Below are 121,896 nucleotides of genomic sequence, written 5' to 3'. Positions count from 1 at the left end.
GGATTATGTAGATTGGTCAAAAAATGGCCTATCTAAGGAAACCCAGTAGATTGTATCAAGTCTTGACAAGCTAGCTGTAAACCATAACCTTCAAGTTCAAATTAAATAGAAACACCTCAATGATATGACTTAACGTGTGTGTAAATATAAATATGAGTTGAACCTTTGTTATTTTTTTAAATAAATTACATTTTCTACTGAGACGCACCACCTCCGTACAGAGCGAAGCGGCTGCGGTAACAGTGGCTTGCACTTCCAGTGACTGCTGCCATGTGGGAATTGGGTGAACTCTCTGACCTTCGCACGTGTCTGCCCGCCGCCTGACGTCACACCGTTCCAGGCAGGAGCGCACAAACGCTCGGAGAGCGCGCGGTTAATTTTGCGCCATATGGCCGGCCGCTGCGCGACCTTCGCAGTTCCGCCTCATAAACATTCACCGGACAGTGGGAGAAAAATGCGCCTGAACATGAACTCCCTCCCTCCCTCCCTCTCTCCTCTCTCTCCGTTTAAAAACAGCACCGTGTCCCTTTAAAAGCGTCTTACAAAAACCCATATGATCCCAGAGCTCCAATCACCAATTCCTTCTGCAAAAGCAGGCTCTGCATTTTTGCCTGTCTGAACGCCACAGCTACAGGGGGGGAAAGAGACAGAGGTGAAGGCGAGAGAAAATAAATAAATAAATAAATAAATAAAATAAAAGCTGCAGAAATGTGACAATCCCAAGGATCGTTTTCATGGCGAGGGGGGAACCGCAGCGAGAGGAGTTGTTCTGGGACTCCTTGGAGCTTCGAAGCGCTGGATCAAAATGGTAGGCTTGCGGGCTGCATTTTTTTTTTTTTTTTTTTTTTTGCGTGTGTGTGTCTGTGTGTGTGTGTGTGTTTGTTTTCGCTCCCTTTTCTTCATCTGTTTGCAAGTTGAGGCACCGAGCTTGGCCGGTTGAACTTAACGCACTTCATCGCCGTCACTCCCCTCCCGGTTGTTGTCATCCGTGGGTTTTGTTGCTGGTTGTGGGCGTTTGCAGAGAAGTTTGCAACTTGTGCACACGAGCTGGAGTTGGCAGCCCCCCCTCCCCAAAAGAATGCTGCTGCAGCTGCTGCTACAAAGAGCTACATCAGCTGCACAGAAGGAGTTAAATTCCTTCATCCTCAGGGCGCTTCTGCAACAAAGCCCCCGGGGGGGTCGTGACCGGTGCACATGTTCAGAGGACGGGTGAAAGTAAAGGTGGCAGATTTATTTCTCTCCTCAGCAGCACTTGTGCTGTAAGGTTGTCAGGAAGAGGCATGCATTTATGGAGAATCAGCTGAGCAGAGGAAGGAGATGTCATCCTCCTCCCAGGTGTTCAGAAGTCAACCTTGCTGGTACTCACAGGTGCATCTAGGGAAAATTAGATCGGCGTCAAAACAGTTTGTTCATTCCATCAGTCCAACTCCAGATGTTATACGCGTTTGAGTTCATAACACCCAGAGTGATATATTCAAAGCATTTATTTCATCCGCTGGCTGTTTTAAGTGACGGAAAGTTTAGTGGAAGAAAAAAAGAGTTTGGCAGGAAAAAAAAAAAAAGATGCACAGTGTGGATAGCTGGTGCCTTTTGAGATGATTTTGGAGCAAATCCCATTCAAGAGTTGGAGGGAGATATAAGGAGGTGTGAGCTAAGGTTGGACGATATAGAAAAAAAAGCATATTGATAAAATAGAAATCATATTGATAGGTATTGATATTATCAATAAATTCATAACATACGTTAAGTGCAGCCCTGGCCGTTTGATGCTGTTGCTCGGCGACCTATTTTTAGATACAGAACACAAACACTGAATTCAAACTCAACTTTTTACCATAGCTGCAAGTTTTTAAAAAAGGAAAAAAAAAAACACAGGCTTTGAACTTTTTGAAGGGAGCGGGGCTTCCTGGATCTGCGTTTGTGATTGGTTGGGAGGATGCAATGACTAATATTAAACCTACATGGTTAGAATGCAAAAGGCAGGAAAACTTCTATCGAACTTTTTATTGACCCTTTTTTTTCTATCATCGATATACTGTATATTGTTATTGAATTCTCGTCCAGCTTTGGTGTGAGCTGCGGCTGGAGTCGGTAGCTTCATTCAGTGGGTTTAGCCCCTCAGAACCAGAGACGACGTCAGAAGCAGCTTACCTGGGCTGAGAAGGAAAGGGACCGGTCCCAGATTTCTTTACAACGAGGCCTGTTTCATCATTCTGTGATTGTTTTTTAGTTTTCTATGAGAGGAAATTTGGATTTTTATTAGCTGTAAGCTTTAATCAAAATAAAATAAAATAAAAATACCTGAAATATGTTGCTTTGTGTAATGAATCTATATTTCGATTTTTGAACTCTTTGAATAAATTTCCTTTCTATTGAGATGCACCTTTACGTGGCGCTAACTTGACGTAAAAGGAGGCTTTTTGGTGCACCTTTTGAACTTAATTAGTGATGTAAAATGACTTTTTCGATGACCTTTAGATTTGTTGAGGTGCACCTGTATATGAAAAAGGTCAAAACAGAAATTCCTCAATATGTTCACAGTATGTTACATCTCCTGCTTAATTTTTTTTTTGTTTTTTTTTTTGTTTAGACACATGCATGATTCATTTTTACTCCCTCTAAAGCTCCTGCTTTCATAGACGAGCATTTTTTTATAACCAGGCATGGGGCCGGTTGCACTAAAGTTTCGAGTTTCAAAGCAGCTAAAATTCTTGGCAAATCCGTTGTGCGTTTCTCACAGGTTTAAAATCCTAATGGGAATGCAGAGAAGGTGCTGGAGTGACCCGGCATTTTCTTCAGCTTTTTCGATTTATAGAGTATCGCAGCAACGCCCCTTCCCCGACATGTTGCTGCGCCCTGCCACACAGCTGGCTGAAAGGATTGAAAACGACTTCCATATAGATAGCTATATGTATCAAGCTGCATGGGTAAAATCTCTGTCTCAAAAGAACGGTGAACAAATGCTATAAATACCATTATTATACCTGAGCCCACAGGAAGGAGCGTGGCTGCTACAGAGTCCGGTAGCGAAGCCGACGAGCCGCTCTGGCTCCGGGGTCATTTCAGGACGCCTCGTTAGGAAAGCATGTGGAGCTGGATGCAGCGGTGGAGTAATCCCAGCGCGCGCTCACATCTGGAGGCTTGGGTTAATATCTGGGTCAGGTCAGCGGGGTTTAGTCCTGGTGCTCGCTGGGTGGCTTCTGCCGGGAGCAAAGAGGAGCGGGGAGTTTGGTTATTGCTCTGTTTTTCCTTCCCTGTTTCTGTTGGAAGGACATGAGAGAGAAACTGCAGCGCCGTCGTCAGCGTGAGTACGGCGAACGCTATCCCTCGCTGCCTTTCAGAAGGGGTACTTTAACCGCTTTTAGTCCCAGATAAATGGTCCGAACACTTTGCGTACCTGAAGCTGGGGGTCGGTTTCATGCAACTTCCCCTTTTCTCATTAGCCGCATGTTACAGAACTACTGGTTGAGTTACATGGGGGGGGAATGGAGGCTTTCTAACCAAAAAAAATTGGAGTTGAGGACAACAGATGGAAAGAACTCAAATAGAATAATGATATTATAGCAAAACAACAATACAAACCACAGACATGAAATTATCGCAAAAAAAAAAAAAAAAAACACAAAGTAATGTCGGGAAAAAAATTAAATATGTGCAAATTCCTCAAGGTTAAAAAAAACACACGTGGCCATACATTCCTTAAAGTCCTACAAAAGTTTGTGACTTAATTTCTCCAACTACTAGAAGTAGGTTTATTTTCATCACTGTGCTTACCCTTGATTTAACAGTTTCGGATCTTTTTAGATGACCTCAAGTGTCAGAAACAGCAAAATGTAAACCCGGCACACCCCTAAACTTGAATGTATGTATAAAATGCATGAAATCCTAGAATTTCAACAGGATGTTCTTTCTTTTAAGGATGACTGCGTCTTGTGTAGGGTATCGGCTGTCTCTGTGATTAGGCTTTTAACTGCGTCTCCATGGCCTTCCTGTCAAGTCTGGACTTCTCTTGTCTCCGAGCGCCTAGCGATGACACCTACGGCACTTTTTTGTTAAACCATTCCCGAGACCTGGCAACAAACTCCAGCAGGCAAGCTTGTGTTCTGGGTGGGGGGCGGGGGGGGGGGGGGGTTGGTCGGTTTCTCCTGTCAAGGTGCTGCTGATTTATGCTCCAGAGGTTAGCAGCAGCACGGCGCTGCGCAGACAGCAAGGTCAAACACACCGAGGCACCCTGCGCTTATGTAAGGGTCCTTTTTGTTCGTGTTCCATCATTTGATTAACCACTTGTTTTTAAAGTGGTGGATGTGGTTTTTTATTCTAAGATAAAGACGTGTTTTCTCTCAAAACGTCGCTGTCGTTACATAGCTGAGCTTTTGTCAGAACCACTGAGCATTTTTTTTTTTTAGGAATTTCTATCTTGGGATTTCTTTCTTTGTGTGACCAGCCGTGCCACCAGGGATGTTTGGGTCCCATGACAAAAAAAATCCAAATCATCCCAAAAGCTTATAATATAAATAAGGTTTTCTTTTTTTGGGGCCCCTGTTTGTGACCTTTTTTTTTAAATCTTTGCTTAAGTCCCGTCTTTACTCTACGCCGTTTGCTTCTAGCAGAGTTTGAGATTCTTCTATGATGATAGTGCAGGATGTACTTTTGTATTTAGTTTTTAACCTGTTTAATTATTTTTGTTCCCGTTGCTCTTTTAACAACAGTCGTTGTTTTTTGTGCTGTATAAATAAACTGACATTGACATTAAGAAAAGGAGCATCTAAAAAGTTCAAACTGAAGTTTTGGTTTTTTTTGGTGGTGTAATGAATACGTAGTGAGTGCTGCAAGGGAGAATAAAGGAAAAAAAAAAATAGGCATATTCTAGTGGGATTTTGTGGGTCTTGGGATAATATTTTCCAACGGATGTGCGTTGAGGTCTTTTTACTTTGTTTCTTTGTTATTTATGAGGTGGAGAAGTTTTCTAACATCCAGGCAACCTGCACAGGCATTTCAAACACAAAAAGAACCCCTTTGGAGTTGCACAATCTAAGGAATCGCAGTCCTCGTCGCAATCTCTGTATTTACAGGATTGCAAAGAACCGCTGGGATACATTACTCGGCAGGATGTTTATATTTCAGATGAAACCCATGCAAATTCTGCATGTTGGTTAGATATTCACACACCTCTATGTTGTTGTTTTTTTGTTTGTTTTTTTCGTGGCCTTGATGCTGATTCTCAGAAAAAGAGATTGTGATGCAGGAAAGAAGGAAGGAAAAGTGTCTGAAAATGGTTGTTAATCGTAATTAAATTGCCATGGAAATATTAAGCAATAGCAACACATGTTTTCCTTTTTTATCACTACCGCTTTTTTATGCTACCGTTCAAAATAAGAGTCCAGCAGATGGTGAACACTGGGGAGGTTTGTATCTAGAAGTGTGAATGATACATTGATAGATATGAAACACATTAGTGCAACATCACTTTTTCAATAATTGTGCTGTTGGTAAAAGACCAAATTAATGACTTCTGTCCATACTGTAATTATCCCATTTTTATTTCCATTTCATCTTTTGTTCTTCTAATATTCCTGAATTTAATCCTCCTATGGTTCAAAAAAAAAAATTCTCTTTTCAAAATTGAAAGTGATGCAACAACGGCAACAAAACGATTAGAAAGGTTGTTACCTCCACTGTTTCAGTGGCTAGAGACTGGGTGGGTAGAGTTTCTTTATTGTTGTATGGTTTATTTCATGGTTGATGGAAAGCATTAAAACATTTACAAGACAAGTAAAGTTCACACTTATTGTGACACAAAAACAGATAGTGCCCTGTCAGCTAAGTTAAAAAGGGGTTGAAACAAAATGGGACGTCTGCACAGGTTAAACATACAAGATGATGTCCAACTGTATCTAAATGCATTAAAATAGAGAGTGCGCCACAAGAAAATGAGGAACAAATAATTTAATGAAAGAATTCATATTTGTATGGATTTCAGCTTTGGAAAAAACAGTGGTTAATAATAAAAGAGAAAAAAGTAATGTAGACTAAGCAATGGATTATGGATGATTGGATTAAAGTGATATTCAGCGATGAATCACAGACCTGCTTTGTTCAAGCCAGAAGATGATGCTGGATCTTTGGTCTACAGCATGTCTGATAAAACACTGAAAGATGCCTGCACATTTGCATGTTAGTGGGAAATCCAATTTTAAATAATCCTGAAATCCATCTATTGTGGATCCTCTCTTGCTTCTTGTGGTGGTCTAGATGTGGATGACTGCCAATTAACTGATAATGAAAATTATTTCTAGATCTACATTTGACTGACACATTTTTATGGCAGATATAGACATTTGCTGTACTGCTTCTTTGGCTTCAAGACATTTGATATTTTCATAACTATTTATTTATTGTATTTTTTTTACAACTTCATCAACAGCTGCTGTGAGGTCAAAATTGTTTACATAGCAGACAGCATGCATAACTGGTTGCTTACTTGTTCAGAAACACACTTTCAGATAAATTATTAAATAGATGTGCAAAACATTACTTGGTGCTTTGACATTTTAAAGAGCAAATATCAAACAAATTTTACAAAGTAGTTAGAAAAGAATGAAACCAGCTGCTATTGTTTAAGGAAATTTCTAACATATTTGTTATAAGAAATGAAAATAGGTGATTAGTCATTTATTTAAGGTGGCAGTATGATTTTAGATCTTTTTAGATCAAATATTTTCACCTTGTTGCTCAAAATGTGACATGCAGAGTTGAATTGTGGGTAATACACTTCAGTGAAGCCCGCATCAGTGTGGACTTCACCAAAGTGTTGATCGTTCGTCTGACATGGAGTCAAACTACGGAGGAGCAACTCGTACAATTGCCAAGGCAGCGCATTTCGTTCTAGTGAGCCTCATATTTAACAGTGAGCATTGAAACTTCAGTCTTTTCCTTCTTTTACTGTCCGACAAGCACAAGGTAAATAAATGCTAAATAAAGCCAGGCATACACTGTACAATTTTTTTTTTTTTTATTATTATTATTTTTTACCCTTTTTGGGCCGATTCTTCAGTCGTGCGAGAATTTTATTGGATTGGGCCGAGTTTCAGCTGCATCGTGTGTCCTGCATTTTGTAGTATACAGGATGTAACAAGGGGCGATTAGCCTCTCAAGCCCACCTCCAGATCAGGAATCGTACGCTTGGATTAAAACATTTTTTTGTAAGTTAAAAGACAAACAAGAAGCTCTTAGCATTTTCATTTGTCCTGTACATTTTGAAGGCAGGGTAAAATATATTCAAACGAGAATGTTTAAGTTGTGCACTTTCAATCGCCTTGTCACTGAAAAGTGCCTATGTGAATAAACTTGCCTTGCCTTAAATTAAAAGGGGGAAATGCATCTTGTGACTTCCATCTTACTGTAAAGGCTGTGCCACATTTTAGGTGAAACAGACTCTGTAAACTGGCTTGTGACAGACTGGATATAGCAGAGTAGCACCATATAGTTCATGCATAGCATATTCATCTGCAAAGTTATGAAGATTATTGATTTGCTGTCTACAGTATGGAAATCTGGTTTGGTTTCTACCAGCAGGAGATGGTGTGGAGTTATTATGGTCATGGTTAGTCAACTGGCCTGAAATGACATTTTATTAATATTGAACTCTACCATAAATTAGTAATTTGAAACTACCAAAATAATGCAATATATATTACCATTTTAAAGAGAAAATGAATACAGTAAGAAAATAGAAGTAGGCTGGAAATGATATGGAAGAATCTTTCTCTATTTCTTTGTTTCTCTTCTTTCCTTCCTTCAAATCTTCCCTTTTTAAAGAAACATTTGTAGTAATAAAAAAAAAATTTCACCACCTTTGCATGTCAATGACAGAACTCCAAGTTATGTATTTTAAATAGCTGCTCAGGATATAAATCTCCCAAAACGGTGCCCATTTTTAATCCGACACCATCAATCTGCCTTCTGCTCACTGGTTGTTGCTTTAGAAAGCTGATGCTCTCCTTCCCATTTTTTTCCATCTTCCCCGTCCTCTCTGACCTTCTCAGCAAATATATCAGCTGCCTCCAGACCTACACACAGACACACATATATGGATGGACTTGAGAGATTGCTCTGGTCTTAGTTTCAAGCCATGAAAGATGATAAATATATTACCGAATCACTCTGTCCACATCCTGTCTTCTAACCATCTTTATTGGCTCATCTTTGCCTTGTGTGTGATTTAAATAGAAAAAGTGTCCTTTTTTTTTTTTTTTTAGCACGCCTTTTTTTCATTGAGCTCATTATTCACTATTCACATTACAGCCACAATCTTTAAAGTATTTCTTTAGGGCCTCATGTTATAGACTGACACTATTGTTCAGGATTGTGAGGTGGAAGGAAAAAGATGTCGGGATTTAAAATTATTTTTTAGAAATAAAAATCTGAAAAGTGCGGTTTGCATTTATATTCAGCCACTGTAAACCTTGGTAACTGTAAATAACTTCTGTTACAACACCGTCTTCTACGAACGGCATCTTTTAAGTTGTGGAAAAGTTTAAAGAGGTGTTAGGTTATAAAACAACGGAACAATGTTGAACCCAATCATCTGAAAAATGGTAAGAGTCTGGCAACTGAAAACCTACAAAAGGCCAAGATGCACCAAAGTTTCCGATCCGTTGGCTCCGACTAAGAAAGACCCCCGGTCTATCTTAGCCGGCGCAGCAATTTGACGTCCATTTCTCAGACAAGAAAAGAGACACTTTGGCAAAGTAAGACACGTCCGCTTTCAAGATAATGCAACATAAAATCGCCAAATAGCAAGGTAAACGGTAAGCAATTCCCGGCCAGGTTCGTCCCGGAAACACAACGCTCAGTAAATACTCAATAAAATGTTTTAATAAACAGTGTACTTACCCAAAGAGGGCCTTTAATGCACCTACACTGACAGGCAGGTCAAGGTGAGTATTTACCAGAAGAGCAGCCAGGAGTCCATTGTTAACTCTGGAGGAGCTGCAGAGATCCCAGCTCAGGTGGGAGACTAGACATCACTTAGTAGCAAACTCAAAAGGCAGGGAGACAGCCCTAAGAAGTCTTGTTTGCAGTTGATAGCACACCTACTGGGTGTAAACTTTATAAATATGGCGTTTATGACTGAGCAGCAAGAAGAACGGCAATTATTCCTAGAAAGCCGTTACAAATCCTGTTTTCAGTTTGACACAAGCGACGTAGGACGACGCAGAAAACATGGAAGCCCCACACACAAACACAAGCCACACTTTTCAGATTTTTCCTTCTATTTCACAATCATGCACTATTTTTGTTTGTTGTTGTGGCGTAACAAAACGAAGAAAAAAGTTCAAGGGCGACAAACACTTCTGCAAGGGCACTGTGCGCTTTTGGAAACGTTCCTCCCAACGGGTCTCTGCCGTCCTTTCCGTTGTGTTTGCCATGGCAGGGAGGGTTGTGCAGGCGGTCGTTTGCCCATGCGTGTGGAGCGCTGGCCTGGGAACGGTGTGTTATGACTCCAGCAGGGCGGTGTTGTGTGAAGCATTGTGGCGTGTGGAAAGCGGTGCCAGCACTTGGCCAGGTTTCCTGACTCAGCACTTCCTATACCAGATCACTGGCCCAGACACAAACTTCCTGGCAGAGCATCAGTGCGGACGCTCTCCTGCTGGCGCACCACCACCCACTGCCCCTCTCTGCCTGCGTGCAGCTCCTTTTTGATTATCCTGCTCGCTCATCATCTCAGCTCCAGACGGGCGGCCTGTTGATTGCCTTCCTTCGGCGTTGAGCACCATGAGCTCACTCACACTGTCCTCAGCTTCATCCAACGTGTGTTCAGTATGTCCAAAAGAGAGGCCTCCCTTGCAGCCCAGTCTGTCCCGCGCATGCTTTCAATTTTGGATAATGCCAACATGCTGCCCCTGCTGGCTTCCCGTCCTTATTTTTGTTTGTGCTCCCCAATTTCATGCTCGGCTAAACTCGTATCAAACCATAAATTGGCTCGTCACCTGTGGTTGTATTAACATATAGATGGAAACATGTTTAAATCCGACGGCGTAAGGTGCCGGAGCTCCCGACAAGGCGAGGCTCGGCCGGGTCCAAAACGCCAGATTAGGGCCGAGCAAAAAACCCCACAGTGGGGAGTGATTGGAGATTGGATGTCTGGGATTAGAGCAGCAGGAATGCTGATAATATTGTCTTTATTAATTGAAGCTAGCCGTGAGACAAGTTAAATATTTGAATAGGCTGAGGGGTATGAAATAATTAGCTAGAGTGGAGGATAGAGGAACGAAAACTGCAGAAAGTTGTGAAGGTTTTTAAGCTTGTTTCTGGTGAATTGTGGAATGGTTTCAGATAAAGGAGGAAAAAAAACAACCTTTTTTAATTTTGTGACTTTCAGCATCTCGGTTAATGAGTTCATTAAAAGCATTCTTTAAGCATTTGGCGAGAGGTCGAATATTGTTAGTAATTTTAATTGCATTGATTAAAAAGAAAAACATAAGGATTTAAAACAAATATAAACCAAATTATCTAATGGCTTTTATAAAAACAAAAAAAAAACTTTCTGGCCATCTTTCAATGGCAGTTTTAAAGCAGTACTTTATACAAACCTGTGAACATGACTTGTAGATTTCATAATTGAAGCAAAAAAAAAAAACATATTCTAACCAACCTAGTTATTGGCCTTTTATAAATTATAAATTAACTGTGATCAACCCCTTGGTTCAGTGCCACGTTCCCCAATATGGCCTGATTCCTGCTTGGCTTGTCCAGAAATGACGTAAATAGAATCCGTCTGGCATCATGACGTAGGCTTATAGATCTCAAAAAGCAACACATCACCCCCCGGATTTAAAGAAATTCAAGAACGGATAAGAAACAGAGACACTGACTGTTTATCAGGGTTACACAGTTGTTGTCCACAAATTAAGAAAACACTGAGCAGTAGTCAGCAAACGCCAGAGCGACCGGGCACCAATAAGCTAAATGATTTAAAGAGTGGATATTAAACTTAACCAGGGGATCATCTAAAGTACTGAAGACCTGATTTGTCCCAGTGAAGAATAAACATGTGATGATCCTCAAAGCTTCTGAGAAAATACTCTTCTTACTGAGGAGACACAAGAGGGACGTTTGGGAAGGTGTGTGCCTGGTTGCGTCTGGTGTAAAGCTGACTCAGCATTTCAGAAATTGAAGATTATGCCTGCAGTCAAACATGGTGGGAGTGTCATGGACTGGAGCTGCTTTATTGCTTCTGGTCAAACTTTGCTCTTTAACAGAAAAGCCAGAAGAAGGATGTCTGACCATTAATTTGTGTCCTTAAAATCAATATCACTTGCCCCTCCATCTAAATCTAAAGAACACCAGCAAGTCCGTCTCAATAGAAAGGGAGGACTCTTTGCACGTTCTTACAAAGACTTGTAAGGTTTTTGGGGGGGATTTATGTTTTCAGAGAGGGCTTTTCCCCCTTCATAAATGGACTCATGTTTTAAAAACATATTATTTTACTCTATTTGTCTTGGTTTGAAATCAAATTTGCATAGAAATATTTCCATATGAGAAATCCTAATAACATCGTTTCATCCAGCTGACCGGCAGTGGGTCACAAATGATGGGAGAGGGTAAAAACTCTGCCTACATGCAGCCACAAAAACTCTGGGAACTCCAGCTCTTTTTCTGACACCTTTATAAAAACTGTAAGCTCTAAGAACGCCATAGGAACCAGTTTTAAGTCCAACTCTGGTAATAACCCAGCATGTCTTCATACCAGTAACCGGTCCATCTGATTATTTTAGGCATTACCAGGTTCTGCTGTAATTAATGTAATTATCTTGATGTGATTAGCGTTCTTCTAAATTACTCCTGTATATTTATTTACATTTTCTAGAGTTTGGCAAAATGAGAACAGCAAAGAGAACATAGCTGGACGTCACACAGCGTGTGTTTAAAATTTTAAATGCACTTTATGGATGCTTTACCAGAGATTTTTGTGTCTATGTTTTTAATTTCACTTGTCAGTTAGAAACAGATTTAGGTCCTTATGACACTTTGGACATGGTATTTTTTTTTATCTGTATGATTTTTGTTATGTTTATGAGTAAAAATGTTGGAGTATTTCAGGTCTGTAAGTTTAACTACGTGGGCTCGACCAACCAAAGCAACAGGCAAGAGAGGTGAAGGAGAGCTCAGACAGAGTGGAGTGGGTTGAGATAAGAGTAAGGGGTGATTTGTGACTAAAGATCTCTGGAAATATAAAAGGGAAGCTTTACCAGATGGTGCAAAATAAACTTTCCCCTGAAAATAGGACCTTTGGATGACTCAGCCTGTCCTTATTCTCTTTAGCCCAGATTCTGTCTTCACACAAAGATGACCGTTTTGACCATGTCTTGAACATGTCTGTCTGTGCATGGCGCATCCAGCCTCGCTTAAATCCGATTTGGTTCACCGTCCACTCAAGGTTGTGGATGTTCCTGTTGTCTGTTCCACTCAACTTTCCATGAATATACTTAGATGTACTGTATTGGACAAATGCTTAGTCAGGAATCTTTCCTGTGACTGTCTAGGCCATAACATCACATTTTTGAGTTTAAAACATTTTTTATTGGTTTCATATTATATTCTAAATTGGTGAGAAACTGAATTTTATTTATTTTTTGTTAGCCGTAAGCTATAATAATCAAAATTACCATAAATGAATAAATGCTTTAAATATATATCTCTGTGTGTAACGACTCTATCAATTATGAAATTGGTTTGTTTTTTTTCTTTTAATACTTAGGTTTGAATGATATTTAATTTGTTGAGCTGTTTGTTGAGATATTTCTTTTTATCATTATTTTGGAGCTTCTGAATAAACATTTTCTTTTACTTGTGGCTGTTTTCTGAGGGATTTTTATCTCTTTCAGTGATTGCTTTGTGCATGCTTTGGGTTTTCCCTTCTCTTTGTAGTTGATTTTAAAGAAAAAAGAACATTCCATCCTTTGCAAACTACCTTTAAAGTTTCCATGCACACCAGTCTTGAGCCTGAGAACCAAACCAGAGCAGCCCAATAGTAAGCCACGAAACAAGAAGTTCACGTCTTTCTTAAAAAATTATTTATTTTGAACAATCAGGCCTGCAGCAGTCGGCAAGCAAGGAGCTGGTCTGATGAGCACACAGAGGACGCCGCATCAGTCTTTACTCTGACGACTTTTTAATGACTGTCTGATTAGACTTCATGCTGAACGACGTGCCCTTGTCCCCTTTTGTTTGCCTTGTGATCCATTCCCCACCATTGAAAGGGACTCTGATGTAACGGCGAGCCCAAACTTGCTGCTGCAAAGCGCTGATGTCCCCGCACGGAGAGTTTGCACTCAGGGTCGTCAAGTTTCCGCTCTGAAATCCCCTGATGATGACTCAGGGATATTCATCTGTGTGCGTAGAGGCGTGCGCTGCTTCCCCCCCCCCCCCTGCCATCTCTGTCCACCGCCGAGCGAGATGAGGCCTGACACGGTGCCCACTCTCCTTCCTCTGGGTGTCAGTCATGTCGGGCCACGCTGTGCCCCTCAGCCGGAGACCACGCTGTGAGTAGGGCTGCTGAGTGTGCTCTTTGAAGGGCTCCGTGGGTCGAAGAAGCGCATGACACCAGCCGGCCTTACTCGGGGTAGAGGTCTTTGCATTTCGCTGGTTGCACTCACTCGTAAATGTGGAAATTCATTAAATGAGCTTTCAGGGGATTTGAGGAGGTCTGCGCGAGTTGAATTATGTTGCAAACTAATTGCTTTTCTAAAGATCTTGAGATGTCATGCATCTTGTCTGGTTTTGTCTGTGCGCTTCCTCTGTAGACGTGTGAGAACACGGCGCTTGTCTTTGACCCACTATGTTGGTGTTAAAATGTTTTAAATCCCAACAAACAACCTAATAAAACTAGAGCTGCAACGATAGTGGCGTTTAAAGTGTTAACCCTCTTTAGAATCTGATTAGCAGTTTGTGAGATTAGAGCATTTAGCATCACCAGCTGCAGATAGCAGCCTCCACATAACATCTGGCATGATTAACATAGTTAGCTTTACTAACGGCAAACAACGGTCTCTTTGTGTAATCCCCAGACATTAAAGAACAACTAACCCCAACTTATTGCTATTAAACTGTAAACATGGCTGGATAATAAACTGTATACATGGATGTTTTTTTATTTGAGCTGGTAAATTAGACTATTTGCTATTACTATTACTAAACTACTAGTAAGAATTACTACTCTTACTATTTGTAAGATTTTTACACTTAAAATGAGAACAATTCATCTCCATCTTATTTCAAGTGCAGGATATCTAATTGTCTTATTTTAGGGGTAAAGATTCTCATTCCATTGGCAAATAGTCTTATTTAGCTGCTCAAATCAAAGAAAAATATACATATTTTAAGAAAGTTTTACTTATTTTTAGTTCCCTTTTTGCAGTGCATTTGATGAAATCTTTGTGCCTAAGACCATCCGTGTGGCGCCTTCCTCAGAGAGAGAGAGATGTAAACATGTTTACTCTCATAAACGTTACTTTATGACTTTATCACTCATGCTATCCAGACCCGTTTACTGATATAACATCGTCATTAAACGCTGCTTCCAAACACAGGAGTGAGCAGATGTGGGACAGGTAGATCGCTCTGTGCTGCGTTCACTTGCACTCAGACATCTGACATTTGTTCATTTGAGCTCCGTCGATTACGTAGGACACATGTTTACTTTCCCCAGTGTGTTAAACTTCCAGCCCTACGTTGCACACCGTTTGATAACTTTCTGAATACTCATATTGTACCTTTTTGTTAATAATTGTAATCACAATACATGATTGATCCTAAAGGTGCCGTGAGATTATTTATAACTACATTTGTTAGATTACCTAGCAATTCACACATAATTTGAAACAATTTATGGTGCTATCATATAAAGGTTATGCCTTTTTTTTAAATTATGTGTTTTTATGTATGAACCGCTGCCAGATGTCAAAGACGAATCTCCATCTCAGGAAAGGTGATGAACAATAAAGTTATCTATCTTGTACACTGTTGGTCACACCAAACCCGGTTCTTCTTGAAGACCCAGAGTTGAGGCTGTCTGTGTTCAGGCCCAGAAAGCTTTAAACCCCCTACAGTACTTTACCCCTGAGATTTCCTCCTGCCTGAGTACAACCTGCCCTCTCTTGCACTGCTGATGTGTCCATAACTCCGACACTGGCCTTTTGCTAAGGACTCAGTCTGTTCAACGGTCAGCGAGCAAACGCCACAGGCTGTGGATGCTGTTCGTTTGCTTTATTTCTCACGGTTTGTGAAGGAGCAGAACATGTGAAGGAATAAGTCATAGGGATTAAGATGCACGCTTGTAAATGGCAGCAGCAGAGATCTCACACACACACAGTCTGTTGTTTGTATTTGGACCCCACAGAGTGGGATTCTGCACGGTGTCGTAAATCCACCTGGGCCCTCTGGTGTACAGTGTGGGAGAGAGGTGGCCTTTCCAGCAGTGAAATTAACACGAAGGAGATTCATCCTCAGACTCTGGACCGGGTCCAGTCCAGGCGAGACCGTGCCAGAGGCGGACCATCAATCCTGACGGGGCTGATCCAGGAGAGGTTTCCACTCCGTTGTTTTAATCACTTTGACTGCCACATTCACTCTGGGTTCTTCTTCCTCTCCCGTGTCAAAGTACCGTCTGAAGGTAACCGGCGCTGCAGTAAATTAACTGCAACATGATGGGTTCTTCTTTTTTTTTATGCCCTGTCTTTTAAGTAATGCAGACTCCACTCAGGCAGAGCTGCAATCCTGTGCATCATCCATCACAGCTGCGCCCCAACTGGATCAAACTCGAAGCACCAAAAGAGTCGCAAAACTTAGACTTTAAATCAAAGCAGTTTGCTCATATTTTATGCACTTTTCTTGCAATCAATTTTTCTTTAAAAATGTGGGAATATTTGACAAGTGGTACGTGCCCGCATGAAGGGCTTTGTCCTTGAATGTTACAGCTGTTAAACAAAAGGCTGGAAATGAATTTGGGGGAACAGCTGCCCGTCAGTGGTTAAGTTTAATTAAAGAGCTTCAGTCTTGCCACTTAGTAAATTATTTGAAATGGAAATTGCAACAGTAGCGTACACAGGCAAGCATCTAGGAGGGTCTATCCATGCTTTGAGTTAACACGGTACACTGATGAGGTTAACATGTGGATGTGTGGCAGCTCAAGAGGTTATAGCAGGATAAAGCAAAGCAGGCAGGATCCGATGGCTCTTATGGGACCTGTAAATATCAACAAAACAGAATCAACAACTGCCAGGGCTAATTTTAGTCTGGAAAGATGAAGTTAAAAGCTTTAAATTTGGTTGTGGTTATGGTGTCAGTTTTATACTGATATTATAACCATCCTGAGAGCTCATCTCTCACGTTGGTCATAGTATGGCAAATGTCAAACACAGTCCTGATAAGTGCAATATTATATATTATTATTATATATAGTTATATATCTTAACTATTTGAATATGCCATCTGTTGTTCTCCAAGGTATTTTAGGCCTTATTTTTTTTAACAAACCGTCACCACAGCTAAGGTACTTTATTGTCTTAACTATTCATTTAACAATGAGACCAGTTTTGCATCCCGTTAATCTGTCTAAATTTGCATTTTCCCATTTCTGAGCGGTTATAAAGATTCTCTATTAAAAAGTTTATTTTTTTTGTTCAAAATCTACAAATGCATGACTTACTTGAAGGCTGATCAGCATGTCTGCTGCCTGGCAGATTTTACATATTTCACTGAGTCTCATCGTAGAGAAAATTATAACATATGACCTTTTGTTCTCAGTTATTCAGCTTTCTAAAAACATAATTCCTCATCTTTATTTATCATCTCCCAACCAGGGTTGGGTCCTAATTGTGTGGATTATATCAATTACAATTTTATTTTTAGAAAATAACGCCTTTATTCAGACCTTTCTGTTTTAGTTACCCAACTCGCAGTATCAGCTTGTGCAATTTTAGGATCACAAAGGACTGCTTTGAGGCAACATTTGGTTGGATGTGATAAAGTGCCAAACATGCAAATTCTGCATGCGAGTAAAAGCCCACACTTGAGCTTAAGTGACTAAACTTCAACTAAACAACTCTTTTTATATTTTATATTGTATTTTATTGTCTGTTGTATTCTATCTTCAAAGGCTCTAATTCTGCCCTTTGTACTCCTATATAAGCTACTGGAACCAGAATTTCCCTGAAGGAGCAATCCCAAGGGATAAATAAAGTTGAGTCTAAGTCTAAACTTCCCCCAGTGAGCACATTATGATGGAAATAGCGTCATTAAAATGTGGGATTTATTCTTCGTGATAGAAATTGTAATATTTGGCAATGGTGCACTATTTCTTATATTTTGCAGCCCTTTTACATGTCTATTTGCTGACGCAGTTGTCAAACCAAACTAATAAATTTGAACTAATAATCCTGTCTTTTTGTGTGAGGGAATTTCCATGTAAACACAAAATGGCATTGATCAATTTGAATTAATCATAAAGGCTCTAAGTAGCTATTTCTTTTAATCGCACCCTTCACCAATTGCAGCGGTCTGCGTCAGGTTTTATGCTGTTGCATGTAAAACATTTTTACAGAAGTGAGGTTGAGTGGTAAATCAAACTGTATCAAGTCAGTGTCTGCTGCCTGTGTGTGTTTTTATGTATTTGATCGTTGGCAAAGTATTGAAATAAATGGTCCCTACATTTTGGTTTATGCAGAAAATGCAGAGAAATGCACTGTTCCTGGACACGTTTGCTACTACTAGTTCGTAAATCCTCTAACTTTCCGTGTGCATCTGGAAATGGGTTCAGACAAGCGTGGTCGCATTCTGCTTTTGTGACATAGACTTAATCATTTCTACCGGCCTGTATAGGACTTCCAGGTCCATCCACTGTCCAGCCTGTGCAGACCAGGATGGACAGTTTACTGACAGCTTACCTTAAACAGGCACCAAAACAACAGAAGAAGGCAAAAATTAAACAACAATACACCCTGTGAGATGGGATTTGCGTTTGAACTGAAGTTAGTGTGAATGCGTGCGCATGCCAGCGCGGCCTCAGCAGCTTGAGCATCGTGATGCGGTGAAAGCCCGTCAGACCCTTAGGAATAGAGAGATTAAGCATTTGTAACCATTTTGCGGCGCTAGATCATTTCATACTCGGGATTTCTTTGCAACAAGAGCAACTCTCCCTTTTTTCTAGAGGATTAAAATGTTCTGCATCAAAGTGAAGAATGAATTTGCGGGATTTAACTGCGTCGGGCCTCGAGAGCCGCTTTGTGAAACAGGCCAGCCAAGGCACCGGCGATGCGGGGGGGGGGGGGATCCCGTCACATTGCTGTCCTGCACCAGTGACGAAGTAATCTGTGTTTAAACTGAGTGCGGTGCTTTGATTGAAACCAGTTTAATTGATGCCCTGTGTCGGGGGGTGAGTCGCTAATCTTTGCCGCCATGCGCGTCTCAGGTTGGGCCACGCATTAATAATTTATAGGGAGACATCTGACTGAGAGGCTGGTTAAAGGTGGCGCTCCTCTAATGATGGCAAACGAGCTCTCTGCCTGACATTTCAGAGGGAAGGAGAGAGAAGAGGCGGAGGGAGGGAAGGACAGGGAGATCATGGGAGTCGGATTAGAGTTTGCGCTCAGTTTGTTTGGTTACAGTATGATCAGATGCAATTGCTGTTTCCTGCTGAATTAAACTCTTATAAAGCATCCGCCTGCGTGAAACTAATTATGAATTTCTCAAAATCCCCGTGTCATTCAGGAGCCTCCTGATTATTACGCAGACCAGCCGTTTTTGAAAACTTTTGTCGTAAACAAAAAGCAATGTAGTGAGTTTTGTGTCTGGCGTTGATATTTTTCACATGTATGGAATCATAAATCTGTAGCAGAGCCCTTTAAATATTCTCTTGATGACAACAAGAAGTGGAGATCAAGATAAACCGAGAGCAACTCAGTTATTAATGGGCTTTCAGTAGGGGTGTGGGCTAGAGGTTCTAAAACTGATCTAAAGTCTGACTTGAGATGCAGATTGATAATTTTACTTCAGCTTGACAAATATAAATACACATGGATCACAACTTAGCAGAGATTTGTGGACTTTAGCATTAGATTTTCCAATATTTAGGGGTTCATATTTAGGATAACTGCTACTACAGCTGCTGTCAAATCTTTCTTGTCATGCAAGGTGGCAGGTTTTAAAGAAATAACTTATATGAGTCCAAGTTTGATGAAATAAAGCAAATTTTCTGGCCTACTCACACAGGTATGTGTGTTTTATGATGCTGTCCTGTTTTCTGTCTTGAAATGAAGGGTTTAAAATTTACAGTGTGTGTCTTGGCATCTGGGGATGAAAGTTTGATGTACTGTAATCCTCTGGATTACAACAAAGTGAAGGTTCAACTTTACCTTTATTCTGAGGCTACCTTCCTCGCCTCTTTGCTTTCTGATGAAGTGTGCAGGTGAATATGAAAAAGCTCATGTCGTACGTATAATTGAGGGTTTTTTTTCTTTTTTTTTGAAGATTTTGAATTGGTCCCTTTCCTTATTGTAGTGGTTGATTCTTATGACAAGCAATTACCACCCCTGACTGGAGTGAAATTCCCCCCTTTCTTCACAAGGCTGTGAATAGATTTTTTGTAATTGAATTAAGTAAACTGAATGTCAAGTTTTGTAAGAAGGAACCTGAATAGCTACATTAAAATACTTGTGGTGGTGTATATCTTCTTTTGGGAGACATTTATATATTATTTTGAATTCAAACGTACATTTTTGGACTGACAACATTGGGCATGGCTCTCCATTCCCAATGAGATGAAAGAAATGAAATCATTTTATTTGGGATTTTTCCAACATTTCTACCCAGCACCAAGAATAAACCTCGATCTTGGTTGCTTTGGTTTAAATCCCAGTAGATCAGATCGTCATTGCCCCTGGAGCTCAACGTTCACCCAACAACTTGTACTTCATCAAATTAAAGCTGCAGATTTTACCCTCTGGTGATATATGACGCCTCGTGATCTCTGTTCCTCTCACTCAGAGTCCAATTCAGCAGCTCAGGACCGTGAATAAATCTTAAAAGTCCACACCTGAATCCCTCAAACGGTGCAGATTTCCAAGATTCGGAGAGAATGCAAATCTAGTCATCACCCTGAACAATGACAGCGTAGCTTCACAAATCCTAAAGAGAATTTAATTTTAATTTAATTTTTTTTGCAAAATGGTGCAAAGGATGAACAGAAAGTGGTGCATTTCATCCCCATCTAGAATCTAATATGCAACATAAAACCCGTTTGTTGTTTAATGTGGTGAATTAATTATTGTTCTGGGGAGATAAGTGCTCCTTTTTAGCCGAATCATTTACAGCATCTAGTACAAATGGCGTTTGAATCAGTGCTTTCGAATTACCTCTGAATTCTAATATCTATTATTTGTTTAGAGGGTTAGTTATTATTCAATCAGCAAGGTTCTCCTAATGTTTTTCTCCTGACATGTGTTGTCATGTGCATGATTCGTCATCCCTCGGGGGAGAGTGTACCGAGAGGGCGTGCTGCAGGAGCCGGCTAATAGGATGGGAGATGGCACTGAATACCAATGGGTAGGCCGGCCAGTCCTTGCAGAGAGACCAGACTGTGTTTCTGTCTGGTGTGTGTGTGTGTGTGTGTGTGTGTGTGTGTGTGTGTGTGTGTGTGTGTGTGTGTGTGTGTGTGTGTGTGTGTGTTTGCCCGCCTGTTTGCTGCTCTGTCCTCAGTCACATCCCGTCTGGATCGAAACCCTGCCCTTCCTGTGCTAAAATAAACCCACCTTGGGACGTCGAGGACCTTGCACAGAGTGCTGATTGTTACACCTTTTGATTTTTCACCGACTTGGGTCACACTCTGCATGCAGCCCAGCACTTTGAAGCATGCACAGAAACTGGTATGAGAGTTTTATTTTAGCATTATTTATTTATTTGGTTTGACTTTTGGGGTGACATGAATTGGCTGAACTTTACGGTTCGTGTTTATTTTCAATTTATGTACATGGTTTCTTACCAGTATCGGTTTGCACATCATTTCTGGCCTCTGGTTTATAATCCTTGTGTTTCTGTCATTGAATCAACAAGGAAACGCCTGAAAAATAAACGGCTAAGAAAAAAAAATGTTAGAGGAAATAACTTTAACACAGCTTTTAAAAAAACTGCCTTACTTTTAGTTAAACAACCGTTTTTTGCGACGCCCTGCGAGTTGTGATGGACGCATAATGATCACTGCAAGCTGAGAAAACTCACCCTGAGAGAAATGTTGTGTGGATACAGAAAATATTTTACTCAGACAAAAATAATGAATTAGTAAATACATAAAATGGGAGACTACATGCAGGAGAAACGATTAGAGGTGTAAACCTTGGAGTTCCTGTTTCAATTAAGTTTTCATAGATGGGCTTTCATCTCTCTGTCTTGAAAAGTAGAGCCGAAGTGTTGTATCCTAAGAAAAATAATATTGTGGCATTGACCACTGTTGTGAGAAGTAATGAGAAAGTTGTCAACAAACAGACCACATGAAGGCTCAGGCGACTATGGGTTAATTCCTAATTTCCCTGTTGTGCTGTGTTTTGAATAAGAGTCAATCATGTTAGGTTGCAGAGTCAAATTGACAAGCCAGTTTCTAGATGGGATTTACACACATAGTGCGTCCCGTTCTCCCTTGTAATCAGGGCCACTCCTTCATCTTTGTACGGCACGACTGACTTGCTACTAGGCTTCCTGGCTCATTAAGAAGCCCTCTGTAGAAACTTCAGTGTTTTTTTTTAGTTCGCTTTATTCTGCTTGTGCAGCCCCACTTAATGCACACTATCTATTGTAGCTCCACTACGCAGCAAGTTGTCTGACCCGTGTGATTTCTCACCAATAACACAGTTTGGAAGCAGAACAGATTACTTAATTAAAGGAGGACTAGTTGGATGACGCTGCTTAGAGCAGCGGTTGAGGTGTGATCCCAAATATTAATAGGTGTGTTTTTTTTTTTGCGTACTCTGCAAATATGTTTCACCCTGCTGAAGTGAATTGCTGCAACACAGCTGATTCAGTTTAATGAATTGCTTCCAGTAATTTATTTATCAACCCATCCAGGAGTCGGTACCTATCTCCTGGGGTCATTTGGGTGAGAGGAGGGGTACGCACTATGCAGGTCGTCAGTCCGTCACAGGGCAACACACACAGACACACACATCCTTGTTTAATGTACGTGGTGACATACTCGTTAAGTCTTTATGGCCTAACCTTGACGCTAGCCCTAACCTTAACCTTTATGGGTTGATACCTAACCTAAACCTAATTGACACCTTAGTCCTAAACGCCTGGCCCAACAACAAATAAAGCAAGGACCTTTTTTTGGACCTCACTTTACATCAAAGTCCTCACTTTACTAGTAAAATTATCAAAACATTTTCTGCTCAGCTACAAGTACAAGAACACACACAGACATGCATCCTTGTTTAAAATACAAAGTGAGGGCCATGCCATGACTTTCATTTACTCATTTTCAACCCTTTCTATGGCCTAAACCCACCATGACCCTTAACTCTACCCTAAGGCTAATTGGCAAACTTAACACCTAACCCAGAAGAAGAGAGGACCAAAAAAGGTCCTCGCTTTACATCAAAGTCCTCACTTTACTAGTAAAACGTGCAACACATTTTTCTCACTCAGCTGCAAGTACACACACACACACGCACACAAACACACACACACATATTAATTTTTAAGGGAAATTTAGAGAGACCTGTTAACCTAACATGAATGTTTTTCAGACATTTGGAGAAACCAGAGTTACCCAGGCCCTGCAGAAAGACCCCAGGCCACAATTAACCTCAGGACCTTTTCGCTTCAAGGCAACAACGCTAACACCTGCACTACTAACACCTCCTAATGAACTTTTAATTAAGTGTGCTGTGGCGGGTGCAAGACGCTGAACCTCAAAGAACAGACCTGGGGTTCCATCGTTTTCATGTTTCTAGAGTTTTTTTACATGTGTGGATTCTAAAGAAATCTTCACACCTCTCTGTTTCAGCTCATAGTGGAGAAGACCACAGACTACCCCTCTGCTGAGTTCTCTCTGGTGGAGGATGTGGCTCTGCACTTCACCTGCTTGATGGACAGGTTGAACGAGCAGCGCCTCTTCCAGCCTGACCTCTGCGACGTGGACATCGTCTTGGTGCGCCAGCGCAGCACCTTTCCTGCCCACAAGGGAGTGCTGGCGGCCTACAGCCCCTTCTTCCACTCTCTCTTCGCCCAAAGCAAACAGCTGCAGCGTGTGGACCTGTCGCTGGACGCCCTGACTTCGCAGGGCCTCCAGCAGATCCTGAACTTCATCTACACCTCCAAGCTGCTGGTGAGCAGCACCACTGTCCGCGACGTGCTGAACGCTGCCACTGTGCTTCAGATGAGCAACATCGCGGCGTCCTGTCGCGATCTCCTCAGCAGCCACTCGCTGAGAGCCGCCTGCAGAGAGATGGCCAATCAAGAGGGGTTTAGCGGCTGCAACCCTGCCGGGATGCCTCCCTGCCAGCTGTACCGGGAGATCAAACAAGAGTCTGAGCGCGGCAGGGTCTACGCGAGAGAAGGCAGCAGCCCGTTCTCTGTCAGGGTGGAGGAGGTGGGGAAGATGGCTGCCCAGACAAAGCAGTACTACCAGAAGGAGGAGGGGGCAGGAGGCGGGGCCGGCACAGGTGTGGCCGCTCTGTGTAAGGCGGAGGGCAGCGACGGGGAGCCCAAAGCGGCGGATGGCCACACCTCCTTCAACAGGGATCAGATCATCGTTGAAGTCAACCTCAACAACCAGACCCTGAACGTCTCGAAGGGATCCGACGGCAAATCGTCCACAATCGCGGAACCTGTGTTTGGTCATTGTGAGGAAAACGAGAGAGACTCTGAGGGTGACGAGGACAACGGAATGGAGAACGGTGATGGACATGGGGAGGAGGGTGATGAAGACCTAAAGAGGAGAGACCTACTGGGCCGTACCAGCGAGGAGGAAGATGAGGAGGACGAAGAGGAGGAGGAGGAGGAGGAGAACACCCTAAACATTCCTGGGCTGGACCAGCCCGCCGTAATGGATCGACCACACCGGGGCGCCAGGGCCCTTGCCATTACGGGCGCCGCCACCATACGTCAGACGCTTGCAGAGGCCACTCTGGCCAACCAGCGACAGGCTGGGAAGAGGGCCCTGGACGCGGAGGGCCTGGGCCAGAAAGTCAGGCTGGAGGAAAAGCAACACTTCCCGTGTAAGAAGTGTCCTCGCATCTTCAACAACCGCTGGTACCTGGAGAAACACATGAACGTCACCCACAACCGCATGCAGATCTGCAATAACTGCGGGAAACGCTTCCTGCTGGAGAGCGAGCTGCTGCTGCACCAACAGACTGACTGTGAGAGGAGCATCCAGGTATGGCTGTTTGAAATCACACCCTTTAACACAAACCAGATGAGCACATGTTGGTGAAGTGGAAGGAGCGGCAGATGTGGTTTCCAAAGTTATTTACAACTAAAATCCCTTTTGTCAATGCTTTGCTGAACCGTCTTTTGGGGGGACAGCTTTGGAGATCTAGAGATAGTCATCTTTGCAAGTTCTTCTTGCAAAATTGTTAGTCACATTAAGTTGAGAGGGTCCGTGTAAATACATTTTCAAGCCTTCCAACAGATTTTCACCTGGATTTTGACGTGGGCCATCCTAACACCTGGATACGCTTTGATCTAAACCCACTCCTGGCTCTGGACGTGTGTTTAGGGCTGTTGTCCTGCTAAAAGGTGAGCTCTGGCACCAATCCAGAGACTTTGACAGCCAGCTCTCCTTCATGGGCTGCCCTACACTTAGCTCCATCCATCTTTCAGATCAATTATCAACAGATTTCCTTTCTCCTGTTGAACATCACAGAGTGATGTTGCTGCCACCGTGTCTCAATGTGGCAATGGTGTGTTTGTGGGCAACGTTACTTTTCTGCCACAAAGTCAGGTTTTGCATGTGGGCCAAAAAGTATCATTGTAGTCTCATCTTGCCAAAGCATGTTCTTCCACATGCTTGCTGTGCCCCCCAATATGGAAACCTTAAGGTCTTCTTTGAGATACTTTCCAGTCCTCCCAAAAAATCTTAGTTTTGTGGAGTCCAGTACTAATAATTATCCCATCAACAGACTCTCCCGCCTGAGCTATGGATTATCCAGCTCCTCCAGAGGCCACCTAAACCTCTTGGCTACCTCGCTGATTAATGCGCTCCTTGTTGTTCAGCTTGGGCGGACGGCCGTGTCTTGGTAGGTTTGAATGTCCAATGCAAGCCACTGTCCACTGTGGCTACATGCTCGTCCAGGAGGAGGACGTCTTACATGATGCCACTTCTTCACTAATGCTCTCTAACGAGCCTCTGTGACCTTCACAGAGCAGCTGGATTTCCACTGAGACTAAATTATACACAAGTCGGGACTGTTTTTACAATTAGAGGATTTCTGAGCGCAGTTAAACTGGATTTTATTTTAGAGTATCAGATTAACTTTGTAGGGGTTCATTTTTAGCTGCTTTATTTCTCTTCCACCTCAAAATTACGTATTCCTTTGTGTTTGTCTATCACTTAAAATCCCAATGAAATACACAGAGGTTCAGACTGAGGCTGATTCCTGAGGAGAAAGCACCCTGCTGCTGGTTTGAATCTTTGCTGCTTTCTTCTATTGGCCATATTTTCCTTTTTTTTATTTACCACAGTTCATCCTCAGTGTTTCGGCATAAATACTCAAACGCCCTGATTGTATTTAAAGAGCCGACTTTGGTTATCAACCATACCCTAGTAAACGCAGTAATCGCAACTTCTTGCCTTCTCCGCTGTGTTTTCTGAAAGTGCGTGACATGCGGAAAGGCCTTCAAGAAGCTGTGGTCGCTACACGAGCACAACAAGATAGTCCACGGCTACGCGGAGAAGAAGTTCTCGTGTGAGATCTGCGAAAAGAAGTTCTACACCATGGCTCACGTCAGGAAGCACATGGTCGGTGAGTGGCACCGAGCTCCGCCGTCTCCTTGGGTCACCTCGTTCCCTCATGTACTCGGAGTGATTTTCATTTAAATGCTGTGGTATTTTAAAGAGATTAGGATGCCGTTGGGAGTGAACGGCTTTTTTCAAGTATTCCTCTGTTCCACGCCTGAACCACCTCAAGAGATTGTGGGAGAAAAGCTCAATCCTGCGCTAAATTCACACTGCAGGGGAAAGGGGTTTTTGCCCATATATAACCTTTGTGTAAAAATGGAAAGCCAAACAACTGACTGATCTTTTTCAAATCAACCTCAGTCCAAAACAAAACGTTGCTTTTAATCCAACTTTTATAAAGTGCACAAGACTCAGTTTTTTACGCTGGAGAGGAGGCGGGAAGATAAAACTTAAAGAATGATCAGATCAAGCCAGAGACAGACGACGGTCCTGCAGAGTCCACAACAAATTCAGGTACGATGCACACGCTGGCATCATCTGCAGCGTCCGTATTTACTACTATAAACATGCTGTGTGTGATGTCGTGTACTTTGCATGTGGGTTACTTCAAGAGTCTGACCTCCTGAAGTGACGCTGAAGACCTGCAGTGTGAGCGTAGCCGTATTCCCATTGGACCAAAGTACACAGTCCCATTTATATTTGTCATGGATGGACGGACAGGAAAGGCGTTTTTCCTGGCCTCACCCTCAATCTGCTGACATGTAGATGGTGTCTAATGGTTAATTACGGAGACTTTGTGAGCCCGGGTTGCCAGTCTTTTGTTGCAGTTCTCCAACAGCCGGCTGTGAAGATTTTTGCATGTTACTTTCCTCACTCTCCTCCTCACAGCAACAGAGACCTGGGTCTTCATCCAGCTGAGTGGGCAGTAGCTCAGAAAAATGACTCTCTGTGTCGCACCATAAAAATACTCGATGCTTAGTTAAGCTTAAATTTTCAAGAGTCAAGACTCTGCGATTATGTAACCATAATGAAACGTTGGTGAGACACTAGACATTTAACATACAGACACAAATCAAAGACATCCATGAAAAAGACTGATTTAGACTGTTTTAGACTGTTTTGTTTTTTAACATAAACTTGTTAGCCCTAAAACTTGTGGAAGATCCCAGCCACATGTGGTGGATACAACTGGGAACATTTAGCAGCTTTAAGTGACAAATTCAGTTAGTAAAAGCAAAGGAAGTTGTAGAAAAATGTGCTAAGATTCCAAAACCTAAATTATTAATAATCCAAAATCTGACCAACCAAAAGAAATAAGGCGTTATTAATCCAGCTATGAATCTAAAACAAAAGCTTTAGGATTCAGACTGGCTCTGTAATGTTTGTGTTGTTTTGTTTTATGTTTTTTTTTTTTTTTTTTAGCCCATACGAAGGACATGCCCTTTACCTGTGAGACCTGCGGGAAGTCGTTCAAGCGCAGCATGTCGCTGAAGGTCCACTCTCTGCAGCACTCGGGAGAGAAACCCTTCAAGTGTGAGGTTTGAGATCCTTTTTTCAGTGCTATAGGACTTTTTACAAGCTGTAGGAAATGCCTCTGATATATTGGTAGCTAGCAAACGCACACCTTTATTATGGCTTCCTCAATACAAAGAGATCCCAGTTAGGCTGTTGGGCTGCTGTTAATAATGAGTCTTTCTAGTGTTTCTGGCAGTAATTAACATTGAACAACACTCTTTGTGCCATTTTAATTGCAACTTTTGCTTTTGTTGCATCACTGTTGTACTAGAATTCTAATTTTATAGTAGTTCACTAAAAACCGGGCGCTAACCTGATGGTAACTGTGTTAGTTTTGTCAAGCACTGCCTCCTACGCATAAAGACCTTTAAGAGGACTGATCAGGTGTGTCCACTGTGTGCCGTTTCAGAGCTGCAGCGAGCGCTTCCAGTACAAATATCAGCTGCGCTCCCACATGAGCATCCACATCGGACACAAGCAGTTCATGTGTCAGTGGTGCGGAAAGGACTTCAACATGAAGCAATACTTTGACGAGCATATGAAGACGCACACGGGTGACTAACCTTATGCAACACTTTTGAACATTTTATTAAATGTGTTGTGGGGTTATTTTGTGATTTTTTTTTTTTTTTTTTTTTTTTTTTTTTTTTTTTGGGGGGGGTATAATTAATTTTGTTAGTTCATGTCAGAAATATATTCCATCTAGGAAATTAAATGATATATCATGCAAGCAGTACGTTTTTCTTCTTCTTCTTTCATTTTCTTTTTTTGCTACATAGAGCTGAAACTTTGCCCTGATGTTAATGTTTAATGTTTCTATAGTTTTATTTCCTAAATAATGATTTTTGCATAATATTATAAAATTAACTTTAGTTTATTATTTAAGTATTATTTTCTTATCTATATATATATATATATATATATATATATATATATATATATATATATATATATATATATATATATATATTCTTGCATACTTTTGAAAAGTTTGCATGCAAAGCACTGGAAGGTTTTCACATTTTGTCTCATTATACCCTCGGTGTAGTTTTGGTGGAATTTATGTGATAGGCCTACACAAGCAGGGCAGTATCTTTGAGAGAAAAGGAAACCAATACCTAGATAAAAAACTAAAAAACAGATATGAAAAGGATGGTGGATTAGGGTAGGGCAATGAATCGATTTAATCGAATAATTCAAATTTACAATTCTTTAACTTCTAGAAAATCTGGATTTTATTTTGCCATTGCACTCATTGGGTTTCCATGAATAGAATAGCATACAATACTGAATATATGTTTAGGAAAATATATTGTCAAAATATTGTGAAGAGGAGAAACTTATTTCAACATAATATGAGGCACTTATACGCCCAGCGTATGTGTTTGTATTTAGCCTCCAGAATTTCATATTTTTGTAGAACTGTGTTTTCCCAAAAGTCTGAAGACAGATTTTTGCCTGTTCCTCTTTGCAAGGTGTCTCATGCGTCGTCAGACCATATAGAGAGCGTCTGCCACAAATTCTACCAAATGAATTTAGGACTAAACTTTGAGCCTTTTAAACATCCAAACACACTTAGATCTAAACCATTCCCTTGGAGGCAGTTCGGCAGCCTCTGGCAGGTGGATTTAGCCATTTAGCCCCATCCTTCTCCCCGTTAACTCTGACCAACCTTTCTGTCCCTGTTTTAAGATGGACATCCCCTCAGCATGATGCTTACACCATGTTTTACCGTGAGGGTGACGTGTAGCGTTAGTTTTCATCTACAAACTCCATCCGTATAGATTCTCCAAAAACTGTGATTTCTGTGAACTCTGACCAGAGCACCTTCTTCCACATGTTTGGTGTATCCCTTACATAGCTTGTGGCAAATGCAAGCAGGATTTCCCATTTCTTCTTGCCCCTCTTCCATGAGGCCAGCCTGATGGAGAACACGACTAATAGTTATGCTGTCAGTAGATTTCTCCAGCTCAGCAGTGGCTCTGAGCAGTTACCATGGGTGCTTCTCTGATTTGTGTTGGTCTGTCAAATAAAACCTGAAAGAAATATGTGGAAACGTTGTAGTAGTGATGGGACAAAATGTGAAACATTTGTCAAAACTTTTGCAAGGCACTGTAGAAACACACTAAACAGTAAACGGAGGGGGCCAAATAACCCTTTTTTTCTTAGTCTCAGGGATCAGTAAGTCATCAATAAAAAGGCTAGCTAATGCAGCATTTTGAAATGCGTGACACAGCCGTGGTCTCCTGTGTCCTCTCCAGGAGAGAAGCCGTACATCTGTGAAATCTGCGGCAAGAGCTTCACCAGCCGGCCCAACATGAAGCGCCACCGCCGCACCCACACCGGGGAGAAGCCGTACCCGTGCGAGGTGTGCGGCCAGCGCTTCCGCTTCTCCAACATGCTCAAGGCCCACAGGGAGAAGTGTTTCCACGTCAGCAACCCCATGGTGGGCCCTAACTGCGCCGACCCCCTCGCCCTCGACCGGCCCCTCGTCTCTCCAGCCGCAGACTCTTCCGGCCCGGCCCAGCTGGGGGCGCCGGCCTCCTCCGCCGTCTGCGGCCCCCAGCTCCTCCACGGCGGCCAGCTGTCTCTCCCCCCGCTGCGGCCCATGGGGGGGCCGCCCGCTGCCTCCCATTTACCCCCGCCGCCTCCCTTGTTCTCTGCTGGTAGGATGAACTCTGACAACTAACAAGTCTCTGTAGCATTTAAAGCACTTTGTTCGGTTCCTCTTTTGTAAGAGCAGACTCGCAGCAGGGAGAGTGACATTTACGCGGAGGGAGGAGCCCGAGCGCGGGCCCGGTAACACGGACGCGTACCCATGTGGAACAATAAGAAATAGTTATTTTTTACTCAGCTGAAAACAGCATATAACCTCAACGTCCTCTCCCATGAATTTTACACCACGCTCAGAAATCCGTAGTTTTGCACAACTAATAGATTGTAGCATCCTTCACCAAATAACCGTTACTCATAAAGGACGAGAGTTAAAAAAACGCATTTTGTTTGTGTTTGTTTCTCTGCCAGGATGTAGCGCTCAGTTCCTCTCTGACCCGGCAATAATCAAACGTCGACCCGTTTGTGACATCATCAATAGCCAAAACCCTGTTAGCTCCCCCTGCTATAGTTGAGTAATGTAAAATGGCATTTATAATCGATCCTGCACCTTGCATTTGCCTACTGTGACATTTAAAATGTACTCCTTACTGTCTGTTTTTTTTTTTTTTTTTTTTTTTTTTCTGTTTGTGGCTGACTGATTTGCGGCTTCGGTTTCTAAGGACATCACAGAGCCAACAATGGCCGTAGTGGAGTGAGGTTACATGTTTTTTTTTGTCTGCACTGGAATGTTAGAGTGAGCTGCCAAGCAAAGACTGAAACTGAGAGTCATTTGAACAACAAATTCACACCTGAGCTTCCACAAAGTCAGCGGATGGAGATCTGCCCGACTCTAATGTTTGGTTTCCGTTAAACCTGCCCATCCTCTCTTACGGATCTATTTATCTTGGCAAGCTGTTGAACTTTTCCACATTTTGTGTTGCAACCGCAAATTTGTATGTTGTTTTCTTTGGGAAAAGCATAGAGTGGTCTGTGATTGTGAAGTGGAGGGAAAACGATGTGTGGTTTTCTTACACCTACAACAAAAGTCTGTCCTTAGTCTAAACTTTGTTCAACCACCTCTGCGATTTCTGCTGCAAGTCTTTTGGAGCGTCTATGCGCCAGCTTTGCACATTTTAGAGACTGAAAGCTTTCTTTTTTTCCATTTTTCTTTGTAAAACAGTTCGGGCTCAGTCAGATTTGATGTAGAGCGTCTGCAAACAGCAGTTTTCATGGTAATCTAACTCATTAAGGTCTAGACTTTGAGTTATTCTGACGCACGAATAAGCTTTGTCCATAACCATCTCTAGTTGCTCTGATTGTATGTTTATGTTGTTGTTCCCACAGTCCCAAGTCTTTTGCTTCCTCTAACAGGTTTTTTCTCAGTGATGGCGAGGTATTTATCTCCGTCTGTCTTTCCATCAACTCAGACCAGCTTCCCTGTCCACGTAGGAAGGAAATGATCCTCACAGCATGTGTCACAATGGGGATGATGCGTTCAGGGACATGTGCATGTTCCTCACACCTACCGTTGAACATGTAGGCCAAAACGTTTGACCAGACCACCTTCTTCCACGTGTTTAACGTGTCTCGCAGTGAGCGTTTTGGGAAACGGCGAACATAACCTGTTACGGCTTTCCTCTTACAGCTCCTACTATGTTACCACGGGAGCCATGGGTGTTTCTCTGATTAATGCTCTCCTAGGCTGGGGTTTCCGTTTAGGTGGATGGTCGTGACGCGGTGGGATTGCAGTTATGAAAGTAATCAGATTTTTATTTGTAAAAAAAAAAAAAAACTGATAAGCCATGTAAAATTTTCCTTCCACTTCAGAATTATGCAGTAGGCTACTTTGTGTTGGTCTACCACATAAATCAGCATTAAATTAGATGTATTTTGCGGTTATAATGTGACAATATGTGCTAAAGTTCAATACTTGTGCAAGGCATTGCATTATATACTCAGAGATATAACTATATTAGATAAATAGGTGATTTACTCAAACAGTATAGTTGTACATTTAGATTGATTTCTAACAATTTACAATGGTGAAGTCAAATACTGCTTATTCTTTTAAGTAGATGTGAGAGAAGTTCACAGGAGTTTGCTCACATAACTAAATGTGTGCATTTAATCTGTAGAGAATCTAACTTCCTATTTTTAGACATCATAGAAATAACCCAAAGACCAAGTCTCCTAAATAACATTAGCTGTATTTCTTTTGTTAAACGATGATTTTTAGCAGCAAATTAAAGTTACTGACTTGCAGTATAATATGTTCATAGTAAATGTTGCACTTTGATTAAAAGGATAGTTTAAACTATCTATCTAGGTTTTTTATTTGCCTTCTTGCTGAGAGTTTAAGTTAGAAAACTTAGGCCACTCAAACATCTATCAATCATTTTTTAGATTTGCCTGATCTTATCTTTTTTTTTTGTTACGTTAATGGGCACATCAAGTCTAGTTGAGATCTAATGTTCACTTCCGACTATTAATCTATGTTTGGGTATATCTAAACAAAGGAGAGCTGCCATGACCTCCTTTTCTATGTAGTGCCTGCATCCTGAAGTTTCTCTGATGCAAGTGGAAGCTTGTTATGGCTTCCACCTAGTAAACATGCTAAAAGCCCATCTGTGATATATTTTGAAGGCATCCTATATATAAAAAAAAACTATTCAAATTCTCCAGCAAAGCCTCTTGCTTTCAAGATAATTTGTTTTATTTATTTTTAGAAACAGGAAATGGTTTATGGATAAGCCCTTCCAATTTCTGCTAAGGTCAAAATTTTTTTTGCAGTATTAGAACCCAGATTTTCTGTTCCAAAAACACATTTTCTAATGTAATTATTTATGCACAAATCAAGCAGCTGAGACAAATTGCTTTACATCCCCTAACAAGCTGCTTCCCATCTTACTCTATATATTTTGGCATATCATAAAGTGTGTTGTCTAAATGTGATGAATTGAAGGGCAAGGGGAGGAACATCAAGTCTTGTCATGTCTATGAAGTTTGTGCACTTTTGATGCGCTCTTGTTCTGAATAATGCATGTGTACCGGGATCAAAGGTGTGGATTTGACAGAGTTCTGCTGCGTCAGGATAGGGTATGTTATTTTTGCTGTGATGTCACCCGTTTTGAGGGTTTTTTTTAGGGATCAGTTCAATACCTCAAGAGAAAAAGACCAATGCTCTCGAGGTCCTCGAAGTAGTCGAGTAAATAATAGTTGAATTAAATAGAAAGTTGCATAAGCTGGAAACAGTTGGAGCAACTTTGAGCATTCAGCAGGCCCAGGTCATTGAATCTTAATTAGTGTGTCATCTGCATAGCGCAGCATCGGATTAAGTAATTTTATATAGTAATCACTTCATAATTTTGTACCAATTGCATACATTCTGCAGGACTGGTGCATATGTGCAATATTAGTATAAGGCATTTAAAAGTGGTGACTCTCAGGCTGTGAAATTTTTCAACATTTCCAAAAGATCCATGGCAGCTTGGTTCAGAGATCCAATCATGAATGCTACACTGTCAGACGCGTAGAAATGATGCAGGAGCTATTTTTTCCCCCAACTATTCAGCTCCTCATACGGCAATGAAATGCAAAGCTATATATCGTTATATAAAAGTGAGGTTATATGGTGCTTAGCCGACTTTTCCTTTTGCTATGAGATTAATTTAGGCTTTCGAGCAGCTTTAGTTAACAGGTATATAGGTGGCACTGAACACCTCTTGAGAACCGAAGCTTGAAGTCAAATAAAAATTGACCCCCGAGATTTATCTGTCATAATTGGCAAGTTTCTGTGCCCAGTCAACAAACCCATATTCCTTTTATTTATATAAGCTTAGTCTTAGCATAGCAGTCCCCTGTATATACTGTCCAGATTGGATGCGCATTGTTTTCCTTTTTTTTAAGTTTACACAGCTTGAGCTAAATGTGTGTCCTGGACGGTACGAAGGAACGTTTGAATTTTTGAATGTTTTTTGTAAATGTATTTAGCTTTTGTTTATTTCAAAGACGAAACTGAGCACTTTGAGCGAAATATTGCACCAATCCCAGATTTGTGTCCTTCATAAACCAATATGAAGAAATACTAATGGCCTCATTGGACATTATTTAATTAATGGTACATTATTTACTTATTTTGTCAACTATTTTTTATATATTGCTTTGCTGATTTTGTACAGGGTCCAGTCTAAGAATGACCCTCTTAAATTAGAGCTTTTTGCTTGTTATTTACTATATTCTGGTTGTGATAAAGTCCAATCGAACCTCAGTGGATAGTTTACTCGATTGTTGCAAATCAACAAAGAACATAATAGTCGGCTGCCCAGATTTGAATACTAATATGAACTTTCTTGCTTTCGAAGATAATTAGAAGGTAAAAAATGTTTATTTCTTATAAATATCCCGCTTAAAATGTCAATTTTCATGTCGAGTACCAAGCATTCAGTAAGACAACATGAATTGTATATGCTATAAAGTTATAAATCTTAAGATGTAAAGTGTCTTGTAAAAGTATCTGTAGCCCATGGACCTATATACACGTTGTCACATTATAACCACAAACTTTATTGTAGCAGGATTTTACTTAGGTGATAGATCAGCATGTCAGCCAAAAAGTTCAAATTCATTCACATCTGGCCAGAGCACCATGGCTTTGTTCTTGCCACTCTTTTATAAAACACAGTCCTGTAAAGTGCATGAATAATACCGTTAGCAGATTCCCCAACCTGAGCTGTGGATACCTGCAGCTCCTCCAGAGTCATCACGGGCCTCTTCGCTGCTTCTCAGATTAATGGCGTAAGGCCTTTGAAGAACATCTTTATTTATATGGAGATAAAATAGTTCGAACTGGGTTTTATCTAGAGGTTTCAGAGTAAAAGGAGGCAGATGACAGTTATACACTTCACACTATCAGATATATAATCCAAATAAAATAAGTTTTTTGCTGTCAGGTGACAAAACCCGAAAAAGTTGAAGGAGTTTATGTGCAAGGCACCGTAATCTGGTCATTTGGTGGTCGCTGACTGTTAAGGACTGTTTATTAAAAAGAGCCTATCAAAGCTGAGAATGTGCTCTTTTTTCTGCTTTCTTAAGGAGCCACTACCCCTAGAGACATTACTGACATACTGTGTTTTGTGTGTTTGCCTTAAAAATAGTGGGATTTCCAATTTTTTTTTATTCTTTATTTCTTTTGCTGTTAAACAGTAATTATATCTGACGGAGAAATTATGATGAACACTACTGATTTATGCACTTTAAATTTCTCTGCCACACTTCCCAATAAGGGGGCCATGAAAGCAGACGCAGGGTGAAAACAAGTTGCAGAGATGTGTAAAGATGGAAATGTGTATTTCCTTTTTAAAGTTTTGTTTTTTTCCTTTTTTGAATGAAGTTAATTTTGTTTGGGAACTGTTCAGAGAACAAACTGACACAAATGAGTATTAGAACTTGGAATAAATCACAGAAAATGGAGTGTTGCTTGTAAGGCCGTTGGCAGTCGAGCCTGACCCGGGTTTGTCGTTTCTAATGTTGCTATTCAGCACAGTAAAAGCCAAGTCCGTTTCACTCTTTAACATACAGCTAAATATGGCAGCTTCCATATTTAAAGTAGCATTCAGTTCAACTAAGGTAATTGATTAGTTCATTATCAGAATTGATAACTACAAGGTGCAATTTCTATTAACCTAAAGAACCCTTAATTGGGATTTTTCAATGTTAGTTAAGTTGCCTAATTGAGTAATGCACTTTATTTTCCTGTTCAGATCTTAAACTGACATAGTGGCACTTATTCCGCATAAATTTGCTCATACTGTGTGTGCGAGTGCTATTCTTTATAACAAAAGATTACACAAAATTAGAAAAATGCTTTCTAAGTTAAGAAAAAATATGTCCCTGGCAGGCTCCATTGGAACTGCGTGTTAACAAAACTGCTTTTGAAAATAGATCTTCCTATCCTTGCTTGGAATAAAGTATTAAACCTCTGTTGTATTAATATTAATCCATCAAACCCAATGTGAGTGGAGCTTTCTGTGGCCTAGATGGAAAATGTACTGGGAAAATTGTTGGATTATTGGTTTTTTTTGTGTGTGTGTGTTTTTTGTTTTTAAGATAATCTTGCCTAAATGTCATAGTGACACACAATAACATATTTATTTTACAGAATTTAAGCAATTCTGGGATTTTTGCTGAAGAAATCCAAGGTATGAAGGAAGTCAGAATCTTTCATATTTTAGATTGTTCAAAGGTGCTTACTTTGTCACTTTGATGATACTTCCACAAGGTGGTCTCCTGGACTGGTTTTCAGTTATCATGTTACCTCTTTGTCGAGAGGTAATTACTGGAAGGTCTTGCCTTTCTCTTGAGTTTATAGCCCATCAGTTTTATTGTGCAGAGGTAGGGTTCATACGGGAATAACCCTGTTTGACTCCTATTCTAATACATTGTATCAGGACCCACTCAACTAAGTAAAGAGAAGCAGTTACCCATCACAACTTTAAGACATGAGCGCCAGTAAATGTGATTAAGAACTCTGGTCTTACCCTCAAGTAAAGTTGCAAAGACTATCAAATACTTTGATGAAACTAGTCCTCACAAGGATTGCCCTTGAGGAAAGGGAGACTAAGTGTTGCCTCCATGCTAGGATGGTTTCTATATATGCGCGATAACGTCTGTGAAGCATGGTGGTGGCGGAGGTGGTGTTATGGTACGATGTGCTTTGCTGGTGATATTGCTGTCCATTTAATCAAAGCCCATTTAACCAGAATGGCTTCAGTAGCATTCTGCAGCAAAACATCCCTTCCCACCTCATCCGGTTCTTCATAGCTGGACAATTGCTTGTTTTTCAGCAGGACAATAAGCCCCCAAATAAACCTCCAGGCAATATAAGGGCTTTTCAGGATCCCTATGCAGCCTGAAAATGTTTGGAATTTGATTCCAGTATTAGGCAAATCTGGATTATAATGGAAAAATGTGGAAACCTGCTTGTATTTCCAGACACTAATTCTCATCCCATTTGTCAATTTTTTCCTAACTTTCTTCCTTAATTTCTTTTTTGTAATTTCTTCATTCCATACTGCCATTCATCCTTGTCTTTCTTTTTATTCCTCTCCTTCTGTCTCCTGCAGTATGCCCTTCTTTCTTGCCTCAATTCTTTCATTTTCCTTGTTTTCTTTATTCTATTTGTTTTTACTTCTTTAGTTCCTTGTTCCTCTTTATCTTCCTTCCTTGCATCCTTTTCCCCTAATTTCCTTCCACCCATCCCATGGGTTTTTCAAGTCCTATATTTAAAGTCTGCTCTCTAAAAATGGGATTCATAATTAGATTTAGCATTTAATATTTTGAAATGGCTGTTAAAGAATTAAGAAGTTGGTAAAGTCGAGTTTAGAGAAGTCTGGATTTGTTACAAGGTTTGTAGGAACCCCGCCCACTTGATCCACAAAGAGTGGGAGGGATTGCTCTGTCAGATGACCTAGACTCCATAATCAACTGACCCAAACCCACCTTTGTTCATGGATTTACCGGACGTTTTATCAGAAGCGACATACAGCACATCTAATATCAAAGATAGCTAAGGTGGTTTGGGATGAGTTTGATTGTAGAGTGAAGGCAAATTGGAAACTCCCTCAAGACTGTTTCAGAACCATTCCAGGTAACCACCTCAGGAAGCTGATTGTGAGAAATCCAAGAAGCTTTCATGGAAATCTAAAATACTGTGCAAAGTGTTAGCATAGTTTGGATACCTTCTGCATTAATCTACAGGATATAAAAAAAAATATTGAAAAAACAATGATTGAATGACAAGGTGTGCCCAAACCTTTAACTGGTATTGTTACCCTGGAGCCATCAGATCCTGGGAACAAACCAAACTAATAGTTCTTGTTGTTTGACTTGGAGAAGAGACCTTTTATAAAATGCACAGGAGTCTCCTAATAGCTGGATTACATTTTTAAACAAATACTCTTGTATAAAAGCTAACAGCCAAAGGCTTGTGCTGTAGGCACAGATGGACAATGAATGGGTGGCTGCAAGGAAACCCAGAGGCTGTGCATTCAGTCTTGTATGAAAGGTAAATGTTGTATAAACAGTTGTACAAACCAGTCTATCAACCAGAAGAGGTTTAAGCTGATATTTCTCTCACAAGAACATTAAAGGTAAAGTCACATGCCAAAAAAATGTTTAGGAAGGGATACAAGTTTTGCTACTTTTTTGGGGGTTAAGTCCGGGGAGAAGATAAAAGAAGGCACATCTTTTGATGAATAACTTCTTTTCTTTTATTTGTGGAGATAAGCGGCACCTTGCGATAAAATGACCCATGAAATGGGTAGTTAATTTTGTTTATGATGTGTTTTGGATTTTGTGGCTCTAGGTCATTTTCACCTTTCTCTGATGCCCAGTCACCATTGCATCTATTGTTAATAATTTCTATTTGTGTTAAGTAATTTAAAGTACTATGGAGGTAATATATTAAAATATTCAAAACTCATAAATATAGTTTTATATTTTCAGAAAAAATTTGTTTTACACTCCATTTCTTTTTAATTTTGTTCTGATCCTCCGTTGTTTTAGGTAACACTTATAAAATATGGCTAATTAAGGCCACTGATTAGATTTGGACCAAAATAATTTTTGCCGAATACATGATGATAGATGTTTTTATTTATTTTTTATTGGTCATAAATCACTTTATCTTGCATCAGACAAAAAAGTAGAATATGAAAAATGAAATCAGTGAAACCAGGCATCAAATATCCCCCTGGAGGGTACAAATTGATGCATGGATGGTAAGAAACATCTCTTGACAAATGGCTCCATGTTCTACCCAGAAAAAACGGTGGATGAACAACCAAAAGTATGAAATTGAGAAAGAGGAAATGACCAGTATTTGGTTTAGCTGCTAAAAAGACGTGTCTTGTGGCCTTCGTCTTTAATAAATAAAAAAATATTTAATAAATATAATTATGAAGACTCCTGCAGAAATAGGAGCAAAAGTAATATGAAAGAACTCAGTAGTTTATTGCTGTTTGTTTTTCTATCTTTTTCTATGTATGTATACATGTCCGCCTCCCTCCCATAGTTGTTAGAAGGAGCCTCAAAACTGAGAAGGGAATTAAGTTAAGAAAAATATTTTAGAAATTGGTAGCAAACGGTCTGTTTGCTAGTAGACCTGTGTCCTTAGACCATTTTTTTTTTTTTTTTAAAGATTTGTTCAAAATTAAGTTACACTGCCTTAAAGGTAGACTCAGTGATTTTTCCCCAAGTCCCTTCTTGAATAACTGTGCATTAGCAAGACCATCACCCATGCTCATCTGGTCCTCAGGGTATTGCGTGAAATAAAATCTCCCAAATCCACTCTGGTCTTATTTTTTTTCTACTGAGGCCATCCCCTTCTTCTCATAAACTTGTACGTGGTTTTACTTCTTGTCACTCTCATCCATGTTCAAAGTATATAGTGAAAGCAGTGGCGCTACAATCAACGGCTAACACCGAAGCTAACCGCTAAGCTAACCAGATACATAAACACTAGAAGTGCTAGTATGCACAGCCAGCAAATGGAAACCAACAAGGAACGTGTACGCACATTAGCATTACATGAGCGTGTCAGACTGATTGGCATGTGGGACAACCCATAAATAAGGCGAAACCCCCAGAATTCGAGGGACAGAAGGAGTGAGAGCAGGACCAAAACTCTGCCAATCCCTGCGAATGGCAGGGATTTGTCAGTTTTTACAGGCCTGCAGCTTTCACAGAATTTTTTATAACCTCTTTTTTCTGAATACATAAAGCATTGACTACTGTCCGGATGAAAGGACCGTAAAACAAAGTGTTTCTGAACAGGATTACCACCTACAGCTTTAATGGCTAATATTTAAGATTCATATATAATATAGTAATTAGTCTTCTATTGTATCAAAACATTAGTATCCAATGACAGCACAAGACCTACTTCTATATTTAAAGACACTTAGTTGTATTGGTATTAAATCAATGGACTGGGAAAAACTGCTTTGTGAAATTACCTTTTTTAATACCACATTTTGCTTGTATGTAGAGCAAAAGAGGGAAAAGATTGATGCAGATAGATTCGATTTTGCATACCTTGGAATCCATATTAAAAATTTGCAAATCAAAGTAAATGTAATGGGGTTTTGCTAGGCCTTCCAGTTGGTTGCTTAAGAGCTACCATGTAATAAATAACCAAATTTCAAAAAAAGCACAGCCTTAGTCTTAATGTTTAATGTGTTTTAAATCCAACACATTAAACTAGTTGTAAATGCTAATGCTGCTCATTAGCTTGTTAACTGAAATGTAGCTGGCGATGCCAATGCTAGCTCTGCAATGAACATAATCAGTAATACATTATTAGGTTGTTGTAGTTTTATTTTTATTATATTCATTTTTTAGCACAATAACGAGCTAGGACAAGATGAGACACTGTTTTACTTTTAACATGCCTGACCAACCTCAAAAAAGCATAACTGCAGCATGCATGATTATGGGGATAACTTCCAGAGATATTTATTTTTTTGAAACTCCTTAGACTGCTAAAACATTGATTAGCTGCTTCTAATATGAAACCCCCCACCACTCCCACCTGCCACAACCAACTAATACCGTATTTAAATCTCTATACAATGCATTGTATTTCCAGTACTTATTGCTTCCACGGCACTGAGAAATTATGAAATGTATCATCACTTGCTGATTCTCTGCTCTAAAATGTAAACAGTACAGTATGTACTGGGGGATTCTAGTTTTAAAACCACATATATAGACAGTAGTTGTCCCATTCAGCTATATTAACAATGCCAAAACAGTACAATGACATCGGAGTCTAGAGGTGCTAAAGACAGTAGGCTGTTTTTTTTTTTTTTTTTTTTTTTTCCTTTTTATTGTAATATTGACAAGTGTTATCTGTCTGTAACACAGTAGAACATTCTGAAAACATTTCAATAATAAACCATATAGATATTACTGAACACGTGTCTTGTGTTTGTTTTTATGCATACCATTTTATTTGAGTATTGCATTTTCTTGCTTGTTGAACGTACAAGCAGTAGACTTGACTGGGATTTTGACCTTGCTGCCCTCTGCTGGGCAGTGAGCAGGTTTTCAAATGAGTTAAAGTAAGCTTTAGTTTGGTTTAATTTTTTTGTTTATTTAGTTCAGTGAAACACTAATTTCTGCTGATTAAATGTCCCAATCTAAGTCAATTACTTTTGCAAACACATATGAAAATGTAATTAAAGAAAGAGTCATTATTACACCATATTACTAATTATAAAAGTTACAACAATGCGTGAAAATGCCTGTGCTAATTGCCAAATTGCTAATGCGTACAAATCAACCAAACTATTAAGTCCTAATGTGTTTGACTATGAATGTGCCCCAAAAAAAAAATGTAGAAAATAGTTCAATTATTCTCAAGTAGACTTCCGTTGAGTAACAGGAACTTCTGAGAGCTTCACATCTTGGTGAGACGCAGGGTATTCAAGCGTACCCCCAGTATTGTGGCTCCGGAGGCATACTGAATCTCTCTGAGGATCCCAATCCACTTGCTCTCCGTCTCATTGTACCTGCAGAGGTTTAATGAAGAGACAAGTTGGATTGAGGAAAATCCTTAATTGCTTTTTTTTTTTTTTGCCTAAACAGAGTACCCCCCCCCCCCACCCGATGCTGAGCTCATTTCAGTTCCAGACTTTATTCAAAATTTCTCTCTCTCTCTCTCTCAATATATATATATATATATAGATATATATATATATATATATATATATATATATATATATATATATATATATATATATATATATAATATATATATATATATATATATATATATATATAAACACAGAGTGAGGCCCACAAATTTGGACAGTGACACAATCTACGTGATTTGGGCTCTGCATGCCAGCACATTGGATTTGAAATTACACAACTACAATGTAACTGAAGTGCAGACTTTAAGGTTTAATTCAAGGGGTTGAGCAAAAATATATGACTAAACATGTAGGAATTGTAGCTCTTTTTATACAAACGCTCCTGATTTCAGGGTCTCAAAAGTAATTGGACGAACAAACTTAACCCCTAGTAAAATGTTACTTTTCAATATTTAGTTGAGAATCCTTTGCAGACAATGACTGCCTGAAGTCTGGAACCCATGGACATCACCAAACGCTGGGTTTCCTCCTTTGTGATACTTTGCCAGGCCTTTACTGCAGCCGTCTTCATTTGGTGCTTGCTTGTGGGTCTTTCTGCCTTAAGTTTTGCCTTGAGCAAATGAAATGCATTCTCGATTGGGTTGAGATCTAGTCATTGACTCGGCCGTTGCAGAATATTCCACTTCTTTGCTTTAAAAAAACTCTTGGGTTACTTTTGCAGTATGGTTTGGATGATTGGACGGCGCTTCACAGTACAGATGGACAATCAACTTTGCTGCATTTGGCTGAATCTGAACAGAAAGTATTTCCCTATACAGTTCAGAATTCATCCGGCTGCTTCTGTCTTTTCTCACATCATCAACACAAGTGACCCAGAGCCACTGGAAGCCATGCATGCCCATGCCATCACACTGCCTCCACCGTGTTTTACAGAAGATGTGGTTGTGCTTTGGATAATGAGCTGTTCCAATTCTTCTCCAAACTTTCTTCTTCCCATCATTCTAGTACAGGTTGATCTTAGCTCTCAGCTCTCAGCTTAGCTCTCAGCTGTCCAAATAATCCTCTTCCAGAACTGGGTGGGCTTCTTCGGGTGTTTTTTGGCAGTTAATTCTGGCCTTTCTATTTTTGAGGCTGATTGATTAATGGTTTGCACCTTGTGGTGAATCCTTTGTATTTACTCTCATGAAGTCTTCTTTTTATGGTAGACTTAGATACTGATACACCTACTTCCTGGAAAGTGTTTTTCACTTGGGTGGATGTGAAGGTTTTTTTTTCTTAACCATGGAAAGGATTCTGTGATCATTCACCACGTCCAGGCCTCTTTCAGTTCAGAAGCTCACCAATGCACTCTTTTTTTTTTTTCCTCAGACTGTACCAAATTGTTGAATTGGTCATTGGTCACTTTTGTGCTATGTCTTTGATGGATTTCTTCTTTTTTTCAGTCTCAGGATGATCTGTTTCACCTCCATGGAGAGCTCCTTGGACTGCATGTTGTGTGTTCACAGCAACAGCTTGCAAATGCAAATGCCACACCAAGAATCAACTCCAGACCTTTTAACTGCTTAATTGATGACAATTAATGAGGGAAGAGCCCATGCAGCTTTGTTGTTTATTTTGCAGTCTTCCGAGTCAATTGTCTAATTACCTTCGGTCCCTTGAAAAAGAGGCGCATTAAAGAGCTGTAATTCCTAAACCCTTGCTCCAACTTGGGTCAGCTGAGAGTCTGCAGTTTAAGCCCATATTGATTATATTATTGTATCCTGAATATGCTTTCATAAATAGCTAAAATAACAAAACTTGTTATATAATTGATATTTCTAATAATTTGTTGTTGTTTTTTGCTGGACTGAATAATTTAAAGAATAATGTCTGGGGAAAAGATGTACCTCCAAACGTCGTTCATCTCCTTGGGAAGGATTTCATCACTGTCTTCCAAAGGTATCATGGCAAAACCTCCCACAGCGTAGAGGAAACCGGCCAAAGATACAAGATTCAGAGAGCTACGCTCCTGAGGAAATGGCTCAAAATCTGACCACCTGTGGGATGAAAAAAAAGCACACACACATAGGTTTAGACTCTCAATAAACTCTCAAAGGTCTGTTTTAGGAAAGCTTTGATTATTTTGGCTTTATGTTCTTTATGTCATCTTAGCTCAAATTAATATTGTTATAATTCAAAATTTTTAACTCAAAGTGACTTTGAGAAGCTTAACGTCATCTTCCTTTATTTTGTTGAGGTGAAAAAAAAGTTTCTTTGAATTCAATTTAATCACATCTGCAACATGGTTCACACAGAGATTTGTATTTAAGATTACAGCCAATAAAACCGCTAAAGATTAAAAAAAAACTGTTATAATTAATTATTCTTCAGTAATGGAAAAACTTTTTTTTTCTCTACATGAGGACCATTTTTTAAAAAAAATATTCTGCTTTTAAGTATTTTACCTTACACTATTCCTCTATGCTTCATGCATAAAAATCAAAGATGTTTTCTTTTATTCTTTGCTTTTAGCCAAGATTTTATTCATTTACGCCTCATTAGTTTTCATTTTTTGATTAAATGGATATTTTTAAATAAAGACAAACTTGAGAAGCGTGGCTGCATCTGAAGCGTTCAAAGTTATCTGTGGACGAAAGCTCTAAAATTCTCTAAAAAAGTTGTGACTGATTTAAAAATAACCAGAGGAAATACAACAAAAAACACTGCATTTATAAAGGGGTAAGAAGTTATCTAAACCAACCTGGGACTGTGTTAAAAAGCGGTCCTGCCGTTCCACTTTGCAGAATTGTTTAAAATGAGCCACATTGGAGAGTTATTGAGCATAAACGGCCTGTTTAGGGTTATACAGTCGAGTCTCAGGAGGCTTTTGGACGCTCACTTCAGAACTCACTTGTTGGTAGCGATGTCGTACACCTCCACTGTGTCCGTCAGGCCGTCGTCGGTCACTCCTCCTGCTACGTAGATTTTGTCCTGATGAAGAGTGGCTCCAAATAAGGAGCGTGCCGTCTTCATGGGAGCGAGCTCTTTCCATTCAAACCTCTTCACGTCGTATGCGCACATCTTCTTCAGACAGTTCCTTTTTTGAGCATACACAACAGCTCTGTGACTTCTACCTTTCCCTGTGTTTGATTTTTGTAGGTTTGTGACGTTAACATGCCGTTTGCAACGCATACTCACTTGTTGTCTCCTTTTCCGCCAATCACATACACAAGGTCGTCGTGCGATACTGTTGAATGTCCGTAAACCGGGTAAGGAATAGACTCTGACTCGCCCCATTTAAAGGATCTGGGAACGACGAGTCGCGGGAACGAAAAGAATCAGAATCCGATCCCATTTTGAAACATCTGACATAGAAATGCTTTTAAAATTCCGACTTACTGTCTGTCATAGACCAAAACTGTGTCCAGTATGCCCTCCTTGTCTTTCAGCTCCTTCCCTCCCAGCACGAAGATGGAGTTCTCGCCTTCGGCCATCCCGAACAAGACGCGGGGAGTCGGCAGGGGTGGCATCCCCAGCCAGTCGGTACTAATGGGGTCATACTGAGGTCATAGAAACATTTGCAAATTAGTTACATTTACACCTGAAGTCACGTTTACACTGTGGTAAAGGTCAACGCCGGTCACGCTACTCCTTCGCCATTATGTGCCTTTGCAGTTTTGATGATTTTGTGCCCAGCTTTTTCTGGTAGCTGCTTTGATGAGCGACGATTTAAACTGATCATAGTCTACTGCAAGGAAATGTGGAAATGCATTTAGATGCGACTCCGATGAATAACGCCCACTTGCAGCACGCCCGTGAGAGTTCTTGTGGTTTTATCTGGAGTTGTCAGTCCTACGCCTCAAATAGAACTACAATAAATGGAAACAGGATTAAACACAGTTTCAGAAAATAAACAGCTAAATTAAATTATACATGCAATTTGAGCCTTTCCTTTTACTATTTCCCTTACTCATTACAATACTTGAGCTTTACACTGTCTTGGTAGTGCAACCTTCCTTGCTGCAAGAAGGTTCTGGGTTTGAATCCCGGCCTGGGGTCTTTCCGCATGCGTGGGTTCTCTGTGGGTACTCCAGCTTCATCCCATAGGCCCTAAACATGGCTGAGGTTAATTTAATTCTCTAAATTGCCCTTACGTATAAGAGTGTGTGCACGTGGTTGTTTGTCATGTGTCTCTGTGTTGCCTTGTGAGAGACTGGCGACCTGTCCTGGGTGTACTCTGCCTCTCAGCCAGTCACTGCTGGAGATGAGACGATGGATGAATGAAAATACTTGACTCCAAAGGAAAATGAACTGATATGCTATGGTTTAAAACTATCCGCATGAACCAGTTTTACTTGTACAAAATGGACAAAATGAGGTAGTTTACAAAATGGCAAAGGCGTGATCGACCTGGAGCTGTTAAAGGTGTGACAAGCATGACTCAGGTTAAACCCTGTTTTCTTTAAATTGATACAAACATTGTATTAAAACTGCTTTATATCATATTTGCTTGTTTTTATTCGCTTTTTTCTTCACTAAACCTTACGAAGTAAGTTACAGACAGTGGAAACCAGTTGTTTACACGGCAAAAACGGATCTAAAAATAAGTAAAATGTTCTTAAAGGTAGTGTATTTATCCTTGATTTGAGCAGGTAAATAAGATTATCTGCCAATGGAATGAGTATTCTGACCCCTAAAATAAGATAATTAGACACCCTGTACTTGAAATAAGATGATTGAGATGAATTATTCCTGTTTTAAGTGCAAAAATCTTATTCCATTGACAAATCATCTTATTTACCTGCTCAAATCAAGGACAAATACACTAATTTTAAGAACATTTTACTTATTTCTAGTTCTGTTTTTGCAGTGTACTTATACTGGATCAAAAGACCCATAATTTATATCTGACTGCCTGACATAAGTATGATTTTAAAAACTTGTTTCAGGTCGGTTAGGATTACAAACTTATTCGGTAATTATTTTAACTTTGTTTTTCCTTCCATAGTTCATTAGTTTACATGCATTTTCTTTTGCTTTTGGTAGATTTGTCTTTTAAGCTGTATGAACCGAACGAGTGAAAATGTTTTGGGTATCCTTCCACACACTTGTCATAATAGTTTGCTGGGATTTTGGCCCATCCTGACAGATCCAGTGTAACTGAGTCAGATCTGCAGGCTAGATCTCAGTGACACCTAAAAGTTTTCAGGTGGCATCTCCAAAACATTGACCTTTTTACCTGTAGCCCGCTCTGCAGCCAATTTGACATTATTCTTAGGTTCCTTGTTCATTTGGTAACTCAGTTGTGTCCAAACTTTACCTTCATGTCTGATGTCTTTACTACTTTTCACATAATTATTTTTTTTTTTCACATGACGGCATCTATGTTGCTGCCACCCTTACACATCACGGTGGGGATGAAGGTCTCAGGCTTGTGAACTACAAATCTTAACAATTGAGACTGTGGAAAAACGCTACATCTCTTCATAAATACAATTTTTCTCTGAGTACATTTGCAATCTGGTGTATGTTTCTTTTGGAATAAAAGCCTCCTCCTCTCTGAATGGCCTATCACTTCATGTCAGTGAAGTGGACTTGTTCCACTGTAAATAATCACACCCTCTTCAGCTCCAGCCAGCGTATTTACAAGGCATTTGGCTTTTGATTTGTGACTGAAATACACATTTCACATCAAAACATGTTCATCCCATCTCTTTGCTGAACAGCATGATGGCGGGACAGGCCCGTCCTGTTTATGCTTGTTTATAACTGTACAAACAGATGAATGTGGCCCCTACAGGCATCTGGAAATTGAAGGAAAGGATGAAGCAGACCTCGTAGAGGTCCATATTTCTCTTCCTGATATTAATGCTGATTTCTTTAGGTTGTGCCACATAAGGAGGCTGTGTGTCTACTCTTAGAGCTGCTTTAAAATACATTCACAGGTATACCCCGAGGTGACTGACATTTTATAAATCACCTTATTAAAAGTCTATAATGTTATGACATCATCATCCGGGCTTTTGCCAAATATTTAACGTCATAGTAATCTTACTTCTCAACTTCTGAATTTGTAATCAAAAACTCTGCTATTATTCTGGCAGAAAATAGAAATAATTTTGTCTTTTTATACAGTTTATGTAAAAATCTGGTCACAGCTTTGTACTAAACCTGCATGATTTTGTGATATTGATACATCATTAGATGATATTTTTTTTTAAATAAAATAAAATCCTAAAACAGTTTTTTTTTCTAGTTTTTTTTTTTCTCAGTTTATGTATGGCATGCCTGATCTCAAATGTTACTAACTTGCGTTGTGGAACAGCTTCCGTACCTGCAGGAAGTAGGAGCACAGAGGGTCTTCCGTGTTCTCTTCGTCTACAAACAGTCCTCCAATCACAAAGATCTGGTTCTCCCTGGTGACCAGGCTGACGTGGTTCTTGGGAACCTGCGTGGAGATTGACGCCATGAAGCAGTCATTGCCTGACGGGTCGTACGCCATGGCGCCGCTGTCGTTCACCATCAGTATTAGATCCCTGACGAACATCCCGAATCGCAGGTTGTCGTTCAGAATAGCCGGTAGGAGACCTTCGTCGTCCTCCTTGCCTTCAAGTTCTCCGTCTTTCTCCGCCCCGCCTTCCTCCTTCTTGTCCCTTTTAGCCTCCGGCATTTTCCCACTACGAGCATCCCTGACCAGCTTCAGCTTCTGCTGCAGCTGCGGGTTAGCGGAGATCATTTTGTGCTTCTCCACTTTCTCTTTCAGGTAATCGTCCGTGACGAGACGCAGGCGAACGCAGTCCAGCAAGTCCGGGACGTCTTTCTCTCTGCTCTCGGCGTCCCGGGACACCCAGCGCATCAGCGCCTCGAACACGGCCTCCTCCGTCTCCACGTTCAGGTTGTCGTTCATTAAAATGGCCGCCAACTCGGTCGCGTTCAGCTGGAGGAAGTCTTCGTCTTTGGAGATGAGCTGGAAACGCTCGCAGGCGTAGTTCCTGGCGGAGACGGCCAGCCTGGGGCAGTCCAGCATCAGACCGAGCCGGAAGACGGCCAGGCAGTTGCTGAGGCTGAGGCGCTTTTGTAAGAAAGACACGCAAACGGTGAAGATGGAAGGGATCTGGTACATGTTGGCGACGGCGAAGATGTCCTGGACGTTCTGCTCCGTGACATTGATCTTGGAGGTGTACAGGTACTTGAGGATCAGACCGATGACGCCGGGCTCCACGTCCTCCAGCACGATTTCCCTCTTTTTGCTCTCGTCCAGGTCGGACAGAAAGATGGAGCGGAAGTAGGAGCTGCAGGCGCACAGCACCAGCCGGTGGCAGGGGAACTCCTTGTCTTTGATCTTCAGCACGCAGTCCACCAGCTTGTCGTTCTCCAGCAGGTCATACAGCCCGTCCTGGAGCAGAGTCTGCTGGTACAACCTGGGCTCATCCATGGGATTTATAGGCAGCGCCATCTGAGAAGTGTCGAAGGAGCTGAAGATCAAATAATGTTGGAATCTTCTTTATTGGCGAGTATTTGGCTTTCCTGCCCGCAGAGTGGGGTTAGATTCACAGTGAGCCTGTTCACCTCTTACTCAGCTGTCCTGACCCCTCAACCGAGCTCCAACTGGAGGGTTATTTTTAGACTGAGCGCTCGCTCTAGAGCTATGGGGGCTTTATCCTGGACATTGCTGGAAATGCAATATCCCCGTCTCTGTCTGGTTTTCCTACCTCCCACTCGCCCACTCCCCTTGGACAATCCACCCACTCTCCAAACAGCTGACGCACATCTCATTAGGAGCCTTTCCAACGTGAGTCATGGCGCGCTCCGACAGCTCACGAGGCCTCTGTGACCAATTCAACCGAGCCATGTGGTCAGTGAGGGCGAAGCACGTCCCACCTCTTTGGGAAAAACAGCGCTTTGAGGTGCGTCAGAACAAGGATTCAAGGGAGTGATGGGTAACTTTTAAAGCTCTTGTGAAATTCCGAACTCTTGACAACTGCCGTCCAAAATAGACCCGGGCGAATAAAATATTGTAAAACGATTCCGATGAAACTAAATGTTCTGCATGTCAAAACTTTATTCAGCTCAGCTCGTCTTTAATGATGCTGAAACTAGACCCGAAAAAACTGAAACAACCCCCGAATCGGACACGGCCCCCACTTCGTGTGTGCTCAAAGGCACCTCGGAGCTCCTTTACTGAGATTCTGGACCCATCTCTTCCCCAAAGATGGTAGTCATCTCTGTCCTTCCCAGGTTTATAATTGTCGCAGCCGATTCTCAACCCCCATCCAGTTGTTACAGCAATCCTTTTCATTTATTTTCCTATGAAGACCAAAAAATTTGGATCTTATGAAAAGTCTTCATGGAAGTGTCATACATCATTGTTTTGAAAATGTGCTCATGGTGGTAAAAGTATTCATTGATCTACAATTCTTGTCACTGTGCAACGTTTTTAAAGACAAATGCAATTTTCATGCAGCAAGCTCATCATGGTTTCTCCATCGTCTACTGTACTCTACTCCCCAGTAGGTACTGAGACATGCTATCCTGTACCTGTATCACTCTTTTGCAGCATCCAACAGGTTTACCTCCAGGATAGATTCAGCTCCATCCATCAACTCTGACCTACACTTTTCCATGCTGAAGAAAAGCACGCCAACAGCATGATTCTGCCACCACCATGCTCCAGTGTGGCAGTGGTGATGTACATAGTTTTTTTTAATTTATTTTCCTCCTCATATTGCATGTAGGCCAAAAGGTCTGATATTGGTCTCATCTTCCCTGAGCAACTTTTTCCACACGTTTTCTGTGTTCCTTACATGTTTTTAAACTTTATTTTTCCAGGCAAGAAATCCATTGACGTTGTTTAAAAGAATGTCCTGGCCAAGATGAGAAACGGCACAATGTACGAGGTGCAAACAAGCCATTACATTTACAAACTAACATCTTCTAGTTAAATAATGACTGCAGAAGTGTTTCTCTCAATTATTTTTTAACTCTCACACAAAGCTCCATATTATGAAATTCACAAATAATAGAGGTATAAGGGTCTAGTGGCTTCCTAGCTAAAAATAATATTTTTCCAAACCTGGGTTTTAATCCATGTGCCATTTTCGTTGCGCTGCAGATTGTAGCTTTGCTATCTAAACTCCATATCGGTCGTGACAACCACCTTTACTCACTACTTCTACTAAAGAAGAGTCGTGACACAGCCCTTGCAAACTCGAGGCGATTACATCAGCAGGACTGAGGGATGTTCGTACAAATCCACTTATTCTAGTAAAAGGATGGTTGATGATGTTAGTAGCATCAAAACATGTTGAAAATACCAGCTCATAAAAAAAAAAAAATCACAACAAAAAGCCAACCTTCCTTTTTAAAGCACAGTAAAAGCCTCGGATGTCATAAGTATGCTGAAGTGTCTTCATTGAGGAGATCTCATACATGAGGTTAAAAAGATTTTTATTAACGAGAAAAAAAAAGTAATCTTCCTGTTTCATATAATAATGACATTAGGGACATCTGTGCTTTTTTAATAAAACATTTATAGCTCCAGGACTGTACATTATGTTACATCAGTTATTACTAAATGCTTTTCACTAATTGTAAATAATCCCTTGGGTATAAATATGATCAATCTTTTTTTTAACGGCCTGTGGCTTTCTCGATTCATTAAACATTCATGTTATGAAAGCTCATCAGTACATAATGAAGGTTCTGATACTCTGGACTAGATGTTAGTCTCTGAACCATTTTAGCTGAACGTTTCATTTCTACTCCGCTTTTTCTTTGCTGGGATCAGCCACCGCCTGTGGAGCGTCAGCGGGAGGACCGGTGGCCGTGGCGGCATTGAGAGGGGGCGCAGGAGGAAGTGGGTCAGGGTCATCGATGAGGGCCTGTGTCCTCTCTCGCTCCTTGATCACTTGAACCAGACAGTAGGTCACAAACATGACGACGACAGTAGTTATAGGGAATCCTGAAGGAAGGAGAAGTTATAGATTAAAAAAGGCAAAAACTAGAGATGCACCAGGAAATTGATTTTCCCCTGATTGGTTATTGGCGGCCAGAAAATCTAAATCGATTCTTTTTCACAATCGGTGACGACATCATGACCAAGAACTCCCAGATTGCACCGACTGTGGATGTTGTTGCTGCTGGACTCAAAAGTTTTGGTGTCAGGTGTTTGCAAATACACTCAGAGGAAGTGCAGAGAATTAAGGAGCTCCTTTAAAGGAAACTATTCCTTCTATAGAGGCTTATTAGCTGTTCATTCAAGTTGCTGCCAGAGAGCAAGAAGTCTGCAGATTCTGATCATTTCGCACCGTTGCCATGTTATGGTTCTGGTCAACTCATAGCCAACTTCCTACCTAACCCTTAACAGGCTCTGACAAGTCAGTTGGTAACCAGGATTAGTTGACTTGATCGATCCAGATCCATTATCAATTCAAAACTCAAAAAACCCTGTACCAATTTGTGAATGTAACATACATAAGCACCAGGCGGGTACACTGGTCGCACTCTTCTGTGTTGAAGTTATACCTGCTGGACAAACATTTATAGTTGGACATTTTTTAGGATCAGTGGGATGTTTAAAAATTAACACAAAGGGAGCAGAAATGGTGTAAGAAGACTGAAGAGGAAATGGTATTTTCTACTGGAGACGAGTCGGCCGTTTATTTATCCCTTTCTCGCCCAATTAATGCTGGAGATAGGCACAGCCCCGTGCAATCCTGCAATGATGAGCATGGATGAGCATGGATGGATGTTATTTTTTTTCTTTTACAGAGGAGAGACAGACGTTGCCAGGTGCTGGTCATTTTGCACCTTCAGCATTTCATACTTTTGCAGTAATTTAGAAAATATATAATTTATGTCATGAAAACGAGCCGTCTGCTGCAGGATGTGTATTTGTATCCAGCTTGCTGTTACTGCATAACAGGAAGACTCAGAGCAAAGGTACAAGCTCTTGCTGTCATGAATCATGCTGGAGCTGTAAATGTTGGCAGACACCTTATACTTAATAACTGGGAGATTCCTTCATGTGATCCTGCTGAGGAGCGGAAGAGTAGGTAAGATGGTCTTGCACGTGCGCAGTTATTGAAAAATTGACTTGGGTGTTTCTTCCCTACATTTCTGGAAAAACCTTCAAGTAAAGCTAGCCACATAAATCACTAAAATATGATGTAAATAGTTTCAAATTCCCTACCCCACAGCATTTTCTATCCTTGTTTTAAAACAGTAAAATCATGTTTCAGCCCTCAAACCAAGTATGAAGTCACCTTTTCTTTACATGAATGATTAATGACCTCTCACATAGAGAACGCTGGAAAAAACGGTTGTCTATTATGGTTCTTACAGAGAAACTGAAACATCAAAATCAGCCCAAAAACTGTGATCGGTACATCTTCAAGTAAAGCCAAAATCACCTTTGAGAAGCAGTCGTTTGGCGACCAACTTGACAAAACCCAAACTATTCAGAGCCATAAGGTTGTACAGCACAATGCACCAGAAGTTGAACGTGTTGAAGATTGCTCTTATGCGGCGGGACATTGCCTCTGACATCGCCATCTGTTAACAAAAAAAAGACATTACCAACATCTTACTGAGGTATCCAGAATATATATATATATAAATTACAATAACAAACCTCAAAGGATGCAAACGGCTCCATGGAGAAGACCTTGGCGGTCCACAGTTCAAAGTTGAGGCCGAAGCAGTTGAAGAAAGCCCAGAATAGGACCACCTCGCAGGGGCCCAACCAGAGGATGGTGACGCCATAGGTGCAAAGCGTAGCCACCAGCTCCTCTACCACACTGTCATGCTTCCCACCCAGATAATCATAAACATACCTGAGGACGTAAAACCCATCAGAACCTCATACATTCAGCACGGCTAATATAATGAATAATCTGTAAAAGCTTACTTGCACAACCATTCATTAATCCCTCTGTCAAAGTGCCTGCAAAAAAAGAAAAAAAAGATACATTTGTTTCTTTAAAAGTGAAACCTGATGATATGATTTCAGATAATTAATCAAAAGGAAGGGAGCTTTGGAGCCCAAACGTACGTCTCAGAGAACACATAGAGCATGGTGATGCACTTTGGTGGCTTGGGTGGGTCCAGGTGATCCAGTCTGGACACCGTGTTGATGACTCCAAACATGACGGCTGCTTTCACCCAATCATAGACGAGGTTGATGTAGGCCAGACCCACTGGAAACATGCAGGTGCTTTAGTTCTGTTGCTAAAATAACATCTTTAAAAAAATCTGATAGAGACCGGCAGTAAAAAAAATAAATAGATAAACTTTACCTAGAAACACACAAACTAGTGAATTTTGATACATTTGTGTGGCACTCACCCAGAGCCCAGTCAGAGAGGTGTTTCAGGAGCTTTATGTCAGTGGGGATGGTGAGGAAGTACATGAAGTGGAAGAGGACGTCCACGGTGACGATAACTCCCAAGTGGATCAGACCCTGCAGGCTGATGTTCCACATCTCCCTTTCTTTTCTAGTCAGGTCAGACTTGTTGACCTGCAGAGGGCAGCAAAGACATGTCACAGCTGGTCCTAGAAGATGGAAAAGTCCAGTTACTTGCAAGCGTATTAGTACCCGTTGATCTATTTCACTTTTCTTTTTTTCTTTTTTCAAATTACAACCACAAATTTCAATGGATTTTATGTGATAGATCAACTCAAAGGGTCGCATCTGTCAAGTTAGAGAAAATTACAGGGTTTTCAACAATCTTTTAGAAATAAAACCCTGAAAAGTTCAATAGATACGCTGATGGACCACCTCTAGCTCCAATTGAATTGAATTGCCTTTATTGTCCCCCGTGGGGGAAATTACGTTTTAGTATAACCCATTAAGAGAAAGACAAACAAACATAATGGTTGAGGAGGAAAAAAGAGCATTTCTCCTATTGTCTAAAATTAAAGCTGCATGAAACTCAGGTATGTTTCTACACATGTCCCACTTCAGATGTGCATAAACACATAGGGACAATACTTCCAATTCTTCTTTCTGACGTTAATTGTCAAGTCTTATCGGTTGGGTTTTGGGCTGGAGGCTGATCAAAACCAATGTTTATCAACCCTGGTCCTCAGGGGCGACTGTTCTTCAGGCCTTAGATTTGTCTCTGCAGAGGCCTGTTAGTGAGCCTTTCATTTTGGCGTGTGGCAGCAGGGGAACATCCAAAACATGAAGAGAGAGGGTCCTGAGGACCAGAGTTCAGAAACACTGATCTCAACCATCTGGCTGAGCTTTAAAACTCTCACAGAGCTCTGGCTGGCTGATCACCTAAAATGGTAGGCCGAGTAAAGGAGAGCATTAATTAAAGAATGTATTCACCGCTCAGGTGATGGACATGTCGACAGAACATTAGTCATTTACACAACAAACTGGCCTTTAATGGAAGAGTGCCCAAAAGAGAACCAGTGTTAAGAAAATGTAGAATGTGTGGAGGACACTGCACTCTGAACCCACATGTCCCTGATGAAACATGGGGATAGCAGCATCATGCTACGGGAATGTTTTTATCCAACAGGGACCTGATGGCAAGGTTGTTGGCGCTATATATCGAATAAACCTGTTAGAAGCAGCAAAAGATTTGAGGCTGGTGCAAAATTTCTACTTCCTGCAGGACAAGGACTCCAAACATATGAACAGAAACTCAGTACATTGTTTCACATCCTAACCCTGCTCTAAACCTCTCCACAACTTTTAATTGACTTTTATTTATATAGCGCCAACGCATGTTATCTCAAGGCACTTTACAAAGTCACATTCAATCAAATCATCCAAGCAGCATCCACTCCTCCACAGTGGACAGTCGTCTGCATCGTTGATGGCAATTCCCCATAACGAGCATGCATGAAGCGACAGTGGAGAGGAAAACTCCCCTTTAACAGGGAGGAAAACCTCCAGCAGAACTAGGATGCACTGGATTTTATTTAGTGGTGTCAGTCTAAAAGGGGAAGGATCAAATGCATGCCACATCCTTCAGATAATAATACATTTTATTCTAAATCATTATGCTCTTTGCAAGGCACTGTATGAGGTAGCAACATATCAGGGGACGATTACAAGGGGAAAAAAAGATTAAATCAATACAATTTACCTTTAAATTTACTTTACTTTACTTCATAGTTACCGGATAATATTCACTATGGACAGAAATCTTATGCTGCCCACATAAAGAAAACAGTGCCATCTATTGCATCAAATGGGAACTGCTGTGGAAGAAACTAGATTCACTCACTTGCCCATAAAACTTGTCAAAGGTCATGATGGGTCCGAAGTAGAAGAAAGGGAGGTAGAAGTTGTACTTGAGCAGCTCCAGGATGCTGTAGTTGCCATCCTTCCTTTCGCAGTTTTCCAAAGCAAAACTCATGCAGCGCATGATGGTGAACCCGCAGCCTCCGTAGAAGAGGACGTGCCGCAGCTCAAAGTCTCCCTCCACAAAACCGGCCTGTGGGGAGAAGGCACTGTGATGCTGCACGCTGCTAATCACACGAGGGACTTAAAAAAAGATCGCCGGCATGGTTCACCTGCCAGGACACGAAGGGTTCGCACTTGAAGGTGGCGAGGGTGCAGAGGCCAGCGACGAAGCAGAGCCAGCGGATTTTCACTAAGGAGATGCTGTAGAGCAGGATACAGTGGGACAGCATGAGGGACACGTAGGTCCAACCCATGCTGGTCCATACTGCCAGCAGACCGTACACCATGTAAACCAGGGACCTGTACTGTAGGAGACATTTTTTACACAGTAAGGCCATTTTGCATCGAAACATTTTCTATAAGTCAGTTTGACGTCTACTCTCTACCGTTTACCTCATTATCTAAAACCTAACTATATAGGATAAACTGGACTAATCAGTCATCTCAGTTCATTCATGTCTATCAGCTTTCCTGTCTGTTCAGTGAGGACCCAGTCATGATCTGCAGCAGCTAACGGATTAAAACCAAACGAAAAAGCTGAATGTAAATCGTTTCTGGCTAAGTTTACGCAACCTGAGGGGCCAGCATGGTGCCGATCTTGGCAAAGAGCACATGACCAGAAAGGGCAAACAGGATGTGCTCTCTGAAGGTGGAGAACCACATCATCCACTCAAAATCGGCAGTGTCCTGGAGACCACAAGGTAAAACACCAATTAATTAGACACCATTTGTGTGTGTGTGTGTGTGTGTGCGTTAAAAGACCACAGTATCTCTTACCATTTTTCTCCCAAAGTATCCTGGCTTCACGCTGGCTTTAAATGCCTTTCTGTTTGCATTGGCTAGAAACCGTGACACAGGAAGGAAGTGAGAATAAAGTATATTAGTGAGAGAAATGACAGATAATTTGATTATTTGAAATTAAATGGCACAGTACTTGGTCTATAATGACAAATTTCTCCTGTTTTAAATGTGTATTCTTCATCAGACTGCAGCAAATACTGGTTCAACATAGAAGCTGTTGGCTCTTTGTCCTCTATGATATTAATAGTGACACCCGATCTACTGAGCGCGCTCTGCATAGCTCCAAGTCTTTACCCTCACATTGTGAAACTGCCACATGTGTATACTGCACATTCTGCATCATCTGTCCGTGGAGACACTCTCCTTTTTTTTGGTTAATCATGATCAACTGTCTGTGAAATTACTTTCCCCTTTTTGTAACTGGATTAAAAATATTTTCATTTTAATTCTGCATTCATCTCATGTTAACCTCTCTTTATATATATATATATATATATATATATATATATATATATATATATATATATATATATATATATATATACATATACATATATATATAAAATTGTCATGTTATCTTCTTGTTTATTTATTTTATCTTTTTTAAATTTGATATTATCAGTCAAGTCACCATACCCTTATTTATTTTTTAGTATACTTTCTATTATCTGTCAAGCCCCCCCCCCTTCATTTACTTATTTCATGATTTGTATTTTATCTCTAGTTTTATTCTGTTCTTGCTGCAAAGTTACCCTTCTTTTACTCATTTACCTTAATGTTTTTATCTGTATTCTTTGTCAGTGAATAATTGTTGTTGGGTTTTTTTAAATACATGTTATTTTAAAGTTATCTACAAATATGCTTCATGCTTATTCTATCTGTAAAGATTCAACATACAACACGTGCACACATGTTTATAACTAAACCACTTCTGCATTTGTTTATTATAGGCTTATAGCCCCATTCTTTTTCCTTTTACCTTACTTAATGTGTGATAAACAATAATTAATATAAAATATTTTAACAATTAGTTGGATTATATTTGTGCACTTATGCTGACCAGCTAGTTCATGTTACATGTTTAAACTCAAACAGAGAATGGGCTTTATAATGAAAACAAGGTATCAATCAAGCAGCGGTTGTGTCATTTCTTAAGTGAATATAAAAGTTCAATTTCTTTATGTGGGATGACTAAATACTAAATTAATCTATAACTAGCACTGTTCCTCTATGCTGCCACTCATACAGAAGTATAGCATGGGGTCATTCTGCTGTGTGGAAAATTGTAACTTTCAGGCACATTGTCCAAAAGCTTAGCTTTTCCTATTTGTGTGTTTTGTGGCGTTTTGGCCAATAAATAAATCCCAGTACCAGTTTCATTTATAAAGCTTATAGAGCCATTTATAAGTTGTCTGTAGGAAACAGTAAACAAAATTACAAGTATACACGATAAATGCTGTGCTGATGAGATTTTACATTTTGTTGAAAGTTTTATAGTTTCACATACATTGTCTGACAATTTTTTTTTTTTTTTTTTTTACAAAACTTGATGACCTTAACACAATTTTGTCTGGTTGGGCATAAAAGCTCTTCGGCATACTTACAGCTCGACACTTCAAAGATCCAGCTGGCGGCCCAGAACATGGCCAGACACAGCACGGTGTTGTAGAAGTAGAGCTCATACTTGGGTAGAGCAGCTTTGATCCCCATGACGAAAAGTTTTGGAGGCTGCTGAGAACAAACCACAGTCAGTGCAGCTCACTTTTTTCCCCCCAATTAGCTTAACAATATCCCTCTGAACAACACACAGAGGACCACAGGGTTTCCCCATAAGTTGTACAACCTGAAGGCCAAAGAACACTGTGACTACTAACCAACCTCCAGCCCCTTTTCGATTTCTTCAGTTTTCACGCTTTCAAGTCAGACCTAAATGTTTGAGATGAACCAACAAGTCTCTATAGCAGGCAGGAAATACAGAAAAAGCAGTGTTCAAATGCTGATTTCATGTATTTGGGGAAGGGGGTTCAGATAAATCATGACTTAACTGTGATTAACCATATTTCTTGGTTAGATTTCACAGGCCACACCTACGCCTGATCACTGCCAAACCTGTAGAATCAAAATGTCTGAGATGGAACCTGCCTGACGACACGAAGTAGGCCTAAAAGCTCAAAAAGCAACACAATGGCGCTGTGATCAGAAAGGAATTGATGAATCTTCTGGAAAGCGAACCAGAGTGAGAACCACTATCCTGGATAGGTGTTGAAAGGTTTTCAGAAAGAACTGAGCAAAAGTTTAAGCCTGGTTGCTTTTGCGATGACCCAGATAAGTGAGAATTTGCACAGGCTTCCCAAGATTGGCTGGGAAACCAAACATTACTCTGAGAGTGGATCAGAGACTCACCCAGGAGTCCACAAAACAGCACAGAACACCATCTAAAGCACTACAGACCAAACTTGCCTCGGTTAAGGTCACAATTAAACAAAATGAAAGAGAACCATATTATTATTAGACAAAAAAACACTTTGAACCACAATGAACACAAAGAGTCGTCTCACATTTGCCAAAAGACATCATGATTTCTTCCCCAAAACTTTTGTAAAAGATGTTCTGGCTAAAACTTTTTGTCCCGTTACATCTGGCAGAAAACTGTCACAGACTTGCAGAAAAAGGATGTCATACCAACAGTCAAACAGGTTGTTAGTTTGATGGTCTGGGACTGCCTTGGTGTTTTAGGACCTGCCCATTATTGATGGAACCACACATTTTGTTCTCGACCAGAAAATCCTGAAGGAGAACATCTGGCTTTTAGTCAGTGAACTTAAACTCAGGTGTTCCTGGGTTATACAGCATGGTAAAACCAGCAAGTCCAACCCTGAATGTCTCCAAGACGACGATGACGGTTTTGGAGTGGCCTAGTCAAAGTCTCAACTTAAATCTAATTCAAATGCTGTGGGAGAACCTTAAGTCCTCCAATGGGGCTGAATTAAAACAATTCTGCAAAGAGGAGTGGGCCAAAATTCCTCTGCAGAGATATTTAAAAGTCTTTGCCAGTTATTGGAAACAGCAATTATTATTGGGGACAATTACATTCTAACAATCAGGTTGGTTGGTCCCGACAAATAAGATCACAATTTAAACACTCAGTTCTATACTTCTACCGGTTTCATCTTTTATCTGGTCTTGAAGATTTAAGTGTGACAAAAAAATACCTTTTCATGACCCTTTAACTGAGTTAAAATATAAAAATAAAACAATGAAAACTCTCTCTTTCACAGCTCTGATTCATTAGGAAGTTTTGGGTAACTGGAGTGCAACAGAAAAGTTAACTCAGCATAACCCAAAACACAGGTCTTCTTATATGACAGGAAGAATCATTGGTTTCTGTCATGTTGCTCACCAATGGCTTAACAGGATAGAAACCTTGCCTTCAGCTGAGCCTCACACCCACTTTACCTTGAACCTGCTGCGCTCGATCTGCCTCGCAGGCTGGAAGCCAGATTGCATAGCAAAACACACATCCAACCTTTCAGAGCATCAGCCTGGCTGTATCGCTGCAGACATGTTCGGTTCGATCGACAGGGGAAACCCAGATGTGCTGCCTTCCGGTTTCATGATTTTCTGGTTTTGCACGCCAGCCTATACCAACGACCCGAGGCGCACAGATGCAGGAACGCCTACAGGTTTCCTGCTCGTTTGTGTCACACATGTCTGTTGCAACCTGTTGCAAATTGGAGGAAAATTTGGAGGAAATTGCTTTGATTTTACTCTCTAAGGAAATCAAAGCGGATTGATCTTCAAGGTTAAAATGTGCAAAAAAGGTGGTGGAGCTTATGGCTGTCATATAATGATAATTATCACAGCTAAACGTTTACATCTCCGACTGCGTTTACTCCCACTAAACTGAGCAATCAAGCGCTTCCTTAGCGCCACCAGGTGTTTAATTAGCGTCACCTGGCGCCACAGCCTCAACATAAAACGAGAGGTAAACGTTTTAACACTATTTTTAGCAGAACTAGAGCATCATTCGCAACCCTTATTCTGTGAAGAAAATCGTTCGCTTAATTTTTTTTCAGTAAGCCTACAAAAAAAGTTTTCTTTTTTTTTAAAGACTTTTTGTAGTGGTCTGGCAGACAGAGAGGGGGAAAAAACGCAGCTTCAGTCAGTCCGACACCTGAGGAAGACGCGCCAAGCCGCAGGTACAGCTTCTCTCTCCTGCGCCACTGCTACCTGCAGCTCTCATATCTGCGCCAACAAGCTCGGTGGTTTGTTCCGACATGTTGAGTGTTTTTCCTGATAAAACTCAGAGGTAGAACCGCTCCGGCAGGTGACATTTGAAAGAGGCGGACAAACGTTACGTTAACGGGCTGCGCTGTTTTCCTGACTTGCTCGCTGCTGACGTCACGACGTCTCTTCGCGCACGCACAAATATAATTTGAAACTCATGTGGTATAAACTGAGCTATCTTATCTGAAATATATAAATAGTTAATTTAAATGTAGAGTTATTTCTCCTAATAATAAATATTTCTGCTTCTGGCTGCAGTAATGGTTGGTAGCATTGCTGCCTTGCAACTAGAAGGTCCTGGGTTCAAATCCCAGCCTGAGGCCTTTCCCTCTCAGAAGATGGGGAAAAAATTGCAGAAAGTGTGATCAAGCAGCCTGGATAACTGCAGTCTTGAGAAGACTGAAGCAAAACTAGTTCAAGAGTTTAAGGGCGATACAGAAAATATGGACTGAGGTGGAAGCTGGTGTTTCAGGAGCCACAGACGTGTCCAGGACATGGACGACGGCTGTTTCTTTCCTTCTGTTAGTTTGCTGTGACTCTTGTTTTATGTTGCTCCACTGTTTTCTCATGTCCGAAGGAAATGTGCACGCTTCTCTCTGGTGACAAACCTTATGAAGATGTTGATTTTTTTTTTTTTTTTTTTTGTTTTCTGGCAGAGCTCAGCACCTGCCAACAGCTGCTTTCATTATAAAGGTATTGCTGAGCTCGATTTGGCTACAGCACATTCTGCTCACACGAAGCACAGATCTTCAACCCTGGTCCTCAGGACCCGCTGTCCTACATTTTTTAGGTGTGTCTGCTCCAGCACGCCTGAAACAAATAATTGCATGACCTCTTCAACAGCCACCAAAGGCTGCAGTCTTCTTCATCACCAGTTTATTTAAATCAGGTGTGTGTGTGGAGGCAGGGAAACCCCTCCAGCATAGTGGATCCCAGGGGACCAGAGTTGACTACCTGTGGCATAGAGGACCCATGGTGAAGATGAAAGGAACCAGAGACGGCGATGCAGATGACCTGAAGGCCATCATTAAAGCAGCCAGGGCTTCCTGATCAGCTTGCCATGCTGCGTTGATCCAGTAATTGATGGAAAGGAAGTCCTGACCAGGTATTTACTACACACACTGTAGCTGCAGGTGGACATGCCTTCTACATGCAAAATCCTGACATGCATCTATAGAGGCTGACCTGGACCCTCAGGGTATTAGATTAATTGGGTTCCCATTGTTAGTTTGTTATAATCCAGGGCTCTGGAACCTGTGGCTCAGGAGCCGCAGTTGGCTCTTAATAACTTTGGCTCAAAATGTTAAAGCACCATAGTAATGCTGTTAAACACTCATGCAGGATTTAGCAGTTTGGTGTTTTCGTGGAATAACTGCGTTGAATTTTCACGACAGAATGAAACTAAAAACACCTGTGATATTTATCTAGATTGGAAACCGTCTGCTCTTGTTGGCGAATTTTTCACAAACATTAACATACCGCTGGAGAAAATGTTTCCATCCTGTTGTTGCAAATGTCTTGGTTTTTATTTATTTTCAACTCTAAAAACATAGAAATAAGGCGATGGTTCTTCAAAAATGACAACACATTTCCTTCAGTAGAGTTTAATTAAAAAATAGATGTTACTTTTTTTGGCTCCGAACAGATTTTATTTAGCTGGACTGAGGACAAAAATGGCTCTTTGGATTGTAAAAGTTGCAGGTCCCTGTCATAATCAAACCTAAAGTTTGACATTCTTAAATGTTTTATTTTCATGCTTTGTTTTAATAAGTATATTTGCAGCATGTCGGAACACAGAAATTTGGGTTAGCTCGGGTAAACATGCCCCCACCTGCAGTTATGTAAGAGGAGGTGGAGGCAAATCATTCATTCAGGCAAACTATGTTTTAAAGAGAACTTTTCTTCATTACAGCACTACATGCTGCCGGAACAAAGCAATATCCTGTGAAGGATTAATGAAGTAGTATCCTATTTGAATTTTATGGTTTTCTTTTACGACTCCTCCAACATTGATCACAGATTACAGACCACCTAAACAACATGCTGCTTTTATTTCTGACTCTACGTGTTTATCCTTGAATTGTAGCTGATTTTATTAAGTCATTTATCTTCTGAATATGTGAACATGTTAAATTGTATATTTTTCAACATGCACGACAACCCCCCACACAATGTCCTGAGATACAAAATGTTGTTCATTAAAAATGATCAAAATCAACAGAAAAGCACTTATTAGCTTCATGCCTTGAAATTAATTACCGCAATAAATTGGCTGCTGTTATTAAATCCTTATTTACAGATTCTCCTGAATCAAAATGACCGTTTGTGCTTTTGTCTAAAAAGGTGTCCTGGACAACAGACTGGTCACAATAGGGGCAGTATAAAGTGTCCACAACGTGCAGCTGTCTGCTATTTTTAACCAGAGTTAATTCTTGCTCTGCAGCAGCCTGACATAGCAGGAATATATGGTGCACAAAATCAGAAACTAGACTCTCACTACTTAATGAGCAATAACCTGGACTTCTATTATTTTAAAAAGTCTAAATGTAAAGAAACCCGCTCTCTTTTCAGTCCCCATGTTGTCCTTTCCAGCCGCCTGGTGTCAAAATTCCCCACGGTCACACAGCTTCGTTTGTCCTCAGCACCTGTTGTGATACTGACCTTGAACGCAGCGGTTGAGGGCCCAAAGGAGTGTCCCGGTAAAGTTTCTTTACTTCAGATGAAAACACAAATTAAATTTAAAAAAAAAAAAAAAAAAGCAGAGGAAAAAATAAAATGTAAACTTTAATCTGTGCTGCTCATCCACAGAGCGCAGGGTGGACGTTGGGTCCCTCTGACTCCCGGAGAGGGAGCTGCCACTGGCTAAAGGTGAAGTGATGTATTTATACTTTGACCGGTGACAGCGGGGGTGGGACAGGACTGCTAAATCAGTATAATAGACTGTGGGCCATGTGATGATACAAGATGGCTATGGGCTTTTCTTTTTAAACTGAGCATCAGATTTCCTTCACTGTTGCACTCCTAGTATGTAGACATGTTTTGAGAAGTTTGTGGACGGTCACCAGGGCTTCGTTTTACTCAGCGGGAGCATCACTGAAGCAGAACACTGGAAAGCACAGAAAAATATTTCAGTTTAATGCAGTAAAAGTAATTACAGGTAATCTTGAGTGTTTTCCATAGTCTTCGCCACCAAATCACCCTAAAGTTTAATCCTGTTGAGGTGCAGCTTGATGCACGTCTCCTGCGAGACGCTGAGAATGTGAACCGGCAGGCAGTGCCGACTACTGGTGACAAAATACAATCTGCCAAATCCTTTTATCATGAGGTGGGAATACTTCTGGGGCACTTAAAATCACCGAACTTCACCAATGTGGATTAGATAAAAATCTGTAATAAATTAAAGTGTGCTCGCAATTCTTAATTGCAGAAGTTGTTTGGTCAATTACCCTCAGAATTTTTTTGTGTGAATGCATCATTAAGGACCAAAAGATCTGACATGAATGTCAATGATGTAAGTAAACTTCTTAGCTGAGAAGTTTACATCGATGTGATGACACAAACTCATCTAAAATAAGAAATATCCTGAAATTTCAGTATTTTTTGCCACTTATTTCATAAGATCCACTGCATATAGTGATATTTAAAGCCATCATTTGTCATTTTGATGATTATGGTGTAAATAATGAAAGCGTAAAATTAAGCATCTCAGAAAATTTGAGTATTGAAAATCAATTAAAAATTTTTTATTTATTTAAATGTCAATTGTGGGGTTTAGGTCAGAGGAGTTTGCTGGCCATTCAGGCACAGGAACTCTTTTGTCACTGAACCAGCTTTGGTACCTTTTGATTGTGTGGCAACTGCCAAACATCTGCTGGAAACAAATCAGCATCCCCATACAGCTTGTTGGCTGCAGGAAGCATGAAGTGCTCCAGAATTTCCTGGTTGACGCCTGCATTGACTGTCAGAGACAGTCAATGCAGTGGGTCATCATCAGCTGACGACGTGCCCATCCATCCATAAATGACTGGAGACTGCAAGCAACCAGGATTCTGTGCATCTCTTCATCCAGACTCAGAGACATTGATTTCCAAATGAAATGCAGAATTTACTTTAATCTAAAACATGACTCTGGACCAGAGCAACAGTCCAGTTTGTGGTTCATGAGCAGACTGATACAAGGCCTGCAACAGTTGTGTTGGATGTCTTCCTTCCACTCAACTTTCTATGAAAATCCTTGTATACAGCATTCAGAACCAGCCTGTTTGACCTTTTTGTGGCCTACCGTCCTTGTGGAGGGTGTCCATGACCGTCTTCTGGACATTATCAATTCAGCAGTCCTCCCCCGACTATTTAGGGACTCAGGAAACTTGGTGTTTTGAGGTAATTAGCCAATTAAGGTGAGTTACATGAGTTTCCAATATGACTCATACAAAATCTCATTAATTTGACAGCTTCTTGGTTTAAAATACTTCATATTTAAAATTATTACAAAGCATTCAAATTTGACTACTAAATTGTAAACAAATTTAAAAGACAAAAAAACAAACTCAGGGGTCCAGTAAGTTCTGGCTGCTTTTATTTCAACTGTTAAATAGCTCGATCCATTCTGGCTGAGAATTTGAAACAGTGAAAGTCTCACGATTACATTTTTCCTCCCTTTTTAAAATCATTGAACTTGTCAAATATAGATGCAATGTTGTTCGGCGAAGACGTCCTGTGCAGGTGTTGCCTCGACTTGTACATAAGCACAACATTAGTGACTTAAGTGGAGCTGGTCCACCTCCGGGGTTCATCAACGTGACATAGCGGCAGGATTCTTCCAGGTGGCGTTTGCATTGAGTCAGACATATTCATGGAGCGGCTTGCAGAGGAAACGGGATTTTTACTCCTCAATCGTGTCCTTTTTACTCGTCTCCTGTCCTTCAAAGATCGGATACTTGCTTTCCACTTCTGCCCAGGTCAGTGTGCCGTTGGCCAAATCTCGAACAACAACGGGCAACTCGCTGACCTAAAGAGGAATACAAAAAAAAAAAAAAAGGTTTATTAGATGCTGTGAGCACTTTCTAAATAAGTCTTTTTGCAGGGTGTGTAGATCAGCCAATATACATGACAATCTGAGGAATTACACAAAAGATTTTATCCATTAAGGGGGGAAAAAAGCTGATGCAGACCAGCCAGGCCCTACATGAAAACTGCCTCCTTATAACTGCTTGTTTTGCCATCCTGAAATGTGGAAAGTGAAGCAAAGACTAGAAAGTAGTCTTTACATTTTAGGCAAAAGGCAGGTAAATTTATTTATGTAGCACATTTCAGTACAGAGACAATGCCAAGTGCTTTACATGATTAAAATAAAGGAAAATAAAACAGAATAAAAGCAAGCAGGAATATAAATGCAGAAGTAAAATAGAACATGGGAAAATAAAAATTAAAAGCAAACAAGTAAAAACAGTTGGAATACTAAGTAAACAAATTATATTTCACATTTGCATATTGCACATATGCCATCAGACTGCTGAATCTGCTGAAGCCACAAATGGACTCTGTACCACATTTGTATATTGCACAGTTTTTAAAAATACCTGTACACTGTGAATCGCACACTGTCTATTTCCCCTGAATTGTTTACATTTCAACTGTTTACATAAATCACTGCTGCACCCTATCCTGAAATTTACTGTTTTCTTTTTTCAAGCTGTATGCAAACGAAATTTCGTTCTGTACGCACTTTGTGCATACAAAACGACAAAGTTGTCTAAGTCTAATACAGTTCAATTAGAACAGTCGAAGGTAATCCTAAACAAATGTGTTTTTAATCTTGATTTAAAGGAACTCGGACTTTCAGCACTTTTACAGTTTTCTGGAAGTTTGTTCCAGATAAGTGGAGCATAGCAACTGAATGCTGCTTCTCCGTGTTTGGTTCTGGTTCTGCAGAGTAGGCTGAGGCCAGACAACCTTAGTGGTCTGGAGGGTTGATACACTGATAACAAGTCTGTGATGTATTTAGGTGCTAATCCATTCAGGGATTTATAGACTAACAGAAGGGTTCATTCTGTTAGTGAACCCAAACCCTAAAGGGTTTAGGGTTCATTCATTCTGCTAGACTTTGACTAGGTCACTCCAAAGCATTTTCTTGGAGCCGTTCAGAAGTGAACTTGCTTTTATCATTCAGGTCATGGTCCTGCTGCAGAAATCAAGAGTCTACTTCAGGATTTTCTGGCTGAGAGCAGAACTAATGGTTCCTGCAGTTTATTCAGGTCCTGAAGCAGCAAAGCAACCCCAGACCGTCACATTACCACGTCTCTGTAGGCATGAGATTCTTTTCTGAAGTTGTGCGTTACCTTTACTCTAAATGTAATAATAAAATAGACATGTAGATGACAGGAAAATAGAAGTAGAGGAACTGCTGCCGTACCTCGGCCCTAATCTGCCTCATCGAGTCGCGGTCTCTAAGTGTAGCCGTGTGAGGCGACTTGTTCACTGTGTCAAAGTCGATGGTGATGCCGAACGCCACCCCGATCTCGTCGGTCCTAGCGTAGCGCCTCCCGATGGATCCGGAGGAGTCGTCCACCTTGTGCGACACGCCGTTTTTGGTCATGGCCTCGGCTAATATGGAGAAAAGCAGGTTAATGTGTTGAAACGCATCAACTACAAGGATGAAGCTGAACGTTAGCTAGGCACTCACATAACTCCTTCACAAAAGGCACAAACTCCTGATTTTGGCTCAGAGGTAGGACAGAACACTTGTATGGAGCTACCGTTGCAGGGAAGCTGAAGTACTGCAAAAATAAAAAAAATTCAATAGAAAGCTGTGACTTGAAGAACAAATGGCAAATTAGTGCTTGTCAAAAACAAAACTTAAAATGAATGGAGAAAAAAAATCTAACTGGAAATTCACTGCTTTAAGAGTTGAGAATCTGTTAAATGTAGTTGTAAAACTATTCAATATACTCTAATAGGAGCCACTGTAAAAAGTATCAAATAATATCTTGATAACCAAATAGTTTCAGCAGTATTTAGCACTGCTGGAACAAATTGTTGCAATTTACAACAATAAGAGCTCGTTGATGTCAATATGAGGCCGAAACTACAGCTGATCGGACAGAAAGGACACCGGCTGCGTTCACACAACAGTGTGATCCGATAATTTCTGTACAGTAGTTAATACAGATATGAACTCATTCAAGAGGTTTAGAGGAATTAGGAATCTGGAGGGAGTTGAAGATCAGGGGGAATAGTTAAAAAGCCTTCCCAGTCCTTATTTATATTTTATTTTGTGGGACGTCATAAATCTCTAGGCTGGCTGTTAAAAAATAAAATACTTTCTTAGATTTTTTCCCAAAACCTTTGGATACAAAATTTTTTAAAGCAATTACTTGTAGTGCAATTCTGATTAGCTTGGAGGCAAGAATGATTTTATGTAGTACATAAATATAACATTGCAATAATCTAAAAAGAGGAAATATGAAAACGTTCCCCTAATTTAGGGGGTTGGAGGCCTGTGTACAGCAATATAGAAATGTTTCTCTGGTGACAGAAACAAGGACAAATAAACTGTATAAGCAAATTAAAACCCAAGAAGGAAACACATATCAGGCAGAGATTAAAAATGCCGAATCTGACATTTGTGCAAAGGAACCAGGAGCCTGACTTAATTACTGAAAGCCTTTTGGTGGGTATATACACTGACACTTAAAAAAAGAGCCAGTCACTACTTTAGGCCAAACCAGGGGTCTCAAACTTCAGTGTGTGAGAGCTGGTGTTCCACAGTTTTTCAGCAAGGTTATCTGCTTAAACTTTAGGTCATTAGCAGGACTCTGTAGAACATGACTGCCAGCTGAGGAGGATTTTCAGCCATTAAAATGAACAAGGCACACATGTAAAGGTTGAAGAACATGAGCCGTCAACTACCGGGGTTCAAGTCACCTTAGAGCAGGGTGTCAAACATATGGCCCGCGGACCGGTTCCGGCCCGCCGAACAATTTAGTCCGGCCCGGTGGCTAAATGCATTACCATTTAAAAAAAAACAAAAAAAAAACTTTGCTCCACTTTCACAAGTGGAGCAGTACAGCTTTTGCCATAGTGCTCCGCTTGATTTATGAATGTGAATAGGTTTATTATGATTCATGCGGGGAATATCTCAAATGATATGGACACTACAATGGGAAAGTAAGAACAAGAAGAAAAAAAGAAAATGTGAAAGGAGATAAAAGGAAGAGAATGATAAAACAATTATTGAAAAAAAACATGTACTTCGTTTAATTGAATATCTGCAGTTCCTATATTGCCCAAGAGGAGCGCTGTGTTTTAATCAGCAGATGGTAGCACTGAGCTTCAGATGCGGAAAATTGATTTTAAATTTCTTAATTTGCATCTGTTTGATGTATTTTGTCATGCAGGACAGTGTTTTTAAGTTCCAAAAAATGTGAATATATGTTTTTCAACATTGTATAATCACTGTGATCAGTTCTTATGCATAATGCACAAGTAAATGTTTAACTGAGTAAAAGTATTGTTGAAATTGCACATACCTTTCTTAAAAACGCTGAGGTTATTCATAATATATTGTGTAAAAGTGAAATTCATTTAATATAAAAATAAACAACAAGTCCACTTTTATTAGTTCTATTTAATCTTGCAATGAGTTTACTCGTGTGGCCCTCTTGAGATCAGATTAAGATGAATGCGGCCCCTAAACCAAAATGAGTTTGACACCCCTGCCTTAGATAGACGGCCTATTCAGGTGGCAAATCTTAGGACTGATACAGCTGAATGACAATCAACAACATCTGAAGACAAAAGATGCCAGTTAATGGAGAAATGTAGAAAGAAAATAATGAACCCAGGACCCAACCTTGTGGAACCCCACAGGAGGCAGCGTTGGGAAAACATATTTGCAGTGATGAAGACATTAGCATCTTACACACTTAGACCCCCTTCTGAGACTTTAACAAACTCACCGTTCTCTGTTCATCGCCCTCTCTGACGTGGAATGTGTGCTCAAAGATGGTGTACATGATCCTGCCGATGCCAAACGAGGGCTCGATGACATTGGGAACAACTTCCTCCACTGCAGACGGGAGAAATCCAGGCGGTAAAGTTTGAAGACGGGTAAACAAGGCTGCGTTTATTTCCTCAGAAATCAGTCTCACCGTGCAAGGTCTTCTGGAAGCGCTTCACTCCGACCATGTCCTTTGTTAGTTTAAACGTCTTCCCTTCGGTCTCGATCGTGAACTCTCTGCGGAGCAGAAATAAAATTGGTGAAATTAAGCGAGAGCTAATCATAAACGGACCTCCGTATCCAAGAAAGGTACCGACCCGTTCTCGTTCAGCAGCTGTTCCTGCTCTGTGATGAAGCATTCGTCGCACACTGCCAGGTACTCCATCGCTAACTTGGCGTCCTTCTTATACGCCTTCCCGATGGCTCCTTTGTTGGGCTCGAACTGGACGACGTTTACGGTTTTGTGCACAGCGAGTTAAGGAGAAATACTTTTAAACCAGGAAAAAACGCTTGAATTATTCATCGGACTTCAAAGTTTAAAGGATATGGGTTCTTTCAGGGGTTTCTCTGCAACCAGCGGGACCTTCGTGGCTCTCGCGTGACACTGCAGATCGTAACAGGACCTGTCGGCACAGCCCACGATCTCGATCCAGCCCTACAACAGAAAAATGGGGTCTGACGCAGCAGAACTAGGAGAACTGGAGACTGGTAGAGCTGCGCTGAAGCTTACGTAGGAGGTTTTGGCTTCGGCATCCCAGCAGTCGCAGGCGTAGTGAGCCATCTCATTGTCCATGTGCTGCCTGAAGCGCAGCTTGTCTTTGCCAATGCCCACTTTGGTCAGGTAGAGGTAGATCCTCCCGATGAAGTATCCCAGGACGGAGTTATTGATCACTCCCTGAAGAAAAATTATTTTAAAAATCAGCTTCGGTTTGCGCCGGGCTCCCGGGATCTTTACTCTCCCACAAAGGGACGAGCGTCCTAAATACTTGCCTGCTCCACTGCGTCTCCCAGCCTCATGACATGAGCCGACTGGCCACTGGTCTGGGCTTTGGACGAGTATAAATTGATGTTCAGGTCGGCCACACTGGAGAATTTAGGGTGTGCCTTTTCAGTCGGGTCCACAAAGTGCTCGATCTCAGCCATGGTGAACTCCCTGCACAGACAGGGGGAGAAGTTGTTCCAGTTTCTCCTCCCCAACCACAAGCATTTCAACTAACAGGGTGTCTAGACATTTATGTGTAAAATTTCATAGAGCTGCACACCTAAAATGGGCCAAAAACAGATGAATGGATAGCTTGGTGTAACCTTAAGATACTGAAGGAAAAGAAAAGCCTGGAAACACCTTTTTATTCCCCGTTTTTCTTCTTGAGAAAACGGAGAACACATTAAAATTTAAGACTTTTTCTAGGCTGCAACCCCGAAGGCGGAAATCCTGAGAGCTGCTCACCTAACCCGAATGAGTCCGGAGCGAGGAGAGATTTCGTTCCTGAAGGAGTTTCCTATCTGAGCGGCAGCGAAGGGAAGTTTCCCCTGGTTGAACTCCAGGAGGCGCTTGAAGTTAAGGAAGATTCCCTGAGCAGTTTCAGGCCTCAGATAGCTGGAAGCGGCAACAAATCAGAGATTAAAGAATAATTAAAAAAAAAAAAAAAACGATCAAACTTTCCCCACAGGCTGAATGCATCAATGTACCCTGGCATATTCCCTCCCGGTCCGATGGATGTCTGAAACATCAGGTTGAAGGAGATGGGAGCGGTGAGCTCATTTCCTGTGGTGGGCGACTTGACGCTGTATTTCACAAAAAGGTCCGCCAGCTCTTGTTGGGAGTAGTTGTCCAACTGAAAATAATAAAAAAAAAAAGTCCGATCAGAAACCGTCTGATCAGCAAGAAAACTACATCCACATTAGTGGGGACTGACCTGAGTGACGACGCTCTCCATCTCAGCCTTTTTCTCCGCTGCACACTTCTTATCAGACATGAGCTTCTGGAGATGAGCTGTGGGTGAAGGAATACAGCCGTTCACGCTTTGATGCAGGTCAGCGATGAGTGACAAGCTTCCAGGATGAAAGGCCATAAATGAGGAAACCTTTCCCTCACGATTAACAACAATGCGATGCCAGCCACTGGAGGAAGCATCCATTTGTTCATTCCTGCCGACTCCAGAGTCCAGCGAGTCACAAAGCCGACTCTCAACCTTGCTTAAGAAGCATTTTTACCTTTGAGAAGGTGGTCGGCTCTGAAGCACTCCCCGTTTTTGACGTCTTTCACCATGTAGTCGGCAAACTTCTCTACGTGTCCAGAAGTCCTGCAGCAAAAACACCGGAAGAATGAGCCTCAAGAAGGAAAAGGGTAAAATAAATAAATAAATAAACATAAAAATCAAGTGTCTCTGCAACCGGGCTATGGAGCGCTGCTGTAGCTGCAGGCTCCATGCATAAAATCGCAGAAGTTCATATGCGCCCGTTAATAAAAACCTACAGCGCGGCACTTTGGAGCCGACTCTAGGAACCACAAGGCGCCCCCATCAGCAGAAACATTGGGATACGAGAGAAAATGTCCTGATGTAGGTAATCAAGCATGTTTGATTACCCTGCAGCTTTCTCATCCGTGCACCTACTTGAGAACGGGCTCAGGAGTCAGCATGGTGCAGTCGATCTCCAGGATCTGCTCCTCCTGGATGAAATGCTGCCTCCACACCTGCAGGATGTTGTTCTTGAGGGCACAGCCGACGGGCCCGAAGTCGTACAGGCCGCTCACACCTGAGAGACACAGCCGCACGGTAAAAGAACGGCCCAAAAAAAAAAAAATAAATAACGCAGTCTTTATCGGCCCTAAACCAACACCAGTCGGGAACTCTAAAATCCAACCTTTGCCCGATCAGTGAACACAACACATTCTTCATAAAAGAAATCCGTCGATTCACAGACTAAGTTTCCCAGTGTCATCTACAGTTAATTACACAAAAATATAAAGATCACTATGAATTTCTGAGGCGAGGCCAGAAACTGACTGATGGAAGGACACAAGGAACGACAGAGGGATTGAAATAAGAAAGGATGGACAAGACTAGTGAAAGGAAAAATTAAGACAATAATCTGCTGACTAGTTAGCGGTGCAACGCGTTACCTCCATAGATGGCAAAGGCCTGGTCATAGAAGAAGCGCCTCTTCAGGGTGTCCTCCATCTTGGTTCTGTCAACGATGTCATCTTTGGGTTGCAGCGACAGCTCCTGCAAACGTTAAACCACCTTTTTAATGTCGGGGAGAGCCACTCACAAACAAGAGGGTGGGAATTAGAAAACCCACGCCTACTAAAACCAATTAAGGCAAAAGCTGTGATGTCACACAGTCACTCCTGTGTTGTGGCTCTATTTGGGCTAGTTAACATCAAATCAGTTCAAAGCCAGCTCAGGCAGCGTGTTTACTCACTAATGTTCCTGTAACAAATTAATGTGATTTGTTCATAAAATCCCATCTGCACGAGGCTCGATGGAGACTTTGTGAACATGGATCCAGACTAAAATGACGTATTAGCAAAGTGCACAGTGAAGGAAAAATGTACAAAAAAAAAGTTCAGTTGTTTTGTTTTTTTAACTTTTTTTTTTGAATGATCCTGACCCGGATGACTGAGAATCTTCACCAGCACAATGAAGGAATCACCTTGGCCTCCAGAGTCCTCTTCCTTGCTTTCAGTTCTGCCACAGCTTTGGTCACATCCACATCAGGAGCTCCTTCCTGTTTCATCTGGCGCACCAGGTCCCCCTAAAGAAATGGATCAGAGCAAACCTCTCAGCTAGGGTCCGTGCTGGGCCTGTTTACAAAGCAGAAGGCCGATTACAGATGTGCTGTTTGGGATCAGAAAGTCAGCCCCCTGTCTGAACCCCACCCTGCAGCTGCAGGAGCAACTCAACGTGGCAGACAGCGCATGATGGGCAGCTAGCTAGCCGCTAGCTTAGCATCAACAAGAGAGTTTGGGGACCGAAACCAAAACACCGGCTGCAGCCGCACGGCTGACCGGCTGCGAGTGAGCACACATAAGTCGGCTCTACCTGTTCTTTGACCGCCTGCCTCAAAGGGGCGAGGATCGCCTCAATGTTGCCGTCCTCCATGGTTTGTCCTTCCGCCAGCTGCAGCCACAGGCTCCTCTGCTTCTTCTTACACCAGCAGGCGGACGCTGAAAACGGCCTGGTTCCGGGCGGATGGCGGAGCGACAGCCGGACGAAGCGGGCCGAGGACAGCGGGCAGAGCAGGGAGGGAGTGTGAGCGGTGGTCCTCAGCAGGGCTGATGCAGCGCTGCGGAGTAGAAGCATGGACCGCTGAGCCGCAATCACTGAATGATGAAATCCCTGGAAACGAGTAAACGCAGCCCTCAGCGCGGGCTCGGCACTTTCGCTGCAACGCTCGCCCACTAAGGAACCAATCCGCAGATTCGTCATAGAAAAAGAATCAGAAATTCTTATGAAATATATAACTAAAATAAAAACTAGTAAACGAGAAAATTGAAGATTTAATCTAATTGATTAATGTTTGTGATAACATGATAAGTAACGTACATAACATTTCATATTAATAAATTGAAGGGGAAAAAGCTGTGAATAATTTGTTCAGTAACTACACTTCGTGATGGTGATTAAAATAAAGATAATGGACAAATGATTGTGGTGAAATTCTAATTCCTTTATCCATTCTTTTAAGCATTGTGCCAATTATTTTTATATTATATAAAAATATCCATCCACCCATCTTCTTCCGCTTATCCGGGTCGGGTTGCTGGGGTAGCAACTTTAGTGGGGAGGCCCAGGTGGGAGAATATAAAAATACTTTTAATATATTTAATTTAATAAAATAATTCATAACTGTTGTGTAGCATATTATTTATTCTGCGTAATATACCCACCAGTGAGAGAGTGCACGGACGACCGTTTGTTTCTCATGTCCAGTCAGGGCTGGTGTTATAAGATAGTCGGTGGATATCATGCGTATCCAGGCTGGGTTACACAGAGGGACATAAGTCATTGGCACCTCAGCTGATGCCTATTACCCATACCCAAAGATTATGTCCACCAATGAGAAGGAAAACCCAAGGTGTTTTGTGTTATGGTGGTGGATTAAGTCTCTAGACTAGCCCCTTTTATGGCAGATAGCATCGTGGCCCTGGTATTGCAGTGCATCACCAGGGGAAGGAAGGGAGAGTGCCAGGAATCTCACCCCAGCCCAAGAGCCTATCCACCAGTGTTCCTGGCACCTACTAGCTTTCCCTTTATGCTGATTGGAAGAGCTGACACTAGGATCAAAAGGCGATTTTTCTATGAACGCTTGGCAAGAAGCCAAGGAACTTTTGACTCCTCCTGGCTAAAACTCAAAGTCAGAGGGATCATGTGGCCCCTCACTTTTATGTTCTCCATTCACGCTTAAAATCAGGAGTGAGCTTTTTACCCTTCTGCTCCATAGCAGGTATAAAAAGCACCGAAATAAGTTCCCTTTGAAATAATAAAACAAATTCGTGCAGCAGAATATTTTCACACTGAAAAAACTTTGAAAAAAAAGGCGCTTATCTCTCCAAAATAACCATTTGATGCTATCTACATGACAACTAGATGTCAGTGCGTAGATTGCATTGACATTCTTCTAGTTACTGTTTAATTGCTGTGCTGATGGCAAAAGTAACCTGCGGACCAAAGAGGCCTCGGGCATCAGAGTACTGGATTTAAAATGAGAGAAAAGCAGCCTTTGTCCAAAGGCATTAATGGGAAACCTTTAGAAGAGCTGATAAAATGTTGCTACAGAGGACTGTAAAAGAATGGCTGTTTGGAGTTAAAATATGAATAACCAAAAGATGACAGACTACTTCTGTTCCGTACGATATCTGTAGTAGCGATGTACTACCAAATGTACTTTTTTAAATTTACTTTAAATCTTTCCAGCATGTCTTTGGTTTTTAGTTTATTTAATTTGTATATTGTAAGTGTTATGTGGACATTTTGAAAAGGATTACTGTAAAAAAACAAACGATCTCTGTAAGGTTCATGCCTGCTAGGATGGTTGTTATAATTTCCAGCTAACTTTGGTAAACGTTTTCTTGTAGGCGCAGAATACGCAGTAGCCGATTTCAGACACTAGAGGGCGCTGACAACAAGCTCTGGGCTCAATGTAACAGCAGCTTTTCCTCTCGGAGTCTTGAGCTGCAAGTTTCCCTCACCAGCAGCACATCTCGGTTTCTATCACTGCTGCTGCTCTCCTGGTACGGTGTTCAGATAAGTAAAGTAGGAATACTGAAAATAACTATCAAAGCTACATTTTAACAGGTTAAAATACCAGACTCTAAGCTTGAACAATTGTTCACACATGACATTTTCAACATTTTGTCACATTTATTTAAACAGAAACCTTGTGATGCACACATACAGCATAGTGGACAATTATGAACTAGAGGGAATGCATTTGTATTCAGTCCTGTTTACCTTAATCAAGAACAGTACAACCAATTGTCCTCCGCAGCCCATTGTTAATAGAGTGGATCTGTCTAATTTAATCTCATTATGAATGTAGCTGGTCTGTGAAGGCTTCAGGGGTTTCTAAGAGAATATTATTAAACAAATGGCATCATACAGACCACTGGAAAAAAACGGGTCAGCGATAAAGCTGTAGAGAAGCAGTGGCGGCTCCAGAGATTTCTTTCTGCAGGTGCTGGTGGGGGGGCTCTGAAGGATAACTTATTTGCCCATTTCTCAACACACACAATGCCGGTATACTCCCCTTAATGTCATACAAATATGAGACGGAGACATGGGTAATATTTTCTTATATAAATCTGTCTATAAATCAATACTTCCATTGTACAAAAATGGAAAAGGATAAAGCCAGTTCTAAATCAAATCCAAATGAGCCAAGTTCAAAGTGTCATAAAGCCACTTCTATTAACTTCAAGGCTCGTGGTGTTAATATGAACATCAAAAAACATCAAAAACTAAAAATATAAAGCAAATAATCCTTAAAAACATAAAGAAGTGATAAGTTTTAGATTTAATATTTCAATAAGCTTATCACTGTTACCGTTTCCTGGCCTGGCCTCAACAAACCCACGCTACCTTATTAACTTAGTATCTTCAAAAATTCAATATGTTGACCAGCCATACACAGGGTCTCTGCGTACATATTTGAATATTTAATCATATTTAATATAACATTTTCCATCAGATAACATGAGCTGTATGCAGAAATATGTGAAATTTAAAAAGTTATCAGCCCTCACCCTGTATAGTCGACTGGATGGGAACAAAAACAAGCTGTCTCCACTTCCTTCACACACAAGGATAGATACGGATAGGTGATAGCAGAAGCTGAAAGATAAAGTAAAAAGAAGCAGAAAACATGAGCCACATTGTAAGAACATTTCGCTCCATCAAGAATTTATAAGTGCCAGTTTTAGTACTTAGAATAACTGAAATATATCAGCAGGTTTTGCACATACAGTAAAATGTTAAATATTAATAATTATTTAGAGAGCAGTAGTCTTCATCTAAAAATAACGACAATAACCTACCTTAGAATTAAGATATGAGGTTACTTAAAAAAGTCTCCAGCAGGTCTTTGGTTCATCTTTGCTCTATTGGTTTGGTGCTTCCCGCCCTCTCATCAGCAGCATACTGCACCTGATCCTCTGACCAACAAGTCTGGCCTCTGCTCATCTTATGCAACGCATTGTTGACTTCTCTTTCTGAAGCTAAATCATCAGCAACAGGTGTCCGTGCAGCATCAGGATCACCGCTAGATGCACTAATGCTAGCTTGCGGAGTCCGACCTCCATTTATTTGTGTAGTGAAGGACTGTTCAGACCTGCTGTTGTCATCTAGTGTGGGTCCTCTTGAGCCCTTTTGGAGTTAGACCTGCTGAATAGTTTAAAGATCCAAACATACTGATGTGTTAGAATGGCCCAGTCAAAGTCCAGAGCTTAATCCAACTGAGAATCTGTGGAAAAACCTGAAGCCTGTTATTCACATCTGCTCTACGTCAAATCAGACTGAGCTTCAGCGGATTTGCAAAAAAAAAAAGAGGGTGGAAAAAACGTCAGTATTTGTGCTTGCAAACTGGTAAAATCATGTCCTTGGACCAGCATCTAAAATTAATTAAAAAGCACTGACTCGGGGGCAGAATATGAATATATGCCACACTTTTCTGATTTTTATCATTATGAAAACTTTCTTCCCCTCACACTTATGTGCTACTTTGTTTTTGTTTATCACATAAAATCTCTTTAAAATACACACATGTATTTTGTGGCTGGATCAAAATGAAAAAGTTAAGGAGGTGTGACTTCTTTTCCAGTACTAATAATTGCATTATTTATAGTTTAGAAACTTCTTAAATATCAATAACGGGGAAAGAAATATGTTCAAATATGTCCCGAATCAATCTTCCCTTTACTTAGAACAATAATATATCCTCACCAACATCTGCGTTGATGCTCCAGACAGCTTAGATTTGATTTTACTTTCGTTCCTTATCTATTGTATCCACTGCATGCACTTGCTGTGGGGTTTTTGTATGTCATCAGATTTCAATTAGCTGTCCAGTCTGGGTCGACCCAGTAACCCGAGACGGGGCTGTCAGGTGCTGAGAGGAGAACGTGATTGTGCAAAGTAGCTGTGAGGAGCTGTGTCGTGGTGTCAGTTGTACACGTTCGTTGTCGTGGGGCCACCGGGACACAACCGCTGACCCACATTGAGAGCAACATGTCGACAAGGAGATTACACACTCATTATGAGCGGCATCGGCAGATGACAGGCCGCACTTACCGCCGTTTCCCCTTCTGTCCGTGCGCCATCATCAGACGCCCGTCTCCCAGGTGGGGTCCTTCGGGGCGCTGTTTTGCAGGGCTCCATTAAAGGGAACAGCTGATGTGACTGGGGAAGGCTGCCGAATGCGTCACCGCTGGCAGTGGACCAGAAAACCACTTTATCCCCCCCCCTCCGTTGTTATTCTACGGTCCATTGAGGCCGGAGCTGCACAAAGATGAGTCCTGGTTGTTTCCCAGGGCATTCCCAGGGTAAAAGGTCTTCATGAGCCGAACAACACATGAAGGTGTAATGCACCTGTAATGCAATCCTTCCTGTTTCAAGAAATGTCTGTCGCCGCCTTGTTGTTTTTGTTTTGTGTATTTCATTTGAAACCGGATAGAAACAAATGACCGACGAATCCTCTAAAACCTATCAGTAAAATTAATTGGATACATTTTATACAAAAACCAGGCTACTTCAATAAAATATTCCATGTTTAGTTTGAGTGTGTAAAAAATAAAAATAAAATATAATTAAAAAACAAGTGATTCCCACTTTAAGTTGGCCCACTTGGCCAAAAATCTGGACCCCACTGTTGTAGAAGTAGTTCTGTATCCATTTCAAGCAACGAGCTATTTTTATGTGGTGAAAACCTTTTTGACTGGAAATTCTGTTCTTTTCAATAGATTTGCTAAGAATTAAGATTTTAAAAGCACCACTGAAGTATAGTGTTTTGTACTATAGCCTTTAAATTGCAGCTTCTGTTTTCTATTGTATAATTCTGATGTGATTTAGATCTTGCAAAAAATAATTAGAATATTATAATAACTAAAACCCAGGCCAAATCCACGTCTGGCTGTTCTCTGACTATTCTTAAGCTGTTACCAAATACATACCCATAAATATTCTGCAAAGATTAAGTGGAAATGTAATTATTTGATAGGAAAATCTTTTTAAAAAAAATCAACATCATTGCTTGGTTTCACCAACCACAGAAAAGAGTAATCAAACGTGCAGAAAAAATAAGTAGACAAATGTACAGAACATTTGCCTCCTTACAGGTTTCTTATGTTTCTGCTTTTTAGTCACATCTAAATGTTTTAGATCATCAAGCAAATCTAATGTCAAACAAATATGAGCAGAGCATTTACTAAAAGCAGTTTTCAATTGATCCTGATTGAGGGAAGAAGCTGTCCAAATCAGCCTAGCTCTGTGTGAAAAGTAATTGCTCCATAAACCTGAAAACTGGTATGGCTAGTCCGTCTAAGCGGCACCGGCTGCTTGCAGTAACAGGTAAACAGTCTGAACGCCACCGTGGAGGAATATTGGCCCCGTCTTCTTTGCAGAATGGAAGGTTTTTGGATCATGAAGGATTATTCGAGGTCATGCAACATCATCTTAATCAGATTTACTTCCAGTCTTTCACTAGACCACGGTCGTTCACACTGATACCACCATGCTAGACTGGGGTTACTTTAAAGCCGGATGTGACGGATGATATCTTTATTTATTGTCTTAGGCTGGCAACTCCCCGGAGGATTCCTTAACTCCAACCATGAAACATAATCTCTGAATCCTGCGTGTCATGCTTGACAGCTCCTTATCTTTTGACAATCATTGGAAAACACTAGTTCATAACTGCTTTTATCATTTAAGGAATATTTCAAAATTAAGAGCATTCATGTCAGACTGAACTGGAAATGATTGATCATGCTTTTATTTCTTCTCGTTTAGACAATTGCAATAGTCTTTTAACTGTTTAAGTAAATCCTCAGTCTGTGCAAGATGCTGCACCATGGCTGCTGACTAAAACAAACAGAAGGACACACATTACTCCTGTTCTAACCTCATGCACTTCTTACCTGTGTACATTAGGATACATTTAGGAAATTTGTTTTTTATCTTTTGGAGCAGGCTCCTGAATAGATTCAGGATCTTTTGAAGCATCTTTGTCTGCCTAGGACTTTAAGGTCATCAACTCAAATGTTGTTGGTGGTACCTCTGACCAAAAATCACAGCGATTATGCTTTTCAAGTGCTGGCTCCCTCTGTCACTATGCTGCACAGAATCCACAGTCTCTTTTAAGAAACATCTAAAGACATTTTTATTTAGACAAGCATTTGCTTAAGCATGTTTTGTGTTTTTAAATTGTTTTTGCTCTCGTGAAACACTTTATGATCCACTACAATTCGACTACCAGCCACACCTGGGAGTTGAGGGCAGCATCATCATCTTAATGAAAGGCGCTATAGAAATACTTACTTACTTTCTCCATTTGTAGATAACGGCTCTCACTGTGGTTCACTGGAGTCCCAAAGTTTTGGAACCCTTTTTTTTTTTAAAGACTATGCTTTTCATCTGTTCCTAAATTTCTTTAGATGATGCGGCATTTCTTGAGATCCTTAAGGATACAGACATTATGTCTTCCATTCTTATTTTCCTTTAGGACTGGCAGTCATCAAATCTCAAATGATACTGAATAAAAATGTCCAAAATGTTTGATTAATCACTATTAATGAATGGTTTAACAACGGGAAGTTATTGGTTTACATAGGGCCTGGTTGGTTTGGATAGCTCATTTGTATTTACTCAGATTATCCTTGTCAAATACTTTTGCCGCATTACAATAAAATCTATTTTAGGTTTAAAAATATGTGGAATTGTCCATTTTCTAAAGAATGTGGACATTATCTTCATGATGTAAAGTGACAAGATCCAGAGAAGGGCAACTGTCCAGGGTCTAATCAGACTTTCTGCAACATCACTCATGCTGTTGGCATTCGTTGGTGCACACAGGTTTCTTGGAAGCACTTATGAATGCACCAGGGCACCGCCTACACTATTTCTACAATTATTAAAACAACCTGTGTTTTTAAGGATGTTTTTATCACCAAAAAAACAAACACATTTACCAAAAAAACAGAAAACTAAGACTGTAGTATTGTGTTCCCAACTTTGCAAAAAGCTTCCCATTATAAAGTGCAGAAGGAAAAAGTTACACCCATTGGTACAAAAAAAAAAATAAAGAAAGAAAAAAATTAACCAAAACCCCACAAACAGCTGCAACATGTGGAGACAGTTGTAATGTAATTAACAGACCTTTTGTGTTTTTTGAACTGAAGGATTTCAAAACATTTTGTTGGCTGGATGGTCGGTGTTACCTAACAGGCACAGCCGAAGCAAAATCCCTCATAAACCTTTTGTTTTTCACATTTTGTAATGTTATGACCCAAAAACTATATGTATTCTAGTTTATTTTTATGTCATACACCAATAAAAAGTAGTTAATAATTGCTATGTCGAAGGAGAATGGTACGCGACTTTCAAAATCTGAAAAATATGATGCGCATTTGTGTTCAGTCCACCTAAATGTTATAGCCATAAAAGAAATCCAGTTTAAATATCTGCCTTCGGACATCCTAATTAATAAAGAGAATGCATTATTTATTTTTTTTATCCCTGTATAAGACCTCAGAATTTTGTTAAAGAACATTACATGAAGACCAAGGAGCAGAGGGGACAGGTCAGCGATACATTGCAGTTTAAAGACATTTAAGGTGCAGTTGGGTTAGAAAACAAGATCCCAAGCTTTGAACTAAAGCTTGAATTGGATAATTATAACACCTGAATAAACTTTGACCTAATCAAGCTCAAGTACTCAGATTGGAGACAGAGCGTCTCTGAACATCAGTTTGTACACTGCAAAAACAGATCTATAAATAAGCAAAATGTTCTTAAACATGGTGTTTTTGTCCTTGATCTGAGCAGGTAAATATGATCATTTGCCAATGGAATGAGTATTTTGACCCCTAAATTAAGATAATTAGACATCCTGCACTTGAAATAAGATGATGGAGATGAATTGTTCCTATTTTAAGTGCACAAATCTTATTCTATTGGCAGATCATCTTATTTACCTGCTCAAATCAAGGACAGATCCACTAATTGTAAGAAGATTTTACTTATTTTTAGTTCCGTTTTTGCAGTGTAAGCCTTGCCACAGACTTTAATCGGAAACCATTCCATTGTTGCTCCGGCTGTGCAGGAAGGTGAACCTCTGCCACAGTCTCAAGTCATTTGGAGCCTTTAACAGATTTTCTTCCAATAATTTTCACCTTTAACTCTGACCAACTTCCCTGTGACTGCTGAAGCTAAGTACCCTTCTGACCAGAGCACCTTCTCCAACATGCTGTCTCCCCTCTTTGGTAAACTGAACTTATAGTAGTTTTCTTCTTCCTACTCTTCCCTAAGGGCCAGATTTGTGGGGTGCATGACTAAAACCCGTCATGAGAACTGAGCTGTGGATTGCTGCAGCTCATCCCCCCTTACTCGGGTGGCCGGTGTAGCAGGACGTGCACGTCTAGGTGGGTTTGCAATACTGCCATATTCTTTCTTTCTATCTCCAAATGTTGGTTCGGAAATGCTCTGTGAGATGTTCAAAACTTAGAATAGTGTTATAGAATCCGTACCCCCTATTAACTTCTCCACAACTTTACCTTTGACCTGTCCACTGCATCCTTTGGTTTGATCACTAATGATCTCTAACAAACCTCCGAGGCTTTCACAGAACACGGTCGCACACACACAGAGAATGAATTACACACACATGCTTAATGCTGGTTCTTACATGAATGGCACCCTAGGCAAGCCAAGCCCCTCCCTCTGTAACCCCCCCCCCCCCACACACACACACACACACACACACATAGACACACAGCTAAAGGAAACGCCCCACCACTTTTGCTAAAGGGGGAAAAAAATGTCATAGAACAACTTGTTCCGCACCCCTTTATGACATTGTGCGCTTGACAGTAAAAGCACCTTAATCTCTATTTCTCAGGCAAAATTTAAGGGAACTTTTAAAATTTTGGCAAAAAGAAAATGGGGGGGGGGGGGGGGGCTGTTTGTGTACGCTTCTCCACTGGTGGCCTGGTCTGTCCCCATTCGCTTTTAGACATGGAGGGTTGTGGATGGGGTGCTTGGGGGTCGCCGGGGAGGGTGGTAGGCATTGGCACAGGCTGCTTTCTGGAAAGGGGTGCACCATGCCCCCCCCCCCCCCCCTTTAGGCCCTCCCTTTTTTAGAAACACTTGAGAGAACAACATGCAACAACACGACATTTGAGCAGGTGGAGGCAGGTGCGGGGTCTTTCTCACATCCCTGTTCTCCGATTGCCATCAGGAGTTTGGGGCCTGGATTTTAGTTTCATGATTTTGTGAAACTAAAATCTGTTGGGCCCGCTTTGGCATTAAGACAGAAAGAAAGAAAGAAAGAAAGAAAGAAAGAAAGAAAGAAAGAAAGAAAGAAAGAAAGAAAGAAAGAAAGAAAGAAAGAAAGAAAGAAAGAAAGACGTTTAAACAATTTTAAGGCTCTGGAAGTACTTAGACATTATATTTGAACATAAATGGATTATTGCATTCAGAACCAAGATGAATCAACAATTTTATCGTCATAATGTCACCATATGGACATTTTGGTGAGATTCACATAACACACAGACGCAGACAACACTTCCTGGGATTCTAAAAAGGTGCAAATAGTTCTTAGCAACTAATATGTGTTAAACACTTTAATGTTTGAGTCAAAGAAGACAAATAGCAGCCAATGCAAATTACTGTGCAATTTGCATCGATGTGTCAGGCAAAACGCTACCTGGGAGGTTGAAAAGTGTGCAAACAGTCATTAGAAAGATTGAAGCGTTCAATATAATTGCTGGTCAGGTCAAAAAAAAAAAAAAAAAAAAAAAGACGGCTTTACAGATGATGTAAATTACTGTGCAGTTGCATGAATTGTGTTGGACAAACACTCCCGAAGAAGTTAAGAGTATGCAAATAGTCATTAGGAAAAAAAATTAATCTTCAAGCTAAAGAACTGTGCGATTCGCTCCCTGAGAAACTAAAAATGTGCAAATTATAATGTGAGAGACAGGGTAAATAACTGCTGTTGTTATTGGTTTTCATTTCTTTCTTTCTTTATTTATCGTGTGTGTGTGTGTGTGTGTGTGTGTGTGTGTGTGTGTGTGTGTGTGTGTGTGTGTGTGTGTGTGTGTGTGCCTAAAATATAAAGTGTCAAGTAGGAAAACAGGCTATTTTTTTTTTTAGCGTGGCTGTTACACCGAGTCTAACAGCCACGCTGGAGGCGCGTTGTTGTGGCGCGCCTGCAAGCCAGCGGCAGGCAGGGGGACGGTCGCCATCTCTGGATAAACACTGTAACCAAATCACGCAGCTGATATTGTAGCGCATGGACCGAAGCCGGAGCGTACAGTAGCAGCTAGAGCCGCGGCAGAAGGCGGGGGCTGTAGCTGCCTGCAGCAGCAGCAGCAGCAGCAGCAGCGACCACAGAGGACACATACGGCGGCTTCAGAGCAGGACTGACGCTTTTGTTTGTGTCCTGCACGTCGGAGCTGTCACCTCACGTCTGAAAAACGATCCCCCGGTGCGCTTTCTTCTCCCCGACGTGTTTTTTTTCTCCTTCTTCCCCCTTCCGGTTTTTTTTTTTTTTTTTTTTTTTTTTTTTTTTTTTTTTTTTTTTTTTTTTGAGCGGATGGGACTCGCACGGTTCCAGTGAAATGGGATTTTAATGGTGTGCGTAGCCGCAGCAGCAGCAGCAGCAGCAGCAGCCTGCGCACGGCCGGGGGACTGTAGCTGTAGCAGCGCGCCGGGTGATGATCGCCGAGGAATAAAAGCGCTGCAGCCGAAGGTGCGCAACATCTCGTTTCCATGGACAACACGTCCATAATAACACAGGTTGCAAATCCCAAAGAGGAGGAGAGCATCTCGTCGAGCCAAGACAAAGGTAAGCCGCGCAGAAATGACCGCTGGACGCCGATCTGTCTTGTTGTTTTTTTTTATTATTTGTGTGTGTGTGGATTCTGCTGTTTGCGCGGCGATGTTCTGTGCAAAGAGGAATCTCCGGACCGCAACAGCAAAACAGTATGGACGGAAAAACCCTCCATTGTTTTGGTCGATCAGGAGGACCATTGCCCAACCAAAACCTGCCAGCTTACCTCAAATACGGCTGGGATTGCTGCTACGCTGGAACTTTATTACGGCTTTATTTCGAGGCAGAACACGCTCACGTTTTTAATTTAACTGAATTAAATCATGTGGGGGTCCCCCTCGCCCCCCTTCCTCCTCCCCTTCAAGTGTAAGCAGGGTTTACTACAGTACAAGGGGGGCGGGTACAACACAGTCTTTCTCCTTACACTGCTTACAAATACACGCCAGCATCGACAGGAGTGCACATCTGCACATCTATTTAGAAAAAAACCGAATGTATTTAATTGATCGAAAAGGAACCGGAACATATTGTGCTACGGCTGTTACCAGGGGCGCCCCCAGAAACTTTTGAGAGGGGTGGCCAGATGGTGATAATCTCGGGGCGCCACAGCAAAAGCCGCAGGAGTTTTATTGCACCGCCGTATAGGCGCGGACAGGCAGGAGCGGCAGAGCATTAAAAACTAAAACGGACATGAAAGTGAAGCCATGAAAAATAAAGTGTGCTGCTTGTTGAAATTCATGCTCCCATGTCCTGATCTATACGCTTGAAATACATAAAATGAAGGAGTGGATGAGGGAATAGATGTTCAAATAGCTGCAGAAAAAGACAAAAAAAACAAACCAAAAAAAAACAAAAAAACAAAACAGAAAATGAGCATTATACAACACACCACGATAATTAAATATGAACACTGTGTATAAACATCAGCCTCCAGCTGAGTTAAAAAACAACAGCTTAACAGCTGCTGTGCAGATGACAGGAGCCGAGAGAAAGCAAGTATTCCCATGTTGTTGTTGCTGTTTTCTTCTGTGCAACAATTCTTGTAAGGAGGATGATGAAAAATCGTTCTCATTCGTCAGGGTTTTGATCAGCATTCGAAGGGATTTTATTAGCTGATGACAATATAGTTTTGAAGGAACACTGGAGTTTGCTTGGCAGCGTTTACTTAGTGGCTGACATTCCCTCGCTAGCACCGATCCCACTGAGCCACAGGGTGCTGGGAGGCCAGAGGGAACACGGCGTCCTGCTACACCCAGCGCTCTCTATGGAGGAAAAGGTGACCTTTTTGCATCACCTACCTCTGAGGAGCTCTGACATGCAGCACATGAAGCACTGAATCACCGTGCCCCCTCGACCACCTCCATGGTCAGCCCCCATTAAGACAACATGGCGTCTATGGCTTTTAGTGATGCACCAATGAGAATTTTGTGGAGGATTTCAGTTCTTTGGTTTTTGCAAAGCTTTGTCCTGCTGATACTGTTTTTTTTTTTTTTTTTGGCTTATTGTGATTTAGAAAAATTTAAAACTAGATGTAAGACACACACACAAATGCAAATACACAGACTAAAGCCTTTATTTCTGTTAAATATAATGATTTTCTTCATGCAGCTAATGAAAAAACATTTAAGATCGTAATGTTGTATCAGACCAATAAAAGAAATGTGGGCCTAATGAGACGTATGTCTAACACACTGAAGGATGTTATTTTCAAAAGGTACTTTTAATCTGACAAACAAGCCTCACCAGAACGTATTTTCCAATTTGCGTAGATTTGCTATTGTTACTACAACAGCAGTCTTCCTGTGTATTTTCTACAGGCAGTAGACATGCAGTATACAGTCATATTCAATAAAATAGAATAGTGTTAAAAGTTAATTTGTCAGTAAATCAGTTCACTAAGTGAAACACATTGTATAGATAAACACAGACTGATTACGTTTTTAAAATCTTTATTTCTGTTAATTATTATTTTTCACCTCCAGATAACAAAAACACAGCAATTAGGATTAGAATATTGTATTTGGCCAAAAAGAAAAAGCAACTGTTTTTCATGCTTAATGAAAGGGAACGTTTAATCTGACAAACAAGCCTCTTAGAAATGGATATTCTAATTTATTGAATATGAATGTACTTTAACATTTTGATTTTCAAAAGGCTGCAAATCTTTCCAAATCCAGCAAGTACAGCAATAGACGGAAGATATAAAATAGAGCCTTCCTGTTATCTGCTAAAGTCATGCTCTTTCTCGCATTCTTGACATTTGTTAACATCTTGTAGAAAATACAGTTTCCATTTAAAAAACATCATATGGCTGTGCTTACACTGACTTTAATATTGAACTCCTGGTTCATATTTAAAATACAAACCTTGAGTCTTCTGTACTCGATAACGGTGTCCTCACTGAAGATTGTTGTTTATGCAACCTGGTAGTGCGGACATATAAGGCACTGAATAATCAGGAAAAATCTGGATTTTTGGTTTTCTCAACAGTTGCTCAAATCCGCAAATTAATTTTATTCCAATCATTTCTTGGTGCATCTTGACATTTTTTCCTTCAATAAACTTATTTTAAACTACATCTAATAAGGTAAAGCTTTCTGGTAACCTTTGTTTTACCCACACAAAAAAATGACTCACGTTTATTTAAAAACACAACAGTTAGGATTTGTGTGCAACTGCATTATTTTCAGTTATTTTTCTCCAAGGGGCTCAGTGTGCTCCTGTGACACCATAGCAATTAGATTCCAACGAAAACAATCACTAACAGAGAGCATAAAATCTTGCTCTTAGTGAAATGTTTTTATTATTTTTCTTTATTTATCCCATTTGAACCTCTAATTGGGAATTCCCGCAATTTGTTCGCAGCATCTGCTCGTGTTGAACAGTAAATCCCAGATGGCATGAGGAATCTGATCATTAATCTGGAAGGATCAAATCCAAGTTCAGCCGCTGACCAGAGATAACTCAAAACATCGACACAGACTGTGCCTACTAATTTCAATTTCACACATAATTTCACTGCAAACACACATGATAATTATAATATTGTTATTATTATTATATTAATGTGATTACTTTATTCTAATCAAAAGATTGTCGATTATAGTAGGGTGCAGAAATAACGAAGGCCGACTACAGTACAATGCTGTTAGCGTTGAAAAACACAGGCACAATAAAAATTAAAGAAAAGACAGACATAAAAACAAAAAAATCTTGATTAAAAATGATCCGACCAAAGAACACAGTCCACTGAAATCACAGACATGACAGAAATTTGTCTTTTATTTTGACATTAAAAAGTTCATAAAACATGTCAGGTTAATATAAACTGCTGGTGTGCGAATATGAATGTATCTATTTAGTTAGGGGAAAGTGACAGTGGTGTGATCTAGCAAGCTTTCCAAGATCTTAATGCTCCTGTCATAAATCATCCCTAAAAGTTGCCGGGCTGCTTGTGACCAAGAGGTAAAACAATAATTTTCATGGAAAAAAATAATAATGATCAAGTGTATGACCACGTTTGCAACAGTAAATGGTAGAAAGCATCTAATCAGTCTAAAAGTGTTGCACACCCCAACCATAAACTACGCACACCCACATACGGATTTCTTGTTTTCATATTCCCTTAGAGACACTGTTGACAAATATCACTCTATCAGGTCATGTTAGCACACATACCGCCTTATGCTTACCCTAAAATTAAGGTGTCCAGACAGGAATGGTGTTATGTAATACGTGGTTGTGTCATAGTGCTGTCTAATTATACTGAAAAAATTATAGTTGGGGGGCTTTGAGTTTAGCTCGCGCATCCCAAACAAATGCAACATTGATTTAAACCTAATAGATACCTTTTTGATAACAATGACATCATCGCCCAGTGTTCAAGCTTTGTGTGCATGCTGCACAATTTCCTACTTTGTTACACTTTCATACTGTGGATATATATGTATGCAATAAACTCAGTCTCAGCTGGTGTCTTTTTTTTACATTTTCATATACGTTCTATAAGTCAAACTGGGCTATGATATTAATCGATGTTTATTTCCATTTTGTTGCTGTTTGTGTCTGGGTTTCAGGAGGGGAGGGGAGGGGAGGGGGTTGGCCATGTGGTATTTGTTTGGGCATGTAATGCAGCGCAGGATTGTGGAGTGTTTAACTGAAGCAGAGAAGCAATGTGAGTGCGGTGGTTGTTTTTTCTTAAGTGTCAAAGAGGTATAGAAAGATATATAAAATATATAGGTTAATATCGGTTATCGGTCATAACAGCATTAAAAACATTGGCTATTGATATTTCCGTACTAATTAATCTTAAATGAAATCATTTAGAGAATTTAAATCCCTCAGCAAACATGGATACAAAGCTTTTGAGTGTTGGTCATCTTTGCAGTTCGTTCATTCTGTAAATGCCTTTTGAGAGTAGTGAAGCAATCTTACACAGGACATTCTGTACAGACAAGATATCAATCCATACCCTCATTTGGAACATTTTGTACCCGCTATGACAACAGCTGACTTAAAACAGTCTTCTGCATTCTGCACATGGTCCACTGTAAGGAAATGTGGTTTTATGACTTGGATAATATATATCTAACTGCAGGAGTTTGCTCCGTTTAGTTTTGGTGGATCAGAGGTTGTAATCTGTTGTATCTTTGAAGAGTCCGCTGACTCCAGTGGGGATCAGAACCAAATTAAATATATAAATGGTGTAGTAGTTTGTTTTCTGGAAACAATTTACCATTACATTCTAAGTGAGACATGTACATTCAAATGCATTTTTCTGTTGTTTATGAAAAATCTGAACTCCAAAACACATCTAAACAAATACGAAATAGTTTAATTGCGTAGGTGTAAATTATTTAGTTATTGGGGATGAAACCGCAATAAGAAGTGACAAAATTTCATTGTGTAGGTTGGAAATAGGGATGTGAATTGGCAACAGGGAAAACTGGCCTGTGGCCAGAATATTGGCAAGCTTTGGCCTCCAGTCAGTTTTTGGTGCCCACAACTACATGAAAACAAACCCACAGCCTCAGTCTCAGTCAGTATAACCAGGGCTTGTGCCGAGTCGGAGTCCCTGCCCTTCACTGCCCAGCTCTGTCAAAGCTGACAGCAAACAGCACTTGTTTGGCACTTTTTCTCTTTGACCTGCCTGCAGTGAGGCCACCAGTGAATACACACTCTTGGTGAATATTTCAAAGCATCTAAAATACTGCACTGTTCAGTGTGTTCGCCTCTCGTCAGGTGAAGCTATGCTTCTTATTAGGTAGCCACATAGTATGATGCAACGAGATGTAATTGCTGGACTAAGAAGAAATGGGAGGTGGGGGTTGGGGGGCGGGGGTCGTGGGGCAGGCGGGCTCAGTCTCACTTTCTAAGTCGCTCTGGCTTTTCCTGTGATAACGGTCAATGCTGGTGTCAATGAACAAGCCATTTAACTTAATCAGATTAGATTAAATCGAACTTTAGCTCATCACATTTTGCAGTGTGATACATGTCCGGCGAAACAAACAACAACTTTAAAAGCGGAGTAATTGAGACATGCCAGAGCAGTCTGTTTATTGGAATATCTTTTTCCCTTAATGTGTGTTGATTTGGTGAGAAGTGATTAAGTCTAATGCGGGGTCACATTAACTTAAAGCTTCTTTCCCATTTCTCTGGTTGTTTTGTGTTTAGGAATTTACTCAGGAGCTCTTAGGAAAAACATGCTTAAAAAAAAACAACCCAGAAAAAACAACAGAAACAAAAAGTTTTTTAATTGCACGTTGGATTGTCCTCCCTGAAAGGGAGTGGTGTAAATTCTCTTGATAAATTAATTCAGATCTTTAAATTTTATTACATTACATAATATTTTATAATGATAATACCACTAGGAGGCTCCACTCACGCAAGTTAACTTTTTCAGATATGTGGGTTGTTGTTTTTTCGTTGTTGTTTTTTGTGCGTTTACTGGTGGTAAGCTATTCTTTTGTTGGAGTTGAGTAAAGAAGGAGATCCTACCCAGATCTTTTGTTGCCTTCCTTTGATCCTGTACGTTGAAGCACGCCGGGATCGAAGGAAGACAACACAAGATCTGGGCAGGATCTCCTTCTTTAATCAATTCCAACAAATCAATTGCTTACTACAAGAAAACGCGCCAAAAACACACGTATCTGAAAAAAGTGAACTTGCTGAGGTCTGGGTGTGAGTTGAGCCTCCTAGTGGTCCATCATAATATACTGTTTAAAAAGACATGTACCCTTTTTTCTCACCGTCTAACATTAAATCAGATTAACATTCTTTTGTTGTACTCTGTTTTTAGAATATTTGGGAAAACTTAGATAATATCATGGCATTTTATTCCTTTAAAAGCTTAATTTACACAATCTTAGTTAGCTAGAGGCATCAGATGAAACACATTGCTGTCTTGTGTGACGTCATAGGATGATAAATGGTAAATGGCTTGTACTTGTATAGAACTTTATCCAAAGCACTTAACACTACGGTCAGTCATTCTTCCATTCACACACACATTCACACCATGATGATGAAAAATCAAACAAAGATATCGGCAAGAGAATTATGGACCTCCAAATATCTGGTTTATCTGTGTTATATCATTTGCAGTTGCCTGAAGGTACCATATTCATCTTCAGTCAAGTTTATTCAAGTAAAAGCCACATGGGAATGTCTGGCCAATATAATGTTAAAGGAGGCAGTTTTTTTTTTATCCCAGAGAAGAATGTGTTTTGGTGCAAAAAAAAATGCATCTCAACCCCGGCCGGAACAAAGGCTAAACATATTAAGATGCTGCCTGAATCTGGTTAGAGCATCACCATTCATGGTTAAAGGAGATCCACGGATGAAAGGCCTGCTTATCAAGGAAGAAACATTAGCCACATTAAAAGCCAGATTATCATTTCCCCAGGGCACTCAGGGGGAAAAAATATTAACATTTCCTCTAACCTGGTTAATTAACAGTGGGAGCTTTGGCCACAAAGACCATCAAGGCTTAGGACATCATCCCAAATGGGAAGTATGGGGTGGTAGCATCATATTGTTCTGGTGTTTATGTGGAAAATATTATAGCAACGTCTCTAAAGATTAGAGAGGTAGTTAAAGCTTTTACACAAATTTATCTTCCAAATAGACAATGGTGCTTTGCATACCACCAAATTGGTCACCAATGGGTTTACGGAGAACAAAGTCAGTGTTTTAGCACGAACACCATAAAGCCCTGATTTTTAATCTCATAGAACATTTGTGGGCTGAGCTAAAAGGTTATTCAGCAAGGCAGCGAGGAATATAAGCTATTGGAAGTACTGTAGTATGTGGAAGGAATCCTACAATTTAAAAAATGGTTCTATCAGATAATAAAGACATCCTATGGTTACACTTTTAAGTTTAAAGAAAATTATTTTTTAAAAACTCCTGTATATCATTTTTCTTATCGTCATATATCATTTAGCAAATATTTGTGGGAACCATGACTAAACTTAAACAGGAAAGGTTTAGTCTGATTTAATATCAGAAAGTCATAAAAAGGGTATATGTCTTTTTTACAGCATATGTAAATATCTGGGTTCAAGAGCAAGCAGCCTAAAGAGCTCCCTTTGATCTGCTGCATATGAGCAAGAATCACGTAATTGGAGAAGAAACATAGACAAGGAGGAGCAGCAAATGCAGGGATTTCTGCACGCTAATGGAATGTTAAAATATCATCCCCTCTAAGTATTGGTTAGAATTTTTTTTGTGTTCCCTAGAGAAACGAGGAAAGAAAAACACTGAAGCTGAAGTTGCGTATGAATCTCGAAAATACCTCGGATTTCATGCACAACTGGTTTTTGAGGTTATTCCTGGAACCCGCCGCTGCACATTACTAAAGTGTTTATGACGAGAGGACCACACCTGCACGGGAGCGAGAAGCACAGCGAAGTGAGGAGAGTCACTGTGAGTTTTGGCTTAGGCTGAGTCTCTGGCGCATCTTGGCAGTCTGTGTACAGAACTGGGCTGACGCAGCCAGCCTCAAAGTGTTGGGGAGCTTGTGCTCGGTCGGAGGCTTCTCCATACTCTGCGAATCGCATTGGGCTGCGGTGTGTGTGTGTGTCCAGTAGAGTCAGTATTCAGTGCAACATTTTGACTGAGAGGATGAGGAGGGGAAAAGTTGAACTCGGGGCCCTTAGGTGCAGGTCCATATTACAGATTTATGAACTCCTTTCATCCAGAGCAGCTCAGAAAAGATGATTATAGTTACTTCTGGGGAAGAGTTGTTGAGTGGTAGACATTTCATTTCTGTAGTCCAGAGTTCTGTATTGGGCAGCTCATTAAGTAAGATATAATTCAGCCCAAAAATGGGAAAGTGGAGAAAAAAGATACATGGTTTTGTAAATCTAAATCTGAAAATGTTGTTTATCCTTTCAACAAGTCTAGCCATAATTGAAGAGTGCCAAGAAGGAAGCCACTTTCAAAACAGAGCGATAAGAAGCCTCTTTAGCCAAGATTCACACCATGTGTGGCAAAAGAAAACTAATATAACAACCCATTCCCACTGTGAAACATGGATGTGGCAGCATCATGCTTGTGTGGTTTATTTTCTTTAACAGAACCAGAGATGATGAGGTGGACCCTACAAAAGGGCCATTCTGGGAAAGAAAACCTGTGAGTGGCGGCATAATAATGGGACATTGCTAGATTTTGTACCACTAAACGTTCTGTCAGAGCTAAAGTATAACACACATTCATGTGTTTGAACGGCCCAGTCAAAGTCTAGACATAATTCCAACCGAGAATCTGTAAAAACACTTGAAAATGAACAGTACATTTGTGGGAGCACTCCATCCATCTACCTGAGCTTGAACTGTTTTGCTAAGAATTATGGGCAAATATTTCAAGCTCTTGATGTCCAAAAGAGGTAGAGACATACCCCTGAAGAATGACAACTTTAATTACAGCAAAAGGGCAAAATATTTAAAATTATTTAAATATTTTGTGTTGTTCTATCCTATAAAATACCATTAAGATGCATTGAAGTTTGTGCATAAAAAAGTATTTGTATGATACTAGAAATTGCCAGTTTTCTTTGCTCTATTTAGCGTAGCTCAACTTCTTCACTGTACCTAATATTCAGATTTAAAAACAGCATTAGATATAAATCTCACTTAGTCTGAAACTGGCAATTATACAAAAATATGAGGGGTTATAATTACTTGGATGTTTTAGGACAGAAAACATTAGAAGTATTTTAAGTTAACTTATGAGACATACTGACAGTAAATATTCAGGCTAGCAGGTATTATGAGGCGTCCTTTACAGCTATCGATTGTCAGACTTTGCAAAGATGCATTTCACTCCAACTCATCCTGCAAAAAGCCGCTGGGGAAAAGAGTGTGGGCCGTATCTTTCCTCACTCCTACACTTGATGACTGTTAAGACTTAAACCATATGCTGCAGGAAGTCCGCATGCTCTAGCTCACGGGTTCCAGGCTAGCTTCCAGTTTTGAGCACAATTCCATAAATATTGTCTTGATATCCTGTATACACGTCAGTTGGAGTCCAATTGTGTAAAAAGTGTAAAAAAAACCTCCAACATTTTCTTGGAAAACTAGAAATGAAAAATTGAAACACTGAGGAAATGCATTCATTCATATTGTAATACAACTAAAGTCAATTTAGTAAAATTAGTTAGCTTCAGAAACCAAACAATTGTGTATATATATATATATATATATATATATATATATATATATATATATATATATATATATATATATATATATATTAGCCTACATCCAACTACATCCAAAATATTATGCAGAGTCAGTACCTTCACCTTCAAACTGAACAACAACCTTAAAATAACAGTCACAATTAGCAGTTTTTTTGTTTTTAAAAAAAAGATGCTGTCCCATGGGTTGTCTATTAATTCAAAATAGGTGTTTTGGTGGTCTAAATGTGAGGAAATGAGTCAAATCCGTTTTTAAAGTATGTGTGTTGCTTTTCATGTGTATATAATAGTACTTGTGCATTGGGATAAAAGGTGTGGAATTCATAGTTTTCTACTTTGTTAGGGTGACACACGTTACCTTTCCTGTTATGTCATTATTTCATATCTTTTATCTATTTTAAAAGAACAACCAGTCATTTGGGAACATTTTATGTTTTGAGTTCCATCAAGCAGTCACATAAATATTAATTAACATAATTAGAAGTTATTTCCATCAGCTGCCCTTTCAGTTTTAAGCCTGCAGCATCATGAGGTGAGTGAATCTTCCTTGCTTCAGACAGAGCATAAGATGAGCTAACACAACTGGATCACTGCTGCAACCTTTGAGTAAATGCGGTCGTAGTTGCATATGTGCATTATACACGGTGTGTGAGAGGCGCAATGCTCATGCCTTGACCTTTTTGTACACGTCCAAAAGACTCTGCAGCAGCATGGCTGATGAAATAATGAATGCTGCTATGATAAATGTGCACGACAGCGATGCTGACAAATCATCTACCAAAGATTTTTGTTCGTGAAAAGTGTTGTGAACTTTCCACTTCAAAATCATGTGCTAGTTTGTGTTGGTTTATCACTTTAAATCTTAATAAGACACATAGAATATTTTTGCGTTTAATCTGACAAATTATGAAAACATTTAGGAGGTAGGAAATGTTTTTGCAAAGTACTGTTGTAAATGTGCTTAGCAGCCTATTAAAAACTCAAGATTTCTTTGTAATGCCAAGCAGTGTCTGTTCCTGGAAGTTCCTCTGCACAGCAGGTTTTGGGTTTTACTGGGACTATTTTTATCTGTTTGTATTGGACGGTCTGTTTGACAGCGCTGTCGGCCAGTTTTATGTTTGAATGGGGCCTCAAGTGCAGCACACATGCTGTTATTGTTTGTTTTGGGGGAAAGTTGCTTCCAAAATGTCCGGTCTACGCTTTAAAACGACTGTTACTGAAGGTTTCCAATTATATTGATAATAACATTCGGTTTTATGGGAGTACTTGTGCCGACAGATTCGGTTGCTTTCGATCCATCAAACTTCTCTTAACTCTGACATTCTGGTTCTGCTTGTGCATGCTAGTGATGCGTTCATTTAAATACCCCGGTATTCTTGTTGGCTTACATCATACTCCGTTTGGAGCCAGAGAACTGCCTTCTATTTGTCTGCTTTCCACCGCTTCAAACGCTATTTATCGCAGTAAGGCACAAGCTCCTATTAATTCAGCATCCGTTCACCCAAACTGACATAATCGTAACAGATCCATGCAGTCTGAAAAGGAGGCAGAGGTCAAGAATGGAGAAGAAAGTGTTTGCGTTGCTATGACAAGTGAGCTGCCCTTTTTGCATATTTTACCCTCTTCCGCTTGATATTTATCACCAGTAATTGGCAATCCAAAACAGAGATCATGTTTTCTTCGTAACGATTTTCCGTCACACCTCCTGAACTGTGGCGCATACCAGTTTGCATAATAATTGTCATAGGAGCACGAGGGGTCTATACATTTTTAAACTATTCTAATAATCAGACACACGCATGCAGAACAAGGGGCCGCTACGGACACAAAGAGGACCTCTTCTCATCCTCCAGAGGTAAAGGTGAACTCTGTTTAACTGCAAATCTCAGGGGCCTCTAAGTAGGACAGGCTGTGTGTGAAAATGAAAAGATGAATGCCTTTCAGAAAGAAGAGGCATGGGAAACATGCTCACGCCAACACACACACACACACAGACACAAATAGATGACCTACTTGTTTACTTCCTTTCCATCTATAACAAGCAGGATTTTAACGTGGAGGGAAAAAAATAATAATTTACAGCCTAAAATGCAATATGACATTTCAGTGCCTACTCAATCATGAGTGGGCTTTACTGAGAACAAATTTCAAAGCTGTTCACGCTGCAGAAGAGCACCAGTTGGCGTCATTTTATCCGTTCGTAATGACCTGTGCCGGAGAGGAAGCTTCCTGTAGTGGAAGAAAAAAAGACCACTAATGAAGTCTCTGTCTGATCGGATTGATCTCAGTCTAAAGTAGATCCTTATTGTACACAAACAAAGACGCTAGTGAATTAAAAGCAGATCTCCATCTGAGCAGAAGATGCAATTTCCAAGATCAAGACTACAGGTAGCACTCATGTATACCTGGATTTCTCCAGCTAAATTTAGAGCCGCCTCAGTCAAGCTTCAATCCGTTTACCTTATTTTATTAAAACATGCAAACAATGAAAACATGACAAACAGTATAAAAAGACACAGCCTCTTTTCTTGTTATGGTTTAATATTAAACCAGTGGGAACTTTTCCTGTTTCTCACTATAGTTTGCTGGAAGTTTGGCCCATTCCTCCTCACAGAGCTACTGCAACTGAGCCTCAGCCTTGCAAACTTCCCCATTTTTCGTCCAAATCGAATGATGATCAGTACAGCTTAAGACTTCTGGACAAATCTACAAGCTTTTCTTGATCAGACCACTGGACATGTCTCCAAATATTACAAGAGTGTGCTACAGGAGGCCCAGGGGGCGGCCGTTTTCACAATAATTGCCAGAAGTCCCTCCTGAAATGTTCATCGTTTTGACATGCGTGATCACCTGAATTCATGTTAATGAATTCATGTTGTGAATTCGGTCCCAATAACAAGTTGATGAAGTCACATTAAAGCGACTGACTTGAGGTTTGGGTTTCATTTGAGTTGTAATAGTGAAATAATCACTACATTTAGGCTTAGCTAAATTAAAGCTTAAATGTACCAACTCAGTTAATTTAGTAACACTCTTTGACTTCAGCAGTTGAACATGCGCTATCTCAATAAAACAGTTTATTTTTCTGCATATTTTATTAATAGTATTTTATTAACGGCACCTTCAGTCCACTTTAGGTAGGTCTTAAAACTTAGCGCTATATTATTCCATGCTTATTTTCAATCCCCCTAATGCAAATAGATGGGTACGTGTAAGGGTGAATATTTAAAAGCTTTATACCCCACAACTTATTATTTTTAGGCTCCAAGCGTTGATCAGGAGGTTTAAAAAAACAACTCCCATATTATTCATGGCCGTGAATTTTGAAACTGAACAAAAAGGATCAATGAAGAGTACAAACAGTGCTATTGGATTAGCAAGAGTAGACAGACTGAAAGAACAGCTTAAAAAAAGAGAGTATCACTGTAAGTTCCCCTCTGTCCTTTATGTAGATCAGCTTTTAGGGCTGATGTTACAGTTGCATCACAGTTATGCTTGAACGTGCTTGAAGCCAGACGACAGGCCTTTATTCACCTCTGACATTAATTCTGTCACTGTTTGAAGGAGGGTTTCCCATCAGTCACTGCGTGTTTGACTCTCAGGGAACATCTGTAAATGAGAACCTAAAAAAAAAACATAGAAATGACAAGCTTCTGACAGCGGCCTCAAACAACGTGAGCCGTGATGCCGCCGGTTGCGTAACGCTCATAGAACAGTCAGATCCTCCTCATTATTTTTTTCCCCCTCGACTCTCTCTGGGTTCGCCCCCCACTCCCCCACCCGCCATTTTTTTTTTTTGTCATCTTCTTCAGCTCACTGAGAGACAGGCAGAAGAGCTAATCCTCCAGGGGTAGCAGGCGGGCTGGCTCTGTCACGGCTGCTCCTACGCTTCTCAGCTGGGATCGAAAAGCAAGAGGCAGACCCACCTACATCTGCAACGAGCTCCAACCAAATCGCTTAAATGTGGAAATCACAGCAAATAACCTTATTCAGATTATGTATGGTGGAATGACACTTACATAAGGGAGTGTGGGATATATATATATATATATATATATATATATATATATATATATATATATATATATATATATATATATATATACTTAACTCCTCCTGGAAGTAAAGGCAGAAGGGCAGATGAGGGTCAGTGAGTGGCAACCAGCCTGTGGACAGAGTGTTCCTCCACGGACTGTAATTTCCAGCCTCAGCTGGCTGTGTGGGAAAGTACGGCGGCTTATTGGGAGTTAATTTTATCATACTGAGCTATTATTGCCTTGATGGCCTCATACATAACCCACCGTGGTCTCTGGTGAGAACACACAGCGAGACACAAACAACTGTCACTCAGCTTTTTTTTTCTGTCCGCTGTGTTTGGGTGTATGTTTTAAGTGCGTCGTGAAGCAGCGCACAGCTGTTTGGAGTAAATAGTGTTTCATAAGCAGAGCAATTATAGATTTTGTCACCCTGCTTGGTGGGGATTTCTCTCTGGTAAAATAAACAAGATGTTTTTTTTTTTTTTTTTTAATGAGTAACAGCAGAGGCTGCTTTAATGAGGTTCTTAAGAGGTGCTTTTAACAGTTTGTGGAGTATTCAGGCAGAAGGTCATATTCTTTTATTTTAAATTAGATTTAGAGTTTTGTCATGTGTTTTTTGATTTCATTTGACAGCCCATATCATAGTGCAGCAACCGTGGACCCCAATTCACGGTCTCCTTTAACCAATGCTTTTTCTTTTTATGTTTTTTCTCTGTTAAAATCAATCCACTAACTATCACCATAGTTTTTCCTCGTCATCCGTGTTTATTTACTCTGAACTGAGGTTTAATCTTGCGAGGTTTTGCGAGATTTCCCGTCTGACATCTGAATGATCCTGAGTGAAATCTGTTCGTGTGTGGTGTGTTGAGCTTGCCATCTGACCGCACACTGTACGAGCAAACCTGGTTTATCTACGATTTTTCTCAGGCTTTGAAAATCCGACGACTATTTTAGAATCTTGCTGTGTGAACCAGTCCTAAGTAAAAAGCCTGCAAAGAGATCAGTTCAAACCATTTACGTTTCCCGCTCCACAGCATGGACAGGAAGCAGTGTTTAAAACCGAGGTCTTAAACTCAGGTCCTCCAGGTCTGTGGGGCAAGGGACGCATCTAAAATCTGCAGGATACCGGCCCTTGAAGATCTGACTTTTGAGACCACTGGTTTAAAACCATCTGGTTAAAGGGGACATATCATGCTTTTCAACTCTTTCTTTTAACATTGAAATCATTCAGTTGTGGTCTATGTAAAGTGGAATTGTAATGCTTTGATCTGAATTCCTCGTTAATTTACCCCCGCGCTCTGAGGTGCGTCTGAGAGCAACTCGTTTTGGTGCTGTCCCTTTAAATCTAATGGAGGCAGGTCACACCCTGCCCCCCCTCTAGGTCACAGAGCATTTATCTTTTTATCCACTTGTAGCTTTGGCATCCTTCAGCTTGGACTACAAAACTGCTCATCGAAAACTGAAAGGCTTGAAAAATATGACCCAAAAAGAATATAAAGATATCTGCGCAGCTCCTGGACAGAGACTCCAAGTACACCATAAAAATGAATTTAAGGGCTGAAAAAGTTGGTTTTTGCATGATATGTCCCCTTTAAGTGAACAGGATGAAGGAAACCTAACTGAAGTAGATGTTTTGATATTTTTGGAATAATGCATGGCTTGGCATCCATAGCAGACAACGAGTAGAAAAAACTAAGCACTCCATGAAATATTTAGTGAAACGAAGAAATTGTAAGGGCAGCACTTTCTTGGCGTCGGCATGATAATAAGCGTGTTGCAATGCAGTGTAACCCTTGCAAATGTTAAAATTTAAACCGCCCCTTATCCCTCTCCGGTACTGAGATTCTGTACTCCTGTAGGGGCTCCATATGCAGCGTTACTCTGCTGACAACGTGCACAAAGGAGTTCCCCCCTCGCAGCTGTCTGTCTCTGTTAGTGCTAGCCAGAGAAGGGGAACAGCTTCATCTCCTCGCGCTCGCTCCATTGTCAGCCCATAACATTCGATAAGCCAAAAGCAAACAGTGAACGACCTGTACATCTGTACATGTGTGTGTGTGTTTGTAGCGCTCTAGGTCTGTTCTTCATCTTGGCTGCTGTCAAATAAGTATTTTATCTCACATGTTCTTACATAAGATCTAGACAGCTGGTTCCACTTTCAAAGCAGAACACCCCTCTCTGGAAAGCTCGGAGTGGAGGGAGGCGCCAGATATCCTGTGAAATCGCGCCCACCGCCTTGGGTGATGGCTGGGTTTCATCGCGTCGTTTTATGTTTTGTGCTTACTGCGTTCATAATGTGAAGGTGTTTTGTGAGTCGAACAGATAGACAGCACAGAAATCCCTCTGGCTTGTTCCAGCTCACTGTAAGCGGGACGTTTCCGTGCCATTTAAAACCGGTCTGTTTTTCCACTTGAATTATTAAAGATGCAGGTTCACGTCGAGTGTTCTCATGTTTACCTTCATAACCCCCCAGGAACTTTAGTCTTTACTTGCATGGATGGTCATCTAAGTGCCATTAGAGAGCTGTTAAAGGTCCGGTATGCGTACAGATACGGTTAAACTAGGATTAAGCTATCTCCAATTTACACTGTAATTATTTTTGTTTGTTCTTTTCAATCCAGTGTTTATCTTTTTTTTTTTTCAGTATTAGGACCCAGTGTCATGGGTTTGAGATCTTTAAATCTTTGATAATCTATTTGTTTGGACCTTCTTTTATTGCTGTTTATTGTGATCTTTAACCTTTCTGTGCTTATTTGTTTGGAGTTTTCCTTATTATGTAATACTTTATTTTCCAAATTCTAGTATTGTTGTTTTTTTTTTTTGGGATTCTTTGTTAGATATTTTCCTTGAGTCTTGTTCAGCTTCATTCATGTTTATTATTCTCTCTCCCTGTTTCCCACTGTCTGCCACTCTGCAGTCCAGCCCATTCAGTCCACCTGTGTCAGCTCATTATCACTCGTGTCACTCACCTGTTTTCCCAGTACTTAAGCTCCTGGTTATCGTCCAGCTCTTTGGTGGATTGTTCCGTCCAAGTTTGGGCCTTTTTTTCTTGTTTTTTTTATCCATGCAGCGTGCCTCATTCTTCTCATGTCTACCCTGTAAATGTTTTTATTGTCCAGATATTCATTAAATATTTTCTACTCACTGTCCTGCTCCTGAATCCAAACTTGACACTTAGATTTGTTGCTACCAAAGTAACACACAAAAGTTTTTAGTTATTGTTGTAATTAATTCATTTACTGACTCAAATGTTTTTGGGTGAAAAAATGCCAGATCTTTGGAAGACATAGATGTTTCTTTTTTTTATCAAAATTAAGAAGCTAATTAAAAGTAGATCAAAAAAACTAAAATTTTAACCAAATTTCTTATTTCATTGGACTTTTTTCTGGGAATTCCTAGATTGCAAGATATGATTGATTAAAATCTGAAGAAGCCATTTTTTTCACGCTGCATTATTGTACAAGTATGCAAAATTCAAGACAGGACTCGAAAAATATTTTAATTAAAAGCTTATGGATTGTAGATTTTTTCAATTCCATTTTGTAATCAGAAGTTTGCAACCAGTTTATCTGTTTATATTTAGAATATAACAATATGCCAAATTAATGTAAGAGTTTACTGCCTAGGTGATGCCTTAAATGCTTCCTGAAGGTTTACAAAACATATAATCCACAGAATGCTTGAAGTTTGCTGAAAAAAGCTATACCTCTTTACCAGAAATTAACAATAACGATGTTGCAGAGACAAATCATGTTTAAATTGCCACCATGATCACATCTAGGACAAGTCACACTGGAGTACAGTAACAAAACATAGATCACTTGACTTTTGGTGACGGTATTTCTTTCATGTTTTTTTTATTTGTAATAACTAAAAGTCATTTTTGACAGGTGCCTGACATGCTTTTTGGCATTATTCGTATCTTTAAAATAGAGTGTGGTGGAAGCCTTTTTTCTAACGTTTTTATTCTTATCTAGTCACAAAAATAGAAATCTTTTACATTATAATATGTGATGTATTGTAGCCTTCAGATTTTCTTCAAATAACCACAAATTCCAATTTCTTTTGAATACATCATCAATGGATACTAAAACAGCAAAAACATTGTATAACTAGCCCATAAAAGCCCCCCCCCCCCCCCCCGATTTATATTTGAAATCTTTTAGTGTAGAACATAGTTTATGCAGCACATATTCCACAGAGAACATATGGCTCTGATTTGACTGGTAAATGAACCTGGCTATAAAGTGTTTGTATCCGCTGTAGAGTCCCACATCAATCATTGATAGCTATCCATGGCTTAACTGCAAAGTCAACAAACTCATTATAACAAAGTTCGTATTGTGCTTTTATAAAATTGCTTCGCTATTTAAACTGAATTGTCAAGCTGTAAACGCATTAAAGCTCCAGCCAATATAGGAGTTGTTTAACCCGTTGGTATTTTTGCAATGTGACTAAAGCACGCAACAACCAATTCAGTGCAACTTTAAAAAAAAAAAAGTCAACTTTTGCAAATTGAAGCAAAGTACATCTTTTTTTTCTTCTTATGATTCATATATTAAAGCAGTTTTTCCTCACTGATATAACAATTTGCTAAGGCCAGTGGCTTGAATGTTGAATAGCTTAAAGCTGCTGTCTAGAAGTCAGTAAAGAATAGCGACACAGGTGGGTCAGTATATTTTGGGAAGATTTTATTAGAAGTTCTTCAATGTCCTCCTGAAGTTTCTAGACTTAAATTAACTCTTAAAGGGTGAACCTTAAAATGTTTTTTAAGTTTTGACAAAAGTCATTCAAAAGCTACGTGCCCCGAAACCAAAACTAAATAAAAGTCGAGTAACAGCTCGGAAACATCAAAGACTTTACAATGTCTCTCCTATTTATCTGGCTCAAAAACACTCGGCCTGAATAAATTAAATTCCTTTTATTTCTTTTAATCACGTAATACTGAAAAGTCTCTTCAGTGTCTTGTTTGGAGTGTTGTATTTGAACATGAAGTGGTCCAGTAAATCAAATCTTTCAGCTTTTAAAATGAACAACACCCGTTCTTCCCTCCAAGAGTTGTTTGCTCTCTACTGTCCTTATATTCAGTATTGAGGATCCAATTATTTTACAGTACATTTTTGATATATAATACCTATGATTAGCATATTAATGATTAATAGTAATTAGATGTCATTAAAAGTGGCCTGAGAGAGCATTGCGAGGTTGTGATGTCCTATATGACGTGAGAGGAAAACGGTATGGTTAGAAAAAACTTGGCTAAAATCAGACCAGATCAAGTTAAGCTTCGAGAAAAGCTTCTAAAGCTGTCGTATTTTAAATAAGTTCCCATCTGTGTTTTCATGAATTTAAAGCCGGAGTACTCGAGTCCACCCTTTAAAGTCTTGAGCAAAGCCTCGGATCTTTCTCTTGGAGTCTGGCAATGTCCCACAGTGTGGGTCACGGGGGTCATTATCTCTTCCTGTCAGGAATGCGGAGAATTTCCTGCGTTTTCTCCCTCTTCCGGCCCAGTTAGTGGCTGCGACCGAACATGTGACAGAAAGCTGTGGCTCCTCAGACTTTGATTGACTGGCTCGCTTTCCGTCGTTGCTGCCTAATCTTCAGCAGGAGCGCTGATCCACACGCCGACTCTTAAAGCAGTTTACACAGCTCTTGGATCATAAGAGGTACTGAGGGGGGTGGTGTTCATTCAGTGGGTGACCGGTGTGCACCTGCTCTGTAGATCTCATACATCTAAGAGGGAAAAAAGAAACCCTTTTCACTCACCAGCTAGAAAATATGTCTAACCATACCTGAACCACGAGCTAACCGGTTACTCATCGAAGTGAGAGCGTTTCTCTTTGAGCTGATTTCAAAGTGGTTTTGTTATTGCAGTCTGTGCAGCGTCGTTGGCCTCTGCTCTTCACGGCAAATGCAACACTTTAACCCTCTGTAGTTATTTCCTGAGCTCATGAAAACCGACCTGACTTCAGACACATTCCTAGCCGTTAAAAGAAAAAATCTGTGACGTAAATCAGCCTTTGTAGCGTGCGGGTTCGTTGAGGGCCTTATATACAGTGAGCCTAATGGATGCATCTGTGCGTCTCAAGTCTCCACCAGCAGTCAACTCTCAGCTATGTTGTTTGTGTCACTAGGAGAAAGGAGAGCTGTGTTTGCGTAGGATGGTGGTTTGGGAGGGGGGTGGAGTAAGAATCAGACCCAAGTATAGGCTGGTTCACCACAGTTATTCTCCCCTCCCGCCCTGCACCCTTCGGTCCCCCTCTCTGCCTCGCTCTTCGCTCTTTTCTCCTTATTTCACTCCCACCTGTGCTGTTTAGGCTGTTGGTCTGGGCAGCAAGAACAGGCAGAGAAACTGTCCCAAAATGGAGAATCGAACACTGACATCAGGTTTCTCGCTAATAAGACCTGATTCTAGAGTTTAATTTAGTGTTTTGCTCATATTTCCTGTCAGTGTTGGTATTGCCAACTTTCCTAAAACTTGAGATCAAGAGATCGTCCACAAAACTCTTATGAACATTACCCTGAAAATATGAAATCTCCCTCCTTGTTGAACCAGAAATTAACTGTGAATAACCGCACATTTTGGTTTCATTTCACTACCCATATCCAGACCCTGATTATTGCCAGATCTGTGGAGTCAATAAATCTTTTAAGTTAATCAAAAATAGAAGGTGCGCCTTATATATGATTACCCTTGTGCTCCTTGACAGATTTTATGTGGTACAATGCTCTCAAAAATCTATTGAACTGTAAGTACAACTTTTATTAGCATTGAAGCCGCTCCGCTCAATGGACATGTGGAGCATTACGGTACACTGTGTCAATACCTGATAGGACCCCTGAGCTGTCTACAAGACTGCCTGACTGTAATGTCTAAACTAGAAGTGCATTCATGTAAGGCAGCCCGTCCCCAGAGTACACGCTAGCCACAATAAACCTAGTAAGTTAATTCAATATAAAGGTTACGTTTATTTTGGCCTTATATTAGAAACAGGGCAGTGTAGTCCAACCACTCTGTCATCCCAACAGAGACGGATAGCTCTCCCTCTCAGGAGAGAACTGAGTAGGGGCGGAGTGATATTACACACTTGGGAAGAATTTAATGCACCTTATAATCCGTTGCGCCTTATGGTCCGAAAAATACGGTAAATAAAATCTTGTCTCACAACAAGAAGTTGACTAAAAGGTCTAAAAAAGCAACACATCATGGTAAATGGCTTATTCTTGTACAGCTCTTTAGCAAGTCCAACAACCTCAAATCACTTTACACTACACTACGTCATTCACACATTCACACCCTGACGGTGGTGAGCTATGTTAGTAGCCACAGCTGTCCAGAGGCAGACTGACAAACATTGGCGCCACTGAACCCTCTGATCACCGCCAGCATCATGCCCTGATCAAAACAAATGTAAGAGGTAAGAAACAGTCATTGACTATTATTCTAGGGAACAATTACAAAGCCATTCTAAGGCTTTGGGGCTTGAGTGAACAACCACATTGTCCTCAAATGGAAGAAGAAAAAAAAACATGGAACAGTGATTAACCTTTCCAAGAGTGGCTGACCAGCCAGAAAATTACTCCAAAAGGGCATCGACAACTCATTCAGGTGGTCACAAAATAACTAAAAAGATTTGAAACACTGCAGGACCTCAAGACATCAGCTGCCTCACTTAAGGTCAGTGTTCAACAATAAGGAGGAGACTGGGCACAATGACATCCATTGGTTCATCCAAGGTGCAAACCACTGTAGACCAAAGGGAACACAACGGCCCGTCTCACATCTCGATGGACCATTTTAGACAATCTGCGTCCCATTACATCCCAGACAAAACCAACAGAAATTCAGGGAAAGAACATCACACAAACAGGCTGATGGTATTGTGATGGTCTGGGGCTGCTTTGCATCTTCATGATCTAAGGAACTCACTGTGATCGATAGAACCACGAATCCTGCTCCCTCCCAGAAAATCCTGAAAGAAAATATCTGTCCATAAGCTGTGACCCTAAGTTCAAGCACCTTTATGTTACACAGCAGAACAGGAATCCTGCAAGTCGACATCTGAATTGCTGAATTGCCTTAGAAAGATTTAAAATAAAGGCATTGAATCGACCCAGTCAGATTTAAATCCAGCTGAGATGACATTAAGCAAACTGTTTATGTTTGAAAACCCTCCAGTGTGGCTGATTTTAAATACTTCTGCAGAGAAGAGTGAGTCAAAACTCTTCGAAAGCAATATAAAAGGCTCAATGCCAGTTATCGCCAGCATCCCATAGCAGTTGTCATTCATTAATAATTAGGGGTGGGGGGCATAACCAGATTCCATATACTTAAATTATTGTTGTTTATTAAAGTTTTTAACTCCAGATGCACCAATCAGAACCTTATGATTGATCTGCAGTCAAAAGCTTTGACCTAGCAATACTGACTCTCCTTTCTATTTAGGAACTATAAGAGCCGCATTGAGAATATTTTTGTCACCTTCCTGCCTTGAGCATTCAATAAAAGTCAATTTTAGGATGAGGTGCAATGTGAAGGGAGTATTTGCTGTAAAACATATTTTTTTACTATTCTAAAACTAAGATAATATGATGAAGATATTGTGCTGCTACTGATTACAAATTTGCCCAGTTAACATGATTAGAAATTAGTCTTTGCATATTCTAGACAATGTAGATCATTGTTAATGCTGAGATTTCCAGCATTTACAAATTTTATTTAATTCAGTTCAGTTTCTTTATATAGTGCCAATTCACACTAATGTGGTCCCTAGGCATTGATCATAGATAAAATCAGTGTCCTCAACAACTGTTCTCGATATAAAAGCCATTTTACCTACATTTTAGCATCATCAGTCACCAAAAGGGGCCCTTGTCTGAGACTTTCATGAGGACAGAAGAGGAGCCAGGACAAGTTTGGACTACAAAGGCAGAGAGAACAAAGAAGATGAACTGCCGACAGCCTGTCAGATCCAGTAGGAGTAACCCGAGGACAGATTTAGGCATCGTTCTGCATGCTCTAAAAGAAAAAGCAGGCTGGAAACAGCCACAGCATGCACAGCTAACTGTGCTGCGTGTGACACACAGAACGCATGAACGCATTAATAAGATCTCAGCAAGCGGGAGTGCCGTGTGACGGCAGCTCCAAGGCACAGATATGATGACTACTGCTTTATTCAGGCAGCGATCACCTCGTAGTCCTAACTAATTTGTGATTTCCCTTTCTGAAGATGACTTGTACAGCAGCTGACTTGCATGAGTGGTCCTTCAGAGACAAACTATTTGTTAGCTTTTTGTTATAAAATCCAGTGACGACGACCATAAGAGGAAAAAAAATATATTTTAAAGGTTCATATATACAAGGTAGATGTGTATGTGCAGGTGTATATTTTCATTTATGGACTAAAAAGTACAGACATATTTCAGTTTAGGACATTCTGTGAAGATGAAATTGTGTGGCTCGATGCATTAAGGCAATGATATTCAAGAAAGATGTGTTGTGCAGTCGCTTGTTTTGTAACTATTTGAATTGGGCGGGCCATCTGTATTTACTCAGTTGTATTGTTATATGTGAGGGGCAGGTTATATAAGAGTTGTTTTTGTTCTCTCTGCGGGCTGGAGCTTAAGAGGTTTTAGGTAGGTATTAAACATATTTCTCATTAGGCCCACATTTTTGTTTTATACATGTTTTTTAGTGGTTTGATGTATTATTTGAATCTTAAAAGCTGTGTTTTCGTTAGCCGTAAGTAGAAAATCATCAGAACAGAAATGAAGGCTTAGAAAAAACATCAGTCTGCGTGTAATTAAGCTATATAATGTGTTTCACTTAGAAACTGAGTCACTAAAATAAGTGAACTTCACAATAATATTCGAATTTATTGAATATGGCAGTATTAATACTTAATATTATTAAATCTGAAACTCCAATGTTTTTTTTAATGTTTAATAACTGGGTTGTTTTCCCAGCAGACCCTCTGACAACAGCTATTTTTTTGTCTCGGTGCGTCTTGTTGCACGAACTGAAGCCGGTCTGAGTGGCACACTCTATTATGATGATAATACAAGCATATGCACGTGAAACACAGCCTGTCAGCACCACAATGCAGCCCTCCAAACACATTTCAACAAGTGTGTCTACTTTCAGTGTGTAACACATCTGACGTGGCAGACGGTGGAGAATTTGAAGAAGACAGTTTTAGGTTGGGATTTACTTAATTAGAATAATACTTTTCATACTACTTCTTTCTTCCCAGCTCTTACTACTACCCACTAATTGCCTTGCATATGTCTACTGTGCAATCAAGCAAGTTTTTGGAAAGCGATCGAGATGGATGGAATCAAAAACAACTGGCTATTTCATTTTAGGCTACTGTCATAATAACGGCAGGTAGGATTTGATTATTGCAGCTCCAGTTTTGTTATTTATGCTTATCCAATATTTTTACATGATGTTATTTTACTTAAAGGTTTGAGGGTTTAGGACCCAAGAGATTACTTATGTCTGAGAACGACCTAATTCCTGGAAAAGAAAACTAGACAAACTACCCGAGATAACATAAAAAAATACACCAGCTGCTTTAATATACGATTAGATGTAATAACAATGCTTCTATGATATTACTGAAGTAAAAATCAGCAACTAATAACTCACAAGTAACAACAGGATGTCCTATTTGCTTAATATATAAATACCACTGAACGTTTGCTTGTTTTACAGTACTTTGAGCAAGTGTTTTCCCGCTTTTATTGTCTTTTTTGTCACTTTAAAATGTTTTAGATCATCAATTTCTAACATGACAAGTGTTACAATTTTTCTCTATTTTGCATTCTTGTGCAACAGCCTGGATATGCTGCACACATGCCTCTGCATAGTGACCCTCCATAGACTCATTCATAGATAATGCAAAGGAGTGCAGACACCAGTTGTTATCAATAAAGTGAGCCGTAACATGTTATCATAGCTTGACTGAGCGAACTGAACTGTACGGCAATGCAGAGGGGACATTTTTTAAATTATTCATTGCATTAATGTATTTTATCACTTAAAAAAAATTACGTAAAAACGTAACACAATAATCTTAACAGCCTTAGTAAAGACATTGGATTAAATCATGAATTAACTGTTGGCCACATTTTTAGTTCAATTTCTCCAGCCACAACCAGACTAGATGACTGCCAATTTGGTAGAATCAATAAATCACTAAAATAGATCCTGTCTGACAACACAGGCTACACAAAAAAGGTCTCAAAAAGCAACACATTATACTACAATCTGAAGAAATTCAAGAGCAGATGGCAAACAGTTTTAACGACATTTATCAGTCTGGAAACAATTACAGACCATTTTTAAGGCATTGGGATTCCAGTGAACCACACTGAGGGCCAATATCTGAGAAACGGATAAAACATGGAACAGTCGCGATCCTTCCCGAAGGGTGGGGACAAGGTCGTTTAAACACTGAAAAACGAAAAAAAAAAAAAAAAATTTAAAATGAACTCTAAAATGGAGTGAGGCCAGAATAGGGGTAAAATGCTCTGTTTTTGAACTACCTGTTAAAAGACGAGCTGCAGCGTTTTGAACCAGCTTCAAACGGGAAAGCAAAGCCTGATTTATTCCAACATAGAGTCCATTACAGTAATCCAGGCGGGATGATATAAAAGCGTGGATTACTCATTCTTGACGGAAAAGAATTTCAATTTTGCCAGCTGCCTTAAAATTACTCCAAGGGCGCATCAACTACTCATCCGGGAAGCCACAAAAGAAGCCAGAATAGCATCTATAGCACCTTAGACCTTTCTCCCTCGGTTAAAATTTATGTTCCTGATTTAAAGTAAGAAAAAAATGGGTAAGAAGACTGGGTATAAATGACATCATTAGAGAGTTTCTCTAATCAAAAATAATTTCTGAACAAAAACAGCACAAAGGCACGTGCTGCCAATGGGCAGTTAAGCTTTCCACATAGGATCAACTAGCTTGGAAAACTTTATTTCTAATAAATGAAATCAACAAAACTCGGTTATAAACGACGGGAGAGATTAACTGAGCTTCTCTTTTATCAAGGGAGCAGTGGAGGGCGCAGCTAACCAAAAAGTTAGATACTTTATATTAGCTTTACAGCTATCAAACAGAAGATAAATAAGGACATTTTAGGAAGCTAACACTAGCCGCTAACCGCTAACAAAAGTCTCTGTCGCACATCTCGGGAGTATTTGTCAAAATCTGCTATTACCAGTGGATTTATTTGTGTGAGACAGGGCATATTACAAAACAAAAGGTTTAAAAAGGTTTAAAGGTTTAAAGTTTAGTGTGACAATTGAATAAATTTGCCAGGGTTCAAATACTTTTTTCTCAGCACTGTAGAAAAGCCAGAATGATTTGAAGCTATTTAAACCACCTTGTTTTTAGATTAAACTGAGCAAAACTATGTTGTCTCTATTTTTCTAGTCATCTTGCTGCTCAGATTGGCGTTTTACTTGTGGCGGGATATTTCCTAAGTGTTGCGTTCCTTCTCAATAGGCCCTGATAAAGTCTATGAAGAGTATTCAGTGTTGTTTGTCTCCTTGTGATTGTCTCTTGCAGTCTCGCAGTCCAACAGCAGCCTAAAGAAGCACCGGAGCAGGAGCATTTTTAGCCCTTTCTTCTGCTGCTTCCGCAACTACAATGACTACCATGTGGAGCCACCGCCCGCCAACAACAAGACACTTTCTCTGCCCCCTCCTCCAGAGGAGAACGGCAGTCCTCCGAAGGTAACGCTCGTGTTTTTCCCTCATTGTTGGCCAGCGTCCAAATTACATACCGTTAACATTTAAAAGACCAAACAGACCTCGAGGGAGTCGGTTAATGTTTCATGACAGTAATCCGAGGTTTTTCTGTAGAGCGAAGGTGCGGACGGAATCGCATTTGTTTGTTTTTTTTTGGTACGAAAAAGTTTGTCAGCGTTTGCCTTCTCCTGCCGAGGCCTCAGGCGGAGGCGCTCTACTGCCTCGCTGAGCTCTCCCTCCGCAAATTTTTCCAGCTGCTTCAAACCCGGTGAACCCAGAGGTTGTTTACCATCCGCTGCTAAAAAAAAAAAAAAAAAAAATACGGGCTCGCTTCCCATCTTGTATTCTTCCATATCTGCCTACGCAACCAGTTGCATATGAAATAACACACACCGAGCACCAAGAACCCCTAGAAGCCCCTAAAAAGACGTAGTTTCTCCCTCACGGTCGGACACGGGAGCGCAACACGTCCTGCCATGGCAACACGCGTGTGCACACAGACATGCAGCCTCTCTAATCCCCATAAAGTGGGCCTTGTGCCTGTCCGGTATGATGGATTGCTTGGCACCAGAGGCCTCCCCCTTCTCTTCTTTTTACACTCCGACCAGTGTAGTGAGAACGTGCGAGGAGAAATGCTCCGGCTGCGGGGGAAAAAAAAGGCGCCAAACCCCGAAGCTCCTCTACAAACAGCGTTGGGCTGCCAAACGCGGGCACACCGGGCTAAAAACGTAATCTGAATCATCAAACTTCCACTCTTGTTTGTCTGTAAATGTCTCACACTCAGGGGAGAAATCGGGTTGTGCTTTGCAGACACTTTAAACGTGGTCAACATCAACCGGCTCCAGACCTCTGTATAATAAATACTATTTAGGGTGAAAAGTATTGTTTTAGTGAGACGGATTTTCAAACTGGGTCTGCACCCGCAGCCCCTCTCAGTAGTGGGCTGTTCCTGGATTTCTAACCAGCTGAATTTGTTACTATGGCAGCTCTGTTTGTTTTTGTGTAAGTTGTTTTCTCTCTCCTCCACTCTTTGTGCTACATGTCCATCTCCTCTGTCTTTCCCCCACTTTCCCCACTGCTGCTTGATGTATTGCTGTAGATTTTCACTTTTCACTGTTTTTCCTTTCCTTCCGTATTTCCCTTTTTATGTTTTTTTTTTCTCCACACCATCTCTCTCAGTCTCTTTCTCTTTCTTTCTCTATTTATATTCTCCAGTACGACGAAGTCCAGGTAATCTTAATACCCAGTGTATGTACTGTATGATTGTGTTTTAGTTTTTCTTTATCACGCTGCATCACACAAACCTTCTCTCTCCGCTTGAGGTGCTTCATCATTTGGGCTGCATGCGGCGACTGGCACAAAGGGGATTTTTTTTTTATTCCTGGTTGATTAAATAGTTTCGCTTTCCCACAGGTCATGAGATCATATGCCTTCCAAAATTTACTTTTGTGCAATCCAAACATTAAAGTTTAGAAATGATATTAGGATTCCCCAATTATCCCATGAGACAACACCAGATAATACAAATGTGAAACTTACCAGGTACTGTCCTGGAACTTAGTGGCTACATTCCTGAAAAACCTGCTGGTAGTTTTTGCTAAACGTACAGCTTACCTTGTAAAATATTCCCGGAAACTTTATATATCTTACTTGCTGCTTTTCTGGAACTTTGGCATACTGTGCTTTACCTTTTCTGAAAATGATCAGGTACTTTTATCAAATTTAGACATTCCTCTCAGGAATTTATTTGGTACCTGGGAACTTTCATGGAACTTACTGGTTACTTTACTGGAGCTTACGCGTGGTTTCCCTAGGCTTAGAAGTTGCTTTGCAGATTTTCACGGAACCTTCTCACACTTATGCTGTGTTTAGACCGAACGCGATTTGAGCATCAGGGGCATCTGGTTTACATGCAAAGTCTATGATGGACGCACATCTAGGAGCATCGAGAGGTCCTGCGGTGCGTTTCACCTGTCGGGTGCAGCACGTTTTGAAATTTCAAAATCATCTGAGCGTCCAAGGCAGCAGACGCTTAAGTTGGAAAATCTGAAGTCATGCAGTCAGCCAATTACAGAGTCTCTACTATGGACGGAGTGGGCACATTTTTGGAAGTCGGTACTCTTTATCGCTGTTTGTGCCCATCCTATTATCTATGATCAGTCGAGTTATCACTACAGAGACAGTAATAGGAAGGACCTTGCCTTATCTTCTTAGCTCTTACAGGGTGCTTTCAAAGAACATAGACATTACCTTTTCAGGTATTTTCCAGGAACCTTCATAGAACTTAAAAATCACTTTGTTCAGCTTGTTTGACAGAAGATAGATGTAATTTTGCGGAGAATGTCTCATCTGTCTTAGAAATTACCAGGTACTCTAATAGAACTTACTGGTTTCTGGAATTTTAAATTGAGTTTCCTGGAACATAAAGATACTGTGCAGGAGTTATGGAAAGTAACTCCTAAAGCCTTGTCCACATGTAGCCAGATATTTGGAGAAATTTATATATTTTATGTGTTTTGGCCTCACATCCACACAAAAACTCTGTTTTACATCACTAAAGATGAATATTTCTGAAAACTCCGACCAAAGTGGAGATTTGAAAAAAAAAAAAAAAAAGTTTCTTTGCGTTTGCCTGTGTACATGGCAGAACAGAATTTTAGGTCCCTAAAACTGAATCATTTGTTGCATCACAGTCTGCAACAAATAAAGCGGCCAATACTTTGAGAAGCAAAGATTTACACCAACTCTCCCTGACATTACAGAGGCCCAATGCCGTTTTTTGTCACTATTGTTTTGAAGGATTCTGACTGGCTGACATAGGTTTTAGCTTTGCACTGCCCCCATGCATTTGGCATGTTTAAAAGAACGCACAGTGCCACATTTGTGTGGGTTCATGTGGATAAAAACTTTTCTGAAAACTGTGGAATGATGTTTGGGAGATATTCACTTTTACAAAGACCTGGCTACATGTGTACAAGGCCTTAGGTCCAATAAGTACAGTTGTGGTCAAAAGTGTACATACACTTGTAAAAAAAATCATAATGTTATGGCTGTCTTGAGTCTTCAATAAGTTCTACAACTCTTATTTTTCTGTGATAGAGTGATCGGAACACATACATGTTTGTCACAAAAAACAGTCATAAAGTTTGGTTCTTTCATAAATTTATTATGGGTCTGCTGAAAATGTCACCAAATCTGCTGGGTCAAAAATATACATACAGCAACAAAATTTGTCAACTTTGGTGATGTAGCGAGTTGTGTCAATCAAATTAGCTTCATGTCATGGCCTCTTCACTTCTTCTAAGTGATTCTGATTGACTACAGCTGTTGACTTCTCATGAGCCCATTTAAATAGGGCTCATTTGACCCAGTGATTAGACTCAGCTACAAAAGCTACAATGGGAAAGTCAAAGGAACTCAGTGTGGATCTGAAAAAGCGAATTATTGACTTGAACAAGTCAGGGAAGTCACTTGGAGCCATTTCAAAGCAGCTACAGGTCCCAAGAGCAACTGTGCAGACAATTATACGCAAGTATAAAGTGCATGGAACAGTTGTGTCACTGCCACGATCAGGAAGAAAACGCAAGCTATCACATGCTGCCGAGAGGAGATTGGTCAGGATGGTCAAGAGTCAACCAAGAATCACCAAGAAGCAGGTCTGCAAGGATTTGGAAGCTGATGGAACACAGGTGTCAGTCTCCACAGTCAAGCGTGTTTTACATCGGCATGGACTGAGAGGCTGCCGTGCAAGAAAGAAGCCCTTGCTCCAGAAAAGGCACCTTATGACTCGGCTGAAGTTTGCTGCTGATCACATGGACAAAGATAAAACCTTCTGGAGGAAAGTTCTCTGGTCAGACGAAACAAAAATTGAGCTGTTTGGCCACAACACCCAGCAATATGTTTGGAGGAGAAAAGGTGAGGCCTTTAATCCCAGGAACACCATGCCTACTGTCAAGCATGGTGGTGGTAGTATTATGCTCTGGGGATGTTTTGCTGCCAGTGGAACTGGTTCTTTGCAGAAAGTAAATGGGATAATGAAGAAGGAGGATTACCTCCAAATTCTGCAGGAAAACTTAAAACCATCAGCCCGAAGGTTGGGTCTTGGGCGCAGTTGGGTGTTCCAACAAGACAATGACCCAAAACACACATCAAAAGTGGTAAAGGAATGGCTAAACCAGGCTAGAATTAAGGTTTTAGAATGGCCTTCCCAAAGTCCTGACTTAAACCCCATTGAGAACATGTGGACAGTGCTAAAGAAACAGGTTCATGCAAGAAAACCATCACATTTAGCTGAACTGCACCAATTCTGTCAAGAAGAGTGGTCAAACATTCGACCTGAAGCTTGCCAGGACCTTGTGGATGGCTACCAAAAGCGCCTAGTTGCCGTGAAAATGGCCAAGGGACATGTAACCAAATACTAATGTTGCTGTATGTATATTTTTGACCCAGCAGATTTGGTGACATTTTCAGCAGACCCATAATAAATTTATGAAAGAACCAAACTTTATGACTGTTTTTTGTGACAAACATGTATGTGTTCCGATCACTCTATCACAGAAAAATAAGAGTTGTAGAACTTATTGAAGACTCAAGACAGCCATAACATTATGATTTTTTTACAAGTGTATGTACACTTTTGACCACAACTGTAAATGATAATTTCTGGATATGTACTAGGTAACATGTTAAAAGTTTTGTGAAAGTACATAGTAGGTTCTGGAAAGAGTCTGGTATGCTTCAGAAATAAATAATAATAATAATAATAATAATAATAATGATGAAGACAAATACATTTTATTTAAAAGTGCATTTCAGAACACTTTGGGACACTGTACAGAACAATAAAGATAATTCACAAAACAACAAAAGGTACAATAAAGCAGCGATCTTAGGGAGTATGCACTTTTGAACAGATGGGTTTTGAGTTTAGACTTGAACTGGCAGAGGGCTGCAGAAACATTTTAAAAGAGGGGCATTCCATTTTTTTAGGAGGGCACACTTTTTCATAAAGCAGTGCAGTCTGTGTTGCCAGATTGGAGGAGGGGTGGGGGGGTGGGGTGTAACTCTCCTAGCATGAATGTTTACTCCAATGTTGACTCCAGTGTTGGCTGATGATCCCAACAGAAATTAAGACAGAAATAATAGAAAGTTGGCCACTCTGAGGTAGAAACCAAAACAAAACCCAGCTTCCAGTCCAGGGTGGGCACAGCCCCCTGGTAGAGGGTATTGTCTGGTAGGAGAGAGTTCCAGGGTTTGGAAGCAGATCAGGAGAAAGCTCTGCTGCGCATGGTGCTGAGGCGGGAGCAAGATGTCGAGGAGCTAAGGAAGGGGTAGCGGTATGAAGAAGACCAGAAAGGTGGAGCGAGGCTGTGGATGGCCTTGAATGTGTACAGAAGAACTTTAGAGAATGGGTCAACAAATAGATGCTTCCCCCTTGATCAAATTAGCGATCGGTTGTCCGTGATGATGCTGCAATTAATTTAACTATTTTGGAATGTGTTAGCTGCCTGTGGTTTACTGTAATTTAGAATATTCACACTCACAGCATCCCAAGCGTTGCAGCCAAGCTTTAAACTACACCAGCCAGCAGAAGCCTCCCTTCAATGGCAGGAAATGCATATGGTGTTGAGGGCGGCTCTTTGTGTTGCCAAGAGGACCCAAGCAGAGGCGACTATTCTTAGTGGCGATTTAAATAACTGAAGCTTTGCTGGGCAAGTTAGGTCTGTGTCAAAGTCACAATAACTTTATGTGCAATATGAGAGCACACGGCCAAATCTGAAAACAATTCAATTCAAAACTGTGAGCCTGGCATTTCACAGCAAATATGTTACCTTAAAAATAAATGTACTACTTACTGCTCATAAAATGACTTATTAATTATTATCTTCCATTATAACAGAAGTTAGTATTTTCTGGATGTATCTGTTCAGTTGTGCTGATGCACAACAAACGTGTCAGCTTTAGCTGTTATGAAGATGAAGGTTCAAGTTTGTCATTTAATCTTAAGCATTGATATAAATAATGTTAGCGCTGTAAAAGTATGCACACAGCAGTGAAAGCCCCAAATAATTACCTTCACTAAGGAATTTAGAATAAATGCTAATTGCAATGGTAATTTTATTTTTATTTTTTTTAAATGTTATTATTATTATTATTATTAGGGCACAAAATTTGATCTCTTTTCTGCCTTTCTGTTCTTTGGAAAGCAAAATCATGAAGATAGCAAGCTGTTATCTACTAACACAGCTGTGTTTAATCCTGCAGCAGTGTTTAAAGGGCTGCATTACCTTCAAAAGCGACGGATGATTGAATTTTCCTTTATTGGCCGTCATACACAACTGACTGACAGCATGCAGCTACGCCACGCTTCATACAGTCGGAGAAAATGCAGCAAAATGTTCTTGCTCTTGTCGCTTGGACACCGAAAACCACCCCAAATCATCTGTAACTTCTGCACTTGAAAGCGTTTTGAGACACTCTGATGCTTTGTTTATATTTTTGCATGCTTATGAAAGTTGTCTGCTGCACCTTTATTAGTCATCAGGCGTTTCCCTCTAGTTAGCGTAATGTGCTCCTGTCGTCGTTGCAAAGAACCTTCAGGCTTCAGTTTTAAAGCTTATGGCCTGGTGAGAACATCAAGGTCCCAGTCAGTCTTTCTTACCTAAACCGCTCACCTGGCATGAGTAAACCCAATAAATCACTGACAGACAGGGTCTCATTCAGTGTCCTTGCTCAAAGGGAATTCTTCCTGCATTGCATCAGCCTGCGATAAGCGATGATACACACAGCCTGCCATGAGAAAGCACACTCGAACGCAGCATCAAGATACTGCCTGGCATGTTGAGCTCACTTGTGGGCATTTGCTTTTGTGAGATCGAAAGAGTCCTTGATCGTCACCTCTTTGCAGACAGCGTGTGTGGATGAGCGCACTGGTGTGAGTGGTTTGTGAGTGTGCGCCCCCTGTGGCTGAACCATCTGCCCGGTGCCAGCGTGTGACCCCAGGCCTTGGCAGAGGACACAAGCATTTCCCCCCTTCCCCTGACCCTGAACACAGCGACAGTGGTGTGCTTTTTTACATTCCCTAAGCAAAATGACTCCCCACCCAGGTTGGTATGCTGCCACGGGGCGACAAAGGCTTGCATGTCCAGTCAGTGTGAAGTGGGCACCCCCTTGTGCTCAGTTTGCCGAAACTAGGTTGGATTATCGGGCTGACACCGGTCCTGGCTAAAGACACTGAAGTTGGTCCATTGCTCTAAATTAAATACCTAACTACCTGTTTGTCATTTGGACTGAATATTTAGTCTGGTCAAATTTGAACTAGACAATTCTACATTGAACATAACTTCATTGCATTTGGAAAAACAAAAAAAGGTCATTTAAATTGTTTATTTTTGGCAGTAGGTCTACCAAATATGAAGACAAATGGGTAAACTGCGATATTTAGACAGTTCAAACTGGCACTGAATCATTATGCACTGTAAATGAAACCTTCGATTGACTTCAGTCAGTGTAAAGTAATCCCAACAACATTACACTGACAATATTTAAGTTTCTTGACTTTTAAAGAGATTTCAATAAGTGAGAGATGAAAAATACAAGCAAAGAAGAGGATTAAGTGATCATGTGATCTGGATTTCTTCTGCAAAGTAGTTACAGATTTTTTTGCCAAGAGCGTCACCATTTTTTAGGTGATTTTAAAACATTGCAATGGGAATTCAATAAATTAGAATATGCATTTCTAAGAGGCTGTTTTTTCAGATTAAAAGTACCTTTTTTTAAGAAAAAAAGAATTTTCCTTTTTTGAATTGGTCTGATGCAATATTTTAATCTGATGTTTCTATTAGCTGGAAGTGGGGGGGGGGGAATCATAATTAGCAGAAATAAAGGCTTTAGAACCTCATCAGTCTGTGTTAATCTATGTAATGTGCTTCCCTTGGTGGAGTGAGGTACTGAAATAAATTAACTTTTCCATAATATTCTAATTTATTGAGTATGATGTAAAATGTACCGCTAAAGTGTAAGCATTGAGTTTTTTTATAGGCTAGCATATTAATTGTAGTTTTCTCATATTAATACAATGAAAGTTTGCCCTAAAACGTCTTGGTTTTGGCTATAACTAAATAAAAAAAAAACTTTTCACAGTTGCAGTCATAATCCCAAATATGTAAAATAAAAATCACATTTGTGCTTATCTTTAAAGCTGTAAATTGTACCTTAAGTGTGACTCAAAACTGAAACTTTTGTTCAAACCTAGCTTTCATTACATCATCGGACAGTTTTGTTCTACCCTGAACCATTAGATGTGGTTTACATGCCGGTTTAACCTGTCTGTGTTTCCTCTGCAGCCTCCAGCCAAGTTCCTCCTGCCTGAGGTCAGTATAGCTGACTATGGTAAAAACTGTGTGGTGATCGACCTGGATGAAACCCTTGTACACAGCTCCTTTAAGGTACAATACACCATGCATCCATCCATCCATCCATCCATCCATCCATCCATCCATCCATCCATCCATCCATCCATCCACAAATTTTTTATGCCAATGAAATAGCTGATTCCTCAAGGAAAATTTACACAATACTGACAAGAGTCCAGTTGAAAGAACTATCCATATAGTGTATGCAGTGCTTCGTGCATGGTATAGATAGAAATTAGCATCTTCTTACTTTCCATTCTTTTATCTATCTGGTGGTATTGAAATGGTTTAATTGGAATATGTCAATATTTATATGTAAACATATAAAGAAGACTAATATAAAAAGATGAAGCTCTATATGAAAGCTGACAGCTGGAGTTGTTATTAAAAAGAACTTCTTAACTACCACATTTTTATTGGAAATAATAAATCTTCCTGCATTTTTATTTGTATTTATTTATTTATTTATTTATTTATTTATTTTGGCACTATCCAATTATTTCCAGTAATATTATAGCAATTCATTTAACCACTGATTTGGCTTATCTTTAATTTACCCTTAAAAATTTGGTAAAAGTTAGTTTTTCTTCTCAACGTTCCATCAGAAAATTAATAATTTAAAAGTTAAATTACATTTTAATTTAAGTATTCAAATTCAGAGATTGTTCATATAATTTAAATGACCCGTTTTCTTATTTGAACAAAGCCTCTCTTTTCATGTCTTAGTTCTAAAAAGCCCAGCAGGTGTTGAAATACAACATCTTCATAGTGTAGAAAACAATGCTCATGGATTTTCTTAACGACACTGAGAACAACATTGCTTGTTAGGAAAAGAGAAATAAATCATTCTTCAGAGTTGGTTAGGTTTGGGCTCCTTCTTATTTTCGTGATCAATATCTAAACAAAGGACCACCGTATGAAATAGACAATGCTACAGTCTGATTTTGTATCAGACAGGTCAAGCAGGACAAGAGCTGAGGATACAAAGAACAAAGTAGTACAAGAAGACAAATTCAAGTTGTATAGTTTGTGCGTGCTTTTAATTTTACCCCTGAAATTACATAAATATGTGATAAAAGGAAGAAATGGTCAGTCACTCAGTGCTGTATCCAAATCTAATTTGGAGACGTTCCCTAGACCCTCATTTCGTTCTTGCTGTTGGCTTGTCGGGTACAGCACACACAACACCTGCTGCAACAAAGACAGAAACACATATAGCATAAGTGATG

General features: G+C 40.5%; 5 protein-coding genes and 1 non-coding gene across 11 annotated transcripts in view; 2 read left to right on the top strand and 4 right to left on the bottom strand.

Moving 5' to 3' along the window:
• The first annotated feature begins 565 nt into the window (after nt 1-565).
• zbtb47b (zinc finger and BTB domain containing 47b) lies at nt 566-41,032 on the top strand. 3 transcript variants are annotated; one of them, XM_012880155.3, is made up of 6 exons: nt 566-808; nt 23,057-24,430; nt 25,871-26,018; nt 27,377-27,492; nt 27,879-28,023; nt 29,731-41,032. In XM_012880155.3, the coding sequence occupies exons 1-6, from the start codon at nt 806-808 to the stop codon at nt 30,156-30,158; spliced, it is 2,214 nt and encodes a 737-aa protein (XP_012735609.2). In that variant the 5' UTR covers nt 566-805; the 3' UTR covers nt 30,159-41,032. The 3 variants fall into 3 exon arrangements, with proteins under 3 accessions (XP_012735609.2, XP_035980936.1, XP_035980935.1); XM_036125043.1 differs by lacking the exon at nt 566-808 and adding an exon at nt 20,246-20,604; XM_036125042.1 differs by lacking the exon at nt 566-808 and adding an exon at nt 20,715-20,924.
• On the bottom strand, nt 40,945-49,375 carry klhl40b (kelch-like family member 40b). Its single transcript, XM_012880173.3, has 6 exons — nt 48,032-49,375; nt 45,097-45,257; nt 44,896-45,003; nt 44,609-44,794; nt 43,605-43,754; nt 40,945-41,634 (listed from the first exon to the last, which is right to left on the bottom strand). Exons 1-6 carry the CDS (start codon nt 49,151-49,153, stop codon nt 41,523-41,525), a joined length of 1,839 nt encoding a protein of 612 aa, XP_012735627.2. The 5' UTR covers nt 49,154-49,375; the 3' UTR covers nt 40,945-41,522.
• Nucleotides 49,376-51,127: 1,752 nt separating this feature from the next.
• Nucleotides 51,128-64,066, bottom strand: hhatlb (hedgehog acyltransferase like, b). 3 transcript variants are annotated; one of them, XM_012880176.3, is made up of 12 exons: nt 63,869-64,066; nt 58,525-58,651; nt 56,897-56,958; nt 56,693-56,806; nt 56,230-56,424; nt 55,941-56,150; nt 54,043-54,214; nt 53,750-53,894; nt 53,606-53,641; nt 53,330-53,531; nt 53,109-53,250; nt 51,128-51,658 (listed from the first exon to the last, which is right to left on the bottom strand). In XM_012880176.3, exons 2-12 carry the CDS (start codon nt 58,628-58,630, stop codon nt 51,456-51,458), a joined length of 1,587 nt encoding a protein of 528 aa, XP_012735630.2. In that variant the 5' UTR covers nt 58,631-58,651; nt 63,869-64,066; the 3' UTR covers nt 51,128-51,455. The 3 variants fall into 3 exon arrangements, with proteins under 3 accessions (XP_012735630.2, XP_012735629.2, XP_012735628.2); XM_012880175.3 differs by having other exon boundaries at nt 58,525-58,648; XM_012880174.3 differs by lacking the exon at nt 63,869-64,066 and adding an exon at nt 60,377-60,528 and having other exon boundaries at nt 58,525-58,648.
• A 1,688-nt stretch (nt 64,067-65,754) lies between these two features.
• On the bottom strand, nt 65,755-74,561 carry gars1 (glycyl-tRNA synthetase 1). Its single transcript, XM_012880181.3, has 17 exons — nt 74,252-74,561; nt 73,863-73,964; nt 73,330-73,432; nt 72,821-72,962; nt 72,420-72,508; nt 72,122-72,198; nt 71,895-72,040; nt 71,653-71,802; nt 71,196-71,358; nt 70,936-71,100; nt 70,753-70,860; nt 70,523-70,668; nt 70,357-70,442; nt 70,165-70,274; nt 67,890-67,983; nt 67,620-67,810; nt 65,755-66,215 (listed from the first exon to the last, which is right to left on the bottom strand). Exons 1-17 carry the CDS (start codon nt 74,510-74,512, stop codon nt 66,090-66,092), a joined length of 2,259 nt encoding a protein of 752 aa, XP_012735635.2. The 5' UTR covers nt 74,513-74,561; the 3' UTR covers nt 65,755-66,089.
• On the bottom strand, nt 72,585-72,720 carry LOC118557005. Its single transcript, XR_004927539.1, has one exon. It is a non-coding gene; the product is annotated as a small nucleolar RNA SNORA84 (small nucleolar RNA).
• A 10,539-nt stretch (nt 74,562-85,100) lies between the features above and the next one.
• The window catches only part of ctdspla (CTD (carboxy-terminal domain, RNA polymerase II, polypeptide A) small phosphatase-like a), a 49,710-nt gene continuing 12,914 nt past the window's right edge, over nt 85,101-121,896 (top strand). The window contains exons 1-4 of one of the 2 annotated variants that reach the window (XM_021307357.2): nt 85,101-85,772; nt 112,072-112,238; nt 113,469-113,483; nt 120,599-120,700. In XM_021307357.2, the coding sequence (XP_021163032.1) occupies nt 85,697-85,772; nt 112,072-112,238; nt 113,469-113,483; nt 120,599-120,700 (360 nt within the window). In that variant the 5' untranslated portion in view covers nt 85,101-85,696. The remainder of the gene's footprint in view (nt 85,773-112,071; nt 112,239-113,468; nt 113,484-120,598; nt 120,701-121,896) is intronic. The other variant, XM_012880185.3, reaches the window with a different exon arrangement.

Source organism: Fundulus heteroclitus, chromosome 21 (genome assembly GCF_011125445.2).
Source record: "Fundulus heteroclitus isolate FHET01 chromosome 21, MU-UCD_Fhet_4.1, whole genome shotgun sequence".
In the NCBI taxonomy this organism is placed as follows: Eukaryota; Metazoa; Chordata; class Actinopteri; order Cyprinodontiformes; family Fundulidae; genus Fundulus; species Fundulus heteroclitus.
This window is presented reverse-complemented; position numbering and strand designations above follow the sequence as displayed.

Excerpts from the sequence above, each read along its gene's own strand:
- gars1 (XM_012880181.3), bottom strand. The coding sequence starts at position 74,512 with ATGCTTCTACTCCGCAGCGCTGCATCAGCCCTGCTGAGGACCACCGCT. Across the intron at positions 67,984-70,164 it reads AGGGCGATGAACAGAGAACG|TACTTCAGCTTCCCTGCAAC; the intron begins GTGAGTTTGTTA and ends TTATTTTTGCAG. Across the intron at positions 66,216-67,619 it reads TGAGGCAGATTAGGGCCGAG|GTCAGCGAGTTGCCCGTTGT; the intron begins GTACGGCAGCAG and ends ATTCCTCTTTAG.
- klhl40b (XM_012880173.3), bottom strand. The coding sequence starts at position 49,153 with ATGGCGCTGCCTATAAATCCCATGGATGAGCCCAGGTTGTACCAGCAG. Across the intron at positions 45,258-48,031 it reads TGTGCTCCTACTTCCTGCAG|TATGACCCCATTAGTACCGA; the intron begins GTACGGAAGCTG and ends CTATGACCTCAG. Across the intron at positions 41,635-43,604 it reads GAGATGAACGACGTTTGGAG|GTACAATGAGACGGAGAGCA; the intron begins GTACATCTTTTC and ends AAACCTCTGCAG.
- zbtb47b (XM_036125042.1), top strand. The coding sequence starts at position 20,889 with ATGCAGCCCAGCACTTTGAAGCATGCACAGAAACTG. Across the intron at positions 20,925-23,056 it reads TGAAGCATGCACAGAAACTG|CTCATAGTGGAGAAGACCAC; the intron begins GTATGAGAGTTT and ends TCTCTGTTTCAG. Across the intron at positions 26,019-27,376 it reads CGTCAGGAAGCACATGGTCG|CCCATACGAAGGACATGCCC; the intron begins GTGAGTGGCACC and ends TTTTTTTTTTAG.
- hhatlb (XM_012880174.3), bottom strand. The coding sequence starts at position 60,427 with ATGCAATCTGGCTTCCAGCCTGCGAGGCAGATCGAGCGCAGCAGGTTC. Across the intron at positions 56,425-56,692 it reads GCACCATGCTGGCCCCTCAG|TACAGGTCCCTGGTTTACAT; the intron begins GTTGCGTAAACT and ends TGTCTCCTACAG. Across the intron at positions 56,151-56,229 it reads AACCCTTCGTGTCCTGGCAG|GCCGGTTTTGTGGAGGGAGA; the intron begins GTGAACCATGCC and ends TTCTCCCCACAG.